The sequence below is a fragment of the Rhineura floridana genome, chromosome 8 (genome assembly GCF_030035675.1).
Source record: "Rhineura floridana isolate rRhiFlo1 chromosome 8, rRhiFlo1.hap2, whole genome shotgun sequence".
NCBI lineage: Eukaryota > Metazoa > Chordata > Lepidosauria > Squamata > Rhineuridae > Rhineura > Rhineura floridana.
In genome coordinates, this window is record NC_084487.1 from 40,550,212 (window position 1) to 40,694,390 (window position 144,179).

The window sequence follows — 144,179 nt, forward strand, 5'->3', positions numbered from 1 at the left end:
AGTTGGACTGTGTAGGACAAAGGAAATGCCCACAGTGTAATTACAGCTGTCGGCAGACTATTCCTTGGTTAAGATAAAAACTAGAATGGTTAACTCATGGGAGTTAATGCTGAGGGAATGGGTTACTGACAGATGGAGAATTTCTTGCTGTGTTTGAATGAGCCATCAGAGCTTGAATAAGATGACCCATCAAGCTGAGGGGGGACATCCTATCAGTAGTGGGGATCAGATCAGACTAAAGCACCCCACCCCTGTGTACTATAGGGACCACTCTATTCATTAAATGAAGGATAATGAGAACCTGTGGCCCTCCAGATGTTGCTGGACTCTAACTCACATCAGCCCCAGCCAGCATGGCCAGTGGTTCTCCATCTAAATTCTTGATATGCTCACAGACATCTACATGATTGAATATGCACCTACAATTAGAGATTTAAAAAAGTATAGATAATCCCATATAATAATCTGACAGAAAATCGATGTGAGGCTGCCTTGGGACCATTGCAAGTTTCTTCCAGGTGCTTGGTTGACCTGGGGTTCTCTGCGGGTTCCCACATCTCTTCTGAGATTTGGAGTCAAATGGGATCCTGACAGGCAATCAAAAGCAGTCAGCATTAGAGCCTTTGCTCCATGCTCCACCATCTGTCGGATTGTGGTTGGCTGGGGCATGAGACAGGACCTCTTCTGTTTGCAGCACTCAAGATGTGGAACTTCATACAGAGGTTCCTAGAGTGTTGGAGGGGGCCTGGTAGACCAACTTCTTGCTCAATATAGGAAGTTCAGAAGTAGAGAATCCCCAAGTGGTTTAGAGTTGGCTCCTTCTCTTTTAAGCATTAGGTAAGCTGACTATGATGATCTTATTCCATGTAACATTGTATCAGGCATTAAATTTCTTGTCTCTTTTTTGTGGATTGTGTTGTGGTTTTCTTCAGCACCCTGTTTTATTGTATCAACTAGGTTGTATTGTGTTTTTCCTCTTGTTTTATTGTGAGCCAGTTTGGAGGCACATTTTCAGACTGCAGGTGGATATTAGGGTCAAAAGATTTTATAAATAAACAAAATGAAAAGCCTTTCCTTTTTTTAAAAAAATCAGTATATCTGCACTGAATGTGAAGAAGATGTGCGTCTGCTTTTCTTTGAAGATTAAGGGGCAATTAACATCAATGTGTAAAAAATTCATCACATTCAACATCGGGAATCAGTGCAGACATAAGACGTGATCCTTTGAATAACACAGTAAAATGTGGGTCAGAACAGTTTGCTCTTCAGCTTTTTTTTTAGCAAAGGAAAGATATGTAGAAGTCATTGGGAAGGTCTGGTGAAGGTCAACAAAGTGGTGCAGTTGAATTTGCATAAGATGAAGGACTGCACGGATGAGAGCCATTTAGCCTGCAAGGGTGAATGGTTAGAAGGTGGCATGTCTGAGACATTCAAGATGATCAAAGGTTTGCTGCAAAATAGATTGATTCTGTCTCTTTACCTCACCCTGCAACATTGCAGCCAGTCTCTGAATTTAAAGGGCAGCAGGTTGCGGACCAATAAAACAAGAAATAATTCTTTGTGCAGCATAGCATTAACCTACAGAATTCATTGCTCCAAGAGGTCACTCCAACCAACACTGGAACTGGATTTTTAAAGAGAGCAGGCTAATTTTATATGTTTCCTAATAACATTTTTTATTACGAAGGCAATAAGAATGAGGGAATAAACTGATTGCCTTTGAGGTTAAAAAGATTCATGGTCCCATGGACCTCCTTTGTGCCTGTGTCCATGTTATGTCCAGTGCTTGGAAAAGTATCTTGGTCTCTCTCTGCCAGGTCACCTCCTTCAAATCCCTCCTCAAAAACCTAATCTTTCACTGAAGCCATTGGGAATTTGGCTGTTCATTTCAATGGAGGATTAAAGCATTATCCCTCCAGCTTGGAAACAAATATCAATATTAGTTATTATTTTCACAAAGCTGTACAGCTCTGCAAGTCTGGCACAGAACAATCAGTTATAGGAGCTGTGAAGACATGACTTTTGGAAAGTCATCCTGTGTTTTATACATTTGCTAACAAACAAAATATACACCTAGCTCTGGACAACAAGCTGGAAAACAGTCTTAATAATACATAAATTGACATACATACACCACTCTTGAAAGCAAAGGTGGGGGACCAGTGACCCTCCAGATGTTGTTGGACTTCAGCTTCTATCTGCCGCTGTTGTGGACTCTTCCCAAATGTATGAATAAAACCTAAGCATTGTTTACTGGCACGTGTTTGTTGAGACTGGTGATGACCTGCAGACTGCTTTCTGCTAGCCCAGAATAAGAAATTGAAACTCAGCTCTGCTTATGGGAGAGAAATGCTATTCTCATTTTTCCAGTAGGAAAGTGGGAAGAACAGAGTTCTCAAGCCTGGAAGGTGGAGAGTCGGCCTCTTCTGAATGGGGTTGCACTCCCCTGAAAGGAGCAGGTTTGCAGCTTGGGGGTAACTCTTGGATCCAACATTGTCACTGGAGGCTCAGATAGTCTCAGCAGCTAGGTGTGCCTTTTTCTAGCTCCAGCTGATTTTCCAGCTTCGGCCTCTTTTGCACAGAGATGACTTGGCCACTGTACTCCATGATCTGGTAACGTACAGATTGGATTCTTGCAACGTGCTCTACGTGGGGCTGCCCTTGAACATAACTCGGAAACTTCAACTGGTCCAAAATGCAGCACCCAGATTACTGGCTGGGGTTCCCTTTAAATCACATATAACCCATTTTATAACAGCTACACTGGTTGCCAGTTTGCTTCTGGCCCCAATTCAAGGTGCTCATTCTAGTTTTTAAAGCCCTAAATGACTTAGGTCCGAAATATCTGAAAGACTGGCTTCTTCCCTACAGGCCCTTTCAGGTGTTGAGATCAGCAGAGGGGGCATTTTTGGTAGTTCCACCACTCTTGGAAGGTCAGGGGATGATGGCCCAGAAGAGGGCATTCTCTGTGGTTGCCCCTAAGTTGTGGAACTCCCTCTCCACTGATGTGTGTCTGGCAACTTTGTTGTACAGTTTTAGGCGAATGCTGAAAACACACCTCTTTACCTTGGCCTTTGACATCTAAGACATGTATTTTTTAGACCCATCCTATTTTTGGGATTTTAGATTATTTTTAAATTGTTTTTAATGCCATATTTTGGAGCTGTTGTAACCCACCCCAGGACCTTTGGGTGAAGGGCGGATAATAAATGATAACAACAACAACAACATACTGTGCATTCCTCTGCCATCATTAATGATATGAGGCAAGGGAGAAAAATGCATAGTGTGGTAACATCACATCTTGAGTTGTGTTTTCTATCAGACGTTACAAGAAAAAGTGGAGAAAGAAAAACAGAGTAGCAGCTCCATGTATTTTGTAAACACCTAATTCCACCCTTAGATTGGGTGGTCCTAGTGTTGATGGCTTTGGGGGCAAAAAGATTAAAACAGCATTAACTTGGCAAATCTAAAACAAAACTCTCCAGTTTAAATTAGTGATAGCAAACCTCCTCAATGGAACTGAGGATTGCTTGTTTGTAGCCCAGCAGCATGCACTTCTGTTGAAAGGTGAAAAGGCCGTATCATACATTACATGGCAACAAATCCAAGTTAGCCACCGACTGTTAATTCAAGGGAGAGGTGTAGCGAATCCCAGATCTCTGACGAGTGTAGCGGCATTATTAGAGTTTTTTGAAACCAGTTTCTAGTCTGCCCCGGGCAGTGAGCCCAGCCAGAAGTCAGGATTATAGTTCAAGTGGGGGCACATACTAGGGATAGGGGCTGGGGGCACCAGGTCACATACTACTAATTCAGGATGCCGGAAGCAAAGGGAAGTCAACCACATGTCACGTTCCAGCAAGTCAAGGTCAAGTAAAGCAAAGGTCAAGTTCCAAAAGGCAAACAAATAAAGTGGACAGCACCCTGGATAGCTCCAAGTATTGCCTAACAGCGAAGTCAGACAAGGCGGGCTTGAATGATGCTCCAACAACCCACAAATTCAGAGCTTTAAACAGGATTACAGCTTCCTCTGAGCAGCTAGCCCCACTCCTGGTGAGTGGAGCTTCTTCTCTTCAAGTGGCCCAGTCTCTTCCAGAAGCCATTGCCTCCAGTGGCACAAGCAGAGGTGGGTAACCTCAGACGAGGGGATCAAATGCAGTCCTTCAGACCTCTCTATCTGGCCTGTGGGACTTACCTTGGGCCACACCCCCCACTGGCCCTACTTTGCATTCACCTTGAGTGTTAATGTCTGGATGCAAGGTGTCCTTGAATACTGCTAATGCCTCTTGCTTGCCTAAATGGAAGGCAGAGATGGGTATGAATGTGTAAAAACTAGGCTATTGCACAAAGGTAAATTTACAGTCATTGCTCCACTCTACTTTTGGCTCTGGCCCTGTCCACCACTGGCATATGTTCCCAGAAAGTTGCCCAGAAGAGTATGTGGCCCTTAATCCATAAAAGATTCCTCACCCCTGTACTACAGCCTCTGAGCTGTTATCCCTGGATTTTGAGGAAAACAATATGAACTCTGCAGGCTGTAGAGGCCCTGAAATGTCAGGGATGTTAAAGGTTCACTGCAGAAGCTGTTTGTGTGATCCATTTTTAGGCTTATTCTCAGTGGTAGCCCATAGTTTAATAAGGTACTCCAATCACTGCTCCTAGCTTTTAAGATAAGTTGTTGGCATTTCCTCAATCTATAAAAATGAAGTTTATAGCTAGCATAACTGAAGATATATGAAACAACATCTGATCATATCCTAGTACTTTCCCTTTTTTGAGATGTAAATCCCCGTTGGAATTCTATGCTGCTGAGGGCGGAATGATATCCTGTCCCGTTCAACAAAAGTTGTATGGGTTAGATGACCAAATTATCTGTCTATAAATTCATCAAGATGAGCTTCTGGCTTGTGATGAGGTTCACTAAAATGCATTTAGCTGAGCCCAGATATTAGCTCACAATTCAAATTACTTTATCAGAAATCTATTATACACATTACCATTTTTATTTTCAGAGCAGCTAAGATGGTTTCTTTTTCTCCTCCCAGCCAACAGAGTTACAATCTATTTTTATAGAATAAATTGCTATAAATTAAGTTAGCAGCAGCATAAACAGAAGTAATAGATCCCTGTCTCTATAGTAGCAGCTGACAGCATTATGCAAATACAAGATGTCATGTCTATTTTTGAGTTTATTCTGATGCTGATGAGTCTCCATTAATCTTCGTATCTCATTTTAGTTCCTCTTTTCATTCAGATGCCTCAAGGGTAGAAAATTTTCATCTAGCCAGATTCTTACTGATGAACTTGGATACAGCCCTGAAGGCTAGATGATATGGCATATTAGGCAGGCTTATTTATTTTAATAATAAAGCTTTATTTAGTTAAAGGAAAACAAAATCTGATGGTACTCAGTGCATTTAGACCAATAGGAGCTGAATAATCTAATTTCCTACTAATATTCAATGATTAGAAAACCAAAAATCAAGTTACTGCAAAAACAAAAACAACACCTATACAAATATTGCCAATTTCAACCCTGGTAGTGAATAGATTATCAGTATAAAGGTGTATGTTGGTATGTGGGGGCAAAATATTATGAATACAGAAGTTAGAGACAGTTTCAGTTCTTCAGAAAGGGATATTAAGACGGAAAGCCCTACTACATCGCATTTGAATGGAATCTTTCAAGACTTTACATTTTTTTCTTTACAGACAGATTAGGAACAGGAAACTTGTGATGGGTTCTGAGCCGTGTACAAATTTTGTTTTAAAAAGTATCATTTAAAAAAACAGCCTAAAACCAGCCATATAAAAGCAGATAAAACAGCAATTATGGGATTCAAACACATAAAACGGGGTTTGATTTTATGGGTCAGGGAAAACCTGGGCAAAAAGGTCTTCACAAGACATCTGGAACCACTGGTGGTTGCTGCTTCATATATGGCAGAGGGAAGCACATTCCATAAAGCAGAGACAATAGCAGAAAATGTCTGCTTTCAGGCCACTGCCCTGTCTTCTGTAGGGTGAAGTGCCACAAGTAGTTTTCCCAGATGACAAGAGAGACCTGTTGGAGCACTCATTCTGCTTTAGCCAACAGCTCCCTGATATAGCATTGTTATTCTATAGCAGGACAGGGAAACTTCTGGCCTATGGGTCAAATACAGCCTATCAAGCCTTTCAATATGACCAGCGAGACTCTACCCAAGCCATCTCTTTCACTGTACCTGCTCCATAGTGCCCTGTGATTGTGCTGGGAAAGCAGGATATCTGGCATCATGCTGGTGAAGTCAACTGAACTGGAAAAGCAGGAACAAAGCACTCTCCTTTGTCAGCCCAATCAGCTTTCAGACTGGCCAGAGTGTCTTCGCTTCCTTTTCAGCCAATCTGAAACTGATCAGGCTGACAAAGGAGAGTGCTTTGTCCCTGCTTTTCCAATTCGATCAACTTCACCGGCATGACGCCAGTTATCCTGCTTTCCCAGCACAATCACAGGGCACTGTGGAGCAGTGCGGATGCTCTGCTGCATCAGCCTAATATAGTTGGCCATGGAGGAAGACATCGCTCTTGTCCTCTAGTGCCAGTTCACTGTGCTTCCATCCGGGATGCTGAGAAATGGAGCATTTTTTCCTATGTGCGGCATGAAAGCTAGGTAATCCGACCATGAAATAATATATCCTTCTCCTACTCCACAGGTAACTCCGTGTATTGCCATGTTGCATGCTTAGAAAGGTTGTCACTTTTTCAGTATGCAGTACAGAAGCTGCATGTGTAAATGTGTTGTGTCTATACTTTCATCAACCCACTGCTCTAAGACCCAACACCATGAGGCCTTTTGAGGGATTAAACATTCCTTCACCCCTGATTTGGGTGTGATCAGTGTCTGGATGGCTCGACCACCTCAGTATCCTATTCACACAGCCTTATGGAAGAAAGATGAGATACAAATGTCATAAAAATGCATTGACTCAAATCTCCATTTTCACCAAGACCATCTGCTTACAGGTACAAGGTATTTTGAAGATCCAAACTGAACGCATGAATGAACGACCACACCATTTTTATCTTACCAAGACTGGCTGGGCCTTCCACAGTACTAGCCAAAGTAACTGATATTATCATACCTCTGCTAACATTCCTCAAATAACACAAAAGCTCTGTTGGTGACACTGTACTGCTGATCTGAAAGTCACAATTCTTCAACAAAATAACTTTGTGGGGAGATTCTAGAGGGAAATTAATTCCCTTCATTCATTATGCATATGTAGAAGGCTCCATGTATAGATGGGAGTGTTGACCCTACCTCCAATTTCATGTGCCTTCTCATCATCACCCCATGTTAAGCGTCAATATCTGAGCAAAGAAGCCTATGAGCAAATAGCTCTATGCACATAGATTTTCCATGCAATTTAGAACACTGCACAACTGAGGTTACATGTCATGTGGAAACCCTGCATGCGTAGTTCTCTCATGCAAACATCAGAGGGCAGGGACAGGGAGGCATGTGCCACTGGAGACAGAATCAGTAGTGTGGTCTTGCTTGTTTCTTCTACATGTGAAATCCTCTTCATGGATATGTGGAGCCTTCATCAACCTGGTGCCCTCCTGGAGCTGAAGGGAGTTGTAGTCCAAAACAGGAAGCCAGATTTCAACTGGACATCAGGAAAAACTTCCTAACTGTTAGAGCCATACGACAATGAAACCAATTACCTAGAGAGGTAGTGGGCTCTCCGACACTGGAGGCATTCAAGAGGCACCTGGACAGCCATCTGTCGGGAATGCTTTGATTTGGATTCCTGCATTGACCAGAGGGTTGGACTTGATGGCCTTATAGGCCCCTTCCAACTCTACTATTCTATGATTCTAACATCTGGAGGGCTATTTGGACATAAAGGGGGCTATTTCTAAATCAGAATTTATTGATAAGTTTTATTATATATTGGCCTCAATTGTTTGCTCTCCCATTACAAGTGTTAAATTAACATAGTAAAATTAGTATGAAGATTGTGATATCACCAAGTACCTCAGTTATTAATGGTCAGTGTGGTTATCTTGTATACATTTGAGCTTTACATCAAAATGTCACAAGCCGCTTACATTTCCTAGCCTTTTGACATGTGTATTTTTATTCTCTTTACCCATGTATGTGAATATGTGTACACATGTATGTATATGTATCAGTGATGTGGGGTAGGAAATTTTCCAATGGAACATTTTCTATTTCATAAGTCTATTAGTAACAACAAACTGATGCCAACTGCAAATACTGTATGAGGCAAGGTTTGCATTTTCAAAGTTGTGATCAATGTTTTTTTCAGGTGAACTGTAGCATTTTCTTTAAAATTTTACAAGTATTTCAAAACAATTTGTATATAATGCAACACTTAAACCATACTTAGTGTGTTTTAATTTCCCTATCAAATATTTCAGGTCAAATACTTGCAGTGTAAAAAAAATGCTTGCTGTGTATTGTGAAAACATAACAAAGGATACTTTTTAGCTTTGTTTACTAAAAACTAGTAAAATAAACATACTAAATTAGATCGCCCTCTAGAAGAGGGGTAGCCAATGTGGTGCTCTCTAGATGTTGTTGGGCTACAACTCCCATCATCTCTTGCCCTGTTGTCTGGGGCTGATGGGAGCTGTAGTCAAACAACATCTGGAGGCATAATATTTATTTATTTATTTATTTGTTACATTTTTAAACCGGCCTATAGCAACAAGCTCTCAGGGCGGTGTACAACAGTATAAAAACAAGTTAACATACAAATGAGCGTGGGTACAATAGACTATAAAAGATATATAAAACAAGATTAAAACAAAATAGATTAAAATTAAAATTTTTAAATTTTTAAATGCCTGGGCAATAATATTGTCTGCCCCTGCTCTAGAAGATCAGAACATTTTCTCATGTAACTTTTTTATCACATATTGGGAGCCAGTGTGATAGGAGAATGCATGTGACTGCACGTGGGAGAAATGAAAGTCTTAACATGGATATGAAAGGTCATCTAAAAACTGGGGGGGGGGACCCTGATGGAAATCACCCTATGGAAATTGTCCTAAGCTTTTCAGGAAACCCACATCATTTATATGTATATAACATTTCAAACAAGCAATAAAGTAGTCCATGAAAGCCGATGTCACAATAAAATGTTTAAGCTGCAATCCTATACACATTATTTCATGGTACATGTGCCACACTTAAGTCTCATACAGCACAGTTGGACTCACTTCTCAGTAAACATGCATAGGATTGCATAAGACTGTTGGCTTTTCTGAGGTACACCTCTGGAAGTTGCCATCATGAAATCTTTCAAATCTCAAACTATAAAGATTTATATCTTGAATTATTGTAAGTCCAGATATTTCCATGAAACTGGCCAAGACCAAATAAGGTCCAGTGGTAACATTATGTTAAATTACAGCCTAGCAAAAAATTCAAGTTCTTAGCATACAGGTATAGCAGCATTCTGAGCAATTGTTCCAATTTCCCAGTATTTGAAATCTAGTTAAAAGAAGAAATTGAGGGGAAAAGACCAGTATTGCAGTAGTATAGTGGGGGGAAATATGTGTTTGCTTAAAGAGAAACCTTTCTTCAGGAGGGCTGGTCCATGTTCAAAGCACACTTTTAAGTTTAATGCAGACTTTCAGCATCTGGAAGGACATTCATGTCTTGCTGTGATTACATGTTAGGCAACACTGGCTGGGAAGAAAGTGTGTGCTGCCATTTGGTGATTTTAATCAGAACTGCAGAGTAAGAGACAGGAGTGGAAACTTTGGTTAACAGCACCACCAAGGGGCTATATGGATGAACTTGAAATTTATTTTTTATTTAAAATATTTTCATGCCATGTTCAGGGTTTTGAAAAAACCTCCTAATGTGCTGTGTAATTAAAATACATTACAACAATAAAATAACAATGATATAATTAAAAGCCAGTAAAAATAAACCAGCCCAAATTATATGTAACAAAACCATCAAGAAAAACACAACTCGGAAAAAAGCAGACACAAACAAGTGGCCCTTCAGGGTTATCCTAAATACTTGAAGTGATGGGACGTACCAAAGCACAACTGGTAAAGCATTGAAGAGATGTGAGGCCATTGCAGAAAAGGACCTTTCCATTGTGCCTACCAGTCTAATTGCTGTGATTGAAATGATATTGTTACACTCACCCCACTTCCACAAGCAATGAGAAATTCCAGAGGTGAGTCAATTACCCAGATTTAGCTTTATATGAAAGGTCACTTTAACACCCTAAAGGTAAAGGTGTCCCCACACTTATAGTGCGAGTCGTTTCCGACTCTTAGGGTGACATCTTGCGACGTTTACTAGGCAGACCGTATATATGGGGTGGGTTTGCCAGTTCCTTCCCCGGCCTTTCTTTACCCCCCAGCATATGCCGGGTACTCATTTTACCAACCACGGATGGATGGAAGGCTGAGTGGACCTTGACCCCTTTTACCGGAGATTCGACTTCCTCCTTCCGTTGGAATCGAACTCTGGCCATGAGCAGAGCTTTGGCTGCGTTACCGCCGCTTACCACTCTGCACCACGGAGGGTCTAACACCCTAAGAGATGGCCAAAGTCCACTGTTCCCATATCAAACTGTTAGAGAGACACTCCTGCATCTCAAAATGCAGTTAGCTTACAGAGCCCCAAACCCAGCTTTCTGTGTCTTTCTTCATCTCTGTCTCAAACACAATCTCTACTGTCCTTTTCACCCACACTTAGATCATATCATCCTAACCATGGGGCGGGGGGAAGAGGAGAGATATCCCCCTTTTAGATATTGCTAGCCATTTACAGAGCCAATTATTGGGAGCAATCAGCCAATCTTCCTAACAAAAATAAGATATTTGACAACTTTGCCAGTTAATCTGTAAGAAACATTTGCAGTCATCTTGGCCCCTTTAACCCTCTTCTCTCTAATTTTACAACAATAAATTCCAAAGACAAATGTATAGTGTTATTCAAAAGGTAGTACAGTAGGGCCCCGCTTTACGGCGCTTTGCTTTACAGCGCTTCGCTAATGCGGCTGCCTCAATTAGACGCAATTAGACTAAAGCCCCACTCATACGGCGCTTGTTCCGCTTTTACGGTGGTTTTCAGGCATCACTCACCATTCTATTCAATGAGTTCCTCTTTTGAGCAGTTTTCACTTTTCAGCGGAGGTCCAGAACATAACCTGCCGTATGAGTGGGGCATGAGTGTACCATGTCAATAGATACTGGTAATTAGCACCATGCTCCTCACATAGCAGGCCCTGGGGAAATTGTTGTTTCCTATTACTTGTCATCGTTATTCCCATGCCATTAACATGTTTCTTCTTCGGCAGTGTGAGATTGAGAAATCTGGCTCATTAGGCAAGATTATCTCTATTCCAGGTTGCCCCGAAGGAGCTGAATTTAGCACTGATCAAGCAAGAGAAGAGAACAGAAGAGGTACAGAAACAGCCTTGGTCACCCTGTATGATGACCTCTGTCGGGAGAAAGACAGAGGGAGTGTAGCTCTGTTGGTTCTCCTTGATCTCTCAGCGGCTTTTGATACCATCGACCATGGTATCCTTCTGGGGCGACTTGCGGACTTAGGAGTTGGAGGCACTGCTTGGCAGGGGCTGTGCTCCTACCTCGAGAATCGTCTCCAGAAGGTGGTGCTTGGGGAGCATTGCTTGAGTCCCTGGGTACTCCAATATGGGGTCCCGCAGGGTTCAGTTCTGTCCCCCATGCTCTTTAATATCTATATGAAGCCGCTGGGTGAGGTCAGTAGGAGATTTGGAGTGCGTTTCCAGCAATATGCTGATGATACGCAGCTCTACTTCTCCTTCTCATCTTCTTCAGGTGAGGCTGTCAATGTACTAAACCGCTGCCTGGCCGCGATAATGGACTGGATGAGAGCTAATAAACTGAGACTCAATCCTGACAAGACTGAGATGCTGTTGGTGGGGGGGCTCTCTGCCCAGATGGTTGATGTCCGACCTACCCTAGATGGGGTTACACTTCCCCTAAAGGAGCAGGTACGTAGTTTGGGGGTCTTATTAGATCCGCTCCTGTCACTGGAGGCTCAGGTAGCCTTGGTGGCACGGAATGCGTTCTACCAGCTTTGGCTGGTAGCCCAACTACGACCCTATCTGGACAGGGAGAACCTCGCCACAGTTATCCATGCTCTGGTAACCTCTAGATTGGACTACTGTAATGCACTCTACGTAGGGTTACCTTTGAAGACGGTTCGGAAACTTCAGCTGGTGCAGAATGCTGCGGCCAGAGTTCTTACTTGGACTAAAAAATCTGACCATATAACACCTGTCCTGGCAAAACTGCACTGGCTACCAATATGTTTCCGGGCCAGATTCAAAGTGTTGGTTCTTACCTATAAAGCCCTTAACGGCATCGGACCGCAATACCTGATGGAACGCCTCTCCCGCTATGTACCTACCCGTTCGCTACGCTCGACGTCGAAGGCCCTTCTCCGGGTCCCAACTTATAGGGAGGCCCGGAGAGCAATAACTAGATCTAGGGCCTTCTCAGTGGTGGCCCCCGAATTATGGAATACCCTCCCTGACGAGATACGCCTGGCGCCTTCTTTGTTATCTTTTCGGCGCCAGGTAAAGACCTACCTCTTTGCCCAGGCATTTTAATTTTAATTGTAATTTTATTTTAACTTTGTCTTAACCTTGCTTTTAAAATGTTTTTATAGTTGTATTGTACCCACACTCATCTGTATTTAATGTGGTTTTATTCTGTTGTACACCGCCCTGAGAGCTTGTTGCTAAAGGGCGGTCTAAAAGTACAATAAATAAATAAAATAAAAAACCAGAAGATACTCTGCAGACATATTACTATAATTACACCATACCGGTCTACATCCAGGGCACAGGTATCTAGGGGTTGTCAGAGTGGATTAGACTAGTACTTTATCTATTCCCATAGGTAGAATTTTATGACTATATTTTAGAGGCATTGTTCTGCATTAGAGATGTACAATTTCCAGAAATTTTGAAGCCATGGAAAAAAACCATATTTTTTCAGGAAAAAAACAGAATTTTTTGGAAAAATTGAAAAATGCAATATTAGTACTTTTGCAGATTGAAAGTCACTTTGTTACTTCAGGAACATCAAATGTAATTATGTACAAGTTGGTTTGGCATAAAATTATCACATTTGGTATATTAAAAGTACATTTTATTCAAGCAATTATTACAAATTCAATTTACTTTTTAAAATGTTTACTTTTTTTTATAACAAACGGATCTACAAGCTCCTGAACTGTAAAGAACCTCTTTTGTTTTGCCAGTTTATGAGGAGCAGGCAAAAAACAAATTTAAAAAAAGCAGAAGAAACCATCAACATTAATAACCAAGAAAATTATTTATGTCTGCTAGTCCTCCACAGTGTCAAGCAGACATAAAGCATCAATTCCCATTAAAAGAACTGAGAAAAGGGGGGGGGCAAGATTCAACTGAACATTTTACTCATCATGCTAAAAATAAAACATTCCAGAATCCCAAACAAAAAAGGCTTTGGAAAAAACCCGTTTCCCCCCCGAATTCCCCCCCCCAGGCCTTCACATCTCTACTCTGCACCGCACACATGCATGCACCCACATGTCCGGCACACACCCTCTTCCCTGGCCCTAGAAGGTCCAATTTTTGCTGCCTTGGGGTGCAGACACCGAGGACTTTCAAGCATAAGGCTGTTGGCCTTTCCGAGTTACTCCTCTGTAGGCCACAACACTAGGCTACATTTGGCTTAGTGGATTACAAGTTTTAAATTTACTATACAGCAATTGTGAAGCTCATGCGGCCACTACAAGTGTGCCTTGTAACTGGATGCAGTAACAGAGTCAGGAACTGGAGGGATGAGATTGCTACAACACACACTACCCACTGGTCCTCCCTTGTAAACCTCCCTTGTGAGATGCCTCCTTTGCTGCTACAGACTGTCAGCAGCCATTTAATCTGGCTGCATCGTAGCAAGAGGTGAAACAGGGAAGGACCACAGCTCAGTTGGTATGCAGAAGAACCCAGGCTCATCCCCCAGCATTGCCAGATAGGGTTGTGAAAGAGTCTTGTCTGAAACACTGGAGAGCTACTGCCAGTCAGTGTCGGCAATACTAAGCTAGGTGGACCAATAACATAATGCAGTATAAAGCAACTTCCTATATAAGGAAGGGGGTAGATGAAGGAATTAAAATAAAGTTAACGCCAAATCTCATTGGCCACTAGAAAAAACTGGCTACCAAGCTTAGTGAAAATCTGTGGGTCTGTTAACATTCTTATTTTGATGAACAAATACTGTGGTAAGAGGCTGTTCTTGGAAAAATGCAGAAATTGTGGCAGATTGTGCGAAGGGTGCAAGCAATATGATTTTTTAAAAATTATATTTTTCAAGTAGGAACCAACAATAAAGCAAAACAGGAAAACATAATGATGCTTCTATAATGGTAAGACAACATAAGTTGCTATGCTGTGTTCTCTTTTCTCAAGCAGAGATGCGTATACCCAGAATGGAAAGGAAAATCGGTTTCCCTTTTCTTCCCCATCCTCCTAAGATTTGCTGTTCTTGTGCTCAGTCACCTGCCTGCCTCTCCAAGTATAATTCTCTAATTTTCAATATGAATGTAGTTGAATTCTATGTGAACAAAGCCTTAAGATTCATTTACAGTTGTCACTGGAACAAAAGCATGCAAACAGCTGCTCATCCCACTAATTTTACTAGAGCAGTTTATGGAGGTGTTTGAGCATAGATAATGTGCAAATCTATTAGTCATCATAATCTTTTCTTCAAGTTTCTTCAACTAGAAACAATTACAGAATGGAAAATAAATAACTGAAGCAAACTAACAGCCAAAAGTGGGGGAGACTTTCTGATTTCCTTGTTTGTTCATTTCCTCAGATTGAGAAAGCACCATTATTGCGCTGGAATAAGAGAGAAAGAGCAGTATTACTCAAAGAGCAGATCCACAAGCCTCTCCAGTTTAATATTTTGTGGAAGAGTGTAAAAATGTTTTACTGCGGCACAGCATAAAATATGACATTAACACAGATGGGAAATGATACACTAGTTCAAATGTTTTATAGCAAAGATGCAAGCTTGGTTCTAGTATATCAAGCTAGCAGCCCAATCCTATAAAATTTACTCACAGGTAGGTTCTACTGAATTCATTGTAACTTACTTCTGAGTAAACATGCACATATAGGGCTGCTAATGTTATCAAATGTTAACTGGACTCAGTTCCAGATCTCAAATCTAAGATGACCAAGGGATGCACCTTCTATTAACAGGAGCTAAAGCTTAGAATAGCCAAAGGGACAAACTGTTGTTTGTGGCAAAGACTGGAACACTCAGGAACTCTGACTGGAAATTCCTGCATGCAGGAGATTACAGTGGGGCTATATTTAAAATTTAAATTCAGCACCTTAAGCAAGTCCTGCTTGCAGCAGGGATTGGCTGTATTCATACCAGGTGTGGAGCAGCTGAGCGGGACATAGGGAAAATGGCTCTACAGGCCAAATTGGGCCTCTTCTGATCCATGCTTGTACAGCTTTTCTTGGGTCTAGCAGAAGCATTTCAAGGTTATTGTAGTTGCTCCTCTTGTCTTGAAGGGTCACAGCTAGGATAGAACTGCCCTGCTATAGAATGGAGGTGGACAAACGTGAAGCTTGCCAGATCTATTTTTTTTTAAACTAGAACCCTGAGATCCACCAATCAGAACCTACTGCAAAATACATAGTTAGAATTAGAGAACAAAGTACTTCTGAGTACATTCTGAATATCTGGGAATTTGTTTTAGCTACCAGAACTAAACTGAGCTCACAGTCCTTTCACACAAAAATCCATTACTGATTACCACAAGTTTTCACTTCAGCAGCCTAATATAGGTGGAAAAATCTTTTTGTTGTTGCTATTGTTAAACAACTGGGAGTCAGAAACCCTTATGAGTGACTGAAAATCATCCAAAGATCTACCAGTAGATTCTGATTAACTTTCTGCCCACCCTTACTCTAGAATAAAAGTATGGTAGTGAGAAGGAAAAATTGGCAGGTATTAAAAGGTGGATGGATTTTGCAGAAGTAACACAGGCAGCTTACTCTGGAATTGTCTTGTTAGATGTTGGCTATTGTTGAAAATAATGTAAACAGACTACTGATTCAAGGAACTTGTTTACTGGCAACCTGAAAGCATCTTGACTGACCATATTACTTATCGATTTAATGCCATTCATGTACATGGCACTTTACAAAGAACAGGTATGTCAGGTCCCCACCCCAAGGGGCTTTCAGTCTGAAAACAGACACAGAGAAACAACAGAGAGGGAGTGATAAGATTAAGCAAATAAAGAATATGTGATATTTCAATTACATGCACTTTGGCCTGTTTACAAACAGGTATTGGTCATTCTAACAGTTTCCTGTAAAGAAAGCCACATATGTCAGCAATTTAGGGTTGCCAGGTCTTGGGTTTTCACCTGGAGATTCCAGTTTTTGGGGGTCCTCCCCAGGTAAGGTAATGTCCGGACTCTTAGCTTTCATTTTTTTAAAAATTACATTTCTAGGTGGTCTGGTTCAAAAGATATAAATGCCTCTTTACGAGAGGGAGTGGTCCCGGGCTGTCTGAAAGAGGCAGTGGTGAGACCACTCCTGAAAAAGACTTCCTTGGACCCAGACAATTTTAACAGCTACAGGCCAGTGGCGAATGTTCCATTCCTGGGCAAGGTCTTAGAACGAGTGGTTGCTGGCCAGCTCCAGGCGCTATTGGATGAAACCGATTATCTAGATCCATTTCAATCGGGTTTTAGGCCCGGTTTTGGCACTGAGACAGCCTTGGTCGCCCTGTACGATGACCTATGTCGGGAGAGAGACAGAGGGAGTGTAACTCTGTTGATTCTCCTTGATCTCTCAGCGGCTTTTGATACCATTGACCATGGTATCCTTCTGGAGAGGCTCACGGAGTTGGGAGTTGGAGGTACTGCTTGGCAGTGGTTCCGCTCCTACTTGGCGGGTCGTCTCCAGAAGGTAGTGCTTGGGGAACATTGCTCAACACCGTGGGTTCTCCAATATGGGGTCCCGCAGGGGTCAGTCTTGTCCCCCTTGCTTTTCAATATCTACATGAAGCCCTTGGGAGAGGTCATCAGGAGTTTTGGAGTCTGTTGTCATCAGTATGCTGATGACACGCAGCTCTACTTCTCCTTTTCATCTTCTTCAGGTGAGGCTGTTGATGTGCTGAACCGTTGCCTGGCCGCGACAATGGACTGGATGAGAGTTAACAAACTGAAGCTCAATGCAGACAAGACTGAGATGCTGTTGGTGGACGGGTTCTCTGATCGGATGGTGGATATATACCCTGTCCTGGACGGGGTTACACTCCCCCTAAAGGACCGGGTTCGTAGTCTGGGAGTCTTTTTAGACTCTTCCCTCTCACTTAAGGCTCAAGTAGCCTCGGTGGTTAGGAATGCGTTCTACCAACTTCGGTTGGTGGCCCAGCTACGTCCCTATTTGAGTAAAGAGGACCTTACAGCAGTGGTACATGCTCTGGTAACCTCACGTTTGGATTACTGTAATGCACTTTACATAGGGCTACCTTTGAAGACAGTTCAGAAGCTACAGCTAGTGCAAAATGCGGCGGCCAGATTGCTGACAAGGACCAAGCGGTCCGAGCATATAACACCTGTTCTGGCCCACTTGCACTGGTTGCCAATATGTTTCCGGGCCAGATTCAAAGTGTTGGTATTGACCTATAAAGCCTTATACGGTGTGGGACCACGATACCTTGCGGAACGCCTCTTCTGATATGAACCGGCCCGTACATTACGTTCTGCTACGAAGGCCCTCATCCGGGTTCCAACTCACAGGGAGGCCCGGAGGGTAGTGACGAGATCTAGGGCCTTCTCAGTGGTGGCCCCTGAACTATGGAACAGTCTCCCCGAGGAAGTACGCCTGGCGCCGACTCTGCTCTCTTTTCGGCGCCAGGTCAAAACCTTCCTATTCTCTGAAGCATTTTAAGTTAAATTGATATACTTTTAAAAATGTTATTGTATTGGATTTTTGATTGTATTATTTAGTATTATTTTGTTATTTATTGTATTTTTATGCTATTTTATGTTTACCGCCCAGAGAGCTATTGCTAGTCGGGCGGTATATAAATCTAATAAATAAAATAAAATAAAATAAAATAAATGTCAGGGCCCCCAGACAACTTCTGTTAGTACTGGCTCCTATAATCCCTGCCCCTTCAGGTTTTTAGCCAATAAGTGAAGTCAGGGTTGTGACTGACATGATTTTTTTGACCCTTAAGCAATAGCTACACCCAGTTTCCTTTTCCTGCTTGTCTCACATCATGAATTCAGTAAATATATAGCTTTCACCAGCATAAAGAGTACTTTCTCTGTATACAATTGGGACTTGCTTCTGAGTAAACAGGCTTTTTTTGATTACTTGAAAAAATGGCATATTATACATTTTATCTTTCAAACAATTTTTGAACAGAAATTTTAAAAAGTATACATGCTGCAGTGTTATACTTTTCTAGTCAAGGAGTCAAACAAGTTTAAATTTTAAATTTGGGAAGTGTACAGTTCCCACCACCCTTAACAAACTACAGTTCCCAAGATTCTGTGGTGGGATTCATGTTCTTCAAGGGAGATGGTGAGTGTGAGAGCCCAGAAAGATGGCGGCTGGTGCTCAAGAGTGCAGTCATCCGAGGTCCTGGATACCCCTCACATTTTTGGGAGCCAGGTCCCAGCAGGGTCCCTATGTCTCCAGCATCCTACAAGCCAATCGGAAAGAAAGGGGAGTGTGCTGGCCACTGGGAAGAGTCCCAGTGAGTGTCAATTGCAAGCCAGCCTCTATGAGTTCCTACTTCCACAAGGCAAGGCAAGTTGTGGAGAGTGAGAATTCTGTAATGGCAGAAGGAGAGAGAGTGAATCCTGAGGATAGCATCCCATCTACATCCTCAAGCAGTTTGGTAGCCGCAGGAGACAAACGTGTAGACACTGAATCCAGTTACTCAAGCTCTTGACAGTGGGCTCATCCACACAGGAGCCTAACTTGGTGCTAAAGACACTGCTTTTACCAGCGTAATAGATTTTCAAGCTCCACTTCTTCCTCAATGGTAGCTTCCAATCCCCTGTTTTCCATTCGCAGAAGTAGGATGCAGTTGTGAGGCCTCAAGGCTGAAGCCCCAAGAGCATCTCAGCGTGTAATTGATAAGAAACAATGGAACTGACTAGACCCCCTCCCCTTCTCGCTGGGGGAGAAAGAGGGATTAGATACTCTGGAAATGGAGCCCATTCCTTGCAAATAATAAACTCACTTGATAATAACGTGGGGACAGGGATGGAAGTTTTTTTTTTTTAAGTGGCTGCCGCTGTGAGTGATTTAGACTTTAATTCCCCCCCCAGACGTTCTGTCTCCACCCCCCACCCCTTTCTTGTCCGGCTTACTTTGAGAACGAAAGAGCGGGGGAAGTTGCTCTTCAGCCGAGAGGATATGAAATCAATGAAGGGAGGAGAAGGGAGTGGGTGTGGAGAGGGGAACAATTAACACATCCACCTATCAGGCGCCAGGTGAAAACCTTTTTATATTCCCAGGCATTTTAAAGTGTATTTTAAACAGCATTTCCGTATTTTGGATGTTGTTTGGTTCGTTATTGTTTGTTTGTTTATTATTTATTGTATTTATATATTGTGCTTGTTTTTATCTTTTTGTACACCGCCCAGAGAGCCTTCGGGCTTAGGGCGGTATATAAATTAAACTAAATAAATAAATAAATAATAAATCTGCCCTAGTATGCTGTGCATTCATTAGTGAATTGAAAAGAACAATTTTAAAAGATACTTTTTTAAACAGGGCTTAGGGCACATGATTTGCATGCAAAGGTTCAAAATTCAATCTCTGGAAGAGACTATTGCCTAGAATCCTGGAGAACCAATCCTAGTCCATGTCATCAGTGCTGAGCTACATGGTATAAAGGGCCACAGTGACTCCAAAATTTATTTATGAATTTTATTTAATGCTTTATTGTAAAAAAACTCAAAGCGGTTTATAGAAGGAATTAAAACAATAACATTGGTGGAAATTGATCACACACCAAAACAAGATGTGCTGGTAATCATGGGGGATTGGAATGCAAAAGCAGGGAACAGAGAAGAACTAGGAATTGTGGGGAAATGGGGCTTAGGAGATAGAAATGAAGCAGGATAAAGACTTTGTGAATTCTGTGAAGCCAATGATTTGTTTCTTGCGAACACATTTTTGGGGCAACCACAAAGACTACTGTACACGTGGACATCACCAAATGGTCAATATAGGAATCAAATTGTTTAATGATTGGTAGCAGAAGATGGAGAAGTTCCGTATTTTCTGCAAAAACAAGACCAGGAGCAGACTACGGTACAGATCATGAACTGGTCATATCGAAAATCAGAGTAAAGCTAAAGAAGACCAACAAAGCAATCATAATGCCAAAAATACAATTTAAATAACATCCCAGAAGAATATAAAGATCAAATAAGGAACAGATTTGAGGCTTTAAACTTAGTTGACAGAGAACCAGAAGAACTATGGAATGAAGTCAGAGACATTATCAGAGAGGAAGGCAAAAAGACAATACCTCTAGTTAAAGAGAAAGACTTCAATGGATGATGGAAGAAATTCTTAAAATGGTTCAAGAGAGAAGGAAAGCAAAAGCAAGAGAAGATAGAAACACAGTCAGAACCCTAAATGCAACAATACAGCAACTAGTAAGCAGGAACAAAGAGAACTATAACAATAGTTGTACAGAAATAGAAGAAGACAACAAAAAGGGTAGAACAAGAGCCCTATTCCAAAAGATTAGAGAAATTAAAGGGAAATTCAAACCAAGTGTAAGGATGTTGAATAATCAACAGTGGAACACAATGATTGACCGAGATGAAATAAAAGGAATATGGAAGCAATACACTGAAGAACTATATAAAAGAGATGCAAGGATGACAGATTCATTCATAGAGGAACCATATGATGAAGAACCAGAAATTTTAGAATGTGAGGTGAAAGCTGCTCTTAAAATACTTGGAAGAAACAAATCATCAGGAACAGATGGCATACCAATAGAGTTGCTACAAGCTACTAAGACTGAATCTGTCCAAATTTTGACAAAAATTTGTCAACAAATATGGAAAAGAAAATAATGGTCCACAGACTGGAAGCATTCCATATACATCCCAATTCCAAAGAAAGGGAATCCCAGAGGACGCAGTAATTTTATTTATTTATCTATTATTTGATTTATATCCCGCCCTTCCTCCCAACAGGAGCCCAGGGCGGCAAACAGAAGCGCTAAAAACACTTTAAAACATCATAAAAACAGACCTTAAAATACATTAAAATAAAATGTTAAAAACATTTTTTTAAAAAGCTTTAAAAACATCTTTAACAAAGGGTTAAAAACATTATTAAAAACATATTAAGAGGCAATTCTAACACAGACACAGACTGGGATAGGTCTCAACTTAAAAGGCTTGTTGAAAGAGGAAAGTCTTCAAAAGGCGCCGAAAAGATAGCAGACTAATATTCAAGGGGATGGAATTCCACAGGGTAGGTGCTGCCACACTAAAGGACCGTTTCCTATATTGTGCAGAACGAACCTCCTGATAAGATGGTATCTGCAGGAGGCCCTCACCTGCAGAGCACAGTGATTGATTGGGTATATAAGGGGTAAGACGGTCTTTCAGGTATCCTGTTCTTGAGCTATATAGGGCTTTGTACACCAAAACTAGAACCTTGAACTTGGCCCGGTATCAAACTATTGCCTTAATATCCCATACAAGTAAAGGAATGCTCAAGATTCTACAACAAAGGCTCTTACCATATATGGAGCAAGAAATGCCAGATGTCCACGCTGGATTTAGAAAGGGAAGAGGTACCAGAGATCATATCGCATACGTTGGATAATGGAACGGACCAAGGAATTTCAGAAGGAAATGACCCTGTGCTTTATAGATTACAGCAAAGCCTTTGATTGTGTAGATCATGAAAAGCTATGGAATGTTTTAAAAGTAATGGGGTGCCACAGCATCTGACTGTCCTGATGCACAACCTATACTCTGCACAAGAGGCTACTGTAAGGACAGAATATGGAGAAACCGATTGGTTCCCAATCGGAAAGGGTTTGAGACGGGTATATTTAATCACCCTGTTTGTTTAATCTATATTCAGAACATATCACAGGGAAAGCGGGATTGGACCAAGATGAAGGGGGTGTGAAAATTGGAGGGAGAAATATCAATAATTTAAGATAAGCAGACAATACCATACTACTAGCAAAAACCAGTAATGATTTGAAACGAATGCCGATGAAAGTTAAAGAGGAAAGCACAAAAGCAGGACTACACAGCACACAATGACAGTCTCTTCAGAACCTAAACTGAAAAAGTTCTGGGTATTAATGGTATCCTTCAAGCATTACTGTTACGTACATTGTGATTTCAAAGGCGTTGTTAACATGTGGACATAACAGCCACATATATAGAGCAATGCTGGAAATAGAATGTAATACAAAGTTTTAAAAAGGGATTTGGAGGGATCCTGGAAATTACAGGCTGGTTAGTTTAACTTCTCTCCCTGGAAAACTGGTGGAAAGTATTGTTAAAGATAAAATAAGCAAGCAAATAGAAGAACAAACCTTGTTGAAGCAGAACCAGCATGTCTTCTGCAACGACAAGTCCTATCTCACTAACCTGTTAAAAGTTATTTGAGAATGTCAACAAGCATATATATACAGCTGATTCAGTTGATATAGTGTTCTTGTACTGTCAAAAAGCTTTCGACAAAGTACCTTGCCAAAGCCTCCTGAGTAAATGGACAGTTCTCCCACTGGAGGGATGTAGAAAGTGAAGCCCCCTAACGATCAGCATTAGAACATGTGCTTTTTAATTTGTTATTAAATGATCAAGAGTTAGGGGTGAGCAGTGAAGTGGTCAGGTTTGCTGATGATCCTAAATTGTTCAGGGTGGTTAAAACAAAAAAGCAACGGGAAGAGCTCCAAAAGGACCTCTCCAGACTGAATGAATGAGCAGTACAATGGCAAATGCAATTCAGTTCAAACAAGTATAAAGGTTGGGGCAAAAAAATCTTAATTTCACATACTGTATACGTTAAGGGGGTCTGAACTGGCAGTGACTGACCAAGAACAAGACCTTTGAGTCATTGTGGATAGGTCAATAAAGATGTTAACCCAGTGTGCGGCAGCTGTGAAAAAGGCAAATTCCATGCCACGGATCACTAAGAAAGGAACTGAAGATACAACAGCTGATACAATAATGCTGATATACAAATCTATACTGTGACTGCATTTGCAATACTATTTACAGTTCTGGTCATCTCTCCTCAAAAAAGAGTTGGAAAAGCCTCAAAAAAAAGGGCACCTAGAATGATCAAAGGGATAGAGCAACTCCCCTGTGAAGAAAGGTTGCAGCATTTGAGGCTTTTTGGCTTAGAGAGAAGGCAAATAAGAAGTGACATGACAGAAGTGTATAAAGTTCATAACACTAGACTCGTGGACATTCAAATGAAGCTGAAAAATGGAAGATTCAGGACAGACAAGAGAAAGTACTACTTCACACAGCACAGTTTAACTATGGAATTTGCTCCCCCAATAGGTAGTGATGACCACCAACTTGGATGACTTTAAAAGATTAGATAAATTCATGACGGATAAGGCCACCAAGAGCTAGTAACCCTGATGGATATATTCTATCCCCAAAGTCACAGGCAGTATGCTTCAGAAAACCAGTTGGCGGAAGCCACAGGAGGAGAGAGTGCTCTTGCATTCAGGTCCTGCTTGTGGGCTTCCCATGGGCATTGGTTGGCCACTGTGAGAAAAGGATGCTGGACTAGATGGACCATTGGCCTGATCCAGCAGGCTCTTATGTTGCATGCTGCCACATAATAGCATTTCAAAAAGCAGCTGTCCTCAAATGTAGTCCTCCTTAAGTCAAGGAAAACAGTCTTTTGTTCTCCATCATGCTGGGGGGCACTCATAGCCTCTATGTCAGGGATAGGGCACCTGTGGTCCTCCAGAGCTGCAACTCTTATCATCCCTCACCATTGGCTATGCTGGCTGGGGCTAATATGAGTTGGGAGTCCAACAGCATCCAAAGGGCCAAAAGGTCCCCCATTCATGATCTAACACATAACACACTCCCATCCATTCTTTATTCTCTGTCTCACACACACATGTGCAACAGATCCACCCTATTACTGTTCATCAAGGTGGGCATCTGTCATACTTTACAGAGGGCAGTCCTCTATTTGAAAGGCTGCCAGGACAGTCCTCTATTTAAAAGGCTATTTGGTCCAACTCTAGTTTAATGATAAATATCCATAACGAGGATGGACAGGGGCATTGAAGTTAAAGCTGGACAGCAGACCAAGCATGCACCCAGGTCACCTAGTTGTAGTCTTCTCCACTATGGTATTGTATTTCAATATAAAGTATACTAATTATTTTGAGACATGCATAGATACATATAAATTAACATGTGCAAATGTTGTGCAAATCTGCATGCTCTTTTTTGGTAACACATCTCATCCTTTTTGGTGATGTGCAAATAGCCACCCTTCTGCTTATTCATTCCTTTCCTAGTTACCTTCACACCTTGAATCACCCTCCTGTATGTACACAGAGGAGTAAACCATCAGAAAAGTGCTAGTATAAACATCCTCCAGTTCTGAGTACCAACAATGGTGAACCCCAGCTCAGATAAAGCACTGAGAGAACACTTAATTGGAAGGAGGCTCTAACATTAAGAACATAAGAAGAGCCTGCTGAACCAGTACCCCATCTGGTCCAGCATCCTGTTCTCACAGTGGCCAATCAGATGCCCAAGAGAAGCCTGCAAGCAGGACCTGAGTGCAAGGTACTCTCTCCTTCTGCGGTTTCCAGCAACCAGTTTTCAGAAGCATACTGCCTCTATGGTGGCAGAGCATAGCCATTATGGCTAGTTGCCATGGACAGCCTTATCTTCCATGAATGTATCTAATCCTTTTTTAAAGCCATCCAAGTTGGTGGTCATCACCGCCTCTTGCAGGCGCAATTTCCATAGTTTAACTATGTACTGTTTATTTTGTCTGTCTGTCCTGAATCCTCTAACATTCAGCTTCATTGGATGTCCACAAGTTCTAGTGTTATAGGAGAGAGAAAAAAACTTTTCTCTATCCATTTTCTCCATACCATGCATAATTTTATACACATCTATCATGTCACCTCCAACTCCCCTTGTTTCTAAACTAAAAAGCCCCAAATGCTACAACCTTTCCTCATAGGGGAGTCGCATTCTTTTACTTAACTGAGTGAAGCACCGTATTCCTGAGAGTTGTTACGTTATGCCCTCTTCTTCTTTCCCCAATCCCGGCTCTATTTACTAGCCCAATGAAGAGCTAGTCACAAATTGGATTAGAGCGGAACTCACCGTTTTCTCCCTTCTGACATCTCCTAACTGCTCAAGACTCCTTTGAGAATCGTAACGACAGAGACCTATTCCGCACCACCACAAGCTACCGTTTACTATATGAGGAAGTCTTATGAGCAAAAAGAAGCACCACTAACAAACGCTTTGTATTCACGTACATAAGAACGGGCGACGCAATACTATGCATATTTACTAGGCAAGTTCCACTGTACTCAGTCCTAGCCTTACTCCTAAAACTACAATTCTGTACTCACCTGTTTAGATGTAAGCCTCATTTATTAAAACATGGGAGACTTACTTCTGAGTAAGACATGGCTAGGTGCGCTAAATTAGTCTGGCAGGTTTTAGCAATTATTAACTTGTTTTCCCGAACTATGGAATGGTCTTTCCGATGAGGTGCGCCTGGCGCCGACGCTGCTATCTTTTCGGCGCCAGGTGAAAACCTTTTTATATTCCCAGGCATTTTAATGCATATTATTATATGTATTGTTGTATTTTGTTACTGTTTGATTATTTTTGTTTACCTTTGTTGGTTTGATTCTATTGTTTTATTGTATTTATATATTCCTGATTGCTTTATTTTATGTACACCCCCCAGAGAGCCCTTGGGCTTAGGGCGGTATATAAATTAAATTAAATAAATAAATAAATAAATAAAATTTTCCAAATCCTTTTCTCTTCACGCCCAAGTTTCAAGAAAAATCACAGCTCGGGAGTCCTAGCGCAGCCGCTCGCTAAAGTTTTAGGCATAAGGTTTGCGCTTCATTTGCAGAAACCAAACTAACACCTGGCAATCGATGCACTCGGCGGTCGGCTTCAGGTTACCCGTTCCTCTCTTAATAAGTCAAGCAGAGGCGCTCGGCTGTTTCTCCTTAGCCTTTTCCCACGCTAAGATTGTGATAGCGGCGAGGCAGACTGAATGTGCCGCTCCTATATCTCCTTCCGCTGCGGGGTGAACAGTCCGTTTGCGGGGGGAGGTTGTTCTGTTTCTATATTTCGTCGACGCCGCATCTATAGATTTCTCAGTCCGGTTTCAGAGGCTGAAGCCCGCCTGGGGTGAGAGCGTGAAGTACGAGGGACCACGGCAGTCAACGGCCGGGGCCAGTTCAAACTCAGTCGGCGGGAAAGTGGTCGCGTGGGATCCTCACCCCACCGCTTGAGGGGCGGGTGCGCATGCGCAATGGGTGTAACGTTTGGGCAGCCCGGGGTGAGCCGGGTTTGCCGATAGAGAGCATTCGTGTGTTGCTGGACCGGGTGTAATAGAGAAACGGGCATTAACTGCAGGTGAGGAAGCGGCTGCTTACAGGGTTGCCTGCTGTTCTCAGTTCGGGGCTTAGACGCTGCTGCTTGCAATAATAATAATCAAGACACCGTCCTATGACGGGAGCAATCGAAACGGTTCCCCCCTTCAAATTGGCTGTCTCTGCAATCAGCTGAGCATGTTGGAGGGCTTTGATTTCCCAAAATAAAAGGGATGGCAGCTTTTGCGGTGACTTGTATGAAACCAAAATATTCTTCGCTCATGGGCTCTTGGTGGGCTTTATGGAATATTGATTTAAGGCCCATGGCTAAAAAGATGCCCATTGTGAAGGGAATCAGGCATGTCAGTGTTGGCTGAAGGAAAAATGTGTGTATTGACTTGGCCAAAAGGAAACAGTTGTGCAGGGGTTGGGCTCTGGATCCGTTCTTCAAGAACACAGAGATGCTGTGGGTCTTGCCCAGGAGTGTTGTATGGGGCTACAGTGCTCTGTAAAGGCGTGGGTGTTTGCTGTATCTCGAAGGGTGTCATGTAATGAAATACGAGACATCTGGTGGCCCTAATATACAGCCATTTGTTTTCTAATCCCAGATGAATGAACAAATATCACTGTTGGGAATCACTAGCAAAGCTTTCCTTTTCTGATCATATACAGTACATGTTTCCAGAAGAGTCAAATCACAGGAAGACAAGTCCCCTTGTGGCACAGCTGTGGTTGTGGATGCCTTCCTTCACATGAATATATAACTCATGCCTGTGGATACTGCCCTTTACTTCTTTAATCCTCTATAAAAGGATTAAATTGCTGGAGTTGTAACATAACAATTAGATGACTATTTGTAATAAATGAGAGGCACTGATCACAGACACTGTTTCTTACAGGCCTTGCATCATAATTTGATACCTCTTTTCTCAAAATTAAATCCCACTGTGTTCAAGGGAACTTTGGAATCTCTTTTGGTGCAGTTGCATAAGAGCGCCCACACTCTGACATAGTCAGAACATAGTGCTCATTGCCAGGTGGCACAAGCACCTCCACAGTAAACAGTGCTTCAGATGTCCTGGAAGCACTGTTTACTGCAGATGCATCTGCTCAACTGTATGAGAGGATGGCACAGAGAGAGAGAGAGAGACCAAGCACAGAGTGGTGGCTGCTGCCCTTTATCTGCCTGCTCAAGTGAACAGGGCTCAAAGCTTTAGATTGCTATAGCAAGATGCTACACGATAAAAGAAAAAAAGGCAAGTCAGGCATCCCTGGATGCATTTTGGAAGAAGCCTTCAAGTGGTCTGCAAGGCTTACTTGACCTGGTTGTTTCATTTCAGACCTGTGTATTGTTTGTTTTGAATAAAAAGTATGCTGACAGGTTGAACTGCTCTTCTTTGTGGTGTAGAAACGTAACTGTCTTTTCATTTTATTCCTACCTCTGGTACCAAAGTTTCTGTTAAAGAAGTTATGTCCAGGAACACATGTGCATTAACTGAGGTATTACTGAATATACACAGCTGCTTTCTTTGAAGTATTCACAGAATGATATGTTATTCTCTGTTCTTCAGGAATTGAATCCACTAATTTACATTAGGATCTCTTGACGACTGACATTTGTTAACGTTTTTGTATCCTTGAATTATTTGTACAAATACATTGCGTAAGGAGGACCAAAGAAAACTTGCCTTTTTTGAGAACATAAGCTCTAAGGTAGTGGGTAACAGCTGCTGTTAATAATTGCATTCAAAACTGATATTTAAATTGTTTATTGAGAAAAAATAAAATCATGTTTATCCAAGAGCTGAATCTTATAAGTTATTGTGAGACTCAAAATAAAAGCTGCAACTATGCTTTGAGAGAGACAGCGTATATATCATCTTCAAACACAGAAATAGCAATTGCCCCATTGCCTGAATCAGTATCATTCCTGAGCCAGGTTGGTGAAATCCTGAGCATCTGAGATAACAGAGGCTGGAAATGCTGCAGAGGCCCTGGGAAAAGGACGGCTTCTTCCAGTCTTCTCTCTTTCTCCCTCTTTTCCCTTCTCCAGTTTGGTACTTGGAACGACATCTGTGGGAAATATAGGAATCATGCCTAATATTGCCATACCACCGCTAGCCCTGCTAAAGTTTGTCTATATTGTATATTACACAAGACTGAAAACTGGATTCTTCTTTTGATCCATTTTATCCTAGAATAAGAGATTTCAAATCTCTCTCTCTCTCCTTCCCCTGCCCACGAGGCATATACACCCTTTATGTAAAAGATGCAGAGTTTAATATTTGCTCGCTCTTTGAATATTTGCATAACAATACAAAAGCCCAAGAAAGTTATTTGATCACTGTCCTGATTCTTTACTGAAATATATAACATGTTGTTAAACTGTTTGAAACTAGTGGAACAGAGGCTTGGCTGTTGCCTTGAAAAATACTCCTTCCCTGCATTTTAACATGAAACTTAGCTAAACCAAACTCCCTGCTGAATTTGTAATCTTTCTCTGAGCCCTGGTGTCTTTGAAGGTTAAAGATAAACTTCCAAGAAGGCACACCACTTCATCCTCCTTCCCATTTCATTCTTTTAAAAATCTTCATTCAGCCCCTTTCTGCATTATGATTCCACTTTGGGAGGGTTATTCTCATTCTCTGTTTCTTAGACCCTGTCCTATAGATGGGAATGGGGGAAGGAGCCCAGAGGTGGCAACACATTCCCAGGCCCCTGCAGGACCGCCATGGCTTATAATGACTCCAAGAAAAAAGAAGGTAGGATTGTTTCATAATCTGAGAGGTGTTATAAATTGAGTACAATCCCCAGCCCATGGGCTGAGAGACTAGGAAAGAAGGCCAGTGTCCTGCTGGGCTGTGGAGTTGGAGTCGGAAGCAATTTTAGGTGGAGTTGGAGTTGGTAGAAATGTACCAACTCTGGCTTCACAATAAATTTTGATTGCCAATTCTTTTTAAATATAAATTCAAAATGTCAAGCTTCCCATGAAGTCAGCTGTAGTTGAGCATTTCACCATAACTCAAGATGGAAAACATTTTGTGTGTCGGTGTATGACACAGGACCCAGATGAAGACAATGCTGTGATGCCAAGATCAGCGCATATTCAGGCAGCGATAAAAATGCTCCTATGAGAGCTTCCAATTTAAAAAGACATTTACAGCCCTTTCCAGGGCTGTGGAGTTGGAAGCAATTTTGTGGAGTCGGAGTTGGACAGTAAAAAAAATGAAGTCGGAGTCGAAGGTTTGGCTTACCGACTCCACAGCCCTGGTGTCCTGCATGGATTGGGTTTCTGCAGCATTCCAGATCCTTGTCCTCAGATAACTGAATTATACCAGGATTGGATGATTCTCAAAGTGCTGATTAACTCTTATCAGGGTTAGCCACAAGCAGCGCTTCCTAACACTTGTCAGCTCAGTGGAATAATAATTCTGGTTTGGGGACTCACCTTTGACACTGTTGGAATAGGCAAATGTTGCATGTTCCTTTAAGGGATATTTGGGGAATATCCCATATACCTGTTTTACCATGATGTAACTTCCTAATGGGTGGGTTTACTTATCTGACTTCCTCCTCCTTTGTCCTGGGGGATTTTTGAATATTCTCTATAGCTGATCTATCCACCATTGGGAGAGGCCGCATGGCAGATGCTCTCTCTGCTGAGACCATCAATACTAAACCACTAAAATGAACTGAGACTCCTATTTTCTTTCTTCTAAACTAGAGCCTATGTTCCTAACATATGAGGTCGTAAGTAAACATTCTTTACCTAAAAGGTTGTGTCTGTTGTTTATATAGAGAAAGGTGGGGCTGGTTTATTCTCATTCTGCTGCTTGTATTTTTATCTCTCTGCTAAGAAATAGGACCAACCAAATTAGTTGCTATTTCTGTGTGTATTTTTATAATACCGAACAGACACAGCACAACATTGATCCCTAGGGCCTCATTTGGTTAAGCAGCCTTTTCAGTTCTTATCAGTGGGGGTGAGGGATAAGTGCAGGAATAAAACTTCAGCTTTCCATATAGCAGCATAAAGAACTGCATTTCCCCAAAGGTTTGCAGCAGTACTGTACTGTCTCACTGGTGTGTGTGTGACTGCATGGTTGCTTGCTGTTATGCATCATGTTTTATATTTGGCCACAATTACTGTTAGAGTGAACAATGAGTTTTATTTCTCAAAATGTGTGCATTTCGTCCTCCAGATTGCTTAGAGAGTGACCGAATTGATGATGTGGGACTAGTAGCAGGCAGAACCCAGCGAGAGAAGAAATGTTCCTACAAGGATCTGCTTCGGGAAGAGGAGGAGATAGCTGCTCAGGTTAGGAAGAATTCAAAGAAGAGGCTGAAGGTGAGAGAGTCTGAGATGGGGGGAAATTGCCATTCTTGTCAAAATGGCTGCAGCTGAATCAGGAATGCTTTGGACATCTCTCATTAATTAGGAATAAATAAATAAGATAGGTCAAGCTGTGAAAGTTCATGAGGGGCATAATGGAAAGGTTTCACTTGCTCGCAATATGTAAAATAGAATGCCGCATCCTCCATTTACCCTGCTTTGATGAAACAGTCCGAATATCTATTTAGCCCAGCATTCTGTTTCGATAGCCAGCTGCCCTTGAATATTCGCAAGCAGATCACTATGGAGATCATCGCCTCTTGAGGGTTCACAGCATCAGATACTCAGAGGTTTGGTGCCTCTGGACATCTAGATTCCTTGTTGCTATCATCTCTTACAGATGTGCATTTGTTTTCTAACGCTACTGGAGTTAAGCTATTGGATATCACTGTATATTTTAAAGGCACAGTCCTCTGGTTCTTGTGAGGGCATTTTAGGGCACCACAAAGTGTAGCAGACCTCCCTCTCCTTGGGCAGAGAGAGAAGTCCACCCTCAGATGTTGCCTTGAGGTAGTGATAGAAACCTTTGGCATCAGTATGCTCTGGTAGTAAGAGCCGAAAGGAGGTGTTCTGGGGATGTTGGGGGCAGATCTGCTGGCTCCAGAGTCACCTTCTTTCCTTGAAATGCCATTGGAATGGGGTGAGGGAGAATACAGGCCACTGGAACGGATGGAGAAAATAAAAATAAAGCAGCCTGCAGCACGCAGGGGGGAGTAAAACACCCTGCTGTTTACCAACAAAAGTCCAACAGGCCTTTAGATTTGGCAGTTCCTCTGGTCCCGATTGTCCCTCTCCCACCCCATTTTGATTTCTCTGTCAGTAGTAAATACCACATTGAGAGATATGAGAGAATAGGATTCTCGGGGTTTCAGAAGGCAGATATAGAAGTCTTACTATTTCCCTATGTTGGAAAGATCTGGAGCTTTTTCAGTTCAGTAAAATGGTATCTCCTCTGAAAACCAGTGTGAGATGAATGTAGCTTTTTATCATCCACTCATTTTAAACTGCTATTTGCATTAGAAATTGAACGATTGTTATAGAATAGAAATCTGTTATTTTGGCTGCATAGTTCATCATTAAATTGTTAACAGTATGCAAATTGATGCATTGTTGTCTTCCCAATTTTACAGATAGCCTGAAAAATAAAGAGGTGTGATCTACCTCGTTCAATTCCTTGGGGATGTTAACACAGACAGCCTTTCCTCAAAACATTCCCTTTGACCTAAATTTTCTCCTATTAGTCTGGAGGTGATTATTTGTGTTTTGTTTTGATTTTAAACCTTCAGCTAGGAAAAATAGTTTTCTGCTCTTAATGAAGAAATTCTGCTTTCTCTTGATAGTACATTTTCTAAAATTTGAGTGGTTCTTCAGACCACCTTCAGTTTCAAAGCACAAAAATGTCATGTCATAGAGAACCTATTTAAATGTGGCTTCCAGAATCATCTGTACTTGGAAGCAAATATGCCTATACTGGCATTGCCTTTGTGTGTTTTTCCTTTCCAAAATGCTTTTCTTTTGTAGGAGAGTGACCTGTTCTTGCTGGGGACAGAATCTCACAAGAAGAAGAGGAAGCACTTCAATGAGTACTCTTACAGAGGTAAGGGTGGAAGGAGTATGACGAAGGAGAAAAGTTGGGTGGGGCTTTTAAGGTTCTATTTGCGCTTCAAAGGCCCTGTCAATGTGCTGTGCCCAACTTGGAGAGGTAGTGCCTTTTCCCACAAAGCCTGCAGTCTGGAGATAGATAAAGGAGAGGTGCTAATAAGTGAAATGGAGGTAGCTGTAGAAATTACATATTCATATTTTTAAGTAAAAGGCTTTGACAAATAATGAGGTATTTGGTGAAACATCTTTCATTATATAGAAAAAAATGGCTGCACATATCTCTGCAATCATCAGAAAACTGATTGTGCCTGTTTTGAAAGTTAGTTAAATGGATTTAATTAAAATCTACAGAATCATATATTTTATTGTTGTAACCCACCCTGGGACCTTGGTGAAGGCCAGGTAAGAAATCTAGCATGATAAAGAAATACGAAATGAACTAGCTGTGGCAAGAGCAACACAAAACTTAAGAAGAAAAACATGGAGCTAGAACTGTGAGCAGCAAACATCCCTTCCCCTTCTCTTTCAGCCATCCAATGCCCAATTTGCAATTTGTGATGGATTATCATTGGATCATCTTTGCTGAAATTATTGTTGTTATGTGCCTTCAAGTCGATTACAACTTATTGCTACCCCATGAATCAGCGACCTCCAATAGCATCTGTCATGAGTTTGCTGAAAAGGTATAAATATAATAAAAAATACATATGCTGTGTTTAGTTTTATTTACCCTGTTAGGAAGCAGGAAAGGAGAGAGAAATATGGCCTTTGATTGAGTAATGGAATTGTGGATTAATTTTCGTCTGTCGTTTAACGGAATAGTCAATTAATTAAATGTGTATCAGTTTCCAGTACGAGACCTAAAAATATAAAGAGAAGTATGAGAGACTTTACAGTTGAACATGTGCATTGTTAAAAGGAAAAGCCAACTTCAACATTTTCCTCCCCCTTATTACTGTAATACATCCAGTAGCGGTCAACTGCACTTATCAGTGTCACTGAAGCTTACAGAAAGGAGGATGAACAAGGTTGGTTGTCAGTTAATTTGTGCCTTGCTGCTGCCTTCCCTCTCCTGGTAAGTCACAGTGATGTCAGTTACTGGAGGTCAGGTAAGTGCCACTGACCGCTACTGAATACACCAGAAACAAAATAGCCACTTAGAATATAGAGTTAGAACTTATAGTTTAGCCCCCCCCCCAATTGACCCCATTGATTAATCAACTAAAAGTGATTTACTGCAGGATAGGGCTTAGCAGTTACTAGCCCCAGGACTGCTGCTAAAGCCTCCTAGCTGGCTCCACTGACATGAGACCCTGAAGTTATGATGGTATGTAATTGACAATATGCTTGCTGTTGGGTATGCTGCTGTTGATCCTTCTCCCCTGAACTGTTTCAGACCTTTCTTCTCTTCAGTTATCCTTGCCTTTGCAATCATCTTCAAAAAAGAGGAAAAAAGTAGTGATGAGCCCACCCTCTGCTGATACTGCCATGGATCTGCTTAAGGCCATCGCCTCACCTTTAGCCACAGGCTCCAAGTCCTCTAAAAAGTCATCTGAAAAATCATCTCATTCTTCATATTTTCTGCCTCTGATTATTCAGAAGGCAAGAAGGAACACCACAAGAAAAAGCTGAGCGGAAGCAGCAGCAACTTGACCTTGGATGAAAGCACTTTGCACAAGTCGAAAAAGATGAAGCCCCCCCATGTGAACACTGAAATGTTGACCTTGCGTGAACCTGATGGTTTAAAGATGAAACTCATCCTCTCACTGAAGGAAAATGGGGGAAGCACAATGGAGGAGCCCTTTCCACATTCAGTAGCAACAAAGAAATCTAAGAAGTCAGCTCGGGATGAACAGGGATCATTTCTCCCTAGCCACGATTTGCACAGCTTCTTGAAATTGTCCCAAAAGAAGCACAATCCACTTCCAGATCCACGTCTTTCTCCAGCTGCTGAGAGCTTTAGCTGAGACACACCCCTTTTCCCAGAAAGCCAAAGCAGCGAGTTTGAGCTTTCAGGCCTGGAACCACAAGTGGAATCAAGTTCATCCTCTGGAGGTGAGTTGGAAGCTGGAGAACTAGTAACTGATGATTCGTACCGAGAGATGAAAAAGAAGAAGAAATCAAAGAAGAGTAAAAAGAAGGACAAGGAAAAGAAGCATTCCAAATCCAAGAAGAGTTCTGCGCTTTCTTTGCTGCCAGTAGCAGAAGTAACAGCTCCACTGCCAATGTCTCCACCCAGCACACAGTTTGCTATTCCTGCACCTCCTCCACCACCTGTTTTTCATACAGATGGCCAGAGTGAGAAAAAGAGAAGATTGAGAAATCGGACAAAGAGAAGGTAAAAAACAGTCACAGCACAAGTGGGTAATAGAAATTATGACGGTTGGTGTAATAAGGGGGGGGCAGCATGTTATTTGCAGCCACAGACCAGCAGTCAGAATACACTGTTTTCCAAAAATGTTCTGTAGTCAAAAATATCATTTTAACTGCTGTTCTTTTGTTTAATTAACGTCAGAAACAAGAACCAAATATATACATACCTAAATTACTGTTTTCCTGAACTGCAGACAACCAGAAACACTCATCCTCGAGAGGTACTCATTTTTCTCCAAAAGGTTTCAACAATGAAAGAAATCGGTTTGTGCTACAGAGATATTTTTGTAGAAGTAGCTATTTTATTTGTTGATGGCATTTCTCCGCCACCCAATAACTGAAGAACTCTGGTTAACATACATAAAAATTGTTAACATACCATAAGAGTAGTAAAAACAATTACAGGACCCTGAGGCAGCTCTAGAGTTAGTGATGCCCTAGGCAGATTTTTGAAAGTGAAATAACACATAATAGTAGGATCACAATGATTTCTTGAATTTATAGGCACCATTACAAAAGCAAGTCCCACTGTTTTCAAAAGTATGTCCTCTAGTATGTGTGGCATATGATTTCTGCCGTAATGGAACACAGTCAAATGAGCAATGGCTATTTTATTTGGAAGTGGCAACTGCTAATCCCTTCACAGGACTATTTTCCTATAAGGTATTTCCATATGAGGATAATTTTTCCTACACACTTTTGCTCAGAAATCAAACTTTTTTTTTTAGTGGGGCTTGTTCATGAGTCTACCTTTCTTGCCAGATTGGATTTATAGATTAGTTTTAACTATTGCTAGAGTTGTCACTTGATTAAACATGTTAACGGTATGAGTTGATGGATCAAATATGCATATGGAAAAATAGTTCTGAAACAAAAGGGTCCACAAATGTATTCTTGAGTTTGCCAACAATGAGATTTTTTTCTCTGCCAAGAGCACAAACCCCAGCCCTCCTCCTGTGCCTAGAGAGGCATGAAGACTACCTGATGCCATACTGACTTCAGAAGCAAAGGAGAATGGATTTCCTACTCTTTGTGTAACATTAGGATATCCTGTCCCTTACCCTCTAGCTTCTCTAGGTGTTGCCTGCCCACCTGTAAAAATCCCAACATCCAAGTTTGAAAGAAGGAGCATGGGAAGACTTGCAAAGCCCACCCCGAGCTGATCTTTCAGACTTTTGCGATTGTCACCCCACTTCTTGTTTGCACCCCTAATGTCCTTTGCACACAAGAGCATCTCTTCTTCCACACACGCCATATATCCTCTCCCTTTCTCTCTCTATCCAAGAGCACCTTTTGCCCCCCACATCTTCTCCTGTTCTCTCTCTACCCAAAAGCATATCTCCCACACACATACACACACTCTCCATATGCTCCTCTCCTTTTCTCTCTCCCAAGAGCATTACTCTTCCACTTCCCCCATCTGCCTACTTGCCTATGAGTCACCCAGTCAGCCTCCTTCACCCACCTGCAGGCCACCTTGTCTGCTGTCACCGCCATGATCCTCCTCTCCCCCCCCTTCAGAACTTTTCCTACAAGGAGGACAGAAGCAGAGGGAGGCGGCTGGTTAAGGTGAGCCACATGGGAAGAGTCAGGACAGGCCTTGGCAGCTCCTCATCAACCATCCTGCTTTCCCACCACTTCCCTCCTCACCCTCTGCCGAAACAGCATCGTTAGTGGCAGCAGAGCAGGCCGGTTGTTAAGGAGATGCCTTGGCCTGCTGTGACTGTTCTTCCAAAGCTCACCCAGGCCACCACTGCCCACACACCAGCCTCCTTCCTCCTACCCCACCCACTTGCTAGCCTGCCGCAGCTGCCATAACCCTGAGTGATTGTTTTCCCACATGGAGTCCCACCAAACGTAGGGCCCTAGGCAGCTGCCTGTTTCATCTATACGACAGAACCATTCTTAAAAATTGCAATATAAAGCACACTGCACAAGATGTTAATCAATAAAGTTAAATAAAAATGGATCTTAAAACTTTTAAAAGCTGAAGCCTCAAAATCCATAAAAAAAGACCTGGGGTGGATAAAGATGAACCTTTTTAAAAAAAATTAAATTTAAGGTTTGGATTTTTTAAAATATTATACACAATATTTCTTTTAAATAATAACTAGTTTAATATTAAATAATCTGGATATAAGCATGATAGCTCTACAGATTTGTACCATTGTTAGGAAATATGTGAAGAACTAGTGGGAAACTTTAAATCAAAGACTTACATTGACCTGTTGTTGTTGTTGTTGACTTAAATCACCTTGATGTAGATCAGTCCACTGATTAAAAATCCATTAAAAAGGCTGGGGGAATAAAATAATGTTTGCTTGATGCTGAAAAGAATACAAAGTAGGCCCCAGGTAAGCCACTCTGGGAAAGATGATCAAGTGCTGCAGTGCTAACGCAAAGAAGGCCTCCCCTACCCAAGCCACCCAGTGGATCTCACTTGGTGCTAGCACTCAGAGAGGCCTCCCAACAGTGACCTAAGGTCCAGGTAAGAAAATATGTAGAGAGGTACCATACATAATATAAAAGGGGGCTGAAATAACCCACTACTAACTTGTATAGAAAGACCCCAGGAGATTATTCTTCAATGATTTCTATAGGAACTTGAATATTTTACAACATATTCCATTGTCAGTTTCTTTCTATCTGTCTGTCTTTTTCATCTCCCTGATTAGCCAAAGAAGAAGAATATGTCTGCCTACCAAGTATTCTGTAAGGAATATCGTGTGAACATTGTGGCTGAGCATCCAGGAATAGGTAATTCCTGCAAGGGTTTGGGGTTTGGGTGATATACAGTTGGAGCATCCCACAGAATTGGGGAATCCGCTAGAGAGGTCCTCTAAAGACCTTTTTATTCCAACAGGCCTTTGGAATAGAAGATGTTTAAGGATAGCGTTTAAGAGGTGTGCAGTATTGTTTTACTGCCTTAATTGCACTATCTTTAAACTGTTTTTAACCATTTTAAGTCTATGTTTAAAGGTTTTAATGTCGTATATAGTTTAATTCAATTTTAATTGCAGGTTTTTGTATGTTTTTATTATATGTATTCATTTTTATTTGTAAGCCGCCCTGAGTTCCAGCTTTGGGAAAAGGGCGGGGTAATAATAATGATAATGATAATAATAATAATAGAGCAGATTGGGGGGAAGGTCCAGTGGACAGCAGCAGGGAGAAGTGGAAGGGCAATTCCTGACATTTTTGCTGGCATGACATTGGAATTTGCCCATTGTTTTAACATCCATTTTCACTTCCTCGAAATTCTCTTGGTGCATTTGAATGGGGGCGAAATACTCAGTCAAAACCCATTCAGCAACTTACGCATTTAGCAAGGACTATATTTTCCTAACTGCCACCACTAGAGACCACTACTCTGCTCCCAATTAAGAGGGTTCTTGGAGTAGCTTAAAACAAAATAAAACCCCATATCAATAAAATAAAAATCGGTACATCAATAAAATCAAATTACATAACTAACAAGGAGCAGTTAAATAAAATCTTAAAAACCTGGGAAAATAAAACTTGATGCCAGAAAAAGTTTGGTTTGGCACCTACAGAGAGAATTCCAAAGCTAGGGCACCACCACTGAAAATGCTGCAATTCAAAGTCACCACTTACTTTTGCTCTAGCAGCAGGGAACCCAGAGAAGAGCTTCGGAGGCTGATCTTAATGCATGGGCAGGCTCATGTGGGAGAATGTGGTCCTTAAGACGCCCAGGTCATAAGTTGCTTAGGGCTTTAAAGGTTAAAATCGGTACTTTTAATTGTGCTTGCAAACAGTGTTTCTAAAGTCAGGGTAGTTGTTTCAAAACTGGAGAGATGTCTGCCACATGATCAGTCCCTGTCAGTAAGCAAGTCCCTGTGTTTTAAACCACCTCCAGTTTCTGAGCAGACTTCAAAGGCAGCCTCACGTATAACACATTGCAATAATTATGGTGCTTGGGACACTACAAAACAAAATGCAAGCTGTGGAAAAGAAATACTCTAATGCTCAAGAGAACTGTCTGCTTCACCTAAGGTTCTTGGTTCAGTTTATGCATCTGGGTATAAAGTTCGTTTTGAGAAAGAGTATAACCAAACAACCTAGGCGGTCTTTTTGGTAAAACAAGGGTGAAAACTTAACACCCTTGCACAACATTCTTATAATGGACAAAATGAATTTAAAGAGGCAGCAAATAAAAATAGCATTGAAAATTGTAAAATTAATAATTGCTAATGCACATGCCTTTCTTCAGTGCTTCGGTAAGGTGCAATTATTTTATTTATTTATTTATTTATTATATTTATATACCGCCCCATAGCCGAAGTAAGGCCTTCCAAAATTAAGTTCTGAAATTCCTTTGCTCAGGCCATTTCAAAGTGTTTAAGATGGCACTGTCTAAGATAGCACTTATTGTGGTAGCTTTCTTCTCTGCAGCTACGTGCAGGTAAAATCCCATGCAAAGAGATTTAAGTTTTTTAAACAATATCATACCTTTTCTAATATGGCAGCCCTGGGCTCCTACTGGGAGAAAGGGCAGGATATAAATCTAAATAATAATAATATCAGACATATTAGCATTTAAATAGGGAATACTAGTGGACAGGCAAGCACACAATATTTTGTCTGGATGGATAACTGAATAAGAGTAAATGCCACATATATACACATCAGTAGAAATTACCAGCCACTCACCTAACTGCCAGACCCTCCCAAGCATAAAATTCTGAAGCAGAATTCATTGGCTGCAGGTCCTATCCACTTTTTGTCAAAGCCCTGACCACATAGCACACATTATAACATTGTGTGGGAAGGATTCCAGCAAGCCACTAACCTAAACTCCATTTTCACCAGGCCTGGTGCCAGCAGGCAGCCAGGTTGGGCACTGACCAAGAGCCCCTGAGGCTGGGAGGTTGGAGCTCTGCAATCCACACAAATCATGCCCATGACCTGATGCTATTGCAGAGTGGGAGCTCCAGACTCCTACGGAACACCTCCCCCATGCAGCTGCTGCAGGCTTAAATAGACCCAGATGTGCAACCTCCCACTATACTACATCATTTTGGCTGATGGCAAGCATGCGCATGCGGCACTGACGCTAGTGCACTGATCCGGTGTCATGGGAGGTTGCGCAGTCGGACCTATTTAAGCCCATGCCGGCTGCATGGGGGAGGTGCTGAGGGCCTGCTGCAGTCTGGTGCCAGCCCTAATCTGCACTATATGTTTAAAACAGTATCATACCACTTTAAACAGTCATTGCTTCCCCCAAAGATCCTGGGAACTATAGTTTGTTAAAGGTGCTGACAGGTGGTAGGAGACCCCTATTGCTCTTACAGAACTACATTTCCCAGAGTTCTCTGGGAAAGCGGATTGATTGTTAAGCCTCCCTGCCTCTAAATATTATTCACTGGGGAACAACAGTGCGAAAGGGCTGTTACCCATGTCCTCATGGGCTTCCCATAGGCATTTGGTTGGCCTCTAGGGGAAACATGATGTTAGACTAGCTAGGTCTTTGGTATGATCCAGCAGGACTTGCCTTACATTCTTGTTTTGATTCTTCATTGTGATATTTTTGCAACTGTTCCATGGGTAGGTTTTACACACATACAGATAGTAATGAGATATTTTTAGCATAATATGCATTGTGAATGATGTCCTGTTACGATTAAGGTTGTTGTACTAAGTGTGCATGGGTCAAATTCCTCTTGGAAGTTGGAAAAACTGTTTTTACTCTGAATGGTTTACTTTCTCCAATTTCCTGTTAGATTTTGGTGATCTGAACAAAAAGCTGGCAGAAGTTTGGAAACAGCTTCCAGAGAAAGATAAGCTGGTAAATATTCGAGAAACATGTGTATATATTATATTGAGCTGACATGATCCTGGGATGTTGCCACCATGGTTCTTACATTCATTCACTCACCTAATTTAATTTGTGTATTACATATTACCCACCCTTGCTTGTGATTGTGAAATGTTTGACATTGATTCACACACAAAAATTGGCCAGACCTTTTGCTGTCCGATCATTCGATCTGAACTGTTGGATTCCCGATGATGGCATTTTTAACATTAGTTTTGTTTTCCCTATTATTTGCAGGTTTGGAAACAGAAGGCTCAGTATTTGCAACACAAGCAGAATAAAGCAGAGGCTACAACAGTGAAGAGGAAAGCAACCTCATCAGAGGGTGCTCCAAAACTGAAAGGTAACCTCCACATTGCACTGGTTCTTATGTTTAAAGTTTTCCTTTAAAAGCAGTGTCTTGAATTTCTGATCATAGGCAGCATACTGACTGTTTAGACATTATAAACTGTCAAATGTGTTATGTATAATGAGAAATTATAGAGAGCACTTTATTCTCCAAATATAATTTTTATATAGTATCCCATTGGTCAACAGAGGGTTTCTTTTTTTAGAAGGTTCCAAGACTGCCACCTGATTGGTATCATTGATTTGTTATTCAAAAGTCCATGCAAAACTGAAAAAGATTAGGGGGTTCAGTTCATTTATGTTGCTCATGGAATTCAGATTAGGTCTCAGAAGTACTTCCTGAATGCTAAACTGCCGCAGGCCAAGACTCAAGCCTTTTCATGACAACACAGCTGGTATGTCGCTAGTAGCTACATGATCAGGGCTGCTGAAATATCAAAGAACCTTGGCTAATTTAAAAAATAGAGAGAGAGAGATGTCAAGATTGCTAGTGAAGTTCTGTGGTGTCTGTCATACTGATTTGGCTTTTAGTTAGTTATTCACCTTCATTTTCAGATAAGGAAATCTGACAACAATTAAAAATCTTTATTCTCATATCAATCTAAAAATTGGGGTGGGCTTAAATGTACAGCTTAGAAATATGGTTGTAACTCTAAGAGATGTAAGACAACAATGTCAGTTCCTTTTTTCTTTATTTTTATATGAATAATAGAGCCATGCACAGACACCCCCTCCCCCATAACTGTCTTGTTCCCTGTTCAAGCCACCCCACCCGATGCCAAACCAGAGACCACCCAACCCATATCTGGCCCTGGATCAATTCAGGGACGAGTTGATGTTTAATTAGTGTTTTTAAAACCTCAAACGTACAGTCGGGGGAGAGGGAGACACTGCATGGTTTCCCCCTTCCTTCCGACTGAGAGCAGGAGGGTTATGATCCTGCAGAGTCCTGCTTGTTTGCAAACAAGCAGCAACCTGCACTGCACAGGATGAAGCCAGCTGGTAAGCAAAGGATTCCATCCTGTGCAGTGCTGCTTCGGGACAGTGCATTGGGGAGGAAGAAGAGGTCAGGTGGGAAAGTCGCACCCAAAGGCATCCACTACCACCCAACCTCCAGGGAAGATGCAGCTGGTCAGGTAGGTCCCTCCTACTCTCTTTTCGTGGTTTCTCCTCCTTCCTGCCAGATGCCTCTCCTCCTGACAGCCTCACATTGCTCTGGGCTACCTGACCCATGGTGATCTGGGGCTGGCTCAGCTTAACTCAAGCAATACCTAGATATCCCCAAATTGGCTCGGTTTGGGTCTCGGTGCGCAACCCTAATAAATAACATTATGCAGGGTCCACAGTATTTCTCTCTCTGTTTTTGACTGCAAACTTTCAACTCTGCTTCATGCAGATGACATGACCTTCGTCTCTACCACTATGATAGGTGTGAGGCACCTTCATAGAGATCTTAGATCATTTTGAAAACAGTAATATCTTACTATAAACCATGCTAAAACTAAGCTTATTTTGGCCTAGGGCACATAAATGGACAGTAATATCAATATATAATATGTTAAGGACTTTTAAGTATACAGTCGTAGGATATCTGGAATCCATAAGACTTCTAACCCTACAAGTAACTAAAGGCATATTAGACTTTGCTTGCTTTCAAGGAGATCATCTAAGATCTGCACTTAAGATATTTGGGAGGAAAGTTATCCCACACGTTTTGTATAGTGCATAAGTGTGGAGTTAGGCAAACGATGTCAAACTGGAAACCAGGGCTATGGAGTCAGAGTTGTGGAGTCGGAAGCAATTTTGGGTGGAGTCTGAGTCGGTAGAAATGTACTGACTCCGACTTCAAAATAAAATTAATATTTTAATATTAATAGTAATTTATTAATATTAATACATTAATATATATTTGCCATTTATGAAGGAATCACAGTCGGACAGTAGAAAAATTAATATACATTTGCCATTTATGAAGGAGTTGGAGTCTGACAGTAGAAAAATAGAGGAGTCGGAGTCGGACAGTAGAAAAATAGTCGAAGTCGAAGGTTTGACATACCTACTCCACAGCCCTGCTGGAAACCATCCAAAATGTGGTTTTGAATTGCTCTTGAATCTACCACATAGAACTCTTTTTCTGCTGTGCTGAGATTTGAGGTTGGGTTTTCTTCAATACTGTCCAGAGTTCATATTGCCTTGATTTTGTCCTGGTTGAAATTACAGCATATGCCAGATACAAGGTTGCTCAAAAAAGCTTTTGGAGCAAAAATCCAATAGATCTGTACAAATTAGGCTAACAATGTGAAGCCTGAATAAGTAAGTATGGACTGATTCATAGTGTCTTTAAGGCTGCAAAACAATGAAGGATGTTTTTGTTTCAACAAGATTTTCCAGCTGGATGAAAAGTCCCTTTAGCTGTTCATTTTGTATTGTTATAAATCTATATTTGTTTGTTTCTTGTACTGCTTTAAAAATATTTTTAGTGGAGGAGGTTGTATGTTTGTAAATTTCCTTGAGCCAAATGTAAATGGCAATTCATAAATAAATAAGTAAAATAAAACAGTGTGTTAAAAATAAAGAGATAAGGAAATAGTGTGGGCAAGACAATACTGTACTGTAGCCTTACAGCCTGGCTATGTAAATTGTGCAATTGATGCAGAACGTTTGTGATGTGGAAATGCACAAATGAGAGAACATTGATGAAGCGGCTCTGTTATATATGTGCCTGGTAGTTGAGAGAGAATTCCTGTCACTTCCGTGGCTCGAAGATTATACGTTAGAAAAGTGTTCAGATATATAATGGGAGTCCCACCCCACTTCAGAATTGTGTAAAGAGGATGTAAACAACAAAAATTACTTTCTCTTTTCAGCTTCTGTAACGGGTGCTTTCACCCTATAAGAAGTCTCCATCTAGCACTGTAGTGTTCTCCTCCTCACCCATCAAAGTTCCTGAAACAGATCCCATTGATGTAGCTGCACATTTGCAATTACTTGGTGAATCTCTATGTCTTATTGGCCACAGGCTACAGGAGACTGAGGTAGGTGCAACAGTCTTCATTCACTAATGTAGCCATTTCATTTTTAAACAATATAGCTGCTAAAGTATGCACAAAGTTCAAATGTCAAATTAGAAGAAGCTTAACTTCACAAGGGTGCACGTTCTGCATGCTACATTCAGTGCCACAAGGAGGAACTGTGTATCGATTCCTGGCACTTGTGCTGCTCTAAGGTCTCTTATTAGTCTGTCAACACTTTTGGATGCTAGCTAAGTTTCATGGTTCCAGAGTTGCCATTCTATTTTTAAAATTTAAACAAGGAAGCTAAGAAGAGGGGGACAAATCTCATGGTTTCTGATCCTGTGTCAAGATTTATATATTAAAAGCAGAATAAATGCTTTCTAAAATAAGTGTAACACCAGTTCTTGCTTAGTTTCTGCTATGTTTGAGGGAGTTAGATCGAAGCTGTCAATCATATTCATGCAAATTACCCACAGCCATTTCGTGCCGTTATTCCGGGATGGACGCCTATGCAGAACAAGATGACACACCCTGCATTAACGCTAATGACATTACATTAAAATGTCCAAATGGGGATTTTGGCAGCTGCCCAAATGGGTTCACCCTGAAATGATGTATCCATTAAGAGTGAAAAACTCTTTATGTTGTAAAGCAGTGTGAAAAACAATTCACCCAAATAGATGTTATCCTTATTTCCTAGCTTTTTTGTGTCTGAATAGTAGGATTCCTCAGTGCATTTTCCCCTATCCCCCCCCAAACTTTTTTTATATGACCTAGTGCTGTTGCACTCAGGTTCTGCTTGCACGTTTCCCATGGGCATCTGGTAGGACACTGACTAGATGGGCCTCATCCAGCAGACTCTTCTTATGTTCTTAGCCTAGGATAGGAAAGCTATGAAAGAGTTACTGTCTCTGAACCTGAAAGTTTGAGAGTTACTGTCTCTGAACTTGGCCAAGTCCAAGGTTCTAGTTTTGGTGTACAAAGCCCTATACAGCTTGGGACCAGGATACCTGAAAGACCATCTTATTCCTTATATACCCAGTCGATCACTCCACTCTGCAGGTGAGGGCTCCTGCAGATACCATCCTATCGGGAGGTCCATTCTGCACAACATAGGAAACGGACCTTTAGTGTGATGGCACCTACCCTGTGGAATTCCCTCCCCTTAAATATTAGACAGGCGCCATCTGTGTTATCTTTTCGGCACCTTTTGAAGACCTTTCTCTTTCAACAATCCTTTTAAGTTGAGACCTTATCCCAGTCTGTGTCTGTGTTGGAATTGCTTTTTAATATGTTTGTTCTTAACCTTTTTTAAAGATACCTTGAAAGCTTTTTAAAAATGTTTTGTTTTAATGTATTTTAAAGTCTGTATTTATCATGTTTTAAAGTATTTTTGGTGCTTTTGTTTGCCGCCCTGGACTCCTGCTGGAAGGAAGGGTGGGATATATATCAAATAATAAATAAGTTTGATATAACCCAGGGGCCAAATGGAGTCCTCTAGTCCTATCTGCCTGATCCCTGGGACTCTCCCCAGCCCCCCCTCCCCAGGCCATGCCCCTCACTAGCCATGCTTTGCACCCTCCTTAAGTGATTTTGCCAAACTTAAACATGTCCTTGAGCTCTGATAATGATTATTGCTTGCCTTGCTTGCCTAGATGGGGGGGGGGGGTGTGTGTGTGTGTGTGTGTGTGTGTGTGTGTGTGTGTGTGTGTGTGTGTGTGTGTGTGTGTGTGTGTGTGTGTGTGTGTGTGTGTGTGTGTGTGTGTGTGTGTGTGTGTGTGTGTGTGTGTGTGTGTGTGTGTGTGTGTGTGTGTGTGTGTGTGTGTGTGTGTGTGTGTGTGTGTGTGTGTGTGTGTGTGTGTGTGTGTGTGTGTGTGTGTGTGTGTGTGTGTAAAACTAGCCTACTACATAAAGGTAAAACATTCGTTGCTCTGCCCACTTTTTTGTCTCCAGCCTCGCCATGTGGTCCTCAGAAAGGAATGAGCCTTTTGGGTGTAAAAAAAGTTCCTCATCCCTAATATAGCCATTACTTTTAGTAATTATGGCTATATGGAAGCTCCAGAGTCGGAAGCAGTATGCCATCATTTCATTTATTAAATTTGTATCCCACCCTTTCTACCAAAGGAACCCAGGTTTTATCAGCGATAATACAATTACAAATAAAATAATAACCTATTTAAAATGGTTAAAAACAATTAAACATCTAAAGACATGTAAAAATGGTTCCTAAGGAGCAACAACAAGAGAGATCTGTTGTCTTCATGCCTTGCTTGTAGGCTTCCCAGAGACATTTGGCTCTCCGACGTGGGGAATTGAGTGCTGCCCTTGACAGACCTTTGGTCTGATCTGGCAGGGCTCTTCTGCAGTGCATCAAGAGTTGTCAGAGCAGGATAGGGAGCAAATATGAAGAGTGATGAGCCTGCTGAGGCACAGTGTGCACAGCATGACAGCAGCACACCAAGTTATATAAGCACCATTGTAGGGAAAGGTGGTGGTAGTATCTTACTAGCATCTTATGAAAAGATGCTTCATAATCTGCTGTGCTCATTTATTTATTATCAGTGAGCCTGGTGCTTTATACATAGGGTGCAGGGTTGCAGCCATAGTGTTTTGAATAGTAATTGCCAGAAATAGGTCAAAACTGAGAAAGCATATCGCCCATCTTTGTTCGTTCATTTCCCCATTTGAGCTTTGTCTGTTCTTCCATAAACAGAACAGAGTTGTCAGCTCTGTAAGAATGAGAAATTCTCTGAAAGAAGATGCACTGTGCCTAAAACAAAGAGAACAAACAGACACTAAGACAGATTGACATATACTGTTTAGCTAATCTATCTTACTCCTTTTTTCTTCTTCCCAGGGGATGGTGGCTGTGTCAGGAAGCTTATCAGTGCTTCTGGATGCAATAATCTGTGCCTTAGGCCCTTTGGCATGTCTGGCATCCCAGCTCCCTGAACTAAATGGCTGCCCCAAACACATTTTGGTAAGTTCTGTGTTATGTTTGGATGCCAAGATCTAACACTGTTTCTTACAGCTTCCCTGTGGCCATTAAAGGCACAATTTTAGTAACAATTGTGGCACACGCTCAACACTTGACTTTCAACAGTGTACTTTGTGTTAATACCCTCTTCCCCAACAGCTTATGTGATGCATTTCTAGAAAGGAAATGTGGGATGACATTTGCAGGATTCATTGCAAATATGAACTTATCATAGAGACATCAGCCCTTCTGCACAATCACACACTGTTTAGTCTAGGAGTAGCGAATGTGCTACCCTCCCAGTAAGCATGGCCAGTGGTCAAGGATGATTGGAGTTGCACTCTTAAAATCTGGCAGGCACCATGTTGGCTCCCCTTGGCTTGGTCAATGCACTGTTTAAATCGTATTTGTTGTGCAGAGTCCACATGTCTGTCTTGTTGCACTTCTGTCCCAGAGATAACTTTTTCCCAGGGTTCCAAGCATAATATTTTGTATGAGAAGCAATAAAATAAACATCACCACCATCCAAACCAGTTATTGCATTCATTGCTATTGTTGCTGCACTGTATGTTGTCACTAGCTCCTATTAGATATTAGTTGTGATGTAATTAGAAATAAGCAGTAAAATTCTCCCCTTATGCATGCTATGCTAGAATTGTTTTTGTTCACTTCCAAAAAAAGTAGGCTTTTTTAAAAAAAACACCCTATGAACTTCCCCACTACATGACTACTGGGCAGGAGAACTTATTCACCAAGTTGGTTTTGAACTGGCAAACATAACCAAGGATACTTTCCTAAAGCAGTGCCTTGCCATTTTGTAACCCACAGTTTCTTTTTTAAGCTCTTGGGAGGCTCTGTCTTCCTCTTTGTATACTGCAGTTCACATCCAGTGAGGATTCTTAACTAAACTCCAATTGATTGTATATTAATAGAATATCATGAAGGAGCTTGTGAGTAATAGCATTAAGGGATAGTACATTTTTAAAAACAATATTGCATCTGTATCCCAACTTTTCTCCAAGGAGCTCAAGGCAGCATATATGGTATCTGCCCCCTTTCTGTCATCACAATAACCCTGTCGGGTACATTAGGCTGAGAGATGGTGACTGTTTCAATGTCACCTAGTGAGATTTGGGGCTGAGTGGGAATTTGAACCCAGGTCTCCCCAATCCTTATTCAACACCTATTATGTGGAAAGTTCCTTCACTTGTCTCAGGCTACCTTTTTTTAAAGATTGTAAACCTGCTGTTTATATTTCCTACCAGCAGATGGCTGTATTACGTAAAGACTATGCATTTTTATCAAAGTAGGTCTTATGAATATATTTTTTTACATAAAATCTCATTCTGCTTTTTCTTGGATGCCCAAGGCAACTTCCATTTTAAAATTTAAAGCACAATACTTCAAGTTTTAAAAAAATAAAACTGGCAGTACAGGCATTCCTAAGGTTCATTAGCTAAAAAGCAGCAAGCCCACAACCGACCACAAAAAGGCAGAGCAATCCTAAGCATACTTGCTAATATGTTAGAACTGCTGAATTCAGTAGAACTTAAGTCTGAGCAGTAGTCCAGTTTGACTCACTGTGGTGACTGTTCCATTGCATACCTTCCTCTCCAGCATGGAGTTGAGAAGGAGTGGGGATTATCTCGTACAGCTGCAATGAGCTCTGGAGGGTACAGCACGACTTCAGGAAGATCTCTGTTCCCCTTTCCAGTTCCAAGTTGGAGATGAGGGCTGGGCCTGGCCATTTTAGTACTCAGTGGTTAGAGTACCTGTACCACCCAGTGCCAAAACAGGTTAAAGCCTTTTCCTCAGGATCTGGAGGGGAAGGTTAAAGGTGACCATTTTGGCAGTGAGCAGCAGTGGGACACTGTGTGCCGTAGCTGGCCAGTTCCAAAACAAGCTGCTGCTCCTCAGTCTCCAGCCCCTCTTGACACTGTCTTCAATTCCAAACTCAGAAAGTGGAGCAGGGAATTGTCCCTCCCTTCACACAAAAACACAGCACAAGATCAGGGATCAGTAGCCCAGTCTTACTATACACTCAGAAGTGAGTCCCACTGAGTTGGATAGGCCCTAACGGCAATATTAGGCATGCTTTCCTGGAAGTAAGCCCCATCAAACACAGTGGAACTTGTTGCTAAATAGGCATTCATAGGATTGTGCTGAAAGGGCAGGGGCAAGGTCCTGATGACCACAAATTTTGGTCTGGCTGCCAAGGCCAGCCAAATGTTTGGGCCCCAGCTTCTGAGTAAACATATACAGAATTGGGCTGCAAAAAACATTAGTGCTAAAGTGCCATTCCTTTTTTGGCTTAATCACAGCTACAAAAACCTAATACAAATTCACATATTCTCCAGTAGCTCTGAAAGATACTCAAGCTTTTTTGCATCTCTAGAGGAAGGAAGTGCTGTATGTAGCAGTTTGGTTTTTCCTCAATCATTTGTTCAGCTGAATTAATGCCAAAAGTATATTTGGGTTTTTTTTAGATACTGCATTAATTCATTATGTATTCTTCCCCCACCCCCTTTCCAGTCAAACGTATTGGACAACATTACCTACATCATGCCTGGACTCTGACAATAAAAGGGTAATGGAAAGTGCCCTGCTGCCATGTAGTTGATGTGTGTACATAAGTGCTATCCTGGCATTCTTCAAAAGTTCAACATGTAGGGCTTTTAAAGTTTTCTGTCTGTAACATATTGAATAGAATTGTACTGCTCTGCTTGATTTTATGAAAAGTTTCAGTCTTAAATTTGAGGGACTTAGAGAACGTTTTCTCTCAGATTGGATGTTTCTATATAATTAGAGTTGGGAAGTCTTTTGATACATCAGCTTTAACATGGAATTTAAAAAAATGGAATTACTTTTACTTGGAAAAGTCAAGCAGGTTTGGGGCAAATCAAGTATCATAGGCACAGCCCTGCTCTTCAAACACTAATTTGGGCAGAAATGTTTTTCTTCTCTGAGAAATTTATTGGTTGAAGGGTTAACTTGCATGTTGTTAAAAGTAACACTGGGAAAGAAATTTGTGGTAGTGGTGTTTTGCTGAGGGCTAGTGCTGTCACCAGGAATCCTCCTTACTAATTCTTCCAACCATAGTAGAGGTGCTAATTTAGATTCAGGCTTGAATGAATACTCAATTTAAGAGAAACAAGGGCTTCTTGATGTGGATTAGTAAAACAGTAGAAAAATGCATTGCTTCTCCACACATTGTAACTACTCTATGGATTCTAATGTTTAGACTAGTGCTTGAATATTCTAAAGAGGGAGCCCTTTATGAAATCCACAAGCCCCACCTCAACTCCTTCTGATTTTAGCCAGTGTCCCTCCTCTCTCCCTCCTTCCCCCTCTCTCCCAAGAGACTCAAAAAACAGTAGCTAAGGTACCACCATAAAAGGTGGGGGTGGGGGCAGGCCTCCTCTAGCCCATTTATAATTCTTGTCAAGGATTATCAATACCTTGGCACAGTCATTAACCAAAATGGAGACCATAGTCAAGAAATCAGAAGGCTAGGACTGGGGAGGGCAGCTATGAGAGAACTAGAAAAGGTCCTCAAATGCAAAGATGTATCACTGAACACCAAAGTCAGGATCATTCAGACCATGGTATTCCCAATCTCTATGTATGGATGTGAAAGTTGGACAGTGAAAAGGGTGGAGAAGAGAAAAATCAAGTCATTTGAAATGTGGTGTTGGAGGAGAGCTTTGCGCATACCATGGATTGCACAAAAGACAAATAATTGGGTGTTAGAACAGATTAAACCAGAACTGTCACTAGAAGCTAAAATGATGAAACTGAGGTTATCATACTTTGGACACATCATGAGAAGCCCTGATTCACTAGAAAAGACAATAATGCTGGGGAAAACAGAAGGGAGTAGAAAAAGAGGAAAACCAAACAAGAGATGGATTGATTCCATAAAAGAAGCCACAGACCTGAACTTACAAGATCTGAACAGGGTGGTTCATGACAGATGATTCATAGGGTTGCCATAAGTCGTAATGGACTTGAAGGCACATAACAACAACATCACCAGCAACGAACTGATGTAGTCTTCTTGTGGTGCTGAAATGTATGTTGTAGAGGTGGTGATTAAGGTGAATAAGGGCTTTTAGCTGAGCAAAAGACATTGATTAGGCAGATCCCTTATCCCCAGCCACAGGATTTACTGCTCTGAGTGCCTGTAGCTCTTTAGGGAAGCACTTCTCTCTCACATAGGCTAAAGTGTGGCATTTTTAATGTGTATTTACATTTTCACATATTGTTTCTGTAGTAGATTAATTTATATTGTATATAGCTGTAATTAAAACAAAAATTATTTCCATACTGTATGGAAAACATGAGCTACATGTCATCATGTGAAACTGAATTGTATCTGTCATTACCAAGCATAGGCTCAAAATGAAAGAGTAGCAGTGGGGTTTGAGTGATGGATGGAAACAAAAATTAAAAATTTTGTATTGTGCCAGAAGTTCCCTTGCCACTTGTAATTTATAAATTTAAAGTGACAGAAAATAGGATAATTTTGGTTCCAGGACTAAATTCTGTGCTCTTTCTTCAGGCCCCTAAAGTCTTATTGGCAGTTGTTAAACAACTAGGTTCAAAGTAACATTTAAGAGTGCAATGCTGTGATCCCCGAGAGGGCTTTCCAAGAGCCATAGGACAGAAGAGGTCTATCCTTCTGATGTCTGAGAGGGAAACCCAGTGTCAGACCCTCCCTCTCTGTTGACCCCCTTTCCTCCAAAGCCCTGACCGAACTGTCATCGGAGCCCTCTTGGTCCTGTGTTGTGCCCCCAAATGAGGTTAGAGATTTAGTTGTTCCTGAGTGTGACAAAATCCTTCCCTCCCTTTGTTTCTGATGAGATGGAAAGCTTTTTTTAAAAATGATGAAAGACTGAAGATCACAAGGGCATTCCTACACCTACACTTAAGCCCAGCAGGGACATTGAATATGATAGTAGAACCATATTCATATTCCACAAACCCCTAGCCACCTTAGGATTGAAGGCTAAGTGTTTGAGAACTGTTTCCACCCACTTTTTCCAAACTTCTAACATTTAGATAAGAGTTCTCTTTCTTCACAAGTTTTCCCCAGTTAATCCCAAGGCGGACAGATTAGCTATATAAGGTGCTATTCTGTAAATAAACCCACACGCTGGGAACTTATGTCTTGTTTATTACAGAGCTTTTAGTATCTCAAGCAGCATTGCAGTGGTAAAGAGAATCCTGGGGCAATCTCTTTCAATCTGGATAATAATTAGACACTTTGTTTCTACAGGAGACATGTAATACTTGGTTTAGATTCCGATAAATATACAGCCCTCATATTAAACAGTAGAAGGCGGTCTACTTCAGTTTTGCCATCTGCACTATGGCAATATTGAAGTTTTTAAAAGAAAAATGTACTGATGTACTTTTATTTAAAATTTGTACACATTTGTATAATCTGTATCTTGTGATATTTGGTACTAGAGAGCTTTGTACTTAAACCCGTGTACTTTTTTACATTTGTTATTTGCTGCCATACAGTCCAAATTGCATTGTATAAATGTTTTGCTAATCTATATATAAACTTTTTTTAAAATTTGAACTTGCATATTGATTCAGTTCTTACCTGTATATGAAATACTGGTCAAAATGACGAGATGTTTGGTTTTGGCAAATTACTTCTCCTTTTGCATTCAGTCTGACAAAATCCCTGTGTATTTCTCCCCCAATGACATAGTTCTGTTTTTACATGTCTCAGTGGAATCCTACTTTCTTTAATCCATAGCCATCCTTCTGTTTTTATTAATTTCACCACATTTTCTTTAGACTGAAACCAAGCAGCATGATCTACCAGGAATGGTCACTGTGCAAACTCATTAGCTGTAATTGGGGTTTTGTGTAATTCTCAAGACTTTGGGGTTGTTCAGCAGCCAATCATAGCAAACTGAGCCCAAAGTGAGAGACACCAAAATTTAAATAGCATTATATTCAAAATTTTCTGAAGACTTGAGCCAATACATTTCACTGACACAGTGGCTTGCAAAAGTAATCAGACCCCTGACCAATGCTTTCATATTATTGAATTACAAATGGTACATTGTAATTTCATTCTGTATGACATTTTACTTTGAAACGCGGAAACTCAAAATCAATTACTGTCAGGTGACATTGGTTTTATGTTGGGAAATGTTTGTAAGAAACATAAAAAACTGAAACATGCTGCTAATATAAGGATTCAATCCCTGTGCTGTAGAAGCTCCCAGTTTACACAGATGAAAGAAATTGCCCTATCAAGAACACAATTACCTTACCATTGGCCTCCACCTGTGAACCATTAAAGTTGCTGTCAAATTGTCAGGATAAAACCCCCACTGTTGAAGGATCATTGCTCACCTGTGAATCAGAAGGAGAATAAAGACCAAGGAGCATTCTACAGCAGTGAGAGAGAATGCAATACAAATGCATAGTTTAGGAAAAGGGTACAAAATAATATCCAACTGGTTGGATATCCCAGTGAGCACAGTTGGATAAATAATCAGGAAGTGGAAACTGCATCACACCACCCAGGCACTGTCAAGAAAAGGCCAGCTCTCAAAACTCAGCGCTCGAACAAGAAGGAGACTTGTGAGAGAAGCCACAGAGAGGCTAACCATCACTGAAGGAGCTACAGTGGCTGGGAGTGGTGTAATGGTGCACCAGTCAGCCATATCAAGAGGTCTGCATAACACCGGCCTGTATGGGAGGGTGGCAAGAAAGAAGCCATTACTCAAAAAGTGCCATATGAAAGCACATCTGCAGTTTGCCAGAAAGCATGAGAGTGCCCCAGCTGTGATGTGGGAAAAGGTTTGTGGTCAAATGAAACCAAGATAGAGTTTTTTGAAAGCGCTATGTGTGGCACAAACCTAACACTGCCCATGCCGCAAGACACACCATCCCTACAGTGAAGTATGGTGGTGGCAGCATCATGTTGGGATGCTTCTCATCAGCAGGGACTGGGTATATTGTTAAAATCGAAGGAAGAATGGATGGAGCAAAATACAGGGAAATACTGCAACAGACCCTGCTTCAGTCCACTAAAAAATGGAGGCTTGGGAGAAAATTCACTTTTCAGCAGGACAATGATCCCAGGTACAAGGCCAAAGCAACATTGGAGTGGCTCAAGAACAAATAGGTTAATGTTCTACAGTGGCCCAGTCAAAGTCCTGATCTCAATGCCATTGAGAATCTGTGGTGCTCTTTCAAAATTGCGGTCCACAAGCAACATCCAACCAATCTGAACAACCTGGAGCGAATCTGCCAAGAAGAATGGGCCAAAATCCCTCCAACACTGTGTTTAAAGCTGGTACATACCTACCCCAAAAGACTTAAAGTTTTTATTGCAGCAAAAGGTGGATCTACCAAATATTAATGTTTGGGGGTTGAATACTTATGCAAGCAACATGTTTCAGTTTTTTGTTTCTTACAAACATTTCCCAACATAAAACCAATGTCACCTTATCATAATTGATTTTGAGTTTCTGTGTTTCAAAATAAAATATCATACAGAACAAAATTACAATGTACTATTTTAATTCAGTAATATGAGAGCATTGGTCAGGAGTCTGAGTACCTTTGCAAGGCACTGTATGTGCAATTTTTCAAGAGTATGGTGCAAAATGCAGTATTTCAACACCATCTGCTAGATACCTGCTTACAGTATTTTGAAACATGTATGAGGAAGACTAACTCAAAGCAAAACTGTTCCTGAATGTTTCAACTTACCAGGCAAACTCCTGCTTGTTAGGTAAAAGTGACCTAGCAAGAGAGGCTTGTGGGGAGTCACTTCTTCCCATGTTATTTCATTATCTATGGACTTGATTTACTGAAAATTACTAGAATTCATTCTATGTTTTTAGAGTAAAATGCTTAAGAAATTGTGATATTGTACTCTAGTACCTGAAACTAGTCATTTCTATACGAGTTTATTACTGGCTTTCAAACTTCTTGTTTTGCAAAAAAAGTGGTTCTGCATGATGCTGATTATTTGGATCTATTCCAATCCAGTTTTAGGCCTGGATTTGGGACAGAAACAGTCTTGGTCATCCTGATGAATGATTTGCACCAAAGAATAAGATTGAAGGAGGAGTGCTACCTTATTAGTTCTCATGGACCTCTTGGTGACTTTTGGTACCATTTAACATGATATCCTTCTGGACTGCTTGTCCAGGCTGGGCTTAAGATGCTTGGGTTTGGACCTTCCTAGTTGAGTGTTTCCAGAAACTAGTACTAAGGGCCTTGTGATCTACCCTGTAGCCAGGGGTCAATATTGTCTCATGCTTTTTAACACTTACATGACACTGCTGATAGGAATCATTCAGAAGTTTGAGCTGCAGTGTCGTCAATAGGCTGACAACACCCATCTCTACCTCTCTTCCATCTCCATATCCCAGGAAGGCTGTAGAAGTCATAAACCAGTGCTTGGAAGCAGCTTTGGAATGAATGAAGGCAATGAACAAGTTCAATCTGAGCTGCTGCGAATTGGAAGATCTGCTCTGGAAGGTGGCGTACTGCTGGACTTAGTGGGGGTGGCCCAGATGGCATCAGTAATCAAGAGTGCATTTTGTCAGCTTTGGTTGGTGCAGCAGCTGCGGCTATATCTAAAGAGGGCTGACCTAGCCACACCCTAGCTTGGTTGTAATTTGCTCAATGTGGAACTGCCTTTAAAGACAGTACAAAAACTTCAGCTGATGCAAAATGTGACCAGATTCCCAGCAGGTCACAGTTGGATCACGTAACAGCATTGCTACACCACCTGCACTGGTCGCCAGTGTTTTGAGCACAATTTAAAATGTCGTTTCACCTTTGCAAGCCTTAAAACCGAGACACTTGAAAGACCATCATCATCCTTATCAATCTGCCTACACTTTAGGATTAATAACAATGGATCATCCTCCCCTGTCTGCCACGTCACCAAGATTGGCAGGCACAAGAGGACTTTTTTGTGGTGACCTCAAAGCTCTAGAATTACTTTCCAGCTAACACTTGGGTATCTACCCTGAAAACTTATTTCAGGCGGTCTTTACATAAATGACACTAGGGATACCTTCCCTCACCTGTTTATAAATTGCTGGTTCTGTTAAACTACTCCTTTGAATTATGTTGAGTTTTATAGAAAGAGGCATTAGAAATTTTATTGATTTTTTTTTAAAATTAAGTCTTAAAGCTGCCCTTGAGTATTACTCAGAAAGGTGACATGTGTTTTTAAATAACATTCTCTGCTTCCCTGGCTGTTATATTGCCCAGCTTGAAATACTGTCCAGTATTAAATTTTGCCTAGAAATGTGGAGCAGCTGCACTGAATCCTAGTGTTCTTATTTTAATAGCATAATAGTTCACCTATACCTTGTCAAAACTGGGAATCATGAGTGAACATTCTTGCAGCTGATTCTTTTGTTCATGAGGGAGGGGTTAGGCAAGAGTTTAACCTACTCTCAAATGAAGTTTTGGTGTAAGGGTGACTACTGAAGCATGCTATATATTAGTCTGAAAGCAATTTTAAAAGCCCTTAGAGAATGCAAACCAAGTGTTTATATTTTGCATTTTCTAGGGTGTTTGTTTTGTTCTGTTTGCAGATGAACCTGCTCCTCCCAATATTTTAGTGAGTTCTGCATTTTTTCCACCAGGCTTAAGAACATAAGAAGAGCCTGCTGGATCAGGCCAGTGGCCCATCTAGTCCAGCATCCTGTTCTCACAGTGGCCAACCAGGTGCCTGGGGGAAGCCCGCAAGCAGGACCCGAGCGCAAGAACACTCTCCCCTCCTGAGGCTTCCGGCAACTGGTTTTCAGAAGCATGCTGCCTCTGACTAGGGTGGCAGAGCACAGCCATCACAGCTAGTAGCCATTGATAGCCCTGTCCTCCATGAATTTGTCTAATCTTTTAAAGCCATCCAAGCTGGTGGCCATTACTGCATCTTGTGGGAGCAAATTCCATAGTTTAACTATGCGCTGAGTAAAGAAGTACTTCCTTTTGTCTGTCCTGAATCTTCCAACATTCAGCTTCTTTGAATGTCCACGAGTTCTAGTATTATGAGAGAGGGAGAAGAACTTTTCTCTATCCACTTTCTCAATGCCATGCATAATTTTATACATTTCTATCATGTCTCCTCTGACCCGCCTTTTCTCTAAACTAAAAAGCCCCAAATGCTGCAACCTTTCCTCGTAAGGGAGTCGCTCCATCCCCTTGATCATTCTGGTTGCCCTCTTCTGAACCTTTTCCAACTCTATAATATCCTTTTTGAGATGAGGCGACCAGAACTGTACACAGTATTCCAAATGCGGCCGCACCATAGATTTATACAACGGCATTATGATATCGGCTGTTTTATTTTCAATACCTTTCCTAATTATCGCTAGCATGGAATTTGCCTTTTTCACAGCTGCCGCACACTGGGTCGACATTTTCATTGTGCTGTCCACTACAACCCCGAGGTCTCTCTCCTGGTTGGTCACCGCCAGTTCAGACCCCATAAGCGTATATGTGAAATTAAGATTTTTTGCTCCAATATGCATACTTTTACACTTGTTTATATTGAATTGCATTTGCCATTTTTCCGCCCATTCACTCAGTTTGGAGAGGTCTTTTTGGAGCTCTTTTAAGACGCCGGTCTTCTTTATTAATCACTGTGTCCTGTTGTTCAGCCAATGCTAGCTCCAAAGTATCTTACAACAATTTACAGCTGTTTCGGCTGCTTGTTTTTTTCCCTTCCTATGCCTCTTCAGTCTGGATGGCAATTCCTTTAGCAGGCATAGCAATGATCTCCACGCGCACACACACACACACACACAAATTAAGAGATACTGTGACAACAGTACTGGACCACATCCGGAGTAGCAGCAGCTATCTTGGAAGGACAACTCTGGAGGAAGCATCTCCTCAAAAGTTAGTTTGAAAAGCCTTTAATTTCTGGAGGGGCGGGGGACGAAATGCCCAGGCAATGCTATAAATTCTGGAGTAGCCCTTCTCAGTACCTACAACTACGCTAACAGGGCGGGGGTCGCGGCCCTGTATTGTAGTCCGCTGTGACGTTACTCAGTGTCGTCTTCGTCATAAGCCAGCTGATCTTTCTCCGATGAAAGCGTTGCGCTCCCAGGCATGCTTGCTGAGGAGCGAGTCCTACTGAACTCTGTGGGGCTTACTTTCTGAGGAAGCATGTTTGGGATCGGGATCGTCTATTCCACTCGGCCCGCCTGAGACATCAGCTCCACACAGCTCATCGACATCGCCCTTCAGCTTGGAACTCGCCGGGCGCTTACGTCACGAGAGTGTGGGGGAAGGACTGGGGACACGCCTCGCTCGGTTCCGAGGCGGTCACGTGATGCCCTCTCGCGGGCCGTGTCAGCTGATCCCTGCTGAGCTGTGTGGCGGCGATGGAGTTTCTTCTGGGCAATCCTTTCAGCTCTCCCGTGGGGCAGCGTATCGGTAAGACCGCCGAATCTCGCCGCGTCCCTGATATTTACGAACACCATGAATTCGAATCTGTGGTGGGGTTTTTTTTCTTTCTTCAAGTGAGGTTCCCTCCTCAGACAGAAGCTACTGCGCGTGGGCGGTGCTTATCGTCTCCCAAGGCGAGGCCCAGGGTGTCCAAGCCAATGTGAAAACGGAATTCTTTTGATTGACAACGGATACTAGTCAATGAAGAGCGAATAGGGAGGTGGGCTCTTAGGGCAGCCCTCCTAAGCCAATCCTTGCTTATGGCGTGGGGACGGGAGGGGGTCTCTCGCACTAGATTAAAGTTTTCTTATTTAAAGGGACCGCGCCCTCTCCAGTCAGCGTCACTCCGCCTGGAACGAATGACTTTCTACCACACGACCCGGGTCCGCTACTTCCAAAGGGGCTGTCAGAGAACAATTTAGGGTGACTGCAAAGTACTTATCAGCAATCTAGAGGCCTCTGAGAATAATTCTGCTCGCCTCAGTTGCCAATTAAGGGGCACTTTATAAAGGCGTGGAGGAAGCAGCGTATGTCGCAACAGCGTTTGCTGGTAGGCCAATGGAATGGGTGGAAGTTCAGTTTGTGACTTCGTCTTCCATTTGCTCCTCCGCGCATTCCTGCAGGAAAGCTAGTAGCTGGCCAAGGCCCAACAGATAACAAAAGCTAATCCTGAAAGTTACTAGTCGCATGGTTTTTCCCAGGAGAGGATGCTCTCGGAGGTCGCTGATTCATAAGGTCGCCATAAGTCGTAGAGGCCATAAGAGGCACACAACAACAACAATTGTTTTCAGGGGATCACTAAATTTGTATGTGAGTGGGGTAGGCACAGAGCCAGCTCCAGGTTGGTGGGGTCACCGGGCACAGTGCCCTCTGGTGGACCCCTTTCTCCATGGATAGAGTTATGTGCTGGGGTGGCAGGAGGAGCACTGAGCAGATGTGTCTAGCTGTCATTTAACTTTCCCACAGTGTCCTTGCAGTATTGTGCTAGGGCATTGTGGGAAATTAAAATGGCAGTGAGACCAGTTGCCTGACCCTTTGGGCTGTCTAACCAGAAAAAGGAGGTCACTGGGGTACCCTGCTGGTAAGTCCTCTTGGGTGTTCAGCAGATATCTGATGCTGGTTTGGGTTAGAAGGCAAGCACAATTTATTCTTGAGGCAATTCTTTGGTATCTGCAGGACATTTGTTACAGGGGACTTTAAAGGTGAGGTCATGAGACGATATAACTTACTGATTTTTTGTGCTGAGAATTGCATAGAAAGAGGGACTGTAACACATTCAGAGCCACTCTGCTGCTTGCAAGAGTACTTGCTTTTGTTGTGTCTTATAAAGTGATACGTCTTTGTGGCTTTGTAGATGAAAGCATTCCCTGTGTGATTTACCTGCTGCTTCAGCTGATGAATTGCTTCCTCAGGATTCCCTGTAAATTCTAGGCAAACAGGAACACACACCCCAAAAACAAACAACAAGAAAAAAACAGCAGTGGTCTGCCTAATTCTGTATACTTTCTCCAATTTTGGTTAGTTATGGATTCACTAAAGACTGGAAGCAAATGAATGCTCCGTTCTGTCATTCATATCCATCTTCTGCAATGTTAGGTTCACTTAAGCTTCCACTGTACGTGGAAAAATACTGGAGACTAGCAACCCACTTGTATGGCTCTGGTGGCCTACTGGTGACTCAAGATCAACTATTTGGGGATCACTGTATTAAAAAATTATTTGTTGAGATGAGATACTACGTGGCTAAATGTGTGCATTTTCTGTTCAGTGTAGACGTAATTCCTTTAAGTGGTTAATGGTCTTGGAATTGTGACTGATTAATGAAGGATGATTCAGAAGTTAAAACTGGAGCAAGATATAGCATAAGGTGACAGTTCTGTTTGTAGCTATGTAATAATGTCATTGCCACGGCACACATTGATTTGCTGTACTGAGACTGTTACCAGGAGATCCACTCTGAAAAACTGAAAGTAAAGATACTGTATTAAAGACTATGTGTAGCCAATTAGGACTCTTGTCCAGTAGTTCTTGATAAATAATTTAAGTTCAAAATAAATGGAATTAAATGAAATACTATAATAATTTATTCCAGGCCATATTTCTAAAATAAAGCTTCTTTTAATCAGCAAGTTACTCTAGGGATTGAAAAACAACTTAAGAGCATTGCCCAATTCAAGAGAGGCACATATATTGTTTACCACAGTGTAATCAGCACAGAACACCATATCACAGCAAAGAGCTAAAGTGTGGTTTTAAAATTTGTATTTTACAATTCCAAAATTTGCAGGTAGTGCTGTTTGTTAACAATATGATGTTGTTCTTGATGTTTCGTCCCTGTTCCAAAATGCTTAATCTGATATTGGCTCTGAGAATCTTCACTGAAACACCCTTCCTCACACTTTTATTTTGAGGACAGTAAGTAAACATTTGGTTTCAGAGCATACCAGAGCCCCTTGAAATCTCAAATAACCTGACAAGCCTGTAAAACATAATAGTTCAATGTTATGTGATAATTTACGAGTCACCACACCCTGGTAGCAGACAAACACCCTTCTGAATTGGCTTTGAAGTTTATAAGAGTCTTGCACAAACTGCCAGCTTGGAATGTTCAACTTGCCTGTCAGATTTAGTCTCTAGCCCTCAATTTGATAACCTACAATTTGTCACGTGTGATTCGTGTGTCTCTGTCTACTGTCTGAGTCATCCTTCTGTGCAGAAGCCATGTTGCCCTGGGTTAGATTTCAGGAGGTGTGGATGGTTCTAATTACAGCTCTGGAAGCTGAGCCCGGCATCTAGAACTTTCATGTGACCAATGAATAGTCTTTGTGTTTATGTAAAGCTTCATTGAAAGAGTAAAATCCAGGATTTCCTTTCTTTTTTTATATATGAAAACTTGCTAAAAAAAATCACAGAATCCAGTCCATGGGTTTGTAAGAATAAGGAGCATAATTTGAGAGACTGGGAGAGATTAAAGTTCTAGTTTTTTAAAGTGTCACTCTGAAACAATGCTCTGAAATGCTTAGTTAGAGTGGCAGAGCAGACTTGTAGTGCGATCATCAGCTGTGTGCCTAGTTCTTTTGTAGATTGTCAGTGTTATGGAGTGTGTGGAGCTCATTCTCTGTTTTTAAAGTTGTTCCAGGGGTCCCATGTGGCAATGCTCCTTCTTTCTTCATTTGTTCTTCCTGTACACACTCAGAGGAAGAATGGGAGCAATGAGATGATCCCATTTGTTTAGGGCTACTTAAGTAGAATGTTGAAGGCTTTTCCATTTATGTATTTAGGAAGGCTGCCTATGAAACAGTGAGAGCCAGTGTCGTGTAATGGTTATAGTGTCAGACTAGGACCTGGGAGACCAGAGTTCAAATCTCCACTCAGCTGTGAACCTTGCTGGGCAATGTTGGACCAGTCACAATCTCAACCTAACCTACCTCACAGAGTTGTTGTGATGATAAAATTGAGAGTGAGCAGGAAAGGTGGAACATAAGTGTAATAATAAATAAACAGTGAAAACCCTCGAGCCAGATTTTCATATGATAAAATCAGCCCACACATGCCCCTTTTCCTTTTCCTTACAACCACATCCACCTTAACTTCAGTGGTCTTTCAGAGGGGGTGTTAACTGTCAATCCTATTGCCAGCAATTTACATAGAACAAATGATAAATTGAATCAGTAGTAATAACAGGGTGTTCTGCTTGGGTCTAAAAGAGGGGTGTTTTCAATAACTAATTTTATTTATTTTCCTTTATAATCAATTATTACAAAATAATTTCACATAATAACATACTTTTTGTTGTATTATTTAACTACACTATTTTAAATTAGCTTTAAAGGGTTTTGTGGTATAGTAGGCCTACATCATCCCTCGGGATGCCCAGTCTTGTCCCATGCTAACTAGATAGGAGAAAAACAATTACTTTCTTCCCAGAAATCTGATGGAAGCCTTCCTGTTCCAGGCTGGCAGTTGTGTTCTGTCCTCAGGTTGCACTAGCACCTCCAATGGCACAGGTTCTATCCTGGTATCCACATACTCTTGCCCTAGGTAGGTATGTGTCCAGCTTGACCAGGTCCTATATCTTCACAGACAGATAGATCCTTTTACTCCACTGCTTTCAGGAAAGACCTAAATAGGAGCAGAACTTAATAATAATAAAAATAATACTTATCATTTGTATGATACATTGAATGTATGATACATTGAAAAATTGAATTTATCATGCTTCACATTTGTTATCTCAGCAACCCTTACAACAGCCCAATAAGATATGCCAGTATTATTATATCAGTATTGTAGGTAGGGGACTGAGGCTAAAATATACTGATGTGTCTGTGATCACTAGTGTGTTTATGAGGTGCAATTTGAACTGGGGACTTCCTGGCTTGTGCTGTTAGGTTGCAATCCTATGTTTGCTTACCTGGGAGTAAGCCACACTGAACTCATAGATAGAGTTGCCAGGTTCAGGGCCTGAGACTGATCCTGTATCTTTAGGAGAAGAGAAAATCAGCCAAGTGCAGGTGTTCTTGCAACCCTGTAATGTGAAAAAACCACAAGATGGAATTCTCCCTTCCCCCTGCACAACTTTTAAAGATACAGAAGACATCTTGGAGGCCGAGCCTGGCAGTTTCAGGTTGTTGCTTGCTTTGTCCTTGGACTTCTTTGCTAATAACGTTCCTCTCTTATCAAGTATGTGCTGGTGTTGCTTTCTGCTCTGATTCTGCATGCACTTTACATGCGTCAAAATACAAGGAGTTCTTTCACCTTCCAAAGCTGTTGCTGTTGGCCAGAATAAAACTGGATTCCAGATTGGTGTATTGATAGGTTTTGCTTTGTCATTAGCCATTTGACTTGGTATGGCATCTTTGGACTTTACTTTTTCATATAATAAGCCTCTTTCTTGGTTAACCAGAGGAGTATGTGTAGATTGTTTTTATTCCTTTCTGCAGAGTAAATATTTTGGGACCTTGACAGGATCTCTTCACACTTGGGCAGAGGTTAGCGAAGTTGCAGTAAGAACTCAGGCAGAGGAAAATGGAATGGAGAAGAGTAGTAAAGTAACCTCCTTTTTCACAGGGTAAGGGGCTTGATCCGTGAGTCTTTTTACACAGGGAAGCATTCAAAAGTTGCATCCCCCACTTGCAGTCTAAAGTACCCTGTTTGATTCTCTAGACCAGGCCCATATTCCTCCCATTTCGCAAAGAAAGTGGTTACCTATACAGAATTAGGCATGCATTCAAAGATGTTCTTAGCCTTCATGTTGAAGGGAAGGAGATTTTAAAGATAATATCTTCTTAAAGAATAAGAAATACTTGTCCGTGTTTCCAGAAACTGAAGATGTACCTGCTCAGATTTATAGGCCACTTTCTGCCACTGTAGCACTTGACATCTTTTCAGTGTTACATCTACCCTGTCCCCAGCACCGTCTTTGTCTTTTGCCATGATATTCTAGGTTATTCAATAAAATAACCTAATGGAATTTGAGCATCTTTTGTTCTGAAAATAAAATTAAAGTCATCTTTTTGATTTTAAAAAAAGCTTCTAAAATCGCTAGCTTTTGACCCAGAGAATCCCAGTGCCCTTGACAGTTGATAGCAGCTATTTATCTTACCCATCACATATCTTTTTAAAGACCAGCAGCACCCTTCAAGGACCGCTGTTGCTGAGCCTTTTGATATAGATTACTTTCAGCCTTCCTTATCTCAGTGGGGACTGGCATCCTTGATTGCTTTTTAGACAGCAATGGGCTAGGGAGAAACAGTGACAGGGCCTCCTCCCTATCCCTGTCATTAGGGTTACAGAAATTCTAATGGGAAAACTTTTCCTGACATTTGCAGTGCAGGTTTGTTGGGGGAGGGGGAGGCTCAAAGTTCTGCTTATCACATACCTGTGAAAAGCCGCCCTGTGCTCCTACTGGGAGGAAGGACGGATATAAATCAAATAAATAAATAAATAAAAAGCAGAGGAGTACTTCTAGGTACAATTGGTGGCCATCCTCACCTGTACTGCCGGGTGCAATGTTTGGTTTTCCCACTACCCTGTTGGCCATTTTTACATGCTACTGTGAATAGTGGGTTGAGTTGCTCCCTCAGTTTCCCTCTTCCCTTCAGCCTTTCATTTGGTAGGCTCCCAGGTGCCTCTGCTGCTGGGTTGGTATCCAGTTTCCCTCAGAACACTGGCAGCACTCCTTTGTGGACTGACTTAGCCCATTGCCACAGGGGGTTAAGGCTGAGCTGATTACAGGGTGGAGGCGCTGGTAATAACAACTTTGTTGTTCAACACTCTGCTATAAATAACATCTCGGCAAATGCAGAAACTATTGACTGAAAGAGACACCATCAAATGAGGACTGGATTTGCCCTCACTTCATTCTGCTACCCGTTACATTCATTGGGATGTTAAAAATTAAATGGCTGATACTTTATTTTTTTGTAGGACCAAAATTAGCCAAAGACACTTTGGTAACGTCCTCCCACCCCCATTGTATGAAAATCCCACGTAACAATATGCTCCGTAATGGTGTCCCAAAATTTCCTACCTTTTCTCTCATGTGCAGGCTCCCATAGGGCAGAGCCTATTTGAAAACAAGAAGCCTGATTCCCCTCCTTCTTATAGATGCGCATTTATTTGCTCCTGATTTGGCTTAATTTAATGGGATTCCTTTGGTAGTCCTTAAGAATGTGGAAGGACCAGCTAGTCTGTCTCTGTTCTTGGAAGTTCACAAACAGGTTGCTATGTGTATTCCTTGTTGTTTGTCCCATTTCTCTGAACATGGAGATTCTAATCCTAGCTGCTGGCCATGATAGGTGTATGTTGCTTCCCTGCTGTGTCCTATAAGTACAGTGGTCTTTGCAGCACCAGAGAGGAACAAGAATGCCACTGTCTTCCTTATTCTCCCTCTAGTTCTGTACTGTAAGGAGAATCCTTACATTGCCAGAGGGTGAGCAGGCAGGCAGGGGCATGAAGAGAAAGTGGGAATGGAGCTGTCAAGTTGACTGTAGCACCAGTTACAACCCAAAGCTGCAGCTAGGTGGAGACCTGTGACCATTGCAGCAATTGCTTTAGAGGCAGTTGGTTGTAGGCTACCAGCATCTGGCTGCATGAGGGATGGAAACCTGGTACCTGTATCAGACGATGTTGTGCGGCAAAGGTATAGCTGCTGTTAGATTTGCCCCATTCAGGTGCATGGCTGCTGAGTGGCTAGTGGTGCCCAGCACAGGCCACTAATGTCATGATGACCTCACAGACTGCCAACGCTTCTTACTACATGGAGGCTATCTTTAGATCTATTTTGGGAACAGAGACTATTTTTCTTGGACATGGGATGTATACTTGGAATCTTGCCTCTTCCTTTCTTCCAGTCTCAGTTCTGTTGTATCCACCTGTCATATTTCTGAAGCAAATCTAGGGATGTTTTCTTCCTCCTCCAGAGAAAGCTACCAATGGCTCCCTACGGAATGAAGACTGGGCCCTCAACATGGAAATCTGTGATATCATTAATGAGACGGAAGAAGGGTAAGGAAGCCACTGCTAACAGGACAGGGAGCATTATCCCTGTGCTCAGGGATGCTCATTGATGGACTAGCATAGTCTGCGCTGACTGTGCATGAGTGGAAAAAGTGTCCAAGAAAAAAACTCTGAGAGTGGTAATGTAAGTCATTAGACTTAAAAGCCAAACCCTGGATCCCTTGACGCTTTCAGAAGAGAATACTGCTAGACTAACAGTCTGCTTGAAGCCTGCTGTTGTACCACTAGCTGCCAATGACACCATTAGCCATTTCCCATAATTCTTTGCCTAATGGTAAACTCCATCTTGTATCCTTTCCCTGATTTTTTTGTTTAAGCCTTTTCTTTTTTCCTTTCTCACAAAAGGCAACTCACTGTGGTTCCTTTTTTATTGCCTTCTCCCCCACCCCATTTCTCTCTCTCTCTCTGTCTCTGCCTTCTTTTCTCTCACTGGGAGTTTAATACTCTCCAGGCTGGTGACTCTGGAGACTGGAAAAATCTCAGCACCTATTCAGTGCTCTAATTTTATTTAGTTCCACCTGGAGTTCTTTTCTCTGGTATATTGATAATTTGGTAAAATCAGAGAGAAGCAACAAAGTGTGAAGTTTCCTATTCAACCCACTCCTCAGTTCCCCACCTCCAACCTATCTTTTTTCCTCATACACACACCCTGGACAACGCAGCATTGAGACATCCAGAAACCTTAGGAATGCCAAACCCATCCATGCTGAACCCTATTAATAGCTCACAGTGGGCTTGCTGGTGACCTCAGTAAGGGCAAGAACAGCATGTCATGGGAGTGGTGTTCCATGGAATGCAACACAGTGGTTACATGGTGCAGTGCCAATATCTCCCCATACGGAAACTGAGGGAAGCCACCTTGTGCTTCTCATTCATGTAACATTGAATGGCTTCAGGCCATGTCATCTGTTTCTGTCGGCAATATCGACACACCCCTGCCTTGCAGCCCTCTGTGTCTATTCCAGCCCCATGTCTTTGTCCCAACATGTGCCTAGTACAACTCTCCATCACATTCTACACACACATACACACACCCTAGTTTTTCCATTCTTGGCTATATACAATTCCATCATTGCTCATCAGATCCATTCTATTAGATTCAATATTTTACTTGGACATAGAAGATGTTGATTCATATCCTAGCTTAGCTGTGGGCTTAAAGGACATCTGAGACTACTCATTATTTCCCTAGTCTAAATTTGTTGTGAGAATAAAAGACGTGCCTCTGAAGTGGCTTAATCCATCAATACTCATGCCATAATTTTCTTTTAATCTTTAAAGAGATGCAAAGCTTGTTGTTGTTGTTGTTTTGATAAACATTGTGAAACACTTTAAATATGCAAAGTATCTTTGATGCTGTTATGATTAGTAATCCTGTTCAGGGCTAGCTCTAGGTTTGAGGGCACTCTTGGCAAACTGCCATCTGCTGGTCCCCCTCCTACATCACTGTGTCCTCCAGCACACTTACCCAGGAGCTACGCAGCAGCAGTTGTGCTTCAATTACTACTTGGCGAACTTCAACCACTTTAATGACTCCCAAAATCCATCACCTCTTGGTACAGCTGCTTCTGGCTTGTGTTTCTCCTTCTCTACACTATAGTGCATCTCATTCCTTCTTTCCCACCCCCGAAAAACAGTAGTGCAAACATAATTAACTTCTTGCCCTATGTGGGAAAGTTTGTTAGGTGTCAGTATCCAGAAAGTTCGTAAAGTGTTGATAAAGGAAGACATATCAAAATAATTGTGGTTTGCTCTGTGTGCCTTGCTTTTTTAATTCTGCATCTTCCAAAACATAGCAACAAATAGCCTGTTCACTACTCCACCTCTAAAGCTACCAGTGGAATTGATCTCAAGATTGCAGAATGAACTTGCTCTTCGAAAACAGGATAGTCTCTCTTTAGCCAAGAATGGAAAAATGGGAAGGGGTACAAGCATGATTGTAGAATGCGATGCAGAGTTGGGCATGAGTTGGGACAAAGATGTGGGGCTGGAATGGAAATGTTCTTACCTGTTTTTGCCCAACAGGTGTCCCTTTCTGACATGCTGTAGATATGACTCTTTCCTTTCACACCAAACAAGACAACAACATAGGACTTTACCTAGACATAGTTCATAAGTAACACCTTTTCTTGCACATGTCACACTTACCCGTGTCTTGCTCTTTGCATTCTTAGCACTTCTTGTTCCATTGATAACTATACTTCTGATCAATTCAAGCGAAGACACTTTGTGGGGATAGAATCCTGATGTTGTGGGAAGGGCTAGCTTAGCTAATTCAGGTGGCTGGTTGATTATTTGCCTCCGTAATAGTAGTGACTGATGAATAAAACTCACTGATCGTTATTGCCTGGCAAATTTCAGCTATGTAGTTTCTCTCCATTCTAGTGCTAGTTGTTTTGTAATCTTGCTTCTCCTTTTCTTAGGCCCAAAGATGCCTTCCGTGCAATAAAGAAAAGGATTGTAGGGAATAAGAACTTCCATGAGGTGATGCTGGCTTTGACAGTGAGTATGGTGCCCTTTACTCAATAACACAAAGTCATCTTCTGCATTTGCTTCTTACCATCTATTGGAAGGGGAGTTATGGGATAGAATGTCATTATGATCTATTGACTGTATTTACTTTGGCAACTGAAACAAAGGCAGAAATATTCTAAAGACTGTCTGTCTCAGGGATGTTTCCAGAAAAGAGGTATAACTTCTAATCTGGAATGTTAAATCTCAGATTAAGTAGTAAGAAAGTACCAAAAGACTACAAAATATGCCATTCATGTTTAGTTTAGTTGAAAGCAAGTGGAAATATACTGGGCAGCAAAACAGAATTTTGTTGGCCAAATTTGACCCATATCCTTGTCCTTACCTGCCACATGGAACTTAGAATCATAGAATAGTAGAGTTGGAAGGGGCCTATAAGGCCATCAAGTCCAACCCCCTGCACAATGCAGGAATCCAGATCAAAGCATTCCCGACAGATGGCTGCCCAGCTGCCTCTTGAATGCCTCCAGTGTTGGAGAGCTCACTACCTCTTTAGGTAATTGATACCATTGTCGTATGGCTCTAACAGTTAGGGAGTTTTTCCTGATGTCCAGTCGAAATCTGGCTTCCTGCAACTTGAGCCCATTATTCTGTGTCCTGCACTCTGAGACGATCGAGAAGAGACCCCAGCGCTCCTCTATGAGACAACCTTTCATGTACTTGAAACTTCGGGCCTTTTGCAATGGAAAAACTGATATTTCCAGTAGGGGTGGTATGTGTGTGTATTTCTAAATAGTTAATTTTCTTATGATCAGGGAAGGAGGACCTAAAGCACCTTCACTGACCTCTTATTTGACTCTACAGGTTCTTGAAACGTGTGTCAAAAACTGTGGCCACCGCTTCCATATGCTGGTTGCTAGTCAGGACTTTGTAGAAGGTGTGCTGGTGCGGACCATCCTTCCCAAAAACAATCCCCCAACCATTGTACATGACAAGGTCCTGACCCTTATACAGGTGAGTCCCGGAGCTGCGCAAGCACACACAGTTGTTGGAAGTCTCATGTCTTCCTTCATTGACAAATAGCGGCACAACAAACTGAGCAGAAAGGGAGCAAAGAAAGTCAGTTTAAACATATGTATTACAAGATGCTGTTTTGTGCATTAACTTCTCTGGCACTGTGTCTTCCCTTCAGACTCCCTGTAATGCTGCACAGGGAATGAAATTGTGATCCCACATTATATATCATTACTTTGAGTCTAAACCTGGGCTATGGCATACACCCAGATTATTTCAGGTGTGTGTATTCCATGCTTAAAAAAAAACTCTGTGCAATCAACATCCTCTGCCAGAAGAGCTGAATTCTGCAACCTTTTATATTTACTCAACTTTTATAATACAATTTGTCTTATTTTGCATAATGCATTCTCCAGTGTTTGCTATTTTGTGTAATGTATTCTGATGCTGCTAATCACGGAGAGGGAAAAGAAGGTAGGCAGGACACTGAAGCCTTTCAGCTGTGGAAAATCTTACTCAGCCACTGCTGTGCCTCTTGATATTTCATCTGACACAGTTTACACAGTGTTAAGCATATCTTTGAAGCTGTTAGGGATTAAAAAAAACCTTTTTTTTTAATGAAAGCTGAGATTTTCAGGAAACTGAATTCTGCACCTGATATTCTGCAATTTTTCTGTGCCTTTACAGAATCATGGCATTAACACGTCCTGCTTTCCCCCCCCCCATAAGAATGAAAGAAAAACACGTTGTGCTTCCCCCCCCCACGAGAATTGAAGAAAGAGAATATGCATCATAATACTAAGAGGTGATACCTGTTTTCTGTCTTTCCAGTCCTGGGCAGATGCATTCCGTAGTACACCGGACCTGACGGGAGTTGTAGCTGTTTATGAGGACCTAAGGAGGAAAGGCCTGGAGTTTCCCATGACTGATCTGGATATGCTGTCACCCATCCATACACCTCAGAGGGTAAAGCTGACACTTTTGTTCTTCTCTGGGGGTCTTTGTTAACCTGTGGTTGCTTAAAGGGTATAATGCAGACTTGCAAATAAGCTCTCAAAAGTTATTAGCCAGCAAACACATTTATTAGCCTGCTGGGGGCTGGCAACAGAGGGGTGGAGAGTTCCATCCCTCTTGTACCGACTCACTGCAATTCTATATCAGGCACAGAGGAGGGGGCACCGCTCCTCTCACAGCCCACTTAAGTTTTATGCTGGGAGCAGAGAAGGGACAGAGCACTTCATCCCGCTCACAATTGGAATTCCAAGCACTCCCCTGTATGCTATTCCTAGTTGCTCATTGCTGTCAGAGAAGTGCTTAAATACAAGGCTGGCATAATGTGAAATGCAAAGGGCCAGAGGTAAGGGTACTTGCAAAGAAAAAAAATCTAATTGGAATTCCAGTGTCTGTGATCAAGATGGAGTATAAAAATTGTAGTTGCTTCCAGCATTTTCAACAATACTGCATGCATTGCTGTGGCATTCAAAGATAATACAGATATTTTTTCTTCACTGTTTGATCGAGCATTGCAAGATTTGTATTCTTGGAAGGATTTTAAGGTGTCTAAATATTTACCTACTAGCTCATTTTTTATTCTGTGAATCCAGAAAAAATGTTTTTTCTCATCAGAAATAATTTCTACATGGAAAGGTTTATTAGCCTCAATATGGAAAAGGAAAAGAGCTTGAGTAAGCAGATTACTAAATCCTCATTTCAAAAGGAACATGAATATTTCTGATGTAACGCTTTGTTACCATGCATAGCCTATGAGCTATGCAGAGCTCAGATGTCTTGCCTCATAGCCACTGTAAGGCTTTCCCAAGGATGCTTCAGCTTCTGATCAGAAATTGCCCACATGGTTTTAATGAAGTTGGCCCAAAATCTCCCCCCCCATTTTTGCAGGTCCATGCACCCCCACACACAAGTGAGGGATGATTTTCTTCTGTTTTGGGGGAGGCAGGGGGCTTGGGTGAAATATCCAAGGGAGGCAAGTTTGGCTCTTGGTGCTTATGTTTCTTAAAGTTACAAGGTGGCTGGGTTTTCTTGCTTGCTTTAAAACTTCTTAAAAGCCTTGCACTTACTTAACAGCACTGCGGAGGTCTCCACAGCCTCCTGGACTGGCCGTCTTTCCCATGGACATTCCAGGAACAGCATCTAGGCCAAGAGGATGCAGTGTGTCACCTGTCACGGTGAATAGGGTACAAGGCTTTAAAAAATATTTAAAGTAAGAAAAACTCCTTGGCTACATCATAAAGTTAAGTAAGGTAAATGCCACCCCCTCAATCCCCTGAAAATTTGAAGTTCCCTTTCCCCCTCCCCAATATGTGGGGCTATCTTAGTTTCTCCTCCCTTTCCCCTGATTCAGAATGGCAAAGAAAAGCTGGCCTAAATTGTTTGACTCTACTATATTTTCAGTCTTTTCTTCATTAGCACAAGAACTAGTTGAATCTCTGCTTCAGTTTTAAAAGCAAGCAGTACATTGACTCTTACCAGATTCCTTAGTACACGTTCAGCAACAAAGCCTAGTTGCACCCAGTTTTTGGGGGCCTGTGGCTGGGATAGATTTCAGTGAGGACAATCTGTTTTGGAAGCCATGGGAAAGGATTAAAGGTCTGTCTGGAGAATGTAAGAAGCATGTCATTACAGCTCATTGCTGAGGGGGACACCAAAGAAAGCAGAAAACAGTGAGTAAGAGAGATTCTGTGTAGAACACTGCTGGATGGGTTCTTTAAGTAGGAATAAATACAAATATCGTTTGCCTTTTTTAGTTGTTATATGATCCATTTTCCCTCTCATTTTATGGCTTCCTCTCTAGACTGTATATACCTCAGGTTCCCCTTTAGGAGTGAATTCACCAGCAGCAGACTCCCCTGAATCGATAGAGTCTATTCTGCATCCTGTGTCTCCACCTGGAGCTCCAGCAACCCCCACTGATGCCCCCATCACACCTACACCAGAGCAGGTAGGAGCAACATGAGTGTAGTGATATTGTTGCAATCCATCTTGCCTGATTTTTTTATACTCCAGAAACTATTCAGTTCCCCACTAGAGATGTGAAGGCCCAGAAAAAAATTGGGGGGGGAAATGGGTTTTTTTCCAAAGCCTTTTTTTTTCTGAAAAACTGGAAAAAATGAAGAAATAATGGATTATGGAATGTTTTATTTTAGCATGATGAATAAAATGTTTCATTGAATCTTGGCCCCCCCTTTTTTTTCTCAGTTCTTTTTATGGGAGTGGATGCTTTATGTCTGCTTGACACTGTGAAGGACTAGCAGAGACATAAATTTTTTTTTTGGTTATTAATGATGATGGTTTCTTCTGTGTGTTTTTTAATTGTTTTTTGCCTGCTCCTCATAAACTGGCAAAACGAAAGAGGTTCCTTACAGTTCAGGTGTTCCTTACAGTTCAGGATCTTGTAGATCCGTTTGTTACAAAAAAAAGTAAAAAAATTAAAAAGTAAATTCAATATGTAATAATTGTTTGAATAAAATGTACTTTTAATATACCAAATGTGATAATTTTATGCCAAACCAACTTGTACATAATTACATTTGATGTTCCTGAAGTAACAAAGTGACTTTCAATCTGTAAAAAGTGCTAAAATTGCATTTTTTCAATTTTTTCAAAATTTTCCATTTTTTTCTAAAAGAAAACCCAGAAAAAAAATGTTTTTTTTCCCATGGCTTCAAAATTTCCAGAAATTTTACATCTCTATTCCCCACATGTAAAAAAAATTGTCTCTTTGAAGGTAACCCCAATTCTTCCATGGTTTTCCACAATTGCAACAATAACAAAAAATGTGCCTGTCAGAGATCCTGTTTGCCTAGCAAGGGTATGGCATGGTCCCCTGGTATGTAACAGGTAGGCATTGGAGGTGGGACAGGAGATGGAATATATGGGTGAAAACTAGGCACTTCATAGTGAGTAGGTTTGCTTACCTTTATAAATACTGCTTCTATGGTTATGCTGTGCAAGCAGGAATCTCTCCCAAAGACAAGACAAGTATTCTTATTAGCTGTTTTATATCTGTAACCATTCTATACTGCTCCTGTCACATGAACTAGGGTAACTTGCAACTTTAAAAAGAGGGGGGATGAGAATTAAAAATACTATAAATATATAGCTTAAAAAGAACTACCTTTCTATGGGAGGAAACAGTCCTTCATAGATTTTTTTTTTAGGAATTATCAGAGACAGGTTTTTTCAGTGCAAGTTGGCTTTTTGCAGCAGTATTGTGAGTCACTGTCAAGTGCACATTTTACCCATTCTCCAGATCAGATTCCATATTATAAAGTGCCTGTAGACTGGAATGGTGAGATCACAGCTTGGTGAGCTTAATCTGGCCTGCAAGCTATCTGGAATGGCCCATCAGCTCCCATCTTCCTTCTGATCTCAGCATTGGCTGAGATTCCTCTTCTCCCGCACAGCACTGTAATGTAGAGGAAAATCACTGTCTCTGAGGAGCAAAACCAGGAATTGTCCTTCCCATTGCAGCACTGGGCTTGGTGGAGAAGTTTAAATCTCTCCTCTCAGCCCAGCACTGCATTGGAATTATCTCTGCATTGGGTTGAGAGGAGAGATTTCTAACAAGCCCAATACTGCAGTGATGATGAGTAGGGTGTTGAGGGGAGTGCCTGTGTGATTCAAGACAGTGTGTGTGGTATGTGTGTATGTATGTCTGCCAGTCTGTGGGTGTGAAGTAGTCATACCAACTTTGGTGACAACCCACTTTCACTTTGGCCATTCCCTCCACTGGGTTGTGACTCTCAGAGGAATGGTCAACAGCAAATATCCTCCAGCTGAAAAAGGTTAATGCCCCCCTCATCATTTGACAATATAAGAAATGGAGGTGAGGATCCACCATATCCTATCATCTTTAGCATGTATAGAATGCATTTCAAGTGTTCAAAGCACCACATATACATTATCTTGATAGAGCAATATTGTAAGAACAGTGTTATTACTTCTCTATTGCACATAGGGGCTGAGGTTGTCCAAGGCCACTTTAGTGGCTTGCTTAAGGCCGCTTAAAGGTTCATGGCTAAAATGAGATTTGGATTGACTTCCTGGGTCGCACTTCAGCCATTATGCTACTCCTGGCTATCGTGACATAAGACTGGGGACTCAACACTCCTGTTGCCCAGTCAGCCATGTAGGTTAAACATACCTTGCGTGGTGCATGCGATTTGTTTTTTAAATTATTATTATTATTGTTTATTAAATTTATATCCCGCCCTTCCTCCCAGTAGGAGCCTGTCCATATGAATGCACATGAAATGCATACAAAACTTGAGTCTTATGATGAGGAGATGGGACAAAATGTAATTTCATCGCTGGTTCAGAGAAATCCCCAGTTGGCACCTGTAATTAAGGTGCAGAAACCAAGTGAGCATGTGCTTTGCTTGAAGAAGATTCTGGGTTTAACCTCCTAGCATCCAGTTAAAACAACGCTTCTGGCAGACTGGGGAAAGGCCTCTGTCTCAAATTCTGGAGAGAGTAGACCATACAGGGCTAGATGGACCCATAGTCTGATAATATAAGGCAACTTCATGTGTTGTTCTCTGGTAATGGAAAGCTCAGTTGGACTTAACATGTATGTTTGTGCTTTCAGATTGGGAAACTACACAGTGAATTGAAAGTGGTGAATGGGAATGTGAAGGTGATGTCCGAGATGCTCACAGAGCTAGTTCCAGGACAAGCTGAAGCCTCTGACCTTGAACTGCTCCAGGTAGGAAGTAACTGGAACACACATCTGCCTTTTCTGCTTCGAGTAAGGACTTCATTTAGTTCAACCCAACAACTGTTAAGGTGGACTTAGCTTAACCCAATAAAAATAACCAGTCATGCCAATGATCTGAGTAACAACAATGGGTTTTTTTGCCTTGGCTAGTTACTAGCTATTACTGCTTAACTTTGTTTGGTTCAGTTCTCACAATTTACATTCTCTTGCCATGGGTAGGAACTGAACCGGACATGTAAATCAATGCAGCAGCGTGTGCTGGAGCTGATTCCACGTATCCTCAATGAACATCTAACAGAGGAGCTGCTCATTGTCAATGACAACCTCAACAACATTTTCCTGCGCCATGAACGGTATTCCTAAATTCTTCCCCCTTCACCTGCTTGTTCCCCTCCCCTCTCACAAGCAGAACAGTCCATTCTCTTCCACTGAAGCTCATCTCCCTCTTTTTCATAGGTTCGAAAGGCTCCGATCCGGCCAGCCTGCTAAGGTGATTGAGCGTTTCTTCCTTTTAATGCATGCAAACGAGGTTTTGTGATTCATACTGCTTAGAAGGTTATGACAAAAACACATTAGAGCCATAGTGTACAGTCCTCAATGTGGTGGATTCAAATATTTGTTGTTTGTCTTGGGGAAGCTGATTCCATTATGTCCAGAAATGAGAAAGATACTTGGTAAGGTGGCCAAGTTCCCTGGCTGTGTCCTTCACATAGCAGTCTTTTCATTCATGCCACATACTTCTCAGGCTTTGGGGTAACGAATGATGCTTTCGATTTTCTTAATTGTTCAAAACACATGGCTTCCCAAAACAGAACCACATGTGGGAAGAAATGCTGTGAGAATCGTGTAGAAATGACAAGCAAATTTCCTGTCTCTTCAAAGCAATTAAACAATGCAGAAGATGCAAGCAATTTGATTGATGTGGGACCTAATGCTACCCCAGCAGAAAAAAAGCCTGAAGCTGCCAACACACTCTCGTCTCAGCTTGCAGAAATGAGTGAGTAATCTAGCTGTGTCCCTTCTGCCTGGGCAGCTCCTGTTTCTCCCCTACTCCAACTGTTCTACCTGTCTTTAGCTTCTGTAACTTTTTATCCTTATGCTTCTTCAGTCCTTGCTTTTAAAAATGCCTAGTTATTTGAATATAGAGAATATATAGAATCCATAATGCAGAACCAGAAAATACATGCTGATGTTCATAGCTTATTCTGATAGCAGAACTTGGATTTTTTTTGGGGGGGGGGATAGTATACAAAGGAGGCATGGTACATACAAAATTATCCTTCCCTGAGATGACACAAAAAGAATTGAATTAAATTAAATGTTAGACAGGCGCCATCTCTGTTATCTTTTCAGCGCCTATTGAAGATCTTCCCCTTTCAATAAGCCTTGTAAGTAGAGACCTTATCCCAGTCTGCATCTGTGTTGGAATTGCTTTTAAAGATATTTTTAACGCTTTTTTTTTTAAAGATGTTTTTAAAGATGTTTTATTTTAAAGTCTGTTTTTAAGATGTTTTAGTTTTTAGTGTTTGGATTGATGCCCTCGGCTTCCTTCTGGGATATAAACTTAATGAATGAATGAAATCTTCTGTAATCAAGTTTTTAGTCAGGTGCTATTATATCTTAAAATGCTTTGCTGAGCTTAAAATGCCTTAACATGTTACCTTGTTCTTTTATGTTTACGTCTTGCAGATCTGGGTTCTGGTAGCGTCAGTGCAGGGCTACAGTCCCTCGGCAATTCTGGCAAACTGGAGGAAGAGTTTGACATGTTTGCACTGACCCGTGGCAGTTCCTTGGCCGAGCAACGCAAAGAGTGAGTGCCAGCGCCTACTATGATAAATTAGGTTAAATGGTGAATATTGCAAAATAAATTATTCTAAGTTATGCAAAATTGCCTAATGTATCAGAGCTGCAGAATTCAGCTTTTGGAACAAAAGTAGATATATATCCACACAGAATTATTTGATTTTTAAGTGCAGGGCTGATTTTTCAGAAGACTGTGGCGCTCTGCCCCTTGATATATTTTCCATGTGCTTAAGTAAATTGCCATGCCCGAAATTCTAGTGTACTACAAGTAGAGAAAAATGAGAAATCAAAGGTACGTGTAAGATGAATAATAAGTTTAGTAAGAGATACCAAATTGACTTGAGGAACAAGCAAGCTTGCACTCTGCAGGTGCAGCTGAAGCCCCCTAGAGATGTGGGTGCCAGCCCAGAGCCCTTTGGGGACAAATGATTTCTATCTAGTGAATTGCTGTTAGATATTTTGTTTTCCAGACTGTGCTAGCTCAGCCCTGCTTGTGCTTAGAAGCATATTTATCACTGTTCTTTCACCAGCTTCCATTTGCCTAGGGATGGTAGGTTGTAGTGCAGGGGTATGTTCAGCTTCATAGCCACCTTTGATTTTCCATCCTGAGTTACCTTTAGTGGTGGAGTTCCAGATTTCAAGAGCAGACTGTTTGTATTCTAAAACAAAAACAAAAAACACCCCATCTGTTTAGAAGACTGGACGAGGGGTTTTTTTTTGCTGTTGTTGCTTATCCCCACCCCACCAGAACTAATGAAAGCAGGCAAGAGCTTTCATTAGCACTTACTCTCTCCACTTCTTGTTCTTCGTTGATCTCTTCTCATTCTCTAATGGCCTTCAGGAATTGCAGAAGCAGTGAAATGGATAATTTATTTTTAACAGCATGGGCCAAATGGAGAGCAGAGCTGTGTGTCAGTTTAAGAGAGTAAACTCCAACCAAACCCAAGATCAGTGTTTCAGCTAGTCTAGTGTTCTGTTTCACGGGGGCCCATACTGGTAGCCTGGAAAAGGAGACGAACCTCTCATGACGCACCTACCTTACATTGCAGGGCTTCTTTACATAACAGTGCTTATATTATTTTTATTTCATTAATATTTTCTTGTACTACCCCAGAAGGCAATAGCTATTGGTAGTTAGTAAGTAAGTAAATAAAATTATCTGAGGTATCTTAGAGTGAAATTTTCCAAGATTTTTGGAATTACTTGTCCTGGCTTTTGAAAACAAATCTCTCTCACACAAGAATGGTTCTTGCTATGTATTTTTAGTAGGGAATGAATTTTCAGCAAGGAGGGAGTTTGCTTTTTCCCTGCACCATGCTCTATACCTTAAGTCACACACCTTGTTTGCTTCTACTGTCCCAGTTAAGGTAATCTAGATTTTGTGAGAGCCAGTATACAAGCTAAAAGCACAAGATGTGAGCCAGAATGTAAAGGTGGGCCAATTTCAAGGCTGAAAGGGGAATCTATCCACAACCTTGTGCAGTAACAGCCACAGCAGTTCTCCTCCTAACAGCTGCACTACTTTCCCCCAGAAGACCCTTTGCATAATGCTATATTCCGATGTATCATTGAACCAGGTAGGGGGGGTTGCACTGGAGTATAAGGCTGTTCTGTTTTTCCTAGAAAACTCCCCTTGTGCAACAGTGTATCATGATGCAGCAATGTACAGAGTGGCTTTAGGGAGGAGGAACTGGTGGCCAATGGAGCTGACCCTTATGAAATTCCTAAAATCCCCTCCCCCTTTCGCCTTTTGCAAATAGGACAGGGAAAATGGGCAGGCCATTTCAGCTCAGCCCTACCAGAAACTCCCTGGTGTAAATCTCACCTCAGCTATGAATTCACCAGTTCACTTTAGGGTAGCTGCTGTTCTCTCAGCCATCCCTTCCTCAGCTTTTCCCCTTTCATCCCAAATTTGCAACATGGGGATTATTATAATTCTGACCTACATTTCAGGATGGCAGTATGAAGGATTACTATGAGAATTATGTGGAGCACTTTGCATACTCAAAAAGTGCCATATAAAGCAAAGCATGGCTATTCTGTAGAGGACTTGTGTGTGGAGGATATTGTCTTCCAATTGTACTTGGCAAATTCTATGGCTCCTCTTAGCCCTGTTCTTCCAAAATGCACAGATGAGTCTGAGCCAAAAGTCCCAGACTCGGTAACATAAGCTTGCAGCAAGTCTTTCAGTGCCCCCTGCTGATGCTAGAAGTTATGCTTGAGCACAAAATGCAGTCCACCCCCCAACACTTAGCAGACTAGGCTAGGAGCCAACACACTTCTAGACGCCATTAGCACAGCTCTTTCTGCTGCTGAAGGGCTTATAATATTCAATTCAGAGATTGCCCTCTCAAAGACCCTGTCTGATTCACCAGCTGAAGGAAGCACACCCAGACAAAGAGAAAAGATGCAGTGTGCATATACAAAGCTCTCCGAATGGTGCCCTCAGCAAGCTGTTTGCTGAGAACAGTGTGGTGTGGAGTAGACTTGCACAGAGAGGAGAAAGAGCGAGAAGCGAGCAGCTGACCTTGTGCTGAAACCCAACCTCTTGATGCACACTCTGGCCACTCTCCTCCCACCCTGGATAGCTACAGAGGAACTGAGCAGTCTTGTTTTCTCCAGCACAACCTGATCCTCCTGTGACGGGTGTGATCTTTTCGACAGAGGTGTCTTCTGTTTATTCCACTTCCTCCAACTTGGACTAGTGCTCCCCACTTCCACCTTTCTTGCCAGCAAACCATCTCAGGATTGGCTGTTCTACAGCTCCCCACACTCTTCTGTACCTCTGCCCCCACTCTTGTGGCTTTGCTTCCAGAGCAAGATCCGTTTTGTGGGCAACCACAATAGCTAGCTTGTGTGCCTTCTTCTCAGAGCCCCATGAACATCTGTCTGCAGAATTTCTGGCAACACCTCAAGCCCTTCTTGCCCTTCTTCTTCGCCAGCGGCATGGTGGTGACACTCTACTTCATCCTGGATGCCATCGTGCACAGCGGGCCCTTCACTGACGAACTCTTTTTTGAAAAGTTTGAGCAAAAGTGGCCCAATCCCTTGGTCGCAAGAGGGAATGGTTCCCAGTGACCATGGAAAAAGCAGAGACATGGTTTGGGGGAGCTCACTACTGGGACATCGGCATCCAAGGAAACTTTGGCCTTCCTGTGTAAGAAAGAATCTGCATAGATTGGAGGGTGATGGCAAGGGGTGGGCCTGGTGGTCTTGGAACTGAGCATACTGTTTCAGGAAATGGGGCAATCATGTGAGACAGTTTCTGCAAGATGCTGTGTGAATGCAGAGGTATTGCTGTAGCTGTCCATGCACTGATTAATTAGGAACAATTTAATCTGTCCAAGCCCACCTGCAATCCATAATAAGTCTATCCACTGTATCTCCTGAATCAAAATAGAAGTGTGAGAGGATATAGAATGTGTATTAGGGTCATATGCTTAGGTTGAACAGAAGCCTATTCAGGGTTAAGTGTATGCAACAATTCTGCAACAGCATAGAAAAAGTGCAGAATGTGACATTCTATACAGGATTCAGTTTTCTGACAATTCCAGTTTTCCCTTTTTTTCCTTTTTTGTATAAAAAAACCCCAAATTTGTAGTCCATGTGCCTAAATATCTGTGCTTGAAAGCATGGGGGCAATGCCTAAAGAAATCTCAGAGGGCAGAGAGGGGTGTAAATAAGATTTCCAGTGGTTAGGTTTAGGGCTTGAGTGTCCTCCACCATTACTTAACTCTCCCCATAATTAGTAACACCAGAGTAAATCATTTGCACAATAGGGGCTGTAGAAATCATCTTGGTGCAGAATTTATATGGACACAATTCTTTTTTTTAACTTACGGTACACGCGACCCTGTATTTGAGTTGTATATTAGCAATGAAGGGCTGACTATCATGTATATATGGGGTGATCTTTTATTTATAGTTTATCTCTAAGGTGCATGATAGACAGACACATTTCCTTATATAGTTTTATCTTTCAGTAAACCTTTGAGGGCAGACCCTTTTTATGCTGCAGGTGGGATGGAGAGAAATGACTTGACGAAAGCCACTTCGGACCTGCCTGAGCTTCTCTTTGAGACCACATCTAATGCTGACATTCACTGTGCTAGACCATGTTGGCAAAATTCACAGTGAACTCCCTTGAAATTTCATGGAAAATTGGTGCAACTTTAGGACTTGTCCCTTTTGTGATGGGCTCTCTAACTAGGCATGTACTGTACACATGTGTGAACCAAGGTAGTATAGTGGGAAATGTCTTGAGCATAGATATAGGAGATCCATGCTTAAATCCTTTGCATAATGCTCATAGGGCATGCTTCTGGGCAAGTCAGTGGTTCTCATACTTGCCTATCTTACAGAGATTTGCTTATTTATTTATAAAAATGTATTGCTCATTTTTCTGTGCAGGAGCATGCAAGGTGATTTACAACAGTTCCAAACAGCTAGAATTTAAAAAGATCAAACACCCATCCAACTAAATACAATTGACAAATAATGCATACCAATCATATCAGTAAAATTATAGCTATAGCCTGTCTTGATGGTTATAAAATCTTGGCAAAACATTTGCACCTGCTACCTAAAAGAAATGGATTTAGGTAGGTCTCCCTGATAGCACAGTGGGGAGGAGAGCCTGGCTTGGGAGTCCATAGTTTGTGAGTTCAAATCCCCACTCGTGTCTCCTGGGTGTCAAAGGCCAGCTAAAGATCACCCCCACAGTGAGTGTTTCAGGGGTTACGTGCCCTGCCACCTGTGTAGCCGTGGGCTAGCTGCATAGTCCTAAGGAGCCCAGTTGCCCCCCAGCTGGTAGTTGTGGATAAGGAAGGGGCTGGCTTGTGTAGCTGTGGCAAGCTGAGCAGGCCCTAGCCAGCTGGGGAGGACTAGCCTCGGAGGCAATGGTAAACCCCCTGTGAATACCGCTTACCGTGAAAACCCTATTCATAGGGTAGCCATAAGTCGGGATCGACTTGAAGGCAGTCCCATTTCCATTTCCCTAGGAAGGAATTCCAAAAATGCAGCACCACAGCCAGGAAATCTTACAGAGATGGAATCTGGAGCAGATTTCTGCAGATCTTCAGCGGGTGGCCTTTTTTTACATTGAAAAAGGGATTTCCTAAGGAACAGTGGGCTTCAATGAATGTTCCATATTTGCTGAATGTTCCCATGTGTGTTGCAGTAGTTAGAGTGTTGGACTATGAACTGGGAGACCAGGGTTCGAATGCCCACTCAGCCACGAAGCTCACTGGGTGACCTTGGGCCAATCACTGCCTCTCACCCTAATCTACCTCACAAAGTTGTTGTGGGGAGTAAAAGAGGAGGGGAAATTTGTTTTGGTTCTCTGGTTGCAGAATGCTCTAAAAGTCCTGGAAACAGCTGAACCAAAGCTCAGGCTTCCTCCAAACTGGAGGTGGGGATAGTATGGCAATCATTCATTCCCCAGTTCCAAGGTTCAGCTGAAGCCTAGTTGTCACACTTGCCAGAGGCCATTTGAATACTCACGGCAGCAAAATAGATAATCAGCAAATTTGTTTGGGATTGTTAAGGACAGGTGTTCTGTTTCAATATAATCTCAAAATTAGCAATATGTGGATCTAATTCCCCACCAGAAAATGTTTTAATACTAACTCTTTTCATGGCTACCTGAACCCTGGGCTCCTTCTGGGAGGAAGGATGGGTTATAAGTGTAATAAATAAATAAACTGTTCACAATTGCTCCTCTGTTACTGCTCTAGTGCTCTTTGTTTCTCTGTTCATGTGATCCTGAAGTGATCCCACCCAATCAGCATCACATATTGGACCTGATGATATCATGGTGCTGCATGGCCAATCAGATTTGGCTTTGTGCTTATGTCACTAAGAGAGAAGTCAATACTTCCTATAATGATCCCACAACCTATCATAGTCAGTTAGGGATTGTGCTACCACTTTTGCATCAAGCTTGAAAAAATACTGAATGGATGGGTGAGTGTCCTTTTGATATTAACATTTTTGCACAAAAAAACCCAACAACTTTTCAGCTTGATTCTATTGTCAACATGAGTATGGACAGAGAGACACTTGCTGTTGTGCTAGTTCCAGTGTGTCTCTACCTCTGTTTTCTAAAAACGGGCATGTGATGCTAGTCAAACTCTGCTCCCTTTTATTCTAAAACCTGATCAGCTCAAGTGCATTTTTTAAATTCAGCTTCAGACAGATTTCACAACTGAATGATAGATCAACCCATTGCCCCTCTAGGTGTGACCTATGGAAATGCTTTGCTGGAGACTTAGAGAGAAACAGTGAACATTTTGCTGTGGGCGGTTCTGAAAGTCAGCAGTAGGGAAGGGAGGTGTGTCCAGCTGAGGGCAGAGTCACTTCAAAACATAGCCAGAAAAACCATTCACTGCTTCTGAAGTGACTAATGTGCCCACACCTATATGTGTGTTGGCATTCACCAAATTTCAGACATTCCGTATAACAAAGCATGATAAATAACAAAGGTATGTATGTAGGAATAGCATGACCCCCAAACATGAATGTTTGTATCTATGGTTTCAAACAGGATGCCATATGCCATAATCTTCAATCCTGTCTCTGCTTAGATGTGCCATCTTTAACCTGTGTTTGTTTGTTTTTTGGTCTTTTTTTTAAAGTGTAAAGTATGAAGACCCTCTGGCCACGAGAGGACTAGCTGGAGCCTTGGATGCCAGGCAGCAGAATACAGGAGCGGTGAGTTCCTAACTGTAAAGATGTTCTATGAGCACATATATAACAGATGACCCTCTCTCTCTCTGTCAAACATTTTATAAAGAATTCAATACAAACAGAGAAATAATAACGTCTTAAGCCAATTATCAAGACAATAAGATGAAGAGTCTAAAACATTTCAATAACAGTAATGGTGCATCTCGGGAACAGTTCAGAATTTTAATTCACATTATCAGTAACAAGAATAATCCAGGATACCTGAAAGACCGTCTTATCCCTTACATACCCAGTCGATCACTGCACTCTGCAGGTGAGGGCCTTCTGCAGATACCATCTTATCAGGAGGTTTGTTCTGTACAATATAGGAAATGGACCTTTATTATGGCGGCACCTACCCTATGGAATTCCCTCCCCTTGGATATTAGGCAAGCGCCACCTCTGTTATCTTTTCGGCGCCTTTTGAAGACCTTCCTCTTTCAACAAGGCTTTTAAGTTGAGACCTATCCCAGTCTGTGTCTGTGTTAGAATTGCTTGTTAATAGGTTTTTTTTAATATGTTTAACTCTTTTTTTAAACGTATTTTTAAAGCTTTTTTTATGTTTTTAACGTTGTTTTGTTTTATTGTATTTTAAGGTCTGTTTTTATGATGTTTTAAAGTGTTTTTAGCGTTTCTGTTTGCTGCCCTGGCCTCCTGCTGGGAGGAGGGGCGGGATATAAATCAAATAATAAATAAAATAAATAAATAATCCAAGCAGCAACGATCAAAATGCAAGATGTAAAGCCTTAAAAACCTGCGGGTAAATAATAGTTTAAAAAGCCCCACAAAACTATAGTAAAATGTCAAAATAATTTTGTTGTGATGGTTGGGGCCAGAGGCAAAAGTGGGCAGAGCAAAGGATTTGACTCGTACCCTTGTACGCTGGGCTATATTCCAGCGATGCAGAAGTCAGAGGTTTTTACCCTCGCACACAGCTCTCCAATCTCCATCCAGGGAACAGGCATTGTCAGAATTCAAGAAAATGTTCCAACCAGGCAAAACCACTTGAGGAGGGCGTGGAGCAGACTGGCAAGGGATGTGGTCTAGGAGGGCCATGGCCTGGGAGAGTCTCAAGGGCCCGATTACCCCCTAGGCCAATACAATCAAGATGAAAGGCTGTTCTTTCATTGTAAAGTATATCATCTTCTTGAGGTTGGACTGACTTTGTGATTACGCACACTTCAGAACCATGCTTCCTTTCAAAGTCTGGGTTGGAAGGTTAGCAGGCCATCCTTCTGCAACTCAGACCTTCCCATCCACAGGAAAAGAAACTGTTTCTGTGTTACATGCCTTTCTGTCCTCAAAGGCAATGTAACCCTATATTTAGTGGTCATAGGCCATACGCTCAGATTGGGATTCTCACTCTGTGTTTGAATGTCTAAAAAATGACAGGAAGAAAGGGAATTTTCCAACTCTCTTTAATTTGTAGAAGAAGGAACTGCTTTCCTTTCTGAGCGCATGACCACTGCATCCTGGAAGGTACCTGCATTTCTCCCCACCCTGCCCCACATTTCCTACCTTTTATAGCTCCATTCAAAGCAAACTCTTTCTCAACTAGCTGGAGACAGGTGCTTCCACTGATGGAGCCCCGATCACAAACTGGATGATGCGCCAAGGAATGGTGAGAATGTCACTGCCAAGGAAGAGCAAAGTAGAGACTGCTGAGTAATGGTGGGGTGTTGGTGGAACAATGTGTGGGGACAGACAGCAGGCAAAGTAACGTGGCTGGGCTGGAAGTCAAGGAATAAAATCCATGGCTCCATGGCCTTGGGGAAGTGCTGGCATAATGAAAGTAGTGCAGGAGTGTGGAACATTCCCCCTCTGGGCCAAATTCCCTTGGAGGAGAATGGTCTGCAGCCCAAAGTGGGCACGGCTAACACCCAGAGTGAATGAAGCTAAAACACACGTATACTCAATTCACACACATACATCATGTTCTTTCTCTCATACACACATCTCTACCTTGCCTTCCTCACTGTGCACTTGAGGAAAGGGCTCATTTCTCAGTGCCATGAAGCCAGTTTGATGCAGGATGGGGAGAGGGGCACACCTTAGAGACAGTATTGGGAGGAAAGAGCAGCCTGCCAGGCTAGAGAATCCCCATGCCTGCCTTAGCATGATAAAAACTGGTCTCAACCCATTAGCACATGCCCATGCTGCTTCAGCCAGTAACAGTGCTGCACCACCATCCAGGAATCAATACCTCAATTATACAAAAAACACCTATGATCCTTTGCTGGTTTTCCAACTGCACTGGAGACTAGACATGTTTCTCCCACTAGGAAAGATCACCAGTGAGATGAGGATGGGTTGGAACTACTAGCCAGCTCTTATGTTTCTGTATCATAGAAAGGGATTTGCACTCATGAATGGAACACAGTCCGTATCCTCATCCAGTAAGATGTTCCCTTGCAGGATTCTGCCACCAATAAATACCAGCTCAAGGGAAACATACTGTAGCAACTTGATCAGCATCAGGCTGCCTGTCATTTTGATTTCATAGGTTCAACTTCAATTCACACAGTTGAACCAGTCAGGGAAAATTGCTACAGGATTAGAATCGCCCCCAATTGAGTTGGTTTGTCAGAGGTGTCCTCACATACTGTACCAACTGGCTTCTGTAAGCCTCTCTTCCCTCTGTTCCAGAAAGCTCTTCTGGGGATAAAGGAGATCTTGGTTGCAGTTTCTTAAACTTTCTGTCTCCATCCCAAACTCCACTACAGTCCCAGTTTTCATAACCAGACTGTGTACACACCAGAGTGTTAATGCACACATGGGTTGCACAGATCTGATTTTTCCATGTGTGCTTTTGTGCATGTTTGTCGACACATGATCACTTCCATTTGAATGGCATCTCATTGTTTCTTGGCCACACTAGTGGGCAGTGCTTGATGGGATGTGTTCACACTGTGTGGTGTTGACCCTGTCCCCTCAGTACTTCCTCGCCCTCCCTGAGTTCCAGAAACCAGAGGTCCTTTGTGGACATGCATGAAGCTGTTTGTTCACCCATGAGTGTAAACAAATCTTGAGATACAAGACTTCCACAAAACCAGGATTTCAAAAAAAGTGTGCATGTGTTGTGCCAGGCTGATCAGGATCCCATTGAGAAGCACTTTGCCAATGGAAGTAGGGGGTATGGCAAAGGATGGCACCCACACACATTTTTAAAAAAACACCCATATAATGCATTTCAGAACATCCAGAGTCAGATATCATGCAATTTTAGGTTAGAGTTTCTTTCATTACCGCATTATGTGCGGATTGGGAAAATCCGAATTAAATGGGGAGACAGTGAAGGCTGCCACTTGGATGAGAACAATGTCGTGGGGACAACGCAGAAAGCACACACACACGGGATGCATCAGATCCACTTTAAACTGCCATGTATTCACAGCCCCAGTTTGATGGAAGCAGGGTAGAAGAGCTTTACTTTGGCGGAGGAAAGAGAGGCAAGAATAGCTCAGGCACTGGGTACTGGCTTTAAAGGAATCTTTTCTTTCTTGGGTAAGATGGATTCTGCTGGCTTGGTTTTACTCCGCATTTTTCATTGATTTGGAAACATTTTTTCCTGCTTGCTTTTACTTTCACTAGTAAAATTGCTTAGTTCTCCTCTTTGGGGTTTTTTGGGGGGGAGGGGGTAATTGCTCATTGCACTTAAGAGTCTGTAAATTGGGGTGAGTTCTTGATTGCTGCTTTTTTAAAAAAAGATTTTTTTCTTTGACCAATTCTGCGGTAAAAGGGAAAGACCACACTTTTGAAAATTCTTATGAAGATCACTTTTTGCACCTTTAAGCAGTTTCCCTTAACTTGGCTTAGCACAGTGACCAATTTTGGAAAGAATCAGTATAGGAAGTGTGATTTTCTTCTTTTCATGCCTCAGTAGCAATGGTTCAGCCATTCACCTAAAATATCAGGATGTTTATGTATGGCCTTATGTTGCCATGATTTTTAAGAATGTAAGAAATGCCTTCCTGGATCCAACCAAGTTCCATAAGGTGATAATCCAGCGTTCTGCTTCCAATAGTAGCCAGTCAGTTACTGCTGGCAATTCACAAGCAGAGCGTAACGGTGAAGGTCATTAAGCTGATGTTTGTCTTGAACATAGACTATCTTCCATGAAGCTATCTTAAGCATCTTGAAGGTGGCATGCTGGAGATGGGCAAACACATTCAAATGCCCAAGATTCAGCCATGCAGCAAGGCAACCCCAGATGCATACATCCACTAAAGACAGTCAAGACTTCAAAGATGTCAGGTGGAGCAATCCTGGGCTTGCCACCAGACCCAAGATTTTTTCCAACTGAGATGTAAACATTCCAATTTTCTTAAGTGACAATGTGAAAGGGAAGGTCTAGATAACACTGCCTTTAAAATGAAATTTAGTGAAGCTAATAAAATGAAACTTACCCTTTAAGACAGTGATAGCACACCTGGTGCCTGTGGGTGCCAGGTTAGTGGCCCTTGTGGGTTTTCTTTAATTTGGTGCTTTTTAAAAAAAAAAAATTGTAGGTCAAACGCTATGGAAGGGCTTCTCTGAATGTGGGTGTAAGGTGTTCATGTATGCTTTCTACGCGTATGTGATTGAGAGAGAGGCTTGGGCAAAGAAGGATAGATATATGTGTGGCCTGTGTATATGTGAAGGGTATATGAGAGAGAGAAATGCATGTGTGGCTGTGTTCTGAATGTGTGTGCTGTGTGTGCAACAAAATGAGGTTGGAATGGCAACCTTACATATTTTTCCTGGTACTGGGGAATGCTGCCTGTTATTAGATAGTAACCCCATCATTTTTTGTGGGTTGGGGGGATCAGTATTGTGTGATCTCCACAATCGGGACTAGCAGGACATAGGTGACTTCCCACAGCAAGCGTAAGGCTGTCTGAGGGGCAGGCAGAGAAAGCAATAACTGTACCCTCTCTCATTTTGTTATGCCACACACCCCATGGCAGCCATGGTATGTCATGCCCCCATGGCAGCCGTTTTGTGACTGGTGCCTACGACACTTTCTCAAAATTTGAAATATGCCTGCCAGTCCAAAAAGATTGGTGACCCCTGTTTTATTTATATACCGCCCTCTCACAAAACATCAGGGTGCTGTACAGCAAGATAAAAACATGTTTAAGACAATACAAAACGATAATTAAAATGACTGGCTGCTCAAAAAACATCTTAAACAGCTGCATAGGCCTGTCGGTACAAAAAGGTTTTGGAGAGATGCCTGAAAGTCAAAAGCGAGGATGCCTGCCAAATCTCTGCTATTTAAGAACATGAAGAAAATGAATGAAGAATACCTAGCAGATCTGGCAGGCCCAAATGCCAGTTGACCCATAATTCTGTGCCTGTTTGAGTGGCTGTCGAGAGAGTGTAGAATGGCATTGACATCAGGAAGTGGTAGCAAAATGTAAGTCCACTTTTCTGTGTCATTGGAATGTGGTTCAGTATGTGCAAATTCACTGCTTTCACGTAATAAAATCAGATGTTTCTAATCCTCCTTGATTATGGAGGAAAGCTTGAATTGACCAGGAATGCAGAAGACTGCAATACTGATATTTTTGAAATGTCATGATTTTTACATCAGGATCATGATTTGACAGAGCTTGCTCTGTGATACTTGAGATTCACTACAATACATGGCAGCTTGTGACAGGCAGCTTGTCACAGTTCCCCAAAATCTAATCCTGCATAAAAATCCTCCTCCCCTCACAATGCTGAATGCTAAAAATCTAAATAAGAACTTTTCCCCCATGTTGTGTTAATTAAAACTAAAAGTCAGCTGGGGTTTCCCAATTAATGCTATGTATCCAATACAGAACTTGAGGCTCAACAACTTGCCCATCTTTGGGGGTCATTTCTAAAACTACTAATTAATTGATACCGACCTCCTGTTCATGACTATAGAAAAATGTAGATGCATGTCAGTGTCATTCAAGTTCAGAATGTGGGCCCAGACCATCTGAGAAGCAAAACTGACAATTATCTAACCATTCTCAAGTGATCTTGGCATTAGGTAAGAAACGGGTCCCATTAGATAATGGGTCCTAAAAACAGTGTTGAGTAAAAGACAGCTTTGGAAGCAGCTCTCATTTAAAGGGATTATATGGGATAAAGTGAGCATTTCTGCAAGAATTGGTTTAATTCATGTTCTTCCCTGTCTTCCTTTGCTTTGTTACTTTCTTTTTTCTTGCCAGATTCCTGTCCCCCAGGCCGCCATCATGGAGGATATTGAGCAGTGGCTCTCTGCTGTAGTAAGTAACAGAGCTGAAGCACTTGCTTATTAGTAAGGGTTGACTATGAATATTGTTATTGGATTCCTTGGGGAAGGGCCGAAGCTAACTGGCAGAACAAATGCTTTGCATACAAAAGGTCCCAGGTTCAGTCTCTGGCATACGGCTAGAAAAGTCCCTGCTCTGAAACCTGGAAGACTTGCTGACAATCACTGTAGACAATACTGAGCTAGATGGACCAGTGGTCTGACTTGGCATGAGGCAGTTTTCTATTTTAAATGATCTGTAATAGATCCTCAGCAGAGCTAGCTGTAGTGTCACATCAGCCTTTCAGGATTTTATCTCTGGGGTTGGGGTCGAGGTCCTAGCTCAGTGGTAGAGCACATGTAAAAAGTCCCAGGTTCACATCAATGGCATTTCCATGTAGGGCTAGAAAAGGCTCCTGTCTGAAAACCTATAGCAGGAGTAGCCAACATGGTGCCCTCTAGATGTTGTAGGACTACAACATCTAATCATCCCTATTCATTGGTCAAGCTAGCTGATGAGAGTTGGAGTCCAACAACATCTGGGGGAGAACCATGTTGGCTGCCTCTGGTGTAGACTGTACATGGATCAATGGGCTGACTTGGTATTACACAGTTTCCTATGTTCCTAATACCCAGTGGTACTCCTCCCCATTCTCACTACTTTGCAAGGTACTATAAACATCTGATGCTTGTAGTATATTGAACTAAGGGCTAGTTTGCATGGCCACATTATCTGTGATAGGTAGTTTCATTCCCTCCCCATCCCAGGATTACATCATCCCAAACCCCAAAAATAGTCTAAGCCAGGGGTTCCCAAACAGTGTTCTGTGCACCAGTAGTCTGCAAGTGTCATTCATGTGGTCCAGGTAGTGTCTGTGAAAAAATCAATTTTTAAAATCCTACAGGATCTACCACAGTGCATTACAATTACTACAGCAGGCAGAAAAATAATTAAGTTGTCAACTAAGACCCTTAGCAATTTTCAAGTGGCCCATGGAGAAGAAAATTTGTAAGCCATTTGTCTGAGTAGTTTGCCATGGACAAAATGCAGACAAAACATACTCAAACTGCCTGCCACAGGAAATCCTGCTGTATGAATCAGTGTCCTCATTTATTGACTAAAATGTCAGCCACTGGGTCTGCTTATTTTCTCTTGCATCACTGCCTTTGAGTCTGTCTCTTCTGATGTTGGTGTAGAGGGAATCTCTCTGTATTTCATCCTTTGGGGGGGTACCATTGGTGGCTAAAATTGTAGTTTTGGGGACTAGGGTTTTGGTATCCGTATCCCAACCTGTTTCCTCCTTAAAATGCTATCTGCTTGTACTCCTATGGGAGATGCAAATGAAGGCAGGTAAACACCCATCAGATATTTATTTATTTATTAGATTTATATCCCACCCTTCCTCCCAGTAGGAGCCGAGGGCAGCAAGATCTTTTCCGAGTAAGAATTGACGTTTTTGTCCCACAAGCTTTCATTTGATCTGCCACAATTTCCACACTGCCTTTTTGTTCTCTCTTCTCAGGGACATGAGACGGTAGATCCAAAGGGCGTCACCAGTGAAGGCAAGTTCTACCAACCCTGCTCTCCCCGCCACCACCATCCTGCCCTTAAGGGCTGCTTCTCCCACTAAGTCTTGCATGCATGGAATACTCCCCACCTATTGCTCCCATGTCTACAAACTTACAAAAACATCCTATATGAATGAGCAATCTGTGCAAATGGCTTCTCAACCTACTTGTGATTTTGAAAATCCATAATATTGCTGTCCATTCACAGATCTGTTGGTATGTGTTGCTCCCATGTCTAATCATGTAAAAATATCCTATATGAAGGAGTTGTGTTTACCATTGTCACACACACATACCCGCCAACAGTGAATGTGAGCTATAAATCTCCAGACTATCTGGAATGACAAAAGTGCCTCATCTATGAAAACTATTGCATTAAGAAGCAACCCTCTAGACTTTCCATCTCTGGTTTGATTCCTTGTTCTCCCTTTGTTCTTCCTTGCCAGAATTTGACAAGTTCCTGGAAGAGCGAGCAAAAGTGGCGGAACAGCTGCCTACACTTCCCAGTCCCACAACTGGGGCTCCTTCCACCACCACCAGCAGTGCTGGCCCCCACCAGAAAAAGGAAAAAGAAGAGGATGGGATGTTTGCTTTATGAGCCCTACTAGTGGACTGGTGTGCTGCGGTTGCAAGAGGACCTGTGTGCTGCACTGCGCTCCTCTTTCTTGGGGTGGGAGAGGAGGGAAGCAAAGGGGGAGTGGGTAGGGGAAGAGACCCTCTCTCCTCTTTCCTCCCTTCCTGCCTCCTTTTCTAGGCTGCTTTGAGGTTAGGTTAATCATTTGCTGCATTTGAGGTCACAAGAGAGAAGCAAGAGGCAGGAAGTGTTTCACAGAGCTGCCAAATGTGTCACCATATAGGTTGACAGGCTTGAGTTTTCTCCTTTGTGGGCTGGGCAAACCAAAATGCATTCTCCACTGTTTCACTGTTTTTTCCCCAATGAAGAGACTGTAAAAGGACATGCTGAAAATCGGTAGTGGGATTTCTATTTTCTTATCAGTCCTGCAGGCACCTGCATTGAGTTGTAAAACTAGGCAGCTCCCCTCTCATCTCATCTACATCTTTCCCATACGTCACCCTTCCTTGGTCGAACATGAATTAAGGACACAATTTGTAATGACGAGAGCGCTGTGGGGAGAAGGGTAATAACACCAGCAGGCCTCTCTTACAACCCTCCCTGTAGTGTAAAGGACTGCTCTGAGAACACTCGAGTTCACTGTAGTCAGCCCAAGTACCAGTCTCATGAAGGACACAGGGAAGGGGGTATATGAATTATTAGCTACACCAAATTCTTCCAAAATTGCTTCTTCCTATCTCCAAAGCTGAAACATCCAGGAGGCAGCCTCACTTCCAAAATAAATTCATATGACCCCATTTTTCAAGATATCTCTTTCCCCACTATGATCTTCCCCTAGAGCTCCTCCCCACAACCTCACCCTCTTTGTCATGGGGGCTGGACTCTTTTTATGCATTAGCAGAGAACACTTTGAGGAAACAGCATTTACTGTAAGTTGGCGAGGAACTTGTTGGGGTGAAATGCTGAACTATTCCATGTAACTGGGAGACTTGCCTTTTATATTCTGTATTAAAGAAAATATTTGACTTCACTAGAGGTTGTGTACTTTCAGTGATGTTTGGGCCTTGCATACTGGGATAAAATGCCCTCTTGCCAGGTGAGGGAGAGTAAAAAATGTAAATGTACTGCCTTCAAGTTGATTCCGACCCTGTGAGTAGGGTTTTCATCAGGCTAAGAGGCAGTGACTGGCCCAAGGTCACCCAATGAGCTTCATGGCTATGTGGGGATTCGAACCCTGGTCTCCCAGGTCGTAGTCCAACACCTTAACCACTATACCACACTGGCTCCAGGAAAAAAGCCAATCTGCTGAGCAGGAGATGGTGGCTCTGCGGAGAGAGCTACAGCCAAGGGGATACCTCCTGGACTGAGGTCTGTCTGGGGTGGTGGCAGTGGGAAGGAGGGAGGGAAGGAACATGACTGCTCTTGCTGAGATCAGATACCATCTCTATTTAATGCTAGACCTACCAAATCTGAGCTGCGTAGCAAGGAAATAGGAGATAAAAGGCTCATCCAGATGACTGCAAAATGTGTGACACGGCCACTATGTGTGTTCATTATTTTTCAGTTGACCAAATGACGTCTCGCGCTGTTATGCATTTTCACGGGTTAAATCCGCTCCTTGCAATACCAGCTGTTTAAAATCGGGAATCATCCGCTATGCCTTCAGGAGTTAGGATGCAATACCGCGGACTTTACAGCTGATGGGTGGTTCTTGGACGTTTCCCCTTGCCCCTTCTCATTCCAGCCAATCACGTATCTGCACTTTTGCGCATCTGCAAGAATAAGCCCGGGAAAACTGAACCAATCATCGCAATGGTGGGGTGTTGGGGGAGGGGTGTCTGCAACTACTGCACAGATGCATTTTATTTTTTGCCAGCCTGCAAACTGGGTGGCCGCTCTGGGTGAGATCTGCAATGCACAGCAAGCGAGAAAAGGTGGGTGGTCGGTTTCAGCCTGCCTCCGAAAGCCTTGTCAATTTCATTCTACTTGCTGGGGGTTTTGCTTCAAATCAGAAAAGCATACATGTAATATGGCAAATGCAAACAAGAAAAGAGCTTCTGGTCGGTTTCAAGCTTGCTCTGGAAAGGTTTGTCAATTTCATTCTCCTGTGGGAAGGAAAGGGAGAAGGAGGGGGGGACATGTTTCTTGCTTTTTTGGAGAAATAAGTGCATTGCCAGCATGTGTATCTCCTTAAATATCAATAAAGGCAGAAAAGCATACATTCATTTAAGTGTAATATCGCAAATGCAAACAAGAAAAGGGTGTCAATTTCATTCTCTGTGGGAAGGCAGGCGTGAAACCGACCAGCAGCCTTTCCTTCCAGGCGAGAACTCCTTTACAGCCATATTGTGCTGTTGCAAAGGGGGAGAGGAGCGTACGTAATTTTTTTGGTGAACAATTGGTTGATAGGGGGAGGTTTTAGAGGCGGAGCTTGGAAAAAGCGAAAAGAATGTAGGGGTCTTACGGCTGCGGGTGCGGGTGCAAAAAAGTGTTTTTTTTAATTGGGAAAGAGCGAACTAAAAGGCAAAGTGAGGACTATCAGATGACAAACCGAATATGGAAACCGTGGATTATCCCGCTCCGTTTGGATAAGCCCAAACATTCAGAATAAGTTGTAAAGCATAATAAGCTGTGCATAAATCACTCAAAGTACTCTGCAAAATTCTAGGTCTAGAGAATGTAGGATTTCTGTCCTGCCTCCTTTTCCACCTGCCCCAGATGGAGTCTAATATAGCATGAGTTGCAAGGCTTGAAACATAGGAATGTCCTTCTTCACTTTGAAATTAGCTGAGCCCAAGGAATTTGTATGCTGGATTTTTTCCTCCAGCTATATTTTTGTTTAGTATGCTTCATTGCTTGCCTTAAATATACTTAAATGAACTAGTATGTGTAAAAAAACAACAAGGCTGTTCCCACAAGTCTTGAGGTGAAGGGAGAGATGCAAAAATCTTGCCTTTGGTCATTGGAATCCCTCTCCCTACAGAAGTAGCTCCCATAATGCTATGCTAATATGAGAAGAAGCCTTGAGTGGTTCTTGCATGTGGCTCCTTTCCACCCTGCTCCAGTAATACAAATGGGAAATCACATAGAAGGAGCAAATAGCATAGAGTGTTGGACTACGACCTGGAAGACCAGGGTTCGAATCCCCACACAGCTATGAAACTCACTTGGTGACCTTTGGCCAGTCACTGCCTGTCAGCCGCAGAGGGAGGCAATGGTAAACCCCCTCTGAATACCACTTACCATGAAAACCCTATTCATAGGGTCACCATGAGTCGGAAGCGACTTGAAGGCAGTCCATTTCCATTTCCCGTGTCTTGGTGCTATCCCAGCCAGAGCAGCACTGCCTTAGGAAGTACAGAGTAATATATGCACCCACAATGCTTTTTTGGTAAAACAAAATCATATATTTTATATCTTTATAAAAGTGCCATGAGCACAAAATGGTTGCCTTGGGCAGCAAAAAAATGTGACAGTACTGTCACAAAAAAGCATTGTGCGCACACTGTGGTCTCTCCATTATAACTGGGAAATCACAAGTGGGGAGGCTATTTATAGTTGGGGGCATCCCATATTATAGCCATTGTGAGAACAGGATGCTGGACTATATGGATCTTTGGTCTGGTCCAGCAGGGTTATTCATAATTTCACACATTGCCCAAATGATGTGAGAAATGGCCACATGGAAGTCAGAGGATTCCTTGACTCACAGTTTATGTTCTTGGCTAATACACTACATCAGGGTCTTGATACACCTCTTGGGTGAAATAGGGATGCATGTGAATTAGGTGACTTGCAGAGCAATCCTATAAATACACCGATTATGTTGAGAGTGAAGATATGCCACTACGCCAGTGAAACAACATGCCTAGTCCAGGAGAGTTGTGGGAAATGCACACCTCAAACACAAAATGGCAGACATGTCCTCAGCATCCTTTCCTCATCCCACCCCCAGTCAAGGGCCAAGCTGGCAACAACACCTAAATGCCAAGTGAACACGGAGCCAGCCACACAACATGCCTGAGCAGCAGTACATTCCTGGGAAACATTAGTGCCGATGGGAGCTGAGCCTGATTCCCAGAGTTCTGTTCCCATTTCGGTTGGGATGGTAGCTTTAGTGCATCATGTGACCCTGAGTTGTCCTACAAACCTGGGGTTGAGGGTGGGCAGAAACAGAGATCCAGGGCTCTACAGGTCAGACAGTGCCACTGTCCTACATCAGATCTCAGGGGGGACTCCTGCCTAGCTAATAGGTGCTGACCCTGCCCAGGTTTTTGTCACCAAGTGTGTCTCCTTCCCACTGATGCATGCACAGATCTGGCTTTCCCCGTCCTTGGCTGGGGGCCAATATCAAGTTTGGTCTGTGGCACAGGAATGCTTTCCCTCATGCCAGACTTGCAGAGACTACAAATAACATCTTCCTGCTACCTGTAGGTATAGCTCAGCTCACATGGGTGTGTGTGTGAGCCCTTTTGTTTCCTTCCCCAAGGAGGCAAGGCACAGGGTTGCATCCAACTACTCAGAGTAGACCCATTGAAATTAACAGTACTAAGTCAGTTGTGTCCAATAACTTCAATGGACTTATTCTGAGTAGGACTTGCACTGGATACAACCACAGTAGTAGCAATGTATTCAAGTTTCTGTGTGTCTTCTGGAGACAAGCTGTTTTGCGCAAAGTGCCTTTTCTCCCTGGGGAAACAGCTGAAACACTGGAGGACTGGAGAAGATCTACCCTGCTAGGAGTGAATACTTGAGCATCTGGGTGTTTTGCTTGCTTCCCTGGGTTGCTGTCTCTTGGGACAGGGGAGGTCCCTGTAGAGGAAATGCATCTGGATAAGATTGCCACACAGTATGGAGTACTTACAAATTTCACACTCTTTTCTATGCAGGAACCTTGTCCTTTTCCCATTTTTAAAACAGCTTGTGTCCAAAACAAACAGGCCACCAGAGGTCAGCAGAGCTGTACTATGCACAGAGAAGCATGCTATACTTATACAACTCCTTAGTGTTCCTTTTTGTGAGTTGTCTTGTGTATGATGAGGATATTTTACATTTCAAGCAAGGTGGGGGTTTTATTCTTTTAAAAATGTTTAGAGCTACTACTCCAAGCTGGGGAAATCGGTTCCTGACATACGTCTGCCTGGCAAACAATTGTTGACAGTACAGGAGCTCTACCGCTACGGGCAGTACCCAGTGGATTGCTGAGCAATGCTGGATGTTTCACAACATCACTGGAGTTTCAGAAAGCAGAAGCAAAACACCAAATGTCATTTTTAAATATTAAGCAGTTTTATAATATAGAACAGCTGACTCGCTGAGGATAACTTTTGTTTAGTGCCACTGGCTGAATTCATATAAGGACAAACAATCCTTTAGGAGCTTTGCATTTAATACTGCCATTCAATATTAAGTACCTTTGATAGGAATATGTGGTTACAGAGATTGGGATAATGTGAAAAGAAAGTTAAGTCTTGCTCTGAATTTTAGTATACAGACTATATGCCAATATAAATATTGGACAGAGCAATTCTATATTCACATATCAACAGAATAACTGCCATATCCAATGGCCTGGTTCGCACATAATGCTAAATAATAATTTATTAAACCACAGCTTAGTGTTGTGTGCCCAGTGGTTTAACTATAGTTTGTTTACTGCCAACAGACCAGGATGTGAAGCCATGGTTTGTTGTTGGCTTACAAACCTTGGCTTGTTTTAACTATGGTTTCATGTTATGTGTGAACCCAGCACTCTTCCTTAATCATGGTTTGTTCAACAACCCATGCCAGATGCCCACCAAAGGCACAACGCAAGAGTAGTCGGGAAAAAAAACAAACTTTGGGGAAACAAGCCATGGTTTGTTTGTGAGATAACTCATGGTTAACCATGACAGTGTTATGTGCAAACCAGGCCATTGTGTGCTCAGCCTGGGCTGGGAGAGGAACAAAACACAACCAGAAAATGCCAAAATGGCATACAAATCACAGGCATACCCTCAGAGTCATTGGAAACAGGACTACAGCCACCAATCATAGACTCTGCTGGCAAGATGCCCACTTACTGCCTGCCTACAGGGGCAGCCAATGAATACACAATGATGGGGACACCCCCCCACAAAGCCCCCCACCTTAGAACACACAATGATGCCATAGTGCCTCCACTCCATCAGCCCCAATGGCACCGCCAACAACAACCCTGTTACTGCCAGTCATAGGAACGTAAGAAACCACCCTATATTGAATCACACCATTGGCCCACCTAGCTCAGTATTGTCCACTTTGATTGGCAGTAGCTCTCCAAAGCTTCAGATGGGGGATATTCCCAGCCCTACTGGCAGAAGCCAAAGATCAAATCTGGGAACTTCTGCATGCAGAACAGATGCTCTGCTACGGAGCTACAGCCCAGGGATCACATCAGACCAGAGCTTGGAAGATTACTTTTAAAAAGAAATAAATTACAGTTAACAGTTACATGGCCCCAAAAAGTAGTATTTACCATTACAATTGCAATTGCTCTGAAAGTAACTGATTACTTCTTCTCAAAAGTAATCACTACAATTACATTTCAGTTACTTTTTTAAAAACTGCCCACAAGGTGCTGGCCTTGGCTGTTGCACATCTAAGTAGCCTAAAACAACATTAAAAATAAGCACATACAAACAGAGGTAGTAGAATAATTCTTTTTATCCATAAGATAGCAATGGTGGTCTCTCCACTGGTAAGGGAGGTGGGGAGGGAGGCAGAGGCCACTACTGAGATGTTTGCATGTCAAACCAAGTGCAACCCCCCCTCAGCCAGCAAGCATAATCTCTCTCACTTAACCACCTCCTGGACTCTGCCCTGCCACCAGCTAAGGGACACTCACCCAAGCAAACATTTTCCCCTGAGATGCAAAAAAGTTAAAATACTGCAAATGCAACACAGTAGTCAGAGAGGGTGGTGGAGGCCACTTTGTGTGCCAAGTGCAAACACAGTATATATATACACACACACATACAAACACACATCCTCTTTCACCTCCACAGTTCTTTATCTCCATTCTGCTGCTGCCTCCTTCTCCTCCTTTATCCATGTTCTTGACCTCCGGCTCCTTTTTCCCTCCACTCCATTCTTCACCACCACCATCCATTTTTTTAAACAATTGTTTTCTCCACTCCATCCCATCTCACTCTCCACCTCCTCCCTCGTTGCCTCCTACCACCCACAGAGCATGAGGGAAGAGCGATGCTGCACAGAAGCCCAGTTTGAGGCACATGATTTTCATCCCCAAATCAGGGGAGCAGAAGACTTCCCCTGCTTCTCCCCTCCCCCGTAGTAATGCCCAAAGGTAATGCTGGAAACATTACAATTACTTCACAAAAGTAATAAAATTACTCCTAGTTCTATTACAATCAAAATGTAAAGGAATTGCCCACTCGTTCCTCAAAAAAGTAATTAATTACCTCCAAGCTCTGCGTCTGTTGCACTGCAGCCAACTCAGAAGGGACAGGAAGGGGGGAGGCATGAGTTTCAGGCACCTCCGCAGCCAGAAGAAGCCGAGTTAGGGATTGTTGTGTCTGAGCAGGATCGTGCGGGAGGGGGGCAGCCTGCTCTTCAGCCAGTTCCCACGAGTAACGCCCTTTCTGAGGAGCCGAGTGCACCGCCCCCAGTTGATGCAGAGGACTTGTGGGGGGAAGCTTCAGAGTCAGTGCCAGCTCCTCCTTTACCAAGCAGTTCCCAGGAGGATTCCAGTGTGGCACCGCCCCCTGACCTCGAGCCTGTTACTCGGGAGCAGGTGTCTTCAGATGAGCTGTTGGATGGGCGTCCCCTGTCTCCTCGTTCCCATCGCCGCGAGAAACGGACAGGGCAAAGACAGGAATTACGAAGGAGTCAGAGATTACGTTCAAAAACATTTCCTATATAAGCCTGCCGCTCCCAGTGGGGGGTCGTTGAGTCAACTTCCTTCACATGCTGCAGAGCATGTCTAGAGTATAGTTAGGGACTCTAGTGAGTTAGTGTAGGGTTTCCTATGAAGCGTAATGCCTTTGATGTATCCATTACTCTAATAAAACGAGATTTACTTGCACACACACTCCAGCCTCATTCTTTCGGCTCTGAACGGGACAGTTTGACTCAACCACCATCCCTACTCGAACCTGTTCCCATGGCGGATGACATGGACCAGAACGGAGCCAGAAGGGGAGTACCTATTGTTGACGTGTGTGCATTGTTGCGTGAAACAGCATACATTACGTTGGAGTTAAGTTGAGCAAGAAACTTCTTCAGAGCATTAGAGCATGTTAAGAGTCTTTATTAAGACATTATGGCCAAAGGCTTAAGAGTAAATACATGTAGAGTTTCTTCAGTCACCCCCCTTCTGGTACATCTCTCTTCAAAGGTAAACACAGAAGACAACCTCTCAGTTCAGAGGCAATACACAGAAGACTCAGCTTCACACAGATAGCTGCTAGAACTTTTCCCAGTTTATCGCGATGGCTACCATAGCAACGGCCTTGGCAGTCCGTTCCCAGACTGGGCAAAGACATAACTCCCCCTAGTTACAGTTTTTCAGACTTGATGGAAAACAAACTCAGTGATAGTGCGGTTCAATGGTCAACACCTATCACCATGGAAGCCTTGTATGCCGAGATCCAGAACCTCCAAGTGACTACGCAAGCCCTACAAGCCGAGAATCAAAACCTCAGAGCCGCAACGCAAGCCTTGCAAGTGGATAACCAGAATCTCCATGCCTTGGTCGCCCAAGTCCAGGCGGCGCCTCCCGGGGCGACCACCACTGTGAAGTCTCCAGTGGGGCTACCCGTGCGATACGGGGGCCAGAGTGAACAGTTTGCCATGTTTCTACCCCAATGTGAGTTGTACATTCAAGTGCACAGAGCTGAGTTCCCAACTGATGATGTGAAGGTGGCGTTCATCATCAGTTTATTGGAAGGGGAAGCGGCAAAATGGGCCACCCCGTATTTGATTCACAACGACCAGATATTGCGCCAGTTTGACGCCTTCAAGAATGCGATGGGGGACATGTTCCGAGACCCCCAGAGGAAGGAGATGGTTGCCCGCCAGTTAGGGACCCTGAGACAAAGGAAAGGGGTCTGTAGGCAATACACGAATGCTTTTCGTGTTTTGTCTCAGGAGACGGAGTACAATGACCCAGCCTTGGTGTACTTCTACAGAAATGGACTGAGTCCAGAAGTGTTGGATGAACTGGCGCGCTCCACACACCCCGACTCACTGAGGGGTTTGATTCAACTGAGTTTGCAGATAGACAGCCGCTTAGAAGGAAGGAAGTTGGAGAGAAGAATGGAGCCTTCATGGAGTCAGGTTGCTGCTCCGCTGCCCCGTGCGCATCCCGTGCCCAATCCTGGCATGCCTACTGTCTCGGGAGAGGAGCCCATGCAGATTGGGGGGGCTAGACTGCAATTGACAGAGGAGGAGAGGGAAAGACGCCGGAGGGAAGGACTGTGTCTCTATTGCGGAAAGTCTGGACACCTCGCCAGAAATTGTGCAGCCAAAGCTGGAAGATCCCAGCCGCCGGAAAACTTCACATCCCAGCTCTCGTAGAGGGTAGAGAGTTGGGGGGTGCTACAGACACTGAGCCTCCGTTATGACCCCTTCCCTCCCAAGGGGCCCTTCTGTTGCCCATTCGCATCACCCTATCCTCAGGCGAGAGCTTCTTAGCCAAGGCTATGATTGACAGCGGAGCATCCTCTTGTTTCATAGACCGGGAGTTGGTGCTACACCACGCTATTCCCACAAGAGAACTGAGTCAGCCGTTGGCAGTGGAAACTATAGATGGCCGGCCTCTGAAGTCTGGGGGGGGTGACTCGGGTGACTGAGTCCGTGGAAGTTAAGGTCCCTGGGCATCGGGAAGACCTGTCGTTCTATGTGGCGTCCTTGCTGCGTTTCCCGGTGGTGTTAGGTATGCCTTGGCTGGTTAGACACAACCCCACAATCTTTTGGGATGAAGCTGTGGTGGTTTTTACCTCCAAGTACTGCCATCAACATTGCCAGCCTGACGAGGAGCCACAGGTGTTGGCAGGAGCGTCTCCCCCAAGGGAGATAACCTTGCCCACCAAGTATGGGAGTTTTCAGGATGTCTTCGATAAAAAGGAAGCGGAGCAACTCCCTCCTCACCGGCCCTATGATTGTGCCATTGATTTGGTGCCTGGGGCACGCATCCCCGCTGGGCGGATCTACTCTCTATCTGAACCAGAGTTGGCAGCATTAAGGGAGTTTCTGGACGCCAATTTGAAGAAAGGCTTCATTCACCCTTCACAGTCCCCAGCTGGTGCACCCCTGCTGTTTGTGATAAAAAAGGGGGGGAGCTCCGTCCCTGTAATGATTATCGGGCCCTAAACCAGCTCACTATCCCCAATAGTTACCCGCTGCCGCTCATTAGGGAAATGTTGGAGAGGTTGCGTTCCGCCAAAATTTTCACGAAACTGGACTTGAGAGGAGCTTACAACTTGGTGAGGATTAAGGCAGGCCATGAATGGAAGATTGCATTTAAGACCTGTTATGGTCAGTTTGAGTATTTAGTAATGCCATATGGGTTGTCGGGAGCACCTGGAGTCTTCCAAAGTTTCATGAATGACATCTTCTGGGACTTTGTGGACCGCTTCATGATAGTTTATCTGGATGATATTTTGATTTACTCAGATACTCCCGAGGAACATGACTTACATGTGCATGCAGTGCTGCAGAAGTTACGGAAACACCATCTTTACGCGAAACTGGAAAAGTGTGGGTTTGACCTAACCACGTTGGACTTTCTAGGGTATCAGATCTCGCCAGCAGGAGTAGAAATGGACCCAGAGAAAGTTCGTTGTGTACTCACGTGGCAACACCCCAAGACCAAGAAGGATTTGCAGCGCTTCTTGGGCTTTGCGAATTACTACCATTGTTTCATAGCCAACTACTCCCACCAGACCGCACCGCTCATGGATTGCCTGAAGGGCTCAGGACCTTTCCACTGGACAGAAGCTGCACAAGAGGCTTTCGAGAGCCTGAAGCGAAGGTTTGCTACCGAACCCATACTACAGCATGCTGACCCGGCGCTCCCTTTTGTGGTAGAGATGGATGCGTCGGACGTCGCGATTGGAGGGGTTCTTTTGCAACCGGCCCAGAAAGGGGGAGAACTGATGCCTTGTGCTTACTTTTCTAGAAAGCTAACCGACTCTGAACAAAACTACACTGTGTGGGAAAAGGAGCTATTAGCCATTAGGGATGCCTTTGAAGCCTGGAGACACCATCTGGAAGGGGCGCAGCATGAAATTGAGGTTTGCACGAACCATCGTAATCTAGAGAGTCTTCATACCGCCCGTAAACTCAACCAGAGGCAAGTGCGCTGGGCTCAGTTCTTTGCACGGTTCCATTTTAAAATTCATTATATCTCCCAAGCACAGAATAAGTGGGCTGATGCCCTCTCGAGGAAGCCAGAATTTCTGAGGGATCCCACCCCAAGACCGTTACAGTACATAATCCCTCCTGAACAGGGAGTAGTAGGGGCTTGCCAAGATTCTTGGGAAGCTGAAGTGCGTGATGCGCAACAACAGGATCCTTTCGTGCAGGAGCAGTGGGTCGAAGAGGGCGCGTCACCCCAGGCAGAACAGAAGGACCTTATATGGAAGGATGGCATACTGCACCATCAGGAAGCTGTTTATGTGCCCCCCCAGAGAACTGCGAGGGAGAGTACTACGTCAGTGCCATGACACCCCCACGGCAGGCCACTTTGGGGTTTTTAAGACCATTCAAGCTGTCACTCGGGAGTTCTGGTGGCCCAAGGTGAAGAAGGACGTAGAGCATTACGTTCGCTCTTGCCCCACTTGCATGAGGGCTAAACATGCCACCGGGAAGCCACCGGGGCTACTGGAACCCCTCCCTACTCCAGGAGGACCTTGGCGAATGATTACTATGGATTTTATAACAGACCTTCCACCTTCGCAGGGGAAAACCACAGTTTTGGTGGTCGTTGATGCCTTCTCGAAAATGGCTCACTTCATTCCATGTGCAGGGCTTCCAAGCGCTCAAGACACTGCCAAGTTGTACATGCAAAATGTGTATCGGCTGCACGGTCTGCCAGACAGCCTGGTTTCCGATCGGGGCACACAATTCACCTTGCGTTTTTGGCAAGCGTTGTGGAAGTTGCTGCAAAGTGAGTTGAGACTGTCATCCGCCCATCATCCCCAAACGGATGGGCAGTCCGAGAGGGTCAACGCAGTGCTGCAACAATATTTACGTTGTTTTGTGGGATATCAGCAGGACAACTGGATGTCCTACCTGCATTTACCAGAATTTGCATATAATAATGCTGTGCATTCGCACACGCAACAGACTCCTTTCTTCGCCAATTTTGGCTACCACCCCCGAGCCTTCCCTGCCCCAAAGGACAGTCTCTCAGTCCCAGCCGCTGAGGATTACTTGCAGGAACTCCACGCTATGCAACAGCTACTCCAAGAGCAACTAGAACAGGCCAAAGCGGATTACAAACACACAGCTGACCAGCATCGGAGAGAGGGGGACCTCATACGAGTGGGAGACCAGGTCTGGATCTCTACACGTTTCCTAGCTATGCCTGGCCGGTGTCGTAAACTGCAGGATCGGCGTGTAGGGCCCTTTGAGATGGAGGCTCAGATTAACCCCGTGGCTTACAGACTAAAATTGCCACCCACCTTCAAGATGCACCCAGTCTTCCACAGGGCATTGTTGACCAAGGACGCTGCCCCCGACCCTCACCGTCCGCGACTGGAGCCCGCGCCGCCGTTGTTGGTGGAGGGGGAGGAGGAATACGAAGTAGAACAGATTTTGGACTGGCAAAAGTGCCGAGGGCGTCTTCAGTACCTGATTCATTGGAAGGGGTACGATCCAACTGAACGTTCCTGGGAAACGGAGGAGAATGTGCACGCTCCGACTTTGGTGAGAGAATTCCATGAGGCTTATCCAGAGAAACCTAGACCTCAGGGGTGGGAAGGGTTAAAGCATGGAGGGGGGGATGATGTTGCACTGCAGCCAACTCAGAAGGGACAGGAAGGGGGGAGGCATGAGTTTCAGGCACCTCCGCAGCCAGAAGAAGCCGAGTTAGGGATTGCTGTGTCTGAGCAGGGTCGTGCGGGAGGGGGGCAGCCTGCTCTCCAGCCAGTTCCCACGAGTAACGCCCTTTCTGAGGAGCCGAGCGCACCGCCCCCAGTTGATGCAGAGGACTTGTGGGGGGAAGCTTCAGAGTCAGTGCCAGCTCCTCCTTTACCAAGCAGTTCCCAGGAGGATTCCAGTGTGGCACCGCCCCCTGACCTTGAGCCTGTTACTCGGGAGCAGGTGTCTTCAGATGAGCTGTTGGATGCGTGTCCCCTGTCTCCTCGTTCCCGTCGCCGTGAGAAACAGACAGGGCAAAGACAGGAATTACGAAGGAGTCAGAGATTACGTTCAAAAACATTTCCTATATAAGCCTGCCGCTCCCAGTGGGGGGTCGTTGAGTCAACTTCCTTCACACGCTGCAGAGCATGTCTAGAGTATAGTTAGGGACTCTAGTGAGTTAGTGTAGGGTTTCCTATGAAGCGTAATGCCTTTGATGTATCCATTACTCTAATAAAATGAGATTTACTTGCACACATACTCCAGCCTCATTCTTTCGGCTCTGAACGGGACAGCGTCAGACAAGGGTCCAAATACCTTTACACTCCACACAAGCACTGTTTACGAGCACAGCACAGAGAAGGGGGAGGAAGGAGAAGATATCCAACACAACACCCAGATAGCTTCCTGGGCAGGACATCCGAAAGGGAACACACATAGCTCTTCTACGGCAAGGATTCAAGACCCAACAGGAGGAAAGGCTCTTTTGCCAAGCAGCCAAAGGGAAGGGCCAGGACATCGTACTAATGCACACTGTCAACAACAGCCAACATATATGGGATTTTCTGTTGGTGTATCTCCAGGTAGGGCTAGGAGAGAGTCCGGCCTGAAATCCTGCAGAGCTGCTGCCAGTTAGTGTAGACAATACTGAGCTAGGTGGACCAGTATAAGGCAGGGTGTATAAGGCAGCTATACAGCAGTATAAGGCAGTATAAGGCAGCTTTTTATGTTCCTATGAATTATTTGTGGCAGTGGCATCTCTCATTTTGCCAGTGTGGTGGGACTTCCGCCAAATCCTGTCGCCTAGGTGTGGGGAACCTTTGGCTCTCCAGATGTTGCTGAACTACAGCTCCCATCAGCCCCAGTAAGCATGGTCAACAGCCAGCGAAGATGGGAGTTGTAGTTCAGCAACATCTGGAGGGCCAAAGGCTCCCCACACCTGTTGCAGCCCCAAGTCAGCATATCTTCAGTATATGATTGTGCCCTGAATGATCTAAAATACTTGTTTGTTTGTTTGTTTTGTTTGATCTCCTGAACCATTTATTTTGCTATTATGTTTTCAACCCTCTCTGCTGCACCATGATGAGAGATAGATACTTATATTTAAACTAAATTAAACCTTTGATTTGGGGGAGAGGTTCTAAGAGTACAACTTTTGATTTTTCTGGCTTCTCAGAGCTAGTGTAGATAAGCCAGGGCACCATGGCTTTAGTTAAGAACTTCCCCTTTTCAAACGACCCTTTGTCTTAGGAAATCTTATACGCAGAAGACGGTGATGATCTGCTTCAGGGTAAAGTGACTTGTCCGCATTCACTTCCCCTGCTGACGCTTGGGGCTCTTCAGGACAGAATCAGAAAGGGTGGAAAGGAAGCATGTGGGTGTGGCAAGTGAGGCCTTTGGATATGGGCTTTCATCTGCACCAATGATCCAATGTTTTGGGGCACCGTTGGGCAAGATCCTCCTTCTCAGTAAGGTCCCCCCTTCATCCACTGCCATTGCCACCAGCTGCTCTCATGTCAGGCTGAGAAGTCCTCATATATAGGGTTGCCAGGCTCAGGGCCTGAGAATTATTCTGTATCCTTAAGAGAAGAGAAAATTCAGCCAAGTGCAGGTTTTCTTGCAACACTGTAATGGGAAAAACCGCAAGGTGAAATTTTCCCTTCTCCCTGCACAACTTTTAAAGATACAGAAGACCTCTTGGTTGCCAGGCCACATTCTCTTCTCTTAAAGATACAGAATCATTCTCAGGCCCTGAGCCTGGCAACCCCAAAGACATATTGCAGAATACACCCACAAAACAAAAGCAGCCTGGTCTTAACTGAACATTCATTCTGTTTCATTCATGGGGAGTTTACACATCTTCCTGTTAATCATTTGTTCATCCGACACCTTTCAATGCATTTCCCTGACACTTTCCAAACTGCAAAAAGTCTGGCAGTTTTTTAAGTGGATTTGTTGTGCCAGGGCTAAAGAGTCCTTTAATCCACTTTCATGGCACAAACCTAAATTTCCATTATGTGCTTGAATCGCTGTGGGGTGGACTGAATGAACAGCATACGTTGGCAAACCACGCTGCTGTTCTCAGTACACTATCTCTCAAGACATTGCGATCTGACCAGTGGAAAAACAGGATGTGGTTAACTTTATGGCTGTAAACGATACTGACATCTGTAGTGGTTAAATAACTGCCTGCATATTGCCACGTAGATAATGCTGTTGTACTATGTATGTACGTGATGTTATACAATAGTTAAAGGTCATAGGCTGTTTATGGAGACAAAATAATCCACGCCTCCAGGCGGAGGTAAAATAAAAGCGGAGACCAGAATTACGAGGGGGGCTCCGAAATTGAACTCTGGTCTCACCGTGTCTCACTGTGTCGTGATATCTACATCTGGTGACCCCGACGTGATTCAGAACAAACACCCTCGTACCCACTGGCAGGATCAGCCAACGGTGCACCTCAGCGTACAGCTCCCATTCGTGAGTATGGGGGGGGAATTGTCAGCTCAGCAGAAGGTTCATGCACAAGAGCTACAAAAAATTTTAAAACAGGATACCTCAGCTTTTGTAAGTCGTTCTCACATTGAATCATTGTTAAAAACAATTCAATGTCAATGTCCATGGTATCCAGAGCAAGGATCGCTACGTCAGTCAGATTGGATAAAGATAGGGAGAAAATTACATGAAGAACCAAGAGCACCTATTCACCATCTCTTATTATGGCAAAAGTGTGCTGAGGCCATTAGTCATTTAGGGATAAAAGAGACATCGCTGTTTGCCAATTCTGACCAGAAAACTCCTCTTTATCCCCAACTTTCTTTACCTACACCTGAAAAGGATATTGAGAAATTTGTAAATGCTCCTCCATATAGCCCTCCAGTCCAACAAGAACAGGTTACTGGGAAGGTTAAAGCAGCCATAGCTCAGGCTGCAGCCTCAGGATTATTATCTATGGAAGAAATGGGAGACTGGGAGGGTACAATTTCAGCTTTTCCCGTTACATATCAGCCAGATCCTAATAATGCTAATAATCGCATAGCAACTTGGACAGCTCTTCCGTTTTCTGTTATTAGAGAAATAAATAAGGCAGTAAGAGAATATGGGATTACGGCTAATTATGTACAAGGGATGTTGGAAGGAGTAGCTACTGGATATAACATGATCCCTCAAGATTGGAAGGATCTCTTTAGGATGATTTTGACTCCTTCGCAATATGTAGTTTGGGACCAAGAATTTAGACATGCTGCTATAGCAGCTGGGGATGCTAATATCATTCCCGAGCAAATTTATGGGTCAGGTAATTTTGCTACCATAGCACAACAAGGGGTATTGCCTGAAGCCGCATTTCATCGAACTGCTGAGTGTATACAGAAAGCATTTAAAAAGGTGCCTGCTGGGAAATAACCCTTACGTTCTTTTACGAATGTACGGCAGCAAGCAACAGAGCCCTATTTTCAGTTTGTTGACCGTTTGAAAGAGGCTCTGACACGGCAGGTTGATAACCCTCAGGCACAAGGGGAATTATTGTTAAAATTAGCTTACGAGAATTCTAACACAGACTGTAAAAAGATTTTGAAAAACATTATTCATAGACCTCAATATGAATTGGGAGACATGATTCAAGCTTGTGCAGAGGTAGGTACACATGTTCATGCCATGACATTGTTAGCTGGGGCATTAAGACAGGGTAACAAACCTACAGGCAATTGTTTTAATTGTCAAAAGCCTGGTCATTTCAGAAGGGAATGTCGGGCTCCTGGCGGAGGAGCATTTAAAGGTGGGGGCACTGTTACAAACCGGCCAAAGAAGATCTGTCCGAAATGTAAAAAGGGTTATCATTGGGCTAATCAGTGTCGTTCAGCTCCCACTACCAATACCAATGTGTCTTCCCGTCCTATTGAGGGAAACTGAACTTGGGGCAGGCTTCCAGCCCCGAATCTCAAGGAAGTGTACCCACCCCTGCTACTCAAGGAAGCGCTGGAATTGATTTAATACATGCAGAGTCAAAAGATGTTCCTTTGCCTGGAGCAGTTCTTTTAATGCCTACCACACTCACTGGCCCTTTACCAGAAGGCACCGTAGGCCTTGTACTACCGCGATCCTCTGCTTCCAAGAATAATATAATGGTGGTACCTGGTGTTATTGATTCTGATTATCAGGGAATTATTTATATTCAGTATTGGAGTCACCTTCCCCTTCAGTTGAAGAAGGGAGATTCTTTTGCGCAACTATTGTTATTGCCATATCGTCTTTTCACATCGAACACTTCCTCCCAAAAACGTACTGGTGGATTCGGATCTACAAGGACGAAATCGCCGAGTGTGAGTATTTCAGGTAATCCTTTCCATCCACAGGTAGCTGCAGTACTGGCAGAAGTGACCAGGGAGAAACCGGTTCGTAAGTATTGTTTAAACAATGTTATTTTTGAAGGTATTATAGATTCTGGGGCAGATGTCACAGTAATTGCTGAACATAACTGGCCATCCTCTTGGCCAGTAGAAGTGGCCCCTTCTGTGTGGGGAGTGGGCGGAGCTCAGGATTCAAAACGGAGTAAGGATTGGATACAAGTTGTTGCTCTTGATGGTGATCGTATAGCCCACATTCGCCCTTGTATTTTGGACATTTCAGTAAATCTGTGGGGAAGGGATTTACTGGGGCAATTCCAGACCACCATTGTTATTAATGATTAGCCAACAAAAGGCAGCTCTTCCTTTACAATGGAAGACAGACATACCCATTTGGGTAGAACAATGGCCCTTACCCAAAGAAAAATTAGAAGCTCTGCACCAACTGGTAAAGGAGCAACTGGAAGCTGATCATATAGCAGAAAGTAATAGCCCTTATAACACCCCAGTGTTTGTGATTAAAAAGAAATCTGGAAAGTGGAGGCTCTTACATGATTTACGAGAAATAAATAAATTAATTGTGCCCATGGGTCCGCTACAATGTGGGACGCCTAATCCAAATTTACTTCCATATGACTATTCCTTAGCTATTATAGACCTGAAAGATTGCTTTTTCACAATACCGTTACAAGAGCAAGACGCACCGAAATTTGCGTTTACTGTTCCCGTATATAATAACTCTGGCCCTGCGCAACGATATCAATGGAAAGTGCTACCTCAGGGCATGTTAAATAGTCCAACCCTATGTCAACAGTTTGTAGACATGGCCCTGCGACCCTTTCGGGCTCAATACCCTACATTATTGGTCTACCATTATATGGATGACATCTTGGTGGCTGGGAGAACCCTCCCATCTATGTGGCAACAACACCTTACTGATCATTTGTCACAGTCAGGGTTGCAGATTGCCCCTGAAAAGGTACAACTCAAAGAACCATTTCTGTATTTAGGACATAAATTAATGCAATCCTACTCCACTCCTGTATTGCCCTGTCTTACTTTGTCAATGAAGCCAACTTATGTAGAACTACAACAATTCTTGGGTTCTATTAATTGGATTCGACCATATTGTAAACTTACCACTCAAGACATGGGGCCTTTATTTGAATGTTTAAAACAAGGACGTCAACCTGCAGATATTATTACTTTAACGGAACAGGCAAGGCAATCCCTAGAATTAGTTTCTACAACGTTAAAAGCTATTTGGGTGGATCGACAAATATTGAATAAACCACTGATTTTATTTGTTTTATTTGATGGAAGCCAACTTTTTGCTGCACTCACTCAGGAGTCAGGCTCCAATGCTACACATATAATAGAGTGGCTTTACTTAGCCCATACACCAAAGTCATCTATCACAACTTTGCCAATGCAAGCAGCAGAAATAATCCAAAAAGCACGATTACGATCAAGGCAATTATTAGGTATCGATCCGGTTGAAATTTCGTTGCCTCTTAAACTTTACACATGGGAAAATGCTGTTGCACTTTCTGATGACCTTCAATGGGCTTTAGTCTCTTATTTGGGCACAATTTCATGTCGTTCCTCATCAGATCCACGGCTTCAAATTACACAAAAAATTCCTATCCAGTTTCAATCTGTAATCAGTTTACAACCCTTACCTGCGGTCACGGTCTATACTGATGGCAGTCCAACTAGAGGGGTTGTTGCATGGCACGAGCAGGGGGTTTGGAAGACAATTTTCACCTTACCCCAAACTTCCGCTCAGAGATCTGAGTTGGCCGCTGTTAGTATGGCGCTGTTGACTTTTGCAGATCAGGAGGTTAACATTATTACCGATAGTCTTTATGTTAAGAATGTTGTACTTGCATTACCCGGTAGTTATGTCTCTCCCATGCTGGACACTAATCTACTTGCTCTTATGCTTACACTTCAAAAACTCATACATACTCGGTCTTGTCGATTTGCTATATTTCATATTCGCAGTCATCAACCTTTCCCAGGATTGTTAACAGAAGGTAATCAATATGCTGATCAGGCTCTTCGTGCCCTCCTTTGCACACCCATAGAAAGTCATGCCCTTCATCATCAAAATGCTAAAGCACTCCAGAAGCAATTCCATCTTACTGCCCAGGAAGCCTCTGCCATTATTCAACAATGTCCCCAATGCACACAGTTAACTCTATCCCCAGAACCAGGAGTGAACCCACGAGGTCTCATAGTTAACCAGTTGTGGCAAATGGATGTTACACATTTTCCTACTTTCTCCCCATGGAAGTATTTGCATGTTACAGTAGATACATATTCCGGATACATATGGGTAACTCCTCAGAAAGGGGAAAAAACTAAGAATGTTATTAATCATGTCATTCGTTCTATTGCCATCATGGGCCAACCTCAGACGATAAAAACTGATAATGGCCCTGCATATGTTTCACAGCAATTTGCACAGTTTTGCACTAAGTGGTCCATTACACATTTGTTTGGTATTCCTTATAATTCTACAGGTCAAGCTGTCGTCGAACGTACCAATCGTACCCTTAAAGAGCATTTGCTTAAACAAAAACAAAAAGGAGGAGTACCACTGGGATTGGCCACCAAAGAGGAGTGGCTGGCACAAGTGTTGTTTACCATTAATCATTTAAATTTGTCTCAATCTCCCAATACTCATTTTTCCTTTTCTACTCGAGCGCAGCGGCATTTTCAGCAGTCGGAGTCTCTACCTGCCCCGCGGGTGCAGTTTCGGCAACTACCAAATCCAGAGTGGAAAGGCCCAGTTCCGCTTATAACGTGGGGTCGAGGTTACGCGGCTGTGTCTACGCCTGACGGTCCTGTGTGGGTACCTGCTAGGTGTATCCGGCCCTGGAAAGACGATGTCCTGGCACGATAATCTTAAGAATCCCATCCCTAATTTTTCTCTGCAACTTCAGGATACTGGGATGTCTTCCAGGAAGCGTGGTCGGAATGTTCCGCAACCTCCCGTGACTTGGGGCCAAATAAAGAACTTAGCAACACAAGCAGAAAAAGCAATGGAACAAGCCGGGGTGGACAAGACAACTGAGAATACCATTCTTGCTTTAATTGCGTCTTTAAATACAAATTCTATTTTTGTACTTTGCATTTGTTGGATTTTAGGAAGCGCCGGGGCTGACAGGTTGGGGCAGGAGTTGGGGATGCGGTTTCAACACAATATCTGGGTTCAGTTAGCAAGAATGACAAATGTGAGTGACTTTTGCATGACTGAACATGTACAGGAAATGGGTATGTTGGGAACATGTTTAATACCCGTATGCAAAGCACCTGGGGATATTGGGAACATTACAGGACTTGGGCGGTTCATGAATACTTCAGAGATTAAATATCATACTGTTTCGAATTGGGGAACTCCAACCTTCCAGCTGCCTGTTAATGCTTTTCAATTATTTACATCACATGTTGCAAATTCCATTAATAATACGTGTGCTCGGATGGTTAATTGTAGTCGACATAAGGTGCAGAAGGGATGTCTAAAGGTTGGGAGACCCACATGGAATTGTACACAGCACATTAACATATCCAGTATGTACGGACACATTCCTTTACCAGGTGGATGGTTTTGGACATGTGGAGAAACCACTTTTAATTATGTTCCCGCTAATATTTCTGATACCATCTGTTGCCTGAGTCGACTGGTTCCCATTTTCCTTCATAAAAGGGAGTTGCTAGCCCAACGTAGGAAAAGAGAAGCTGTTGCCATGCCGGCTGATTGTAATGACAAGGTGGAATTGCTTAATAAAGCAGAAAGTGTATCACTAGCCATCTCCCTTGTTGGACTTCCTGCATTGGCAGTAAGTAACAGCAATCAATTACATAAATTAGCCTGTAATTATGTTAAGATGATAAATGCCACCTCTCGAGCCATTGCTTTGTTAAATGAAGAGCAGGGTATATTAAGACAAGCTATCTTGGATAATCGTGCAGCTATAGATTACCTGCTATTACAACATCAGTTGGGGTGCGAAACTATAAAGAATATGTGCTGTTTTAATTTAACTGACAACAGTTTTGAAATCAGAACACAGGTAAAAAACTTGAAGGATCTAACTAATAACATTTTGCAGGACGCCCCTACAACTTGGTGGCAGTGGCTTTGGAGTTGGCTGCCCACTGGATGGCTAAGTCAGATTCTTAGATATGCTATTCTTTTACTCATTTTAAGTATAGGCTTATGCTGTTTTTTACAATACCTTTTCCAGACGTGTACACCTGTTGCTCCGCGACCATTACGTAGCAATTACTTTTTGCTAAAAAATAAAAAAGGGGGAGATGTGGGGTGGACTGAATGAACAGCATACGTTGGCAAACCACGCTGCTGTTCTCAGTACACTATCTCTCAAGACATTGCGATCTGACCAGTGGAAAAACAGGATGTGGTTAACTTTATGGCTGTAAACGATACTGACATCTGTAGTGGTTAAATAACTGCCTGCATATTGCCACGTAGATAATGCTGTTGTACTATGTATGTACGTGATGTTATACAATAGTTAAAGGTCATAGGCTGTTTATGGAGACAAAATAATCCACGCCTCCAGGCGGAGGTAAAATAAAAGCGGAGACCAGAATTACGAGGGGGGCTCCGAAATTGAACTCTGGTCTCACCGTGTCTCACTGTGTCGTGATATCTACAAATCGCTCCCATAAAATACTGACAGTCTGGCGGCAGCCTGGAGCAAATGGCCAGCAACAGCAAGGAGAATGGGCAGCATAACCAGGAGGCTAGGCCCACTGGTGGAGCATGGGCCTTGGCAAGTATCCAGCTAGGGTGACTCCTGATCTTCAAGTTCTGCAAGTGTTTATTTTTTATTTTGTTACTGACAGAGGATCTGTGCCCTTTGGTCCAAGACAGCATTTTAGCTGAATGACAGGGTAAAATATGGAAAAATAAAGAGAGAATAAACATGTGGGACCCAAAACAAAATGTTGCAGCATGGAGTGCTCTTGTTCAGGTTGCCAGCCAGCTAGCCATGTCCCTTTTCAGAATACTTCATGCCATGACATTTTCCTCCACCCCAACAGTCAGCTTTCTGTGGTCACTGAGCATGCTCAGTCATCCTGGGCTGTTTTGGGGTTTCCCTCCCCTTAGGATTGTTCTTCTAAAGATTTGTTTGGCAGCATCATGCCATCTTCATAAGCACCTGTCCCAGTGGAAGAAGAAGCCTGGGACAGGAGGATGTGGCACAGAGCAGAGGGGGGAGGGTCTACTAAGAAAAATGTTATGTTATGTTATGTTATGTTACAGTTTATTTCTAGGCCGCCTTTTGGCCAAAAAGGCCCCCAAGGCGGCTTACACACAAATAAAAAACACAAATAAAAACAATACAATTTACAAAAAATCAAACTGACAAAATTGTAGCATTTCTAAAAAGCAACAACAGCTAACCAAAAGCATTCATCTTCCTGGTAAAGGACAGTCCCCAGAAAAATGCCACTAAGAGCAGGGGTAAGGGAGCAAAGCAGGTGGAAAAGTGTGCCCCTTGATGGTCCCAGCGCAGTCTCACCCCTGCAGCAGTACCTCCCAGTCTGCAGCTCCTCCTGATAAGGTCCAGGAAGAGGGGTGAGGCAAGGCAGATGGAAAAGCTAAAATAAAGAAAAAGAATCTGAACTGCAGTGAAAGCGGGAGGGAAGGAAAGAGAGAGCAAGAGAGAGTTAGGAGGCAGAAAGGGGTGAGAAAAGGATTCACCTCCCTCTCTGCTGTGTGTATATGTACATATGCTGTGTGTGTGAGTGGGTGGATATGCACACATGTCATTGTGTGCACATGTGCATGGCATGTGCATGCTGGTCCTCAAAGGAGTGGCCAACGCTCATTGCAGGCCTTGGGTCAAAATAGATTAACCACTCCTGTCCTGACACAGGATAATATACACCTGGCCAAAAGATAAAAATGGAAGAGGACACCATGTTCCCCATCACTGACTGTCATGTAACCAACAGAAGTATAGAGCAGAGATGGAGAACCTGGGGCCCTTCCAATGTTGATGGACTACAGCTCCCACCATTCCTGACCATTGGCCATGCTGGCTGGAGCTGATGGCAGGTGGAGTCCAACAACATCTGGAGGGCCACGGGTGCCTCATTCTTGACACTGAACCTCTGTAGGAAAAAAAAATATGGTGGCAACAACCATCCTATTGAATTTTGGCTTGTGCTCTTTCCAATTACTGCCCTCCATTCAGCTTTTATACATTTCATGCTATCTCAGCCTTGTCTACATATGCAAAAGAATGAGGAGGTTCAATTTTTTAAAAATGGTTGAATGGTCTGCACCAGTTCAGACCTTACAACTGCAGATTTTTCAGTTCATGTTCCCCACCTGCAACCTAAAGTGGTACAGCCTATTCTAATAACCACAGAATTCAACCACCTCATTTCCCTTCATGTGCAGCCCTAAACACTGGATATTTCCTTGCTGCTTTTCAAAAGTGCTGAGAACATCTGTGTGGAACTGGAACTCTCTAGAAACTGCTGATAACAACAAAGTTTGCAATATATGCATCAGTATTTCTCCTTTCGTTTTCATATAATTGCTGTTCATAGCTGAAATTATTTTTTTATTATTTATTACTATTATTTTTTGAGGACAAAGTTATATTTACCAGTGACACTTTTGGGGCTGAGTTCACATGACCATTTTTAACCCACAGGAATATACTTTTTCACTCGAGTCACCCTCTTCTATGATCCACATAGAACCAGATTATTATATCATGACCCAAAATGAGTTGACCAATTTTCAAGGCAAGTGTCCTGCTTCAGGTGGGGCAGAGCAGCTGAGAGTTAACGGGGCAGTCCCAGAATCAGAACCATACTGCAGTCCAAAGTCAAAACACAAAGGCAACACGAGAAGCAAGGGACAGAAGTTGTCTGGGTACTAGCCATAATGGCTAGGTTCTGCCTCCACTGTTGGAGGCAGTGTGGCTGTGTACACACCATACATTTTATTTATTTATTTATCTATTTATTACATTTATATACCCCTCCATAGCCAAAGCTCTCTGGGCAGTTTACAAAAATTAAAAACATTGAACATTAAAAACAAATATACAATTTTAAAAACTATACAAAGTTTAAAACCATGCAGCACAGATTAACCAGGTAAAAGACCTGGGGTCAGAGCTCAGCACATGCACTTAGAATGCCTGGGAGAAAAGGAAAGTCATGATCTGGCGCCGAAAAGATAACAATGTTGGCACCAGGCGAACTTCATCGGCGAGATCATTCCATAATTTGGGGGCCACCACTGAAAAGGCCCTCTCCCTTGTTGCCAGACTCCTAGCTTCCCTTGGAGTAGGCACCCGGAGGAGGGCCTTTGATGCTGAGCATAGTGTACAGGTGGGTTCATGTCGGGAGAGGCGTTTCATCAGGTATTGTGGTCCCAAGCCGTGTAAGGCTTTATAGGTTAAAACCAGCGCCTTGAATCGGGCTCAGAAACATATAGGCAGCCAATGCAAGCAGGCCAGAATTGGTTTTATATGTTCAAACCGTCTGGTCTCTGTTACCAATCTGGCCGCTACATTTTGCACAAGCTGCAGTTTCCGAACTGTCTTCAAAGGCAACCCCACATGCAACACACTGCAGTAATCTAATTTGGAGGTTACCAGAGTGTGGGCATATTGCTTTCCCCAAAGAATCTTAAGAAATGCAGTTTGTTAAGGTTGCTGGGAACTGTAGCTCTGTGAGATGTAAAATCCAGTTCCCAGGATTCTTTAGGAAAAGCCGTGTGCTTCAAATGTATGGTATGGATGTGACCTGTGCCTGGAACTGAAGGCTTTTAAACCTGTGCGTCCAAAGCATCACCCAGAACACAGAAGCCACTTGTGTTGCTGGCAGATTTGGTCTACATGTGAGGAGTGGCTTACTCATGAATATCCCTTTACTCCTGAGAAGCTGTTCCTCAGGCGGGCACACAGACATATGAAGAAGATTTCTCTGGTGGGGTATGACAAGATCCAAATGTATTGTACAGGATTACTATCAGTGAATAGGACTAGCACTGTGGGTTGGGTTTGCCTTAATGGAGGAATGGGGAACTTATGACCCTGCAGATATTGCTGAATTCCAGTTCCCAGCTAAAATGGCCAATGGTCAGGAATGATGGGAGTTGTAGTCCAGCAACATCTGGAGAGCCATAGATTCCCCATCCTTGCCATAAGCAAGATCTGGATAAGAGTCTTGAGCTAAAGAAAAACAGACACCATATATTGGGATACTGGTCTTTCAGGCTCCAAAGGGTGGCCAGGTGGAGCCCTGGCCAAGGGCCCCCGGAGCTACAGGGGTCCCTGAGGGGCCCCTCCATTCCCCTTCTGCGATTTGGAGCAGGATTGCTGCTGCAAATCGCACGCCAAGAGCTCCGGAGCCCCTGCCATTCCCTTGTTGCAACCTATTTTTCTTGGTGCTTGTGCGGTTGTGCGCGCAACACTGCCCTTAACCAAGATGGCGGCTGAGGTTCCCCTAAGGGGCTGAAGCCTCTGCCGCCATCTTGGCTCATGGCAGGGATGCACGGAGCTCTTGGCGTGCGCTGGAGCTCTCTGCGTGCAATCCGCAGCAGTGATCCTGCTGCGAATTGCAGAAGGGGAGTGCCGGTGCCTGGGGCAGGCTTGTGCCCAAGGGTCCCGGCATGTCTGGGGCCAGCCCTGTCAGGTCTCTCTCTGGAGATTAGATACAGGGTGCAGGATACATTGTCTATACTAGTGTCAAGCTGTATGTATCCACCCATGCCGTACCTGAAAGTATGTAAATGAAACTCAAATATTTCAAAACACAGTAAGTCTCCAGTGATCTCTTAATCCAAATAAAACCAAATCCAAACAGGCACTGCCACTGAAACTTTTCAGTACGTAGAATTATGCAGTAAACTAACCATGATAAAACATCAGTAATACATAAATATCAAGAATGAAGTTTCTGGATGTAAGACAAGGAACTAGGACCAATGGATGGTCTGCTACTCATCTCCATGTTCCAACTCTTCATATTTACTGTGCTGGGGAAAAAAAACTACCAGTCTGGAGGGGCCCTTTGATCATCCTTTCTGTGTTACGGGTTGCAACTACAAAGCAACTTCACAATGTACTAAGAAAGAGCTAATGGTTTGGATTGTGTTGACTAACTTTTTCAAGGTTTTCCAAGTCATGTGCCTTTCTCTACATTTTGCTGTGTCATGGTAGGTTTTGTTTTCCTCTCCACATTGATGCTGAGTAAAGGCTTCAGTCCTGAGGACATTTTTTGCTGAGTCACAGTGGCAACATGTGAGCCTGTGTTGAATCAAGTGGTGTCCTGTTCCTTGTCCTGAGACTGCAGCTATGTCAATTGGCTCACACCCCAGTTGGGAAACAGACCTCAGAATGGCCTGGAAACTATTTTCGTCTAAGCAATCTGACTCCAGCAACTTTAACTCTTCCTGGCCCTTAATGACTACTCCAAGGCAAGAAAGTATAAATCATACACACCCTTACAGAGACGACACCTATTTCACATAGAGAGTTTAATATTTGCTGTATTTTCTTCTCTGTTGAAAGGAAGTAGTGTTTATTTTAGCTGGGATGGGTTGTGTTGGTGACTGAGAATACAAACTAACCAACTACAAAACTTGATGCAAAGCAGCAAAAGCAAGAGCAGTAAACTTTCAAAAACATTCTGGATTTGTTTAGAAAGACGCCTATCCTAAACAACATCGTGACTTTGGTGACTGTGGGTAGATTGTGTCTCATAAGTCCTTGAATTTAGGAGAAGTCAAATAGTACAGTTTATTATTTAGAACATGTTTACTCAGCTGGCTTGAAAGCGGGAGGGAGATGCAGCCAAGGTTAATCCAGCCAACACTGTAATCCAGCCAAATCCACAATTCATTCTGTGGTGCTCTTTCTGGGTTCTCAACAGAGGCCAATGAAAGGCCAACGAATGAAGACCTTGCTGTTTGCCTTCAACCCAACTCCCACTTCAATCGCACTGGAAAAGGTCTTTTTTCAGAATCCATTTGTCCTGATTCCTTTCGTTCACAGTCCCCAAGCTGTATGCACAGGAAGACTGCTCTCTGGACATGCCCTGAAGATTTCCTGTCTGAAGGGACTGAAGTGAAAGACAAATGTGAATCTTGAGATTAAATTCTGATGAATGAAACTCAAAGCAAATGCAATTTGAACAAATGAAACACAAAACAAATTGAACTTTTAGGAACAAAAAGCCATTTTTAAGTGTGGCTCTCCCGGCACCCAAAAATTGTCCCAGAACAATGCAATGTCTGCAGCATTCTTGGAGAAGCAACACTGCAATCATAAGAAGCAATAAAAACCCAGGAGTGAGAGATTAGGGACTAAACACTCAAAGACAAAGGCGGATACTGAGGTGAAATACGAATGGATTGTTAATTGCTGCCCTGGGCTCCTACTGGGAGGAAGGGCAGGATATAAATTTAATAAATAAATAAATAATAGATGAATCTCAAAACTAATGCAATCTGACCAAGTGAAACATAAAACAAATGGATCTTTCAGCAGCAAAAGCAAATGAAATCCCCACCCCTGAAACAAAATTCAGCCTTTGATTCTCTCATCTCTTACCCCGCCTTTTAGCCAAGTAGCTAATCTGAGAAGACAATAAGGCTGCAACCCAATACACACTTACCTGGGAGTAAGTCCCGCTGAATCCAATGGAGCTCACTTCTGAGTAGACATGTATTAGATTACAGCCGAAGACAGCAATGCTATACACACTTACCAGGGAGTAAGCCACATTGAACACAGTAGGATTTACTTCTGAATAGACATGCATAGCATTGCACTGTAAGACCCTGTCTTCATCTGTCCAACACCCCTGCAGGGAAGGATTGGAGCCATAAGTCTAAACTTCACCAGGAAATGGTCTGACCATGGTAATGGGGTGACATCAACCCCCCATCTCCAGACCACCCCTTCCTCCATCTAGAGCAAAAACCAAGTTGAGGATGTGACCTGCCCCATGCGTCGGGTCGGTGACAACTTGAGACAGCCCCATGGTCATCATGGAGGCCATGAAGTCCAAAGCCAGAACATTAGAGGCAGCCTCAGCATGGACATTGAAATCACCCAGTACTATCATTCTGGGCTCCTCCAATACCACAGCTGAGATGGCCTCCACGAGCTCGGTCAGAGAAGCTGTCCGGCAGCAGGATGGATGGTACACCAGCAGCAACCCTAGTTTACTGTCTCCTTGGCCTGACACCAGGTGCAGGCCCTCACAGCCAGCTCCAAGACAGAGTGGTTTCCTGGTGACAGAGATGGAAATTCTGTAGACCATAACAACTCCTCGCTCCCCATCCCTGCAGTCTGTGCTGGTGTTGCACTGAGTATCCAGGTGGGCAAAGCTGGGTCAGATCAACTCCTCCCAGCATACCCACTCAGGTCTCGGTAATGCACACCAAATCGGCACCTTCATCCACAATCAAATCATGGATGAGTTTGGTCTTATTGTGTACCTATCTGGCGTTAAACAACAAAAAACAACACACACAGGCCAGTGGGCACATCAGATGAGCAACAAGGAACCCATCCATGAGAGGAGTGGCAGCAAGGAACAAGGCATAGATAGCCTTGCCCTCGTCTTCACCACCTCCCCATGGCTATACTTCCCTCTACCAGTGATCACCGAAATTGGGGTGGCATCACCCATGTTCCTCCTTACTAAGACTCCTCCTAAACACCTGATATGGACCCAACAGAGCCCACCAACAAACCTACCTGAGCCAATGATCCCAGTAGGCCTCTGCAAAAATTAGGAACAGTAAGACCCACTCAATATTTTTCACACAGGGCATATGTACTCCCCCTCCTGTCTCACACCCAGGAAGGGCCAGCCTTCTGCCAGTTACAGACTCTCACTCTGAAGGCATCTGGCGACTTTCTCCTATCATTCAGTTCACTGCACAGGCTCTCACCCTGCACAGAAACTACACATAAGACACATGCCCTCCCCACTACCCAATCTCCTTTAGATTGGCTAGAAAAACAAAAGCAATGACCTCACTTCAGTCATGTGTGCTCTGGTAACCTCTAGATTGGATTACTGCAATGCGCTCTATGTGGGGCTGCCTTTGAAGACAGTTCGGAAACTACAGCTAGTTCAAAACGCAGCTGCTAGACTGTTGACGAGGACCAGGCAGTCCGCACATATAACACCTGTCCTGGCTCGTTTGCACTGGCTACCTATTTGTTTCCGGGCTAAATTCAAAGTGCTAGTTTTGACTTATAAAGCCTTACACGGCGCGGGACCACAATACCTAGCGGAACGCCTCTCCCGATATGAACCTACCCACTCACTACGTTCAACATCAAAGGCCCTCCTCCGAGTCCCAACCCACAGAGAGGCTCGGAGGGTTGTAACAAGATCCAGGGCCTTTTCAGTAGTGGCCCCCGAATTATGGAACAGTCTCCCCAATGAGGTACGCCTGGCGCCTACACTTTTATCTTTTTGGCGCCAGGTTAAAACCTTTTTATTCTCCCAGGCATTTTAACTTAATTTATTTTTTAGCTTTCAATTTATACCAGGCTGTTTTACTGTTTAATATGTATGCTTTTTACTGACCTTTGTAATTTTATTGTATTTTACTCTATGTTGTGCACCACCCTGAGAGCCTTTTGGCTGTGGGCGGTATAGAAATCGAAATAAATAAATAAAATAAATAAAAAGAAATAGAAGAGGGTAGTGTCTTCGCCCTCGGACTCCCTAAGTGGTTCCCCAAGGGGAAAGGCCCTTTGGTGTTGCCCCTTCAGTGGTGAGACATGCGGCAGCAGACCCGCCACCCAAGGGCAGCTGGGCTTTTATGCCTCCATTTTCATCACACAAGTAATTAACATGGACTCATTGTGTGCCCTTATCTAACTAGATGTATGTGTCATTAATATTGCAATTAGGTCAACGTGGCCTGGCATTTCAGAGATGCTTTTTGCCTTGCAGCATGCTTAAGGATAGTGTTCCTTGCTATGGAGGAACTACAAACAGTAGCTAAAGGAGTCACAGCCTCATGTCTTCCAGTTTCTGGTGGAACTGCTCCTTTATTTGCAGAATTATTGGCTACCCTTGGAGCCTTTCAGGACCTGCCATTCTCCTTTCCATTCCATGACTTAACTGATCTCCTACCTAGCACAAAAATGAGCTCTACCTATGAAGCTGTCTTTGTGATCTGTGGGAGTTCCAAGCCAGTGATTTGATTGACATACAGCATGCGATCTTATGCTCTGTATTCATATGTGCTGTGACTCTAGTCCAGAACCACATGCCTTCCTATCTAATATGTATTGTGTATTTCAGAGTCAGATATCCTGATACTAATTATCTATAAGTGTTTGGCAAATTGTTCAGCACCAAATACCATATTTCAGTGGCATGTGAACCAAAGGGTCACAATCCATTCTCATTCACATGGGTATAGGACCCATGTATTCACACAGGACCACTCAAATCGACAGGTGGACCATCAAAGCTTTTTTTAAAAAGATGTTTTTAAAGCTTTTTTCTGAAAAAAAATATGTTTTTAAAGATGTTTGGTTTTAATATGTTTCTAATGATGTTTTGTTGTAATATCTGTGAAAGTCTGTTTTTTATGATATTTTAGAGGGTTTTTAGTGCTTTTGTTTGCCGCCCTGGGCTCCTATTGGGAGGAAGGGTGGGGATATAAACCTAATAAATAAATAAATACATAGGGACAACAGGAAGTTGCTTGATACTAGGCCCAGCAACATGCCTGATTTTATTCTGAGTGGTAGCAGCCAGTCCAGTCTAGCCCATTTCTATTCTATTCTAGTGACAGCTCGCTAAGTTCTTAGGTAAAAATCTTTCACATCACTCACTACATTGTCTTTCTAACCAGAGTTTTAACCTGGAACCTTCTGTATGAAAAACAAGTGCTCTACCACTGAGCTATGGTCCCTCCAGGAGTGGCTTACCTAGTGTGGCAGAGCAGCAACAATAGCTTCCCAGCAGCAGCAGTGCTGCTGCTTACCAGGAGGGGAGGGCCAATGTGATAGTGAGGTCAGGCTCTGAGCAGATACACTAGTGGAGCCAGTCTGGTTCTCCCACCAGTGTGTCTACACAGCCCCAGTTTGCTGCTGCCTCCCCTCCTGGTAAGCAGCAGTGACACTGCTGCTGGGAGGCTATTGATGCAATTCCACCTCAATAGGTGAGCCACTCCTGAGTCCCTTCCAAAAACTGGAGGCTCCCTATCAAGCAATCAAACCCCAGTCTCCCCTTACTACAGGTGGGGATACTGGCCACTATGCTAACAGGAGGTCTTCTTTCTCTCTCTTTTCCAACCTGACAGGCTACTAAGGAAAAATTAGGGCTCCGGGAAAGATGATGGTCAGAGGCCCACAGCAATTTTGTCTTCTCTCCTTTTTGCTCCTCCTGTCAAAGAGGAGAGGGTAGAGGAAGCTCCCTTAGGGCACACAACTGAATTTCCCCAGAAGGACAAGTTCTAGGAATCGTCCATGACTACCCACATTCTTACAGCTCTTAAAATTGTGTTCAAGAGGAACAACCTTCAGATGAAATGCCAGTGTATATATTTTTGTTGTTGTGGGAAGACAATTTTTAACATGTGTGTTCACAAGAGCCTGCAAAGTGGCTGGGCTAAATTAATCTGAACATTTCCCTATGGGGAAAATGCTGTTGGTTTTGTGCAACTGAAACAAACTTTGTCCAAGGAAAGACATTGTTTTGAAGTGTGTGAAGGATACAATGCTAAGGGAACAGGACCTACAGTTCTGTTAGAATGTGGAGCATAATGTTTGCAAACTATAGCACTGTTCAGGTGATCAGCACAAAGCGTGTAGCAGGTGCAGGGCTGTGCACACCAGGCCCCATAACATCCCCATGCACATCAGCCCTGCAGATGGTCTGAAGGGAGATACTCTGTGCACTCAGCTCAAAGCACTTAGAATCAGTAGTGTAGCAGCAAATTCAGAAGTGCCCTGTATGACAATCACAGCCATGCCCTCTCTTGGCTACACCCCCTTCTAAGATAATACAATCTTCTATGAGCATGAAAGGGGAGTGTTAGCTGCTGAGAAGAGCCTTCTCAGTGGCTGACTCACCTCCTTTCACTCTGATTGGCTTCAATCAGCAGGAAAGGACAAAGCATGTTAGAAGATTCTTCTCAGTGACCAACACACTCCCTTTTCCTGCTTATTGGCTCATGGGATGCTGGAGACAAAGGGTCCCTGCTGGGACCCTGCTCTCGAAAAAGTAAGGGGTCTAAGACCCCCCAAGACACTCGACAACTACACCCTTGCTTAGTATCTCCCTTTAGACCTTTATGCTGAATGTTTGAAGGTCAAGAATGAAGAGGTGGGGGCAGCAGTGTGCAGGGAGACACTGAGTTAGACTGGTGCATGCACCCATGCACACCCTGCAGAGTTTGTGCTCTCACACATTTTGCTGAACATCTGAATTAGGGATAGGGGAGAAATTTGATCAGTTTGCGTTTATCAAATGATTGATCCAATTCACATTTTCTGAAACAGTATGAGAACTGAAACACAGCCTTCCTTCGCAACTCACACTTATCCGAATTTTGCAATTCAGTTCTTCAATCAAGCAGTGTTTACAAAAATGCATATAGTGAGGAAAGTGTGCATAAACATGAATATATTCATGAAAACAACTTAGAAAAATACATTATATTCGGAGAAATTGCTTGCAACAATGTGGGCATTAGTCAAAACTGCATACAAAAATGTGTTTATTAGGAGCAATTCACACTAAAATTTGGAAGAATTTTCATAAGGATTTTTATTTTCCCAGGCTATGGTCTGAAGGCACATGAGGCTAGCTCCCTGCTGAAGGTAAGCAGGGTCAGGTCTGGTCAGTGCCTGGATGGGAGACTGCCTGGGAACCAAATGTAAGTCGCCTTGAGTTTCTCTCATGAAAAGAAAAGTGGGGTATAAATGAAATAAATAAATAATAAATAATATTTTAAAAAATTGCACATTGCTACAGAAATACGGAGAATGAATTTAAGATTGCAAAAATGAGAAACTGAGAGAACTGAAACGGTTAGATCTTTCCATCCCTGTCTAAATAGGGCTCTAGTACATGTACAAGTACTGGACTATGACGGACAAATATACTGAGGGAAGGACATCAGGAAGGAGTGTTGCTGTCCCATGGGACTGGCATGAAAGCTTGCCAGTGTACAAACTGAGGGGTTCAAACCACTAGCCATCACAATCACAGATGCAAACATGTTCCAAAGGTTTGATGACTTGGCAGCAAGAAGGTACTAATCCACAACTTTCCTGATTTGAAAGATATAATGTACTTCACATCCCATTTCTCCTTTTGGAATGTCAGAAGAGGATGATGCCGATGGAGCTTCTTATACCCTGATTTAGCCATGTTTATGCATAATTTCAATTATTTCACCAGAATTTAGTTTCAAGTAAGTGAGCTTGGGACTATACTCTTGATACAGAAAACCATAGCCAGAAACAAAAGGCCTACATTTCATAGAATGCATTATTTCATTTTTTTTTTATTGAATGCATACCATTGAAGATCATTTGTAGATTTCTACTGAATTGGAGAAGACAGGCAAGTCCTGACTTAAGTACTCAGCTTGCCACTTTAATGTGGTGTATGTTGCAAGCTGTGTTCTACTCTACAGTTCTAGCAGATTTGTCGATTGCCACGAGGGCTAGAAAGCTGATTGTTTTGAATGGCAGCTTTGATTTTCAGCACGATCTGCTGAGCAAATGTTTCTTGAGGATCATTCATCCTTGCTAGACCTAATTTTGTTTTCTTCTCCACATAGTGTCCCAGGCATTACTCTCTGCTTTATTGGCATATGAACCATAATATCAAGCTCTGTGTTTGATCTATCTGTAGATAGCAAATGACTGCCCCATAAGAGTATGAAATGTAAGTTGCTTGGCTGTGGGCAAACATAATTGTACTACCAAAGCACTTGTGAAATTAATTTTGCTTTCTTTTTAATGGTTGAATTCACTCAAGAATTGTTAACCTTTGTCCATTCCCTCTTATATTTCCCATGTACTGATTTTTTAGCCTCTACAAATCTGTTACCACTTCCAGAAAATATGTTGCTTTTTCCTGTTGCACAGTTGTGCACTCTGCTTTCTGAGTCAGCATTTCCTTTTGGGAGTTCAGCAGTACATTTTGCTGTGTCACAATGTTTCCTTATAAGGAAGTCCTTTTGCTGAGTAATGCATGCATCCTTCTCTGAGGTTAGCCTCTGGCATTGTTCCCTGAAGCTGGAATAGAGACAACCAGTGTTGAAGAGAATTTAAGGCTGATTTATAGGATTACTCTCACTTGCTATAATGGGTAATGCAGCTTGCATACAAGTCCCAGTCCCAGTGTATGGTCTTGAATATAATCTTGTTCAGTAACAGTGGGGAGACTAAGGAGGTATAGACCTGATCAATGTCTAAATGGGAACCCCATGTAAGCAGCCCTCAGGAAAATGGAAACAGCCCTAAAGGAAAATGGGACAAAATTATGAAAATATTATTGAACGGTGATTCATTCGTGCTGCTGCTGAACCAGTCATAAAGGACATTTTCTCAGAGATATGCCAGTTTTATTTTTCTGGCAGGGCTTCTATGCATTTAAGAACTACATGATGGGAGAAAATTCAGCAAACTAATAGATGCTGTTGAGCATCATGTTAACTTGGTGGTGCTGGGAGTCACCAAAGGTTAATTCAGCCAAGTTCATTCAGGATGATGTTATAGAATTGGGGGGGGGGTTGGTTAGTCTGGATGATGTCTTTAGGACCCTTCCAAGCCTGTAATTCTATATCTGTAAGGTTGGAAATTGTAGCAGAAGGAATCTCTAAACTGGTCAAGCCAGTTCCTTTGTTAAGGTAATGGCCCTGACCGGGTCTGTTAAGCATGTGACTATAGAGTTGGCCATGTTGCCATAGGAACAACTGGCTGGTGATGCTCTTTCAGGAGGGGGTAGGTCTCCCCCTCCCCACCTGGCTGGAGTTCATCTTGTAGGTAAGAGAATAATAGCCCAATAGCTTTGGCTAGTCTGTTCTGGAGCTGAGAGGTGGAAAGACTCCAAGGCTTGACTTGCTATCTGTGCTGAATTCAAAGCTATGGCTCTGGGGACTCCCTTGGCAATCTAAGGAGGAAACAAGATCTGTAGGATAATTAATACTGTGAGCCCTTACATCTTATGCTCATGTTGTATATATGTGGAAATAAAACCATATACACTAAAGACACCACAGTCTCCAGTGACCTTCATTCCATCGCCCTGGGCTTCTGCTGGGAGGCAGGCTAGGATATAACTCTAATAATAAATAAATAAATATAAATAAATAAATTCCAAGGAAACCAAACCCTGGGTAAGCACTGGAACCTCTGTAGTCTCTCACCACTCAGATATCATCCAAACCAACCCTCCAGTCTATAACAATATGTATGTGGGCAGAGGTCCTCTATGTGGGGAGGGACCCTGCCCAATCAGGCTTCTTTCTCAAAAGGAGCTTTACCCACATACATCTGCATGCATGTAAAATCCTTTCTGACATCCATCGAATGTGTGGATGTAAGGGGAGCCCAGGGATGGTGCACAGCTGTGGATGGGATTAGACTGTGCAGCCCTGTAATCACCTCTGTGAGTTCTTTCAGTGCATGGAAAAGTCCGTGTGAATCCCTCTGAGAGTGACTAATATGATGCATCACCTGCCATCCATGGTGGTTAGGGCAGTACACGTGGTTTCTCCCCTTCCCTGTTGTATCCTAACAACAACCTAATAAAGTAGATTAGGCTGGACTATATCCATCTGCCCAAGATTGTCCATTGAGCTTTATGGATCAAACCCAGGTCTCCCCACTCCCTCCAATACCCTGTCCCAAGGGTGGGGAATCCTTTTCAGCCCAAGGGCCACAATCCTTTCCTGGCAACCTCCCAGGGGCCACGTACTGGTGGGCAGGGCCAGAGGCAAAAGTCGGCAGAATAATGAATCTAAATGTTACCTTTGTACACCAGGCATGTACACACACACATACACACCTCTCTATTGTCCATCCAGGCAAGTAAGAGGCATTATCAGAGTTCAAGGCCACATTCCAGCCAGGCAAAAACACTCAAGGAGGGGGCAAAGGTAGGTCAGTGAGGGCCGTGGCCTTGGGAGAGGATCTGGAGCTGGAGAGAGTCCTGGAGGCCAGCTAGAGAGGCTCTGAGGGCCACTATTGGCCCCCAGGCCTAAAGTTTCTATCACCACCACCACCTCCATTCTATCCCCACACTGGACAGCAATGAATTGTTCTTGAACCCTGATAAATGTGGGGTCTTTGTGACAAGACAGGTTTGTACCATATTTCCCTGTGCCACTCCTTTTCTGTCCCTACCCATGGAACTGGGCAAGCTACTGTTATATTGAACACTCTGAGAGGACAACAGTGATGAACAGATGAGTGAAACGCCTGGGATGACAGGGTTTTGTGAGGCAAAGCTGATGCCTGAGATTGCACAATATGTGATTCAAGTGGTCCGTGAGGAAGAAAGACATTTGGAGGCTTCCATAAGAACATAAGAAGATCCTGCTGGATCAGGCCAGTGGCTCATCCAGCCCAGCATCCTGTTCTTACAGTGGCCAACCAGATGCCTATAGGAACCCCACAAGCAGGTCATGAGTGTAACAGCACTTTCTTCTCCTGCAGTTTCAGCAACTGGTACTCAGAAGCATACTGCATCCATCCATCTTTGCTCCTGTCTTAAAGTGGAATCTCTCAAGTATGTCTTGGTAATGGCCTACACAGTAGTTCTCACATGGTACAATTAAACAGTCATCAGCATATATAATGAACTTCATCGTATCAACTCATGAGAGACACCATCCTCCTGTAACCTCTCGTATTATGATATATTTGTTTTATTTTATATGCAGAATGAAAACAGTTAAATAACTGCTGGCTACGTTTTGCTGCCTCAAGTGAAGGGCAAGACGGCACCTCCTCTTGTTCCATGTACAAAAGCTGGCCAGACTGGCAATTGAATCTGACATCGACACTGGCAACGGGACAGCATCAGGCTCCATTGTACCTGAGAGCACAGTAGCCTAGTTTAGGAGTCACTGGGCAGGCCATGTGGTGACATCCACAGCTCCATGCACTCCCCACCCCTCAGCATCTGCTGCTACCTGAGGCAGCTATTTTGCTTTGCTTAATGGTAGAGCCGGCCCTGACTGGCCAGATAGCAATGCAGCAGATCTGAGAGCATTTACAATGATGTTCTGGCTGCTTTGAGAGAATAAAAGTGAAGTTGTGAAGAAACTTTGCTGAGTCAGCTGCAACATCAACACGTTCATCTTTCTTGAACTTTCAGTCACTTAGCTCAAAATGTCTGCCTCTTATAACTAAAGCAAATAAAAATGCTAGCCATTTTCTATATGTCAGTACTGGGGAGGGCCCTGCATCCACATTAGAGCTTCATCTGTAGATCAAACCATAGATGAACTGACTTATATTATGACAGCACACCATTGTTCCCATTACTGATTTTTGTCTGGAGTTGCCAACTTTTTAACCTGCCCATGCTCCTGTGCTTTTCATAGCAGCTTGATCCGTAGATAGAAATGCCATGAAAAGCATCTCCTGCCTATTTTCAAGAGCACAGCAACCTTAGTCTTAAGCTGTGGGCACACTAGTCACCTACAGCAAAGTGTTTCCATTGGCCACACCTGGAGGGGGAACAGGTTGACCTGCTGATCAGCTGCAAAATCTCTTTGAAGTGAATTTTTTAAAAAACAAACATTCAAGGCGATCCCACCAGGTTTTACTGTAACAAGGGGCGGAGTTTGACTAGTGTCATGTACCCGTTTTCAGAAAAGAGAGGTGGGCATTCACTGGAACAAGTGCAACAGTAAGTGTGTCTCTACCCTTAGTGGAACAGACCAAGAGTCCTCTGGCTGTTCCAGAGATGGGGAACCCTGTGACCCATCGGATGTTATTGGACTCAGGCTTCCATCAGTCCCAGCCCTGCCTTAAGGAATGCTAAGTAACAATTAAGCATCATTATCATCATGTGTCTGTAAAGGCCCTTAAGTTGCAATCCTAAGCACAGATACTTGGAAGCAAGTCCCATTGACTAAACATAGTTAATTTAGGCTTTTAGTATTATGCCTAAATAGAACTTCAGTTTTTCTATTTGCAAAGCTGAGATACAAATACCTCCCTCTGTATCAGCTTCATGGGGATGCTGTGACGGGAATAAGCCCTACTGAACCCACATTCACTCTTCCTCCAAAGTAAACATGCATAGATCAGGATGTTAATTGGGGGAAACTGAGAATCTCATTGCATATGGGTCAAGGACACTGGCAGCTGCCTTGTACTGTGTCAGACCATTGGTCCATATACCTCAGTACTGTTTGCACTGACCGGCAGCGGCTCTCCAGGGTTTCAGGCAGGGTTATCCTCCACTCCTATCTGGAGATGCCGGCGATTGAACCTAGGGCCTACTGCTGCATGCAAGGCAGATGTTCTGCCACTGAGCTATTGCTCTGAAGGGCGAGATACACATTTAATAAAGGAGTAAAAAATCCTGCATTAAAAATATTTCATGCCTTGAAAAGCTGTTAAATCCAGCAGCAATTGTGTAGCGCTTGGTTTTCTCTCCAGTTTTTGCATGCTAGGCAGGACATAGGTTCATGAAACCCAGTACTCGCATTCCATACTTGACAATATAGGTTATCAAGAAGACGAGAAGGAAGCAAAGGAGTTAAAAATCAGCCGGGGCAAACTGCCCAGCGTTCTTGGAAAAGACGTCTCTCTCGGCATCCTGTTGTGGTGCTTAGTTGTCAAGCTGCATCAGATGACTTTCCCTCCCTCCCTCTCCCCCTCCCTCTCTCTCCCAGAGGAGGAAAGAGAGGGAAGGGTTGGGCTTCCTCTGTGAGGGGAGGGGCGGGGAGCGCACGCAGGCAGGCATACATGTATGCTGCAAGAGACCTAGTACTCTGAGGTCAGCTGTTTTCTGGACTGAGCATGTGATCTCAGAGTAAAAGTATAAAGAAAGATGCGGGAGACCAGCTGCCTAACTCAGAAGCTTCTCAGACTCTGGGCAGAAAGGGACAGAAAGCCAAGAGAACGCGGGAAGTAGAAAAGGAAGAGGAACCACGAAACGGAAAGCGAGCAGGATGGTAGAGCGCTCCGAAGGGTGAGTGCCAATCCTGGAGGCGATCCTTCAGAGGAATCCCCAAAGACCCTCAGAGGGGTTAAGATCGCCTGGGAGGAAGGATCTTGATCGTTCCCCCGCCCTCAGAAGTGGTGGTGATGGGGGCAACCAGACAGAGGGCATGTTCTGTGGCAGCCCCTGACCCTGGGTAATCCCCTCCCCACAGAGACGCACCTGACACCTTAGGAAAAGAAGCTGTCTTATACTGAGTGAGGCCGTCGGTCCATTTAGCTCAGTATTGTCTAAATGTCTATACTGAATGGTAGCACCTCTTTAGGGTTTCAGGTAGGAAGTATTTCCAGCCCTACCTGGAGATGCCAGGGATTGAACCTGGGATCTTCTGCATGCAAAGTGCATGATTCACCATGGAGCCATAGCCCTTCCCCATTGTATGGATTTCATCCTATGCTGAAGGCACACCTTTTACCCCGGACTTTGACAGTTCAGATATTTTAGAGGCTTTGCGGGACCTGTCTGTGCTGATGCATATTGGTTTCATTGTGCTTTTGAATAATGTCATTTGATTTTTAAAAAACAGTATGATCATATTGTTGTTACTCACCCTGGGACCTTATAGAGAAGGATGGACAAGAAATCTAAAGAAATCAAGAGTACTCTGCTGGCATTAGTACTTTTAGTATTATTTGACGTCACTGTTTGTCTCTACGCTGGCATGTTTATAACTAGATACACACCTGACAACTGAGGTTAACATTTCATGCATCTGAAAAATTGGAACTCTAGCCCACGGAATCTTATTATACCACTCCAAATGCAAAGTTACCACAAGACTTTGTTGTTTAGAGAGGAATGCCGTTGGGGGCGGGGGAGAGGGTTGAGTCTGGATTGCATCTCTCTGTTGAAGAATGGAGAGCTCCCTTTCCTGGTCAGGAATGAAGGATGCTAATTTCCTTGTCCCTGGAATGTTCTTTCCTTCCTTCATTTCCCCACAGATGATCAGTTTACTTTCGTGCAAAAGTGTGGTATTTAAGATGCTTCGTAAATTTACACAGATGTTTTTCCCCCCCACCAGAATGTCTCGCAGAGACCTGTCAGAAGCCCTGAAGGAAAGCACCAAAGAGGTGCATGCACAGGCAGAGAGCACAGAGTTCATGATGAGTTTCCAGAAGGGGCAGGTGTCACTGCATGAATTTAAGGTACCTGAGTCCTTATTCTGGTGGGGGTGAGGGTGGGAGGGTGATACGGGTGGATGCTGGTGCAAATCCTGGCTGTAAGTGCAGGAAAGGCACACCAGTGGCATGGAAACAGATTAACCTCAATTAATACAGTGCCTAGCTATAGAACCTTGAACATCTGCTTTAACTTTTAGTTTGATGAATTGGGCTGATCTAACCGGCAGTTCCTAGTACAGCTGAAATGTTCAAATGCTGAATCAGTTAGATTAACAGATTTTTAAAAAAGTTTTTAATTGATTACAAATGGTGCCTCTTTTAAATCAAAAACATGTAAATGTAAATGTACTGCCCTCAAGTCGATTCCGACTTATGGCGACCCTATGAATAGGGTTTTCATGAGGCTGAGAGGCAGTGACTGGCCCAAGGTCACCCAATGAGCTTCATGGCTATGTGGGGATTCGAACCCTGGTCTGCCAGGTCGTAGTCCAACACCTTAACCACTATGCCACACTGCCTAAGGGGTTTTTAAAAAATGATTTTTAATATAATATATTTTATATATTTTCTTTATAAAAATCGGCAAGCAGCATCTAATAAAAGTTTCACCATCAGACAGAAGTTTATTGATTACATCTGTATCCACCCTTCACCCAAGGCAGCATATATGGCTCTTCAGTCTTTACTCCCCTTTCCTCACAACCTGGTGAGATAGATCAGGCTAAGATAAAATGACCAGCCGACAGTTGCCAGTGAGCTTCATGGTTGAGTGGGGATCTGATGCAGGGTCTTCCAGTCCCAGTCCAATACTCTAACCCAGGAGTGGGCAAACTGCATCCCAGGGCCACATGAAGCCCTCAGCCTCATGCAGGTGAGGGGGCCCAACAAGAGAGAAGGAGGGTGGGAGGGGACCATGGGGGTGGGAAGCCTAAATGGATGGGGTGATGGAAGAAAGAGGGGGGGGCATCTGCAACTGATTGCCTCTGACCTCTGCTCTAGCAAAAGCAATCTGACCTTCCCCTAGCAGTCTACTGGGTGGGAAGTGGGAGAAAAAGAGAGAGAGAGAGAGGGAAAGAGAGAGGAGTGGGAGAAAGAGAGAGGAAATTGGCTGGCTAGTCCACTTTTTGTCCTGGCCTCGCCACTGCCAGCTCCAACCCCACCTATAGCAAGAATGCAAGCCCTGATAGATGACCACCCAAGGGAATGCAGCTCTTAGCAGAAAAAAGAAATGGTTTCCCAACCCTGCTCTAATCACTAGTTCATATTGGCACTCATTCAAACTGCACTTCTTCATTTCATGGGCATGAGAATGCCTCTTAAGATGACGCACGTATTATATACATGAACACATCATCTAAAAATGAGGAATGTGTATTTCTTGCTTCTGAACTATTGTTTTTACTAATATACAAATTTAACTGGTGTTTGATTGAATAGTTACAGTTAATCCATGTTTCTATGACATTATAAATTCTATGTCTAATTTATCAGCAGCTCAATAACAAGAGTTCTTTGGACGATGTTCAGTGGGAAGGATTTAAAAATCACAATTTCCATAGGGGAAATGAAGAAGCAGTAAATAAAACAGCAACTAAATCAAAACAAATCACTTTAAATAGAGATCAAGAGACTGATAGTTACATTGGGTAACAGTCCTAATTGTTATGTTCTGGGGTTTGAGTACTTAAGGTTTCCTCATGGATACAGGTCAAAAGGATAATGAGTTCCGACTGTCTAGCCTGGGAATCTTGTAAGTTTCATTGCTTGGCTCTGAGGAGGACAGAAGAGTAGATCATGATCTATTGATGGATCTCTGGTTGGTGTACAGTAAGTCTCACTTCCAAATGTTTAACAGTAGTAGCAACAAAAAAGGCTCCCCCCTTTTAAATTAGGCTGCTTAATAATGATGATGATGATGGGATGAGGGTGAACTAGGAGTGGGTTTTTGTGTGAAAGTAGTATTTTGTCCTGGTACTGGTAATGAGCATGTGCTCAGAGGAACCCTGTCACACCATACACCTAAAGCACATGGCTTCTCTCAAAGACGTCTGGGAAATCTAGTTTATTCAGGGTGCTGGGAATTATAGCTCTGTGAGAGGTAAACTACAATTCCCAGGATTCTTTGGGAGAAGTCATGTGCTTTAAATGTACGCTGTGTACACAGCCTGTCTGTATGTCCACCTTTCTGAGCTACTATTTTGCTCCTGGGCTCTGGCTGGTGGACCTTGATGTTGTCATTAAAAAAAAAAAAAAGAGCTACAAGCCTGAAGTGTGTCCATTTCTGATGTGGCTCCTCTTATCCTGGATTTGAATTGTAATGGACAAGATTCAATCCATGTTATGCACATTTACATCTCCTTGGTTCCAATCTACCCCAGGTATTCATGGGGATGGCATACCACTCCTAAACATGTGTATTCAGAAATAAGTTTGAACAATGTGACTTAAGTGGGTTTAGGACTGCAGCCTTAAAAAGCTTAATGAGAGCTGAATCATGACCAGTATTTGTGACCCAGCACAAACATCTGGCCCAAAAGTACTCCTGAGATCTGCATACCTCCAAGTTCCTTGAATTAAAGGTCTTGCCAGTTTTGGTAACTAAGTGGAATATAAAAGTTAAAAGACCAAGAGTGAGTAAAAATCATAGACTAAATGATCTCCAAGGTCTCTTCCAATTCTAAAAATTCTAACACCTTCCCAATAATTTAGAACATGGGTTATGAATACATAGGCAGCATGAAAAATGAACACAAACCAGGAAAATTCAGGTAGGAATCAGAAAATATTTCCTGCTAGAAAGTGCTACAGTCCTTGATACTAGTATGGTGCCATTTGACATATTATGCAACTGGAAACCTAGGTTTGCCACCAAGGGTACCCTGATAGGGAGCCACAGCTAATCCTGACTCCCTGACAAGTGTAACTGCATGATGCTTGTATTTTCAAACATGTAGTCCTTCTAAGAGTACTCTTGAAATGTAATGTGTGAATGAAATAACTTAGGATGGCATACATCTTTAAAGAAAGATAATGAATAAAGCAATGCTTGGGGGGTATTCAACTAAGTTTTACTCAGAGCAGACCCACTGAAATTAATTAAGAAAGAGTAAGTTGGTGATGGCCATTAATGTCAATGGGTCTACTCTGAGTAGGACTAGCAATGAATAGCACCGAGGATGATGTTCTCTGTAATGCTGGACTTGCATTCTGCTTAATGTCAGGAGGACATAATTCCTTGGTTCATTTTTGAATGTGAGCAAACGTGGCCTTTCTGGTGTGCCTGAGGTATTGGAACTAGCCAATTTAACACATGCTAACTAGCTGAGCATTCTTTATCTACAGTCTAGTAGAACCAGTTAGAATTAATTGTTAGGTGTAAGTCCTGAATGTATAATGATATGCCACTAAGTGGAAACACAGATCTAACAAAGTCAACAGGAAAAAACAGAGAGGCTTATGGCAGCAGTGGTGAAATTCTTGAGAGACAAGTTCAGATGACCAATATATTACCTAGCAAATGCATACTAAATATTGCCTGAAGATTTCTGTATTTGTTGATTGGCTGGTCTCCAATAAACTGAACTAATAAAGTGGATGGGGGAGCATAAAGATGACATGCCATAAAGAGTAGATTCGTTCATCCATTGCTTCCTGAAATTATATATACACATACATGTGCATATTCATATATATATATACACATACACAGATATTGAAACAGAAGAATCATTCTCTGGTAAGGTAATGAACATGAGCTTCAAAAAGAACATCAGGTGTCAGGGCCAAATTGCATGCGATCCATGATTATATCTCCTGACATCTTTTTTAAAAAAACCTCAAAAGAAGTTAGCAGAGAGTGGGGGGAGCAAAGGGGAGCAGTGTTACGAAGGGGGGAAATTTTATGAATGTGCCATTAGCCACAGTTTCCATTGAGATGAATGGGAATCATGAAGTGTTGCAGATGGCAATTATACTCCAGTTGTAATTGCATGATGTAGAACTTTTCTTTTTCAGTGAAACTTACTTGCATGTGAGAGCCGCTTTGATTGTGGCTCTCAAAATATTTTCTGCAAATTGTTGGGCAATATGCTGCTCTGCATTTAATCAGGGTCGCTTCCAGAGAACCTGTTCGTTGAGCATTCATCCTGATTTGTTTGCACAAAGGCTGTGAGGAGGTTAGACAACGTCAGCTATTTTGAGGATTTGTTTGAGAGGAAGTTAGATGGTGTTGCATCAAGCAACTGTTATCCCACACTTTCCAGTGCAGTTTTTTTCTGTCACTTAGTTTAGTGCAAATAATCCGATTTTGGGGGAAAGTGGGTTTGTTTGGCAAACGCTCCAGATCAACTATAATTGTGCAACCTGGATTTCCTAGAATGTGATTGAACCCCCACCCACAAAACATCAACAGTCTGGAAGCACCCCAGATCTTTCCTGGAACTTGGTTAATATTTAACATGTATTTAGCTGATTTCTTTTTGCAACAGGGACAAAAGTACTTTACCAGAGTTTGTAAAATGGCAATGTAGAAATAAGTCCAATTTCCTCTTTAAAAGAAGCTGCCAGTGGATTTGAGAGCCATATCTGCTGCATTATAAATGGTGGCTTTTTGCTCATTGAAAACACTTACACGGAGTGGGACATGTACAAGAACCCTGCTGGATTAGGCCCATCTAGTCCATCATCCTGTTCTCACAGTAGCCAACCAGATGACTATGACAAGCTTGCAAGCAGGACATGAGTGCAAGAACAATTCAGTGTTCACTGATTCCCCCTACCTGCTGCTTCCTAGCACTTGCGGATTGAGGTGGCTGTCTCACTCTGCCTAATGGTAGGGCCAGCCCTACATTCCATGTTTAAACACATGGAACTGCTGCCATAGCATCTAATTCAATCCTGATATCCTTTTAGCGAGAGATGACAAGGATTGAACATGAGAGCTTTTGCAAGCAAAGCATGTACTTTACCACTGAGCAATGCTTTATCTGCAAATGTTTTTTAGGGTACAGGCCCGTTTCCCCTAATCCAGAGGGACTCAAGAATTAAACTCATAACCTCACAGGTGCAAGCCTAGTGGGAATGTAAGGTTTAAACTAGGGATGGGGAAACTGCGGTCCTCCAAATGTTGGACTACAACCCCCATCATGTCCCATCATTAGCTATGCTGGTGGAGCTGATGGGAGTTGGGAATTCAGCAACATCTGGAGGGCTGCAGTAAAAATTAGAAAAGTTGGATATAAATCTCAATAATAAAATAAAATATGTAGTGAAAGCTGTGTATGATATACTGGAGATCGTCTTGTATGGCAAAGGGGAGACATTGGAATCAAGTTTTTCTTCTCTCCATCCTTTCTTTCAGCTGTATCTAGCTTCTCTGTACTACATCTATTTGGCTCTGGAGGAGGAGTCTGAGCGGAATAAGGACAACCCAGTCTATGCCCCTGTTTATTTCCCAACGGAGCTGAATCGCAGGGCAGCTTTGGAGGAAGACTTGGGGTATTTCTATGGCCTCACATGGAAGAAGGAGATCCAATGTCATGAGGCAACTCAGAAATACGTGGACAGGCTCCATCACGTGGGCCAGTACGAACCTGAGCTTTTAGTGGCCCATGCTTACACCCGCTACCTGGGAGATTTGTCTGGGGGCCAGATTCTGAAGAAGATTGCCCAGAAATCTCTCCATCTGCCCAGTACTGGAGAAGGACTGTCTTTCTTCATTTTCCCAGGAGTCACCAACATCAGCAGGTTCAAACAGCTTTATCGAGCACGGATGAACAGCCTCCCCATGGACTCGGCTTCAGAGGAGAGAATCGTTGAAGAGGCCAAGAAATCTTTTCTGCTGAATATAGAAGTGAGTAATCCGCTAACTACATGCTCTCACCATGAGGTCCACAACTATCTTGAAAGTCAGAGTGTCATTTCTGTTGACAATCTTTGGAGGTAATGAATACGTGTAAGAGCTGCACTGAGCTTCTCCCAGTTAGAAATATATCTTTGTAAATTGAATCAGAGCCACTGAAAGAATGCCTTTTTATTAGAACCAATTACTTGGTTTGAGCTTCCTTTTGGACTTTTGTAGAGCTCTTTTTTAGCTCCCATAGTTCCCTGGATTCTCCATAATTTTAAAGTGACAAAATGGTGCTTTAAATATATGATGTGAATGGGACCAAAGAGAACAGAGGGGGAGAGAGGGAGGGAGAGAGCTTTTCAGTAATGAAACTGTGGTCTGTTTTAGGTCTTCGAGGAGCTGCAGAGATTGGTGAGTCAAGGACAAACCTTGGAGAATGGCCACCTTGTACAACCCAAACTAGAGCATCACACAAGAGGAATCAACCGAACACACAGTAAGAGAATTCTTTATTGGAGCCATTCCTACTCCTTCAGTTGTACTGATTCCAGCCATCATTATAGGAAGCTGCCTTATACCAAGTCAGATCATTGGTCCATTTAGCTCAGTACTGTCCATTGCACTGACTAGCAGCAGCTCTCCAGGGTTTCAGGCATATGCTCTGAGCCTCAGCCCTTGCCCAAAGCAAATGTTTGTTCTGGTACAGATCCCACCATAGGGGGCAGCTACCCAGGATGGCTGATTTCTGCCCCGGCCTACCATGCTCCAGAGGCGGAAACCTTCCTCTCTAGTCCAATTTCCCCTTGGATCTTCTAAATAAAGGAAAAGGAGTGATCATTTAATTGCCCCTTGCTTATGTGTCTTATACTTTTGTTGACCAGCACTCTTGAGTGCGTACTGAGTGAACAAATGATTTGGTATACATTCTACCCTGCAAATATAAAACTGTCTTGAAACCAGTTTAACTGTTGTAGTTTCCCCCAGCATTTCCAAATGTACTAAGTACAAAAGGAGCTTTAGTTTGGTAATGGTGCCAAGGAGTTCATGATGGAGGGTCCACCATTATTCCTTCTCACAGAACTGCAGTTCCCAGGACACTTATATACCTCTCAGCCAAATAGATGAAGAGATATGAAACTGACTTGCATATGGGCTCTAGATCAGTGTTCTTCAAACTTGGGTCCCCAGATGTTGACAGACTACAACTCCCATCAACACCAGCTATCTTAGTCAATGTCCAAGGATGATGGGAGCTGTAATCCAACAACATCTGGGGACCCAAGGTTGAAGAACAGTGCTCTAGACCAAGGGTAGATACAGTGGACCATTGTGTATCTGCAACTGTATGGTAAAATCCATCTCATCACTTGGAAGGTGATGCAGATGACCAATATAACCCAGGTGGAAAGTTTACCCTGGGAAAGTATACCTATATAAGCTCACTGGGGCAGCCAAATGCAGGAAAACTTAAAGCAGCCATTTCCATTTCCAGCGCATAGTTAAACTATGGAATTTGCTCCCACAAGATGCAGTAATGGCCACCAGCTTGGACGGCTTTAAAAGAAGATTAGACAAATTCATGGAGGACAGGGCTATCAATGGCTACTAGCCATGATGGCTGTGCTCTGCCACCCTAGTCAGAGGCAGCATGCTTCTGAAAACCAGTTGCCGGAAGCCTCAGGAGAGTGTTCTTGCACTCGGGTCCTGCTTGCGGGCTTCCCCCAGGCACCTGGTTGGCCACTGTGAGAACAGGATGCTGGACTAGATGGGCCACTGGCCTGATCCAGCAGGCTCTTCTTATGTTCTTATGTTCTCCAATCTCGTGCCCTCCACTTGTACTGTGGAACAGGTGGGAGTTGTAATCCAAGACATCTGGCAAGCTCTGGGTTGGTGATTGCTGCTCCTATCAGAGTTTGGTGCCACAGCACACAAGTGGGAGGGGAAAGTGTACTAAGAGAAGGAGGAAAGGAGCACTACTTTAAGCAGGACTATACAGATTTTTCGGTCCTATTGGTTCTTCTTTTTGTGTTGAACCCATCATTTTCCTAGGCAAGTCAACAAGCAATCTGTATAAAACTAGTCTTTATCTTGAGGCCTGTGGGGACCAACTGCACCAAAGCAGTGTGGCTGCCCTCCATTAGGAAATATGCATGGACACCACAGTTATAATTAATAAACACTTATAAAAGGCTTAACGAAGTGCTGTGTATGTATTATAAGATAAGAACATCCCTGCCCACAGGCTCAGAATCTAATAGACAGGATACAAAAAGGAATGGGGAGGGAAGAGGGAAGCAAGCACTGGAGCAGTTGCGCCTTCACTGGCCAGCGGATGAAGCCAGATGCATTGCCATGATGATCTTGCTGAGAGGCAAGGGATATGGCCTGCTAGTGGCCCAAGGACACCTGGATAGTGGAGGAGGCCAGCATGTACCTCCTGTAAGCAGTATAGCTTCAGATAACACATGCTGTCTTTGAAATAAGTAAAGGTTTTTCGTTCTTTCACAATCTCACTTACCTTTCCATCCAGCTTCCTAGGATTTCTATACTGCAGAATGCACAACAAAATCTTATAAGTCAAAATAAGTTCCACTGTATTGAATGGGATGTATGTCCAGATACATGCATATGCATAGGACTGCAGCTTTATGATTCTGAAATGTAAAGTCAGAAAACTTTGCTGGATAACCTCCTTATTGAAACTGTATATTTCTAAAATCATCCTTTTGTAAGGCTACATCCACCCAGCAGTCTTCCATGCTGCGGCCTCAATCACACAAGTGGTCTTAATATTATTATCTTTCTGTATAATTTATCTTGGGTAGCTGCTCTGCTCAAAGTGCACGCATGGCACCCAGTGATGTTATCATTGCAACAGGAGCATCACTTAATGTTCTAGAAACAAAATATCTCCACCTGGTTTCCAGCCTGACAAGTTTCCTTTCTCTTAATATAGGTCCAAAGGAAAGTGACAGGGCACAGATGAGGCAGAAGGACATGCTGCCCAGCACACTGCTCCTGCGTTGGGCTCTTGCCATTTTCTTCTTGGCAACAACAGTCGGCGTAGGCTTGTATGTCATGTGAATAGAAGGGACGTTAACCATTACTTCCACCAGCACCTCCCTCATCATAAACTAACAGATCTCTCCTTGTGGAAGAAAACCTGCTTGGGTGGCAGCTGTTCTCACATTACTAACAATATAGACGACACAAAATGGCTTGTTAAAAAAATCAGATGCTGGTGTAGGGAACATTTATGTAAAAATCCTGAAATGCCACGGCAATGTTATAAAGACAGAGCCATAAAAACAAAAGACTGATAACTTGCCAGCTAGAATACCTGAGGAATAAATCTTTGTGCTGGTACTTTGCCCAGTGCTTGTTTTGTACAACTGTCTTTTGAGACTCTGCCAACCTGATGCCTTCCAGATGTATTGGAACATAATTCTCATCAGCCCCAGCCAGCATGTTGTAGTCCAAAACATCTGGAGGGCACCAGGTTGGTCTATGTTGTGTTGCTTGCTTCTCCTTATTTTGAGACAAAAAGACATTGCTCATATTACAATTTTATTTAATAATGTTTCTATTTTTGAAACACGTTTGTATTGCACCCATAAACTTTGGGGGGAAACACACACACACCCTCTTGTATTAGCAACTTGTATTTTATAAGTTATATGCTCTACCATTAAACTTACTGTGAGCTGAATGAACTGTATGCTTTCTGATTTTAGTGCTTTATTAGATCAGGATTAGAAGATATGTTTCTTTTACTGCTATATGAACTGATGCTGGAGTTAGTCTTGTGTCTATGGATAAGGCTGTTCAGTCTCTTCAGTGCCACAATTTCTTATTTGAAAAATACAGGTAATATGTGTTCATCACTGGCTGGCATGCACATAAAGTTAAGTTTATTAAATCATGGCTTAGCATTACGTGCCCAGTGGCTTAACTATGGTTTGTTTACTGCCAACAAACCATGATCTAAAGCCATGGTTTGTTGTTGGCTTATGAAACTTGGGTTGTTTTAACTATGGCCTGGTGACACATATGACTAAAGCACCTTTCTTTAACCATGGTTTGTTTGGCCACCCCACCCCAGACACTCATCAAGCTACAAAGGCAAAAGCAAACCAGACTTTAGAGAAACAAACAATGGTTTGTTTGATCATTTGTGCAACAACTTTGATAATTGTGGTTTGTTTAATAAACCATAGCTTAGAGTTACAGTATGTGTAAACCAGTCCTTTGTAAAGTCTTTGGAAAACTAAGACTGGAACAACCTAAATAGGAGCAAGGTGATGTATGTATGTGTGGCTACACAAGTGCTTGCAATTAAGAAATTTGTTTAGTAACCATACATGAAATGTTTATGGCTATTGAGTGCACTAGTTCATGCCTGTTGAAGAGGATTTATCACCCTTATACAATTTTCAGTCTTGGGAAGAGTTATATTTTGGGCAGAGAAAACATCTTTTGTTCTAAAAGAAAAAAGCCAAAGTTAACTGAAGTTCTAGAATATCTGTGATTACCCAGAGAAGAACAAAAAACACATAGCCAAGAGCTCAAACAGAAATTGGTTTACAAGTATTTGTACAAGCAAACAGAAAGCTTTCCTTTGTCAGAAGCGCATAATTATGCCTTGAATTGTATCTGCAGTCTTAATATTACTAAACAATCATTCACAAGACCACACGAGTTTACTCTAGTTTAATCACACACGTTAGCATACTCTGGTGTGGCTGACACCCATTAATAGTGCTTAGAATCCCTTCTCTACACACAAACATCTGTTCAACAGATGGGAGAAAAATGATTTGAGTTCTTAACTGACTTTGCTGCAGTTACTGAAGAATGTTGATCTTGGTCTTGACTTGTAGATGCATCTTTAATGAACTAATAATATTCA

The 144,179-nt window shown here is 43.0% G+C and overlaps 3 protein-coding genes and 1 long non-coding RNA gene across 10 annotated transcripts; 3 read left to right on the top strand and 1 right to left on the bottom strand.

Annotated features, from left to right (window-relative positions):
- Window positions 1-29,422: 29,422 nt before the first annotated feature.
- Window positions 29,423-52,761, top strand: HMGXB4 (HMG-box containing 4). Its single transcript, XM_061638981.1, is given in 12 exon segments — window positions 29,423-29,453; window positions 30,894-31,039; window positions 32,606-32,681; window positions 34,083-34,258; window positions 34,261-35,001; window positions 35,004-35,024; window positions 37,735-37,816; window positions 40,801-40,865; window positions 41,133-41,258; window positions 44,111-44,278; window positions 47,115-47,237; window positions 49,767-52,761. Coding segments are annotated over 12 exon segments (1,800 nt in total). The 3' UTR covers window positions 49,812-52,761.
- On the bottom strand, window positions 46,791-49,264 carry LOC133390423 (uncharacterized). Its single transcript, XR_009764394.1, has 2 exons — window positions 48,840-49,264; window positions 46,791-47,027 (listed from the first exon to the last, which is right to left on the bottom strand). It is a non-coding gene; the product is annotated as an uncharacterized LOC133390423 (long non-coding RNA).
- Window positions 52,762-58,390: 5,629 nt separating the features above from the next.
- On the top strand, window positions 58,391-93,384 carry TOM1 (target of myb1 membrane trafficking protein). Of its 7 annotated transcripts, XM_061638988.1 has the most exons (17): window positions 59,138-59,241; window positions 63,635-63,762; window positions 66,116-66,200; window positions 68,636-68,714; window positions 69,549-69,698; window positions 70,530-70,664; window positions 72,511-72,657; window positions 75,307-75,423; window positions 75,655-75,788; window positions 75,892-75,925; window positions 76,318-76,432; window positions 77,125-77,245; window positions 83,874-83,949; window positions 85,523-85,585; window positions 90,150-90,206; window positions 91,735-91,774; window positions 92,227-93,384. In XM_061638988.1, the coding sequence occupies exons 3-17, from the start codon at window positions 66,163-66,165 to the stop codon at window positions 92,376-92,378; spliced, it is 1,458 nt and encodes a 485-aa protein (XP_061494972.1). In that variant the 5' UTR covers window positions 59,138-59,241; window positions 63,635-63,762; window positions 66,116-66,162; the 3' UTR covers window positions 92,379-93,384. The 7 variants fall into 7 exon arrangements, with proteins under 7 accessions (XP_061494966.1, XP_061494967.1, XP_061494971.1 ...); XM_061638982.1 differs by lacking the exons at window positions 59,138-59,241; window positions 63,635-63,762 and adding an exon at window positions 58,391-58,679; XM_061638987.1 differs by lacking the exons at window positions 59,138-59,241; window positions 63,635-63,762 and adding an exon at window positions 59,009-59,114.
- Window positions 93,385-132,085: 38,701 nt separating this feature from the next.
- On the top strand, window positions 132,086-142,979 carry HMOX1 (heme oxygenase 1). Its single transcript, XM_061638989.1, has 5 exons — window positions 132,086-132,271; window positions 133,323-133,446; window positions 138,782-139,273; window positions 139,658-139,766; window positions 142,227-142,979. The coding sequence occupies exons 1-5, from the start codon at window positions 132,252-132,254 to the stop codon at window positions 142,352-142,354; spliced, it is 873 nt and encodes a 290-aa protein (XP_061494973.1). The 5' UTR covers window positions 132,086-132,251; the 3' UTR covers window positions 142,355-142,979.
- Window positions 142,980-144,179: the final 1,200 nt, after the last annotated feature.

What these genes read in the sequence shown, in the direction of transcription:
- TOM1 (XM_061638982.1), top strand. Translation starts at nt 58,628, where the DNA reads ATGGAGTTTCTTCTGGGCAATCCTTTCAGCTCTCCCGTGGGGCAGCGT. An exon ending in TCCCGTGGGGCAGCGTATCG is followed by an intron (nt 58,680 to 66,115) that starts GTAAGACCGCCG and finishes TTCCTCCTCCAG; the next exon opens with AGAAAGCTACCAATGGCTCC. An exon ending in TTGGCCGAGCAACGCAAAGA is followed by an intron (nt 77,246 to 83,873) that starts GTGAGTGCCAGC and finishes TTTTTTTTAAAG; the next exon opens with TGTAAAGTATGAAGACCCTC.
- HMOX1 (XM_061638989.1), top strand. Translation starts at nt 132,252, where the DNA reads ATGGTAGAGCGCTCCGAAGG. An exon ending in TGTCACTGCATGAATTTAAG is followed by an intron (nt 133,447 to 138,781) that starts GTACCTGAGTCC and finishes CCTTTCTTTCAG; the next exon opens with CTGTATCTAGCTTCTCTGTA. An exon ending in AGGAATCAACCGAACACACA is followed by an intron (nt 139,767 to 142,226) that starts GTAAGAGAATTC and finishes CTCTTAATATAG; the next exon opens with GTCCAAAGGAAAGTGACAGG.